The following is a 129,616-nucleotide window of genomic DNA, read 5'->3' as shown; positions in this document are numbered from 1 at the left end:
ACAAACTTCCCCTTGAAATCACCAAGGTCAAGATCACTGCCCGTCTTCATCAAGCTCATGTCCACCCTCAGAATTTCCACCTGCTGCTCTACCAAACCTCTCGGAGGCCTCATGGAGCCTGGGCACCAGGGCCTTCCATGCCCATCGTGCTGGCAGTGGGCACAGGAGCCACCCTGCGGTCCTGCACAGCCACTCTGGGACCCTCCACCCCATAGCAGCTTTGTCTCCACCCCGGAGCACATTTCCATCTTTCCCGTGACTCCCAGGACCCCGTCTTAACCCTGGGGGCCCCGTGAGAGGGGAACCCCGCAGGGGGGAGGGCGGGCAGGCCTTTCCTCACGCCCATTGCTCAGTCTGCTGGGGCTTGAAAACTGATCTCCCGTCAAGGAGGGCGCAGCTGAACCCGAAATGGAAAACAGACCCAGGGCAGCTAGCAAACCGGGCCGACGGCGGGGATCAAAGCCGCGGAGCTGTCCGCGCGCCCCAGCATGGCGTCTGGTTGTCAAATTTGCACTTGGCAGTGTCTCTCTGCTCACTCTCCTGGGGGGAGGGAAGATCCGGCCAACCCGGAGGACACCCCGCACGGGCTGGCACGACGCCCCAGGCCGAAGGGCCGCTGCTTCCTGCCTGAACCCCGCTGCCGGGGCCCTTCTTTAATGCCCACTGTGTGCCCAACACTCGGCATTCGGCACGCGTGTCTGACCGCGGCTCCGGCACGCAGGTGCTAGTCCGCACCCGCCCTCCCCCCGCAGGGAAGGAGGTCGCTGCCCCCCCCCCCCCCCCGTGTGTGCCGTGGCCGCAGCTGTGGGGCTGGGGCGCTGCCCTGCGGCTGTGCGTCCTGCGGCGGGAGGGGCCGGGTAGTCAGGCCGAGAGCCGGGCGTCCTGAGGGGAATGGAACCCAAAGGGCCAGTGAGGGGAGGAGGAAGGAAGAGGCAGGACAGCCGGTGCCCACGCCACGCAGGCCCCTGGCCACTCAGCTGCGGCTGCATAGCAAGCCCCTGAGGCTCGGGCGCCCGGTGCCTGTGGTCGCCGCAGACCGGGAGCTCTGCCCCCGGGCTAGTCCTAGTGGAGCCCACTGGGACCGTGTGCTCTGCGTGTCCCTGGTCTCCAGGCGCGCCTGGCGCGTCCCCACGGTGAGGGGCGAGGCCGGAGGAGCCGGAGGAGCGGCCCGTGGCCCTGCAGTCGGACTCAGAGCTGGCGGACTCACTTCCTGCATCCTGGGGTCAGGAGTCCCGGGGCTGACGGCCATGCACCGGGCAGTGCAGTTGAGTCCATGGCACAGTGGGGGGGGTCAGGGGAGGGGAGCAGAGGATCGAGCCGCGGTCTGCGGGCGCCAGCGGCAGAGGCTCTCTCGCCGTTTCAGGCTGAGAGCCGTTTCCGTCCATCGTGGGCCCAGGCTCCGTGTCCGGGGTCCGTGTGTGAATGTGCTCTTCCAGACGCGTCAGGGCCACTTCGCTGTCATGCGCCGACGTGTTTTTGTATGTATCGATACGGCTACTTCCTTGCGTGTGACATGTGTCCATGTTCCCTCAGGATGAAGGTGGCCCAGAGAGAGCTAGGAAGCGGCGTCTTTGCCTCCATTGGCAAAGCGTGTCCATGGACACACCTGCTGGCCGTCGGGGCAGACGCTGCGGGCCACGGCCAGGCTCGGGCCGCCACCGCCCCCCTGGCCCGGCGGCGTGGTGTGGGCCTCTGTCCCGCAGCCAGGGTCACGGCACGGCAGACGGGTTGCCACTGTTGGCTCCCGGTCCCCGCCCGGCTGGGCCCGCAGCCCGCTGGCCGCTGGCTGAGCGGCGGCAGCAAGACGGATGGCCGGGCCCCGGGCCTCACCTCGCGGAGCCCGGCCTCGTCCATTATCGGCCAGGGCCGCCTGTCATCACAGTCCGGGCGCAAATCAGAATCAAATGTGGCCCGGACGGCGAGGCGGGCTGCACATTGCAGAGCCGCGGGGAGGGGCCGACTTGAAAGGGAAGGAGAGGCGCGCGAAGGGCAAGAAGCTGCGAGGATCCTCCCAACTTTGCTTTCCATTTCCCCTCCCGGGCCGCGGGCTCACGCGGGACCGGCCGCATCCCACAAGAAAGGCGGCGGCCAGGCCTAAGCGAAGCCACGTGTCCTCGGAGCACGTCAGATGTCTTAAAACGTTTTTCAAACATCCGGGCCCCAGGCTCTCAAATGTGCCTGCTGGGGGGCTCCCCCAGCCGAGGGCAAGGGGCACGTTTCTCAGACGGAGGTGCCCGGCCCCATGCCCCTCAGGGGCCCCGCCTGCATCCCATTTGGACCAGGAGCCACAGGGATCGCATCACCTCCCAGTGGCCACGTCACTCACCCCGCTTCGTCCAGCCCTCCCCACCCCACCCCCGGGAGAAGGAGCCCAGCCTGCAGTGAGGTCTGGGGCCGGGTACTCCAGTCCAGTGCGCCCCCCAAGCCCGTCCCCGCAGCCCTGGGCCTCTGTTCCGTGGGGAGCCCTCCCAGGCCCCGCAGGCCTTGCAACGCCTCCTCGCTCCGCTGGGAGGGGCCCCCTCTCTCCCACACTTGTTTGTAAGTCTGGTCGCCAGGGAGACACGCAGGTCAGCGGCCCGAGTCCCTGTCCCGTCACACGCTTGCTGTGGCCTCTGGGAGCGTCCACTTGCCCTCCCCGCGTTCTCCCGCCCCGGAGGCGGCCTGTGGGGCGGCGTCCACGGCCTGCTGTGCCCTGTGCCTCCCAGCGGAGGCCGGAGGGGGAGCTCAGTGGAGGCCGGAGGGAGCCCAGCGGAGGCCGGAGGGAGCCACGCGGAGGCCGGAGGGGGAGCCCAGCGGAGGCCAGAGGGAGCCCAGCAGAGGCCGGAGGGGGAGCCCAGCGGAGGCTGGAGGGGGAGCCCAGCGGAGGCCGGAGGGAGCCCAGCGGAGGCCAGAGGGGGAGCCCAGCGGAGGCCGGAGGGAGAGCTCAGTGGAGGCCGGAGGGAGAGCTCAGCGGAGGCCGGAGGGGGAGCCCAGCGGAGGCCGGAGGGAGCCCAGTGGAGGCCGGAGGGAGAGCTCAGTGGAGGCCAGAGGGGGAGCCCAGCGGAGGCCAGAGGGAGAGCCCAGTGGAGGCCGGAGGGAGAGCTCAGTGGAGGCCAGAGGGGGAGCCCAGTGGAGGCCGGAGGGGGAGCTCAGCGGAGGCCGGAGGGGCCCAGCAGAGGCCGGAGGGAGAGCTCAGTGGAGGCCGGAGGGAGAGCTCAGCGGAGGCCGGAGGGAGAGCTCAGTGGAGGCCGGAGGGAGAGCTCAGCGGAGGCCGGAGGGAGAGCCCAGTGGAGGCCGGAGGGAGAGCCCAGTGGAGGCCGGAGGGAGAGCTCAGTGGAGGCCAGAGGGGGAGCCCAGCGGAGGCCAGAGGGAGAGCCCAGCGGAGGCCGGAGGGGGAGCCCAGCGGAGGCCGGAGGGGGAGCCCAGCGGAGGCCGGAGGGAGAGCCCAGCGGAGGCCAGAGGGAGCCTGTGACACTCCCTCCCCTCCCCCCTTCTCTTGTGCAGTAACCATGGGTCCCTCCCTTCCCAGAGGACAGAGATGCTGGCCGCTGAGCCGCTCCTGACCCTGGCTGAGCCTCCCTCCCGTCCCCTGCCCACCCTGGTGAGAGCCCCTCTAGGGACCCCGTGTCCAGGCGCCATCTGATCATGGAGGTTCCTCAACGACACGCGTCCCCAGACAAGGCCGAGTTCGGGGGCGAGCAGCCCCGTCAGACACCGACCAGCAAGCCTCGGTGAGGACCTGCTGGGCCCCAGAACCCCGCGATTCCCTAACCCCCACAACACAACGGCTCGGCCTTGTGTGCGCCCGGTGAACAGAGAGGCCACAGGAGCTGGCATCTCCCCGCTGCCTGGAGCAGACAAGGGGGCCAGGCTCGACCAGAGCTCCACCCCCGCCTGCTGCGTGACCTTGGCAGGTGGCTGAGCTCCTCTGCGCTTCAGCCCGCTTTCCCCGGCACAGCAGGAGGGGAGTCCGGCCAGGGTGTTGGCAGGTCAGATGAGGAGAGGGCTCGCAGGTGCTCAGGGGCCGCCTGGGAAAGTTGCCGGCACCATCGCTGCGGACGGTCAGCGATCACCTGAGACTCCGCTCCTCCCCGCCTCCCCGGGGCCACGAGAAGCTCACGGAGGGCCCAGCCCTTCCCAGTCGGCACCACCAAGGGCCCATCAGTGGCCCCGGCTCAGCATCCCCGCCCCACCGCGCCTCCCTCCCGCTTCACTCGTAGTAGCGGATGCAGAGCTACGCCTAAGAGCTAAAACAATACAACCTCTACAGGAACTGGGATCGGTGAATTCTTAACAGGACACAAAAGCACCAACTATAAAACAAACAAACAAGCCCTGACGGGTTTGGCTCAGTAGATAGAGCGTCGGCCTGGGGACTCAAGGGTCCCGGGTTCGATTCCGTTCAAGGGCATGTACCTTGGTTGCGGGCACATCCCCAGTAGGGGGTGTGCAGGAGGCAGCTGGTCGATGTTTCTCTCTCATCGATGTTTCTAACTCTCTATCCCTCTCCCTTCCTCTCTGTAAAAAATCAATAAAATATTAAAAAAAAATAAACAAACAAAATCAATATATTGACGCTATAGAAACTTTGCTTTGCAAAAGAGGCTTTTAAAGAAAGTGAAAAAAGACCAGCCACAGACTGGGATAGGAAAAATTTGCAAAACGTATACCCGGTAAAGAACTTATCCAGAATATGTGTATGTATATATATATATATATATCAGCTCTGGCGAATCAATAAGATGACAACTGAAAACTGGGCAAGAGGTTTGAATAGACAATCACTGAAGAAGGTACGTTGATGGCCCAGAAGTACCCGGGGAGAAGCCCAACATCGTAACGTCACGAGATGCTGTCACATCCCACGACAACGGCGAAGATGGAAGAGCCCGCTAACGCCAAGTGTGGGCGAGGACGGGAAGCCGCGGGAACTCCTATCCCGCTGTGGCCTCCCAGGTGTGTGGGGTCCCGAGTCTCCCTGGCGTGGCCTTCGTGGTCTCGACACCTCCTCGCCAGCACGCGTGACGCGATGTCCGGCACGCCCCCAGTTCCCGCCCAACCCCGGGGCCAGCCCTGGCCTCCAGGAGCCCCGGGTCCTCCCGGGAAAGGATGCTCCGAGGCCCCGTCAGGCACAGGAGCACAGACACGTGCGCGGCTGCCTCGCTGTGGCTGCCGGGCCTGCCCAGCGGACGGGGTCAGGGATTGTTTTTCTCTCCGATGAGCCGTCTCAGGAGGTCACGCTGACACTCACTGCAACACGACGCGAGAGAGTGTTGCTTTGTCTTTCCCGTCTCGTGTCTGGGCTCCTCCCCGACGCTCCCCCGCAGGGAATCATGTGATGGGGAAGGTCACCCAACAGTCTCGGAACAGCCCTGGCCGGTGTGGCTCAGTGGGCAGAGCGTCGGCCTGCAGACTGAAGGGTCCCGGGTTCCATTCCCGTCAAGGGCACATGCCGGGGTTGCAGGCTCAATCCCCAGTGGGGGGTGTGCAGGAGGCAGCCGATCCATGATTCTCACATTGATGTTTCTCTCTTCCTTTCTCTCTGAAATCAATAAAAATATATTACAAATAAGTAAAATAAAATAAACTTTGGTCCATTGGACTCTGATCTGTGGTTGAGAGGCAGACGCAGCAGGCTGCGTGCCCGCCTGGCAGCCCCGAGGTGCGGATAGAGGGGCCGGAGGCACGATGGGCCGTGGAGGATCCGGCTAAAGCTGGAAGCCTTGCTTTAATCAGGAGAGAGCAACTTCACGCCCTCACTGGTGTGGCTCAGTGGGCAGAGCGTTGGCCTGCGGACTGAAGGGTCCCGGGTTCCATTCCCGTCAAGGGCACATGCCAGGGTTGCAGGCTCAATCCCCAGTGGGGGGGCGTGCAGGAGGCAGCTGATCCATGATTCTCTCTCATCACGGATGTTTCTACCTGTCTTTCCCTCTCCCTTCCTCCCTGAAATCAATAAAAATATATATTTTAAAAAAGTCTCAGAGCAGCAGCTGACAGGCGACTCGCCGTGGCTTCAGAGCGTGGTGCGGGGTTCCTGTGCTGGAGCCATGCCAGGGACTGGATGTTGGCGCTCCGCCCCAATTGCATAGAGTGAAACCCTAAACTCCTTCTCATAACTTTGTGTTTTTATGTTTTTATTGATTTCAGAGAGGAAGGGAGAGGGAGGGAAACATCAATGATGAGAGAGAATCATGGATCGGCTGCCTCCTGCACGCCCCCTACTGGGGATCAAACCTGCAACCCGGGCATGTGCCCTGACCTGGAAATTGAACCTGATCTCCTGGGTCATAGGTCCATGCTCAACCCCTGAGCCTGCTGTTTCCTCTGTCCTTGGCTGCCTGCTGGTCTTGTTCACCGGACGACCTCCCGGGTCCTGTCCCCACGGCGCCTCATTCTGATTCACGCGATTCTCTCATCTCGTCGGCGGCCGACTTCACGTCTCGGCGGGCCTGGCTTGTGGGTGAGCAGGACAAGGACTCTGCGTCTTGCTCAGGAGGATGGGAGCCAGCGATGGTCCAGCACCTGGGACACGGCTCACCGTGCTGCAGGAGGGACGGCAGCGGGAGGGGGTCAGGAGCTGCGGCGACTGTCAGCAGGAAGGCCCAGGGTAGGGCCGGGCGGGGCGGGCGCTCTCAGGGAGAGACCATCCTTCCCACCGGGCCCCGCATGCCTCTGTGAGGTCTGTAAGCGGGCTCTAAGGCTTACAGGAGGGACCAGACCCCCCCGTCTGGGCGAGGGGGTAGAGAACAGCTGAGCATGTTCGATATATTCCGTTAAAGTTGCCGGAAGGTACGGTGTTAGTTCTGACTCAAAACTGTTACCCTGGTGTGGGGTTGTGCAGCATCTCAGATACTCTGACACCATAACGCTCCCTCTCCCAGCAGCCCCCCCCCGCCCTCTGGCACCCACACAGGTTCCGTTTATTCCGGCCCCACAGACGGGAAACGGAGGCTCCTGTCACTCACGGCCGGAGGCGGACACGGGCCTTTGGCCTGAGAGTGGACATTGAAACCAGTTGTTCCGCGCACACACGTGACAACTGGTAGAACGGGCCTGCGGCTTGGCAGCAGCCAGCGTGGCAGAGCCAGCCTGCCCGCACTGTGCTGTCCCGTCTTCGCTTTCTCTGCCAGGAGCCACATGTCTCCCGGCTCCTCCTCCGGCGCCCACCTCAACCGTTTCAGTGGAAGAACTGCCGGGAGTCAGGATACCGGACCTGCCGCTCCCTCTGTACCCGCTTCGTGCTCCGAACCTGCGGCCTTATCCACCGCTGTTTACACACCTGCTCGCCTCCCAGCACCTGTGAGCCCCTGTAGGGGGGACGGTGCAGCGCGTCTTCCCCGCCCCCCCCCCCACACACACACGGTGTGGCAGCAGAGGGAGTGGGGGGCGAGCGGGGCAGTGAATGGGTAAATGGGAGCTGGAGGCCGGGGCAGGGCTGAGGGTGGGACCGTTGGGGCCAGGGAGCCTGGCTGGCGGAGGAGCCTGCGGTCAGCACCACGGACAGTGCCCGGCCCTTCTCCCAGGACTTCCTCGCCCGCTCCCGCCACCTCGAGGTCGCCCGCTGGGCCTGAAAGAGCTCCAGCTCCGAGGGGAAGGCCCTCCAGTTCCGGTTCCGGTTCCGGCAGTCATGGTCTCTGGTCCTCTGGGGCCCAGGGACGTCTCAGACGTGGCTCGCCCTCTGCTCGGAGGGTGTGGGCTCAGCTGGCCAGCTGCCACCTGGGGCTGGAGGGTGGGGGAGCGGGTGGGAGGAGCGGTGATGGCTGAGAGGGCAGGGCAGTCTGGGGATGTGCATGTCACTCCCTGGAACCGAGCTGAGGAGAGCACAGCAGCCCTGGCCCCGCTGGGCCCTTGCCCCCGGGAGAGCACGTGGGGTGGGCTGGGGCGGGCAGGAGGCTTGGTCTCAGGCCTGACCTTCCAAAAGCCACGCCACATCCCAAGGCAGGGCTCCTGGTGGCCCCGGGAGGCTGTGCCCCTGAGCTGTGGGTGCGGCGTCTCCGGCTCCTCCTCTGGCGCCCACCTCCAGAGCCAACCGAGGTCCCAAGCCGGGAGTGGACTGAAGCCTTGACCCTTGACCCTGAGACGGTCACCAGGGGCAATACCTTCGGTCTTGGGGAGAGAAGAGAGGCCACAGGGGTTTGAGTAGCACAGGGCGGTCCTTCCCCGCCCCTCACCAGCTTTGAGACCCCACTCTCTGACTGGGCTCTTAAATCACAGGTGGGCACAGTCGCCCCCCGGCCCCCCTCGCTGTGACGGGGATGGAGCCTGAGCTCGGGGCTCCCCGCATGGAGCCCCACCACAGAAGGGCCTGGCAGAGGAAACAGTGGCCCCCTCCCCTCCACGTGGCTGCAGGTGCGTCTGAGTGTTGGCGGGTGATGGGGGGGGGGGCGGGGGTGTTTCCCTGAGGGTCATGCCACGCCCTCTCTTCCCAGAAAAGCTTCTAAATTTAGGCAAAGAGGCTTTGCTCCTGGTGCGCGGCGATGCGGGCAAGCAGAGAGCCTGCGCAGGTGGGAATGGCGGGTGGGGGCTGACGGGAGCCCTCAAGATCAATGACGACAGGTTGTCCCTGGAACCAGGTGGCCGCCGCGCTCTCTGAGAGTCTCAGGTGCAGGTCCTCACCTCCCCCCACTCCCGCCCCTCCCCACTCAGCACCCTGCTCTGGGGCAGTGGAGGAAGGACCAGGAGCCCGGGATTCAGAGGCCCCTCCTAGGCCGTCTGTGCTTCGGGGCGTGGACAGGCAATGTCCGATGTCCTTTCCAGCTCTGGTCTCCAGGATCCCAAGATTCCCCACTTCCCTGGGAGCGGGGTGGGGGTCCAGGAACCTGGGTGATGCACAGGACAGTGGTCATTCCCGGCATGCAGCCCCCTAGAGGCTGTTCTGGAAACAGCAGCCAGCACCATCCTTTCTCACCTCAGCTCACTTCTCAGCTTCCAGGTCCCCAAGACTTCCTCATCTCCTCGGAATAAAGGCCAAAGTCCTCCCGCCTGGCCCTGTCCCCTCCCGCTGCTCACGAGGACCCAGCACCTTGCCTCCGGGGGCTCCTGGAGCAGCCACGTGGGCTCACCCGGGGGCCTTTGCACGTCCGCCCTCTCCAGCGGGGCACTCGGCCCCAGTCACCTGCGCGGCTCACCTCGAGTCTGTGCTCACACGTCCCTTCTCAGGGAGGCCGGCCCTGCCCGTCCTGTTTCACCCCGCACCTCCGCCTCAGCGCCTCCGCTCCTCACGACTTCTACTTCCCACCCCTCCCTGAGTCTGGTTCGGCATTTTTATCTTTCTAGAAAGCTGGCCGTTTCGCCTGCTACTCCTTGTAGTACCTCTCCTGTTCGGATCATTCGCTTTGAACCACATTCCCTGCTGATTTAAGGGTTTAACCCGCAGTCTTCGACGAGCCCGCTGCGGCTGCTCCCGCACTGCTGTGCCGCGTCCCCTTGTCATCTTTTGCGTATTCTCTCGCCTTCACGCCGACACTGTTTGACTTCAGAGCCAATTACGTGTGCACGTTACACTCGCCACACGTCTGACGTTGGTTGATGTGCATTTAACTGCACCGTGGGCGGAGACCGTGGTCTCCCCGGGAGTCTTCTTTGAAATCAGTCGAGGATTGCTCAGTTTAGACCTCGTTTTTAATTTTTAAAGCCCGTGATCCCTTGACCACGGAATTTCCGGGTTGCTGGTGCAGTTTTCCCTGTTTATGAGCCTAGGCGTGTCCACGTGGTTGCGCTGTGCTGTCCCGTCGTTGCTTTCTCTGCCAGGAGCCACACAGCGGCCTGCGGCCTGCGGGACCGGTCCGCCACGCGCCCTCGTGTGGCTCCACGCGTCTGCGCTGCGCATTTGACGTTGGTATCAGGTGTGAACACGTTTAGAATCACGCCGCGTTGCAGTTTGTGTCTGAATTCAGCGACTCCCGTCCTGGGGCTGTGTTCCCTGGAGGCCCTTCCGCTGGTGTTCCAGGCGCCACACCCGCGTGTCGATGAGCGTTTCTGAGACTTTGCTCATATTTTCCTTTTCGTCCGTCTCTGTCCTTACAGGTGTGTCTTTCGTGAACAGCGCACAGATGTTTGAAAATCCCCTCTCGGCCCTGGCCAGGCGCTCAGCTGGTTACGGCGTCATCCCGATACGCCCAGGTGGCAGGTTCCTCCCCGGGTCCAGCACAATCAGGAAGCAACCGATGAATGCATCGTGAGTGGAACAGCAGATCGATGTCTCTCTCTCTCTCTCTCCTCTCTCTCCTCTCTCTCTCTCTCTCTCTCTCTCTCTCCTCTCTCTCTCTCCCTCTCCTCTCTCTCTCTCCCTCTCCTCTCTCTCTCTCTCCCCTTCCCTCTCTCTCTCTCCCTCTCCTCTCTCTCTCTTTCTCTCTCTCTCTCTCTCCCCTTCCCTCTCTCTCTCTCCCTCTCCTCTCTCTCTCTTTCTCTCTCTCTCTGTCTCTCTCTCTCTCTCTCTCTCTCTCTCTCTCCCCCCTTCCCTCTCTCTCTCTCTTTCAAATCAATAGATAAACATTTAAAAGTAAAAACCCAATCTCATCCTTATCTTCTAACTACCTAATTCTTTCCATTACCTCCTCCCTCCCGCTCCCTGGCCCCTGTGGAGCGCTCCAGGGTCTGAGAAACTCATGCGATTTCTCACCTCTCCTGCCGCCACCCCTGTGCTACCTCCTGGGGCTCCCTCCGTCTCTGCGCCGCTCGCTCGTTGTCGCTCAGCTGCACCCACGCTGCTGGCTGGCTTTCTCCGTTCGGTTACTCCAGCTCCCATTTCCAGTTTCCGTCTCCAGCCTGGAGTCAGCGTGGCCGTGTTGGTAACGTCTCCTCCCTGGTCAAACCCTCAGCAGAGCCTTGAGCTCTGAGAACGTAGAGTCCATTTATTCTTCATCTAGTGGTTCCTCCGTTCTGGTCTTTCTGCATCGGGTGCTGCAGGTGGTTGATTGTGTGATTTTTCCTCAGGATATAACTCTCCTTTGTAATTTTATGTTCCTTGTCCCTTCCCATGCAGAACGCTCCGGAGGCCCTGGCTTAAATGGGTCCCCTCTGCCTGACACCTGAGTCCCAGCATCCCAGGACCCCCTTCAGCCTGACACCCCTTCCTGCTTGGAGCGGGGGGCGCATAGCGGCGGGACTTTAAACCTCACGGCGTTTCTTGTTGTCCTGTTTCAGAAGTGCTGGCTCTGGAGGTGGCTCTGTCCCAGCCTTGACCTTGCCTGCGCCCTGCTTTTACTCCCCAGGTGCGTGGGGCCCTTCTGGCTTGTCTCTAGGACACCTGTGGGGGGGCTGTGTCCCTGTGACCCCCGTCCCGTGCCGGCCCACCGTCCTGGGTTCAGCGTTCTCCCCACTTCCCCCCTCGAGGGCTTCTCTTTCTTCTCCCCTCGTGGACAGGTGCGCCTTTAAGGTTTGCTGTCACGTGTGTCCCTAGCATGTTTATCTCATCGGCATGTCACGCTGTTCCGCACGGGGCTGCTTCCTCCACACCCTGGAGTGTTACCCTCCCCGAGGGCCCTCCACCTTCCGAGGAAGAAGACCCACGTCCTCGGTGGACAGGAAGCGCCTATTGAGCACCTACTGTATCCTGGGCGGTGCGGCTGGGGCTGCGCCTGACCCAAGGGCCCTGATCCTGTGGGGGGCAGGCAGAGTCCAGACAAACTCACAGAGGCAGCCCATGTCGCTGGGGCTGTGGCTTGCACTTGAATTTGAGGCCGTGGGAGCGGTGAGAAGTGCATCAGGTGGAGCCCCATGTCTGGAAGGCTCGCAAGCTGGGTGCTCGGGGCCCTGGGTGCATGGGACTCTCACTGCACAGGGCCCTGGTGCACGGAGACTGGGGTGCACTGGGCCCTGGGTGCATGAAGACCTAGGTGCACGAAGACCTAGGTGCAGGGAGACCTGGATGCACGAAACCTGGGTGCAGGGAGACCTGGGTGCAGAGAGACCTGGGTGCAGGGAGACCTGGGTGCACGGAGACCTGGGTGCAGGGAGACCTGGGTGCAGGGAGACCTGGGTGCATGGAGACCTGGGTGCAGGGAGACCTGGGTGCACGGAGACCTGGGTGCAGGGAGACCTGGGTGCAGGGAGACCTGGGTGCATGGAGACCTGGGTGCAGGGAGACCTGGGTGCACGGAGACCTGGGTGCAGGGAGACCTGGGTGCACGGAGACCTGGGTGCATGGAGACCTGGGTGCATGAAGACCTAGGTGCACGGAGACCTGGGTGCAGGGAGACCTGGGTGCAGGGAGACCTGGGTGCACGGAGACCTGGGTGCAGGGAGACCTGAGTGCAGGGAGACCTGGGTGCACAGAGACCTGGGTGCATGGAGACCTGGGTGCATGGAGACCTGGGTGCAGGGAGACCTGGGTGCACGGAGACCTGGGTGCAGAGAGACCTGGGTGCACGGAGACCTGGGTACACGGAGACCTGGGTGCAGGGAGACCTGGGTGCACGGAGACCTGGGTGCAGGGAGACCTGGGTGCATGGAGACCTGGGTGCACGGAGACCTGGGTGCAGGGAGACCTGGGTGCACGGAGACCTGGGTGCAGGGAGACCTGGGTGCACGGAGACCTGGGTGCAGGGAGACCTGAGTGCAGGGAGACCTGGGTGCACGGAGACCTGGGTGCTCGGGGCCCTGGGTGCACGGAGAAATGGGTGCAGGGAGACCTGGGTGCACGGAGACCTGGGTGCAGGAAGACCTGGGTGCAGGGAGACCTGGGTGCACGGAGACCTGGGTGCTCGGGGCCCTGGGTGCACGGAGAAATGGGTGCAGGGAGACCTGGGTGCACGGAGACCTGTGTGCACAGAGACCTGGGTGCAGGGAGACCTGGGTGTATGGAGACCTGGGTGCATGGAGACCTGGGTGTATGGAGACCTGGGTGTATGGAGACCTGGGTGCATGGAGACCTGGGTGCACGGAGACCTGGGTGCACGGAGACCTGGGTGCATGGAGACCTGGGTGCACGGAGACCTGGGTGCACGGAGACCTGGGTGCACTGGGCCCTCTACACGGAGACGTGTGGCCTGGGCTCCTTAGACAGAGGTGCTAAACAGCCACGGCGGTGACTGCTGTGTCCTGGGAAGTGTATCTTGCTCCGCGAGGTCTCCCTTGTATGGAAGCATCGACCTGCCCTGGAGGCTGATGGGAGGAGCCGAGGCAGCCCAGTCCGCAGTCTGTGGAGATCTGCACCGTCTTCAAGGCCCAGCCCGCGTCTCCTGCCGTCTGGGCACTTAGGGTGATTTACGGGCCCGAAGTCACAGCCAACAATTAAGACGCGCCATTGATTCCACTCAAAGCAAGTGGGCCGTTGAAGGGCCCTTGAGATGGGTCCTCCGGGGAGGCACCGGTGAGGACCACGTGGGTGTGCAGGCCAGTCTGCGGGTGCAAGCCCAGCCATGACCTTGAGCGTAGCCGCCCTCTCCCCCTTCCCACAAAGGTGAGTCCCCAGCTGGCGGGGCTGCTGGGAAGATCACATGAGGTAATGTGTGCCTGGAAGGTGGCGGTCACTCGATGCCTTGCGGCCGCCGTTACATTTGAACAGGTAACGGGGGCGGGGAGGGGCGGTGGCTTGTCAGGCGCTGTGGTTACGGGACTGTAGCCGCCATCGGTGATGATCCATCGCGTTGTAATATTATTAACACAAATGCACCCTGCAGCCGGCCGAGGCGGAAGTGAGCAGATCCTCTCTCCCTGGACCAGCCGGCTGCCCGGCCGCCCGCGGGGAGAGAAGGCCATGTCCCCGCGCCGGCCGCCGGGTGGGCTGCAGGCTCCGTGACACGGCTCTCGTCTCCATAAATCCTCCTGAGCACTCTGAGGCGCATCAGACCCTCAATTGCCATTTAAGTGTTTTCCAGTACTAACTGCTTCTGTTAAATCGTCGGCGTTGATGCGTCTAGACTCGGCTGTGCTGCTATTGATTCGGTCCGGGAGGATAAGGGGGGCGTGCGCTGGCTGTCCTCGCCGGACCGGCCCTCTCCGGGAAGGATTACTTCCCCGTGTTGGGGCCCGAAGTGGAGCCCATGTGGGGTCCCGGAGGGCTGCATGCTCCCGAACACCTCCCCACCTTTTGGGGGCGCAGCCAGAGCTCCGGCGGGAGGTGGGAGCCCTTGGAGGGGGGTTGAGACCACCTCAGCTGTTGGGAGCCCCCGGGCTTGCCAGGCCTTTAAGGCCTCTGCGCCTATGTCCACGCTGCTCCCCCTGACGTGAGTGCCCCTCCCGCCTCCACCTTGCAAACTCCTGCTCACCCCTCCAGACCCCAAGCAGATGCCCCGCCTCAGCAGGGCTCCCTCGCTTCCCGATGAGGCGTGCGTGATGTGGACACCCAGCCCGCAGGAGGGTCCGTGGAGGCCAGTCAGACCCTCCCTGTCAGCAGGCGGGTGAGACAGGCGTGTGGCTGCCTGGGGTCACCCAGGAACTCTGAGGGGCAGCTGGGCCCGCACGGACTCCCCTGCTCCTGGCCCAGCCCGCCTCCCACCGCGCTCTCTGCACACACCCGCCCCCCCCCCACCCCGGCTTCCGCCAGGAGGGGCCGTCCCCATCCCAGCTCCTGCTGCTGACCCACCCGGGAGCTTGTGGCCAGAGAGTGACTCTCCGATCAATACCAGGAACTACGCAAAGCCACCGCGGGCGGCTGGGTGAGTCCTGCTCCGGGGGGAGAGGGAAGCCCGGCGCCTCGCCAGCCAGCCCGGCCCCGCCCGCCCTCCCTTCCCCGCCTCTGCTCTCGGCCCGAGGTCCTGTGTCGCCCGTGTCTGTTCCATAAAATGTTAAACCACAAAGAAGCAAAGAGGGACATTCCACCCAGGCCCCTGACCCCCAGCACCCAGATGCTCACATCTGATCACTTACTGACCTTTATTGAAACAAAGGAGAGAAACTTGCTGCCCCCCGCCCCCCCCCCACCCCCGTCAGCTGCCCAGGCCTCGTCTCGGCGCAGGAGCGGCCAGTGGGACTGCATCGCACTGCAGCATGTGGCTACCATGTTGGCAACCGACTGTCGCTACGCTGTAGTATGTCGCCGTGTGAATAGGGCCCGTGTTATCACCGTTCCAGACGACGGCGGGCAGGCTGTTCGCGGACTTCTTCCGGGGTGAGCAAAGCTGCCACCGCCCCCCCCACCCCCCTGCAGGTGTCCCCGTGTGCCCCGGTGCGTGTCCCAGCTCTCGGGTGACCTGGCTTCTGTCTGTCTGTCTGTCTGTTGGACACTCAGACTTCCTCTTCTGTTTGTGTCTTTGGCCCGTTTTTATCGGGCTGTGGCCTTCTTCCTCTCTGTCATAACGGTGACTTGTGCCCTCGGGTGAATCCGCTGCGGGGCGGACGCGCTCCCGCGCCTTTGTCTGGGGCTCGGCTTCACCTACGCGGGGGGTCCCCCGTCCGCAGGCAGCATCGGCCTCAGCGTGACCCCCTCTCCCGCTGCCTCACGCGCGGGCGGCTCTGTGTCGGGCCCAGGGCTTTCCGCCCTGACGCGTGACGGCCCAGGACTCTGCCCGCCGCTTCGCTTCCACGCAGGCTGTGTGCTTTCCCCGGGAGCTCTGTGGAGGCCTGGGTCTCGCCGTCGCCGAAACCTGTGCCCGTTTCTAACAAACCTTGCTTCTCCACGATGGAGGGATTTGATCACCTGCCGGCCCGGATTTGCTGGCTCTTTGTGTGGGAATTCACGTCCGAGGGCGTGAGCCTGGCCTCACGCGTCTGCTCCCGTGGGAACTGTGGGTGGTGACTGTGCCCGCCCTCGGGGGGCGGGACCGTGTGAAAGCCGCGGAGGTTGTCCGTGTTTGGAGACGGGTCAGGACGCGCCTTCAAAGGGTCTGGGGCTACTACTCGATGTTTTCACGGCTGTAGATTTTCTATCTCCCCTTAAATAAAATTTGAAAACACGTTTTTCTGAAAAAAGAAATCGATCCCTTCTCACGTTTCAAATGCAAGCCTGCGCCGTGTTCGTGCTGGCGTCTGGTCTGGTTCCGGGGAGCTCGGCTGGGACGCCCCGGCCCTCTCCGCCACCACCTAGCGCGCCTGGCTTCTTCCCCTTCCTCGGTCGAGGCAGACGTTTGTTCGTTCAATATTCCGAAGAGCCACGTGGGGGTTGCTGCGATGAACGGCCCTCCTGGTTGTCAGCGGTTTGATTCTGGAAGGACAGGACCCTGCGGGGGTCACGCCCGGGGCTCTGCCCCGTCCCCCTCGGCCACGTGCGTGACCTCAGGCAGGCCCATCTCCCCCTCATCAAGGAAGACGGTGGCACCCACCGCTCCGTTCGTCGTGAGAAACCTCGCGCCTGTCAAGAGTTGCGGGCTACTCTTCCGAGACTTAGAAAGCAGCGCCGCAAACGCAGGCCCGGGGACTCTCCCGCAGCGTGGCGCGGCGGCCTGTCCGGGCGGAGGGCAGGCAGGATGGGAGGGGCTGCCGGCCACCTCCGCGTCGCCGCGGGGACAGGGCAGGCGGGTGGCCTCAGGTCACGTGACCGGCACCAGCCCGCTCCGTAGGCAGGAGACAGACCTGGAGGACACGCCATCGGGCAGGGGATTTCGGCTGCGGGCAGCTTCCCGCGACAGGCCTGTTCCCTGGGGAAGCCCAGCGTGCGGACAGACAGACGGGCCGTCGGAATCCCCGGGGTCGCAGGCTTCTGCATCCGGCCCGTGTGTTTAAAACCCAGCGCTGTGAGCCCCAGGCCCAAGTCTAACTGTCACCACGCGGCGGCGAATGTAGAACACCCAGAAGCGAAGACGCAAACACTAAAAGGGCAGAGACCTCCGTGGAGGAAGCTGTGAGCGTCACTAACGGCGCCAGAGGCCGAGTGAGGGGAGGAACGCTCCATGTCCGCGGAGAGAAAAACGTGACTTCAGAGGGGTCCGACGCTCCGCTCAATCCGATCTCTAGGGGCAGCCACTCCAGCCACATCCGTGCGCGCCTGTGCGCACCTGCGCGTGAAAAACTTAACGAGCTGGTCCTCGGTGTGTAAAAAAGCCAACCGCCAGCAGCCACGACGCTCGTCAATAGCGACACAGAGAGCGCCCTCCCCGATCCCACTACGTGATGGTGGCGGGGACGCGGGCCTGCTCCCGGCAATGCCGCCTCGGCCGTGAAGAGGAGCGGCTCGGACGTGCGGCCCCTGGGTGAGCCTTGAGCCTTGAGGACACGGTGCCACGTGAGAGAAGCAGACACGGGCCACCGATTCCGTGGCTCCGTTTCTGTGGCGCGGCCAGAACAGGCGAATCCGCGGAGACAGAGCAGGGTGGGCCGGCGGCTGTGGGAAGGGAGGGAGGGAAGGAGGGAGGGAGGGAGAGGCGCTGATACAGTGGCATTTCTCTCGGGCACGACAGAAGGTCCTCTAGGGGATTGTGGCGATGGATGGCGGGGTTACTTAATTACTAATAGCCACTGACGTGCACCCTTTAAACGGGTGAGTGTTAGCCCGGCGGGCGGGGCTCAGGGGTTGAGCATCGACCTATGAACCAGGAGGTCACGGTTCGATTCCCGGTCAGGGCACAGGCCCGGGGTGTGGGCTCGATCCCCAGTGTGGGGCGTGCAGGAGGCAGCTGATCCATGATTCTCTCTCATCGTTGATGTTTCTCTCTCTCCCTTCCTCTCTGAAGTCAATTAAAAAATATATTTAAAAAACAGTAAATTAAAAAATAAAGATAAAGGGGCGGATTTTATGATATGTGAGCGCCATCTGGCGGGCAGGCTCGCTCCCCGTGGCTCGGGCCCCTTCTCCTGTCCCTGCAGGGACACCGGCCCACGGCCCTCACAGCACCTCGCCAAGGCCCGAGGCCCTGAGTCCGTTCCCTGGGACGCTGCCCTGCGCCTGTCCCCCCGAGCCGCCTGCCCGCTGGCCATCTCCTAACCTGCACAAACCGTTTGCTGCCACATCCAGTGCTCACTGTGGACACCGGCTTCCAGAACCGCACTGGCACCTGCAGGGGCTCGGTAAGGCCATGTGGGGACGAGGGAAGGGGCAGGCAGAGGGAGGGAGGGGGTAGGCAGAGGGAGGGAGGGGGCAGGCAGAGGTGCTGGCTGCCCTGGGCCTTGTGGAGGTCCTGGGGCTCAGGCCCCTTCCTGCCTCCTGCCGGGACTTTGCAGAGTTCCTCCTCCCCCCCCTCCTCCTCCTCCTCCTCCTCATGGACCAGGAAGCAGGCCCAGGGCTCAGGGGCTGACCAGGGCCCCAGCTGTGAATGGGGCCCGGCAGAGGCTGAGCTCAGCGCCTGGGGGAGGCGTTCTCAGGGGAACGGTGCTAAACCCCCTTTGTCTCAGAGGATCAGCGGCTCCTGAACACCTGTGAAGTCGTGAGCTCCCCGTCACGGGGTGCATCAGAGACCGCACCTGGGCCCCCACCTGCCCCCACCTGCCCCTCCACCACCCTGGCCGGCCTTCCTCCCAGGAGCCCCGGTGGGGCTGGGGCCATGTGGCCGCAGGGCTGACGCTGATGTGCTCGGGCAGCCGAGAGCGGCTGCAGACAACCTGCCGGGCCTTTCCCGGTAACAGCCACGCCGACCTCCCCTGCCCCCCCCTCCTCCGCCGTCTGGGCGTGGCCAGCAGCCGCCCTGGTCAGCCCGTCTGGCTGCACGCTTTTGACCCCCCGCCCCCCAAATGAGCAGCCCTCTGACCCCGGCCTGAGACGCCGATCGGCCCCCGGGGACTGTTTATCTTACACATTAATTCTGGCAACGTGGGCTGACCCCTGGCGCTGGGTAAACCTCTCTGCTGTCACTCACTGGGGACAGGCTCACCGGACAAGCCAGACAGGCGGGTCCAGTCCTTCCGCCTCCGGCCTCCCTCAGGTTCGGGAGCCCAGGGGGTGCTGAGAGCCCGGGGGGTGCTGGGGGCCAGGCCATGCTGAGGGCCCGAGGGGTGCTGGGGCCAGGCCATGCTGGGGGCCCGGGGGGTGCTGGGGGCCCCGGGGGGTGCTGGGGGCCAGGCCATGCTGGGGACCCAGGGGGTGCTGGGGGCCCAGGGGGTGCTGGGGGCTCGGGGGTGCTTGGGCTGCCAAGTGGGCAGCTGTTGGGGTCAGGACAGCACATGTGAGTCCCGAGACACCCCCAGAGCATGTCCGAGGTGCTCCGCACTGGAGCCCAGCCCCGCGCACAGTGGGTCCTCAGTGAGCACTTGCCGGGTCAGTCTCTCACCGCTTCCGTCTCTGCTCTGAAGCCCGGCTGGAGGTGCCAGCGCCCCGAGCTGGCGGCTGGGCTCCCGGCCCCCGACCTCCCGGTTTTCCTGTTGGAACTGCCCTTGGCCGGGCCCTTCTGCTCTGGGATCTGCCTCGAGGCTCAGGCAGGCGCCTGGGGCGGGGATGGAGCGCAGGGATCCCACCAGTGAACCTCAGTGGCCGCCGGGCTCAGCGGCAAATGTCAAAGGAAACGCAGATGCTGACATGGCGCCAGGGGCGGCTTCCCTGGCTGCTGCAGCTCCAGGGTGAGGAAGTCGGAGACCCGGGGAGGGTGGGGAGGGTGGGGGGGGGCGGGGGGGGGAACCAAAGCCTCGCCCAATCGAACGCTTCCTGAGCGGCCGCTTTGCCGGGACGGACACATTTGTCCTGATTTGAACTGGAACCAGTGTCACCGCGGAACCTCCTGAGCACACAGGGAGTGGAGACCTGACATCTGTGCCCACGTGCCACCCGGCCTGGCCTCCGAGGTGCCCGTCGGCCCTCCTGGGGCTCCCGGGGCTCCAGCACCTTCCCGGGGCGCAGAGAGGCCTCTCACCACAGGGGAGACCGTGAGCCCAGGAACCCACCAGGCCCGAGGGGGCGGGGCGGGGGGGGCAGCCTGGGCACCCAGGAGGTGAGCCAGGCACCTTCACGCTGCCCTTTGACCTGGTGCCCCCCTGTGGAATCTGAGCTGAGTTTTTAAACCATTTTTTATTTGCTGAGCAACGCCTTGCCCCCCATGGAAATGGCCAGGGCACCCCCTTTTCGCGCCTCCAGTGTCCGCTTCTTGGAGGCTGCCGCCCGGGGCAGCCGGCGTCTGGGCCTGGTCCCCGAGGAGACGCCGCGCACGGCGCCAGCGAGGGCCTCACGGGCACGGCCCAGGGCGGCTCTGGGACGAGGCCTCTGTGGTGGTTGCTCAGCCGAGAGCGTTCCCGCCCTCCCCCTTTCCTCCGACCCCCTTGGCTGTGCCCGGCCAGCCGGCCCTCCGCCCAGGCCCAGCGCTCCTGTCCTCTAACAAGGCCGCGGCCCCCGGGGCCGCCCTTCCCGTCACATCAATGTGTCTCCACTGAGGGAGAGAATTGCAAAGCAAACAAATTATGCACATCCCACTGCAGCCGGGGCGCGCGCCGCTCAGGGCGTCTGGGGACCCTCCCTCCCCTTGTCTCCCAGGACAGCCTCCCCCAGGGGACTCACGTGAGCCCCCAGCTCCTGAGACCTATCTCTTCTGGAACGCCCACAGCAGCAAAGGCGTCAGGGGGTGGCCGGGACGCGCAGGTGGCGGCTGGAGCAGGGGACACAAACCCAGCGCCTCCAACAAGGGAAACTCCCCCTCTCAGTCCCGAGGCGGGAGTGCAACCAGGGGTGGCAGGCCCCACGGCTGTCTCGCCTGCCTCTCCCTCTGCTCCTCTGGTCTGGGTCTTAGAAGGACACGGGGACATCTCAGACCCATGGGCCACAGTCACAGGCCGGGGGCGGGACGGCCGCCTGCCTCTCAGGGGACAGCAGGGTCCCGTGCTGGTGAAACGTCAGCCAGCTAACTGGTTGGCCGGTCACCCAGCAAAGTCCCCACATGGAGCACGGAGCACGGAGCACGGAGCACGGAGCACGGAGCACGGACACGGAGGGTGGGCCGCGAGGAAGACCAGAGAGGGGAGTCGTTTCCCTGAAGCCTGGCTGTGGGAACGGAGGGCGGGAGGCGGGGGCAGCGGGCCCACGGGGTGCTGTGGACCCGGGTCAGCTCCGCCCTGCCCTGCGCAGTCAGTGGGGAGGGGTGACGGTGAGGCTGTGTGGAGCAGACAGCCCCGCTGGATTCCCAGGGACCCTCATCCGTCCCCTGCTCTCCAGGAAGCAAGCTCGCGGCCTACAGACGCCTCTTGAGCGCCCTCAGCTGCGTTACCACCCGCCGTCCAGATCTGCCCCAGCAAGAGGGGCCACTGTGAGCGCTGGCGCGTCAGCCCAGCTGGCCCTTCCGCCAGGGTTCTGTTCAGCACCAGCGCCATGGGGCGAGGGGCACAGTCCCCGGAGTCCCATCCAGCCACGGGGCGAGGGGGCCCAGTCCCCAGACTCCCAGCCAGCCACGGGGCGAGGGGCACAGTCCCAGCCAGCCACGGGGCGAGGGGCACAGTCCCCGGAGTCCCAGCCAGCCACGTGGCAAGGGGCACAGTCCCCGGAGTCCCAGCCAGCCACAGGGCAAGGGGGCGCAGTCCCCGGAGTCCCAGCCAGCCACGGGGCGAGGGGGCGCAGTCCCCAGAGTCCCAGCCAGCCATGGGCCGAGGGGGCGCAGTCCCAGCCAGCCACGGGCCGAGGGGCGCAGTCCCCGGAGTCCCAGCCAGCCACGGGCCGAGGGGCGCAGTCCCCGGAGTCCCAGCCAGCCACGGGGCGAGGGGCGCAGTCCTAGAGCCCATTCTGCTGGCTGCAAGCAGGGCGGCCGTGGAGACAGGCGGGCCCGGGCTGGCGCTGCCTCGGGACTCTTCGGCGAGCGAGGCCGTCCTTGTGCCCACCCTGCTGGCTGCCATCTGGTCGCGCTGCCGTCTCGGTAAAGCCCTGAGCTGTTTCAGCTGAGAGACAGACCGGCTGAAATGGCCCCGGTTCCCCTGATTGAATCGGGCGACATTGGATTTATGGGACTCAACTTTCCGATGACAAAAATGACCTGTGCGGCCAAATACACACCAAAGCTCGGGGCCCATCAGAGGCAATCTGGGCCGGCACCGCCTCCGCCACCATCGCACCCGATGGTGTCATCGCGGGGCTGCATGTCAAGTGCCCTTCGGGTTCCTGACGCTCCATTAGAAAATTGTGTGTAAATTCAATCTCCGCTAAAAGGCAGAGATCGTCCGCCGCCGGGGGCACGGCCCCGCCACGCGCCACGCTGCCCTGCATGTGCCATCAGCCCCACGGCGGGGCCACGGCTCGCTCCACTAATCAATTCTACTCGAGTAATTGATCGTATATTATTATTGATGAAAGCCCATCTTACGTGAGTTAGAAGGGAGCCGGTTCTCAAAAGATTAGATTTGTACATGAAAATGGACGGGGAATCGTGACTGTCTAACTCATTTGAGTGGTTTACGGCTTGATGCCTGGTGGGCCACGGGGAGGGGGAGCGGGCTTTTAGCAGAGAGGAGGGTGGGAGGCGCGAGGCGGGATGAGCCGGGTGGATGTGCCGAGCGGCTCCCCGCAGCTCCGGGCACGCCCTAGGCCCCCTCCCAAACCGTCAACCTCTCGGCCGGGGATGTCCCATCAGTGCTGTCCCCCGATGCCACTCACGTCATCTCTGGGTGCTCCTTCTCTGCCTTTTAAAAACGGAGGTAAAATTCACGTATGTGAAACTCACCACTTGAACCATTGGTTCCTGGGCGCAGCATTGCCCAGAGCTGTGCGCCCTCGCCACCCAGGGGGGGGTGTTCTAGGGCCTTTCCTCCTGGGAGCAGCCACCCCCACCCGCCCCACCCACAGCCCTCCCAACGCCCCCCTGCCCCGCCTGCCGCCCTCCCAACGCCCCCCTGCCCCGCCCGCCGCCCTCCCAACGCCGGCCCCCCGTCCTATGCACGTGGCCCGTTCACCTATCCACTGCTTCCTCCGTTCCTGTCTGTAATTTACGTGCTTTATGCGTTTAATTTACATTTTCCCGGAAAGCCATCTCTCTTGCTGGGTCCTCCGTTTTCCTTGAACGCCTCTGATGGTTTGGTTGTGCCTCTCCTCCACGTGCATCGGGGGCCCTTGACGCTCCCTTTCTTTGTCGTTTGTAGAGCTCTGCCTGTTTTGCTGGTCTTTCTGCAGAACCAGCTCCGGTCTGTAACCCTGCTGCTGTGGGCTTGTTGGCTCGCTGTCCTCTTTCTCCTCTAACACTTCCTTCCCTTTGAACAATGTCTTCTCAGGGTGGTGCGTTCATTCCTCCTCGGTCCTGTCGGCTCTTCAGCACCGCGTCCCCGGGTCCTGCCTCCCGGTGTCCCACTGGGGGGCTGTCCTGCCCACGGCTCTCAGGGGGGCATCTGATTCCAGCGTTTGCTTCTGTCCACGCCAAGGGGGTGGTACAGGGGCTAATCGTCTTCCAAACTCCACGCTCCTCTGCTTTTACTGTAAAGGAGACCTTCCTTTTAGCAGCACAGTCCCGCCCCCGATAAAACTACAACTCCCAGCATGCCTTGAGCTAGGCATGGCCACGTGACTGGGTTCTGGCTAATGGGATGTGAGCAAACGTGATGGGGGGCAATTTTGGGGGACCATGGGGATGTGGGCACCCCTGGGACCGTGGGGCAGCAGGACCGTGGAGCCTGGGTTCTGCTGCCCGCCCGCCGCCCAGCCCAGTCCTCTGAGGGGTTAGGAGGGGCTCCCACCGTATTAACCCACGGTTCTGTAGGTTCTCTAAGACAAAGCCTAATTCAAGGGTGTGTTTCTTATTTCCCAAGTGGTAACGGGGTTTTGGGGGGTGGGTTAAAATCTCATTTATTATTTCTAATTTTTCAAGAATATGGCTAGAGAAAATTTCAACCTTTTAAATTTTTCTTTTTCTTTTTCTTTTTTTTTTTTTAACTAAGCACACTATCAATTTTGAGAAATGCTGAAGGGGTCTTGGAAAGAATGCATAACTGCCCAGCTGGCGTGGCTCAGTGGTTGAGCATCGACCTATGAACCAGGAGGTCACGGTTGGATTCCTGTTCGGGGCACATACCCGGGTTGTGGGCTCCATCCCCAGTGTGGGGTGTGCAGGAGGCAGTGGATCAATTATTCTTTCATCATTGGTGTTTCTCTCTCTCTCCCTTCCTCTCTGAAATCAATAAAAATATATATATTTTAAAAAAAGAAAGCATAATCTCTGCGGTAAGAAACGTTTTGTACACAAGTTATTACATTGAGTTTGTGGATTATGTGATTCCATTTCTCTAACTGAATGATTGCTTTATCGTCTGCTGGTGAGTGGTTCTGAACAGGGCAGTGCTATCAGAATCCTGCTTTTATGCCATTCCTCTTGTCTGTTTAATAACTCGGCTTCATAGAGTCAGCCGCTAAGTTGATTAGCGTATAGCACAGAGTTATTGCTTCATCGATTCATAAATTGTTTTAATTCTCCAGCGTGTCTTTCTTTCCCATGTGAGTGCGGCCCTCCGTTCCGCCTTCTCTGGACGGAAGAGGAACCCTGGCCTTGCTTCCGGCACCCCCTCGGCACCCCCTTTTCAGTCACTCTTATCCCCGGCCTCCCACACGCGCTTCCCCAAGCACACACCGCACTGCCTGTTCCTAAACCCCAATCCGTGCTAAACCCCCACCTTTTTCCAGAGGCTCCGCCCAGGCCCGCGCCTGGGGTCCGCATTTTACTCCTCGAGGCCCTCACGCTCCCCTCACGCTCAGCGCCTCCCTGGCCGCGGGCTCCTTTGCCTTCCCCTCGCCTTGCTGCTGCCCGGGGTGCTGTTCACCCCCTTCTCCTCCTCACGCCTGGGAGCGATCCCCCACGAGGTCACCTTCCCTCTCCCCACCTGCAGCCAGGCTCCCTGCTCTGGGTTATGATATGAAATTGAAACAGCCCCTCCCAGCCACCTGCAACCCCGGGGCGGGCAGGCCCCTCCCGCCAGCCAGGCCAGCTTCTGCAGCCGCAGCCATGGCTCCCAGGACCCAGATAACTCCCCCGAGTCTCCCCGACCCGGCCCCGTGGCTCTGGCGTCTCCACCCTCCCCCGCCTCTCCCCGGGGCTCTGTCCTGAGTCGGTGGTCCTTTGCTCGGATGGGCTTCTGGGCCATGGACTCCCTGGTCCTTGCACATCGCGACCGTCGAGGGACCGACGGGGCTGCAGGTTCTTGCCCGTTCTCCTGCCTTGAGGCCTTGACCCTGAGGGGCCACCTGCTGCCCGCCCCCACCAGCCAGGCACCTGACCTTTCCCCCACCTCCCAGCATCTCACCTCCACACCCTCCCAGACACACAGCCCCCAGCGGCAGGGCCACAGCCTCGGCTCCTGCTCCTGCTCCTGCTCCGTGGACACCACCCTCTCCCTCCGCGTGACCGTGGGCGTGCCGCGAGCTCGGTTCTGTAAAGGGGAGGCCCGCTGCTCTCGGGACCACGCCCAGGCGCGTCGGAATGGCAGCCCCGATAGTGGCCACCAGGAGGCCTCACTCGGCCAGGGTCCAGTTCATCCCCAGCAGGTGCCTCACAGGCAGATTTGTCAGGAGATAAAATACTTTAATGAAGTGGCCACGGCTCTGGGAAGCCGCTGGGACAGAGGGCTCCGCGCGTGGCGGGGCCTCCGCGTGGCCCCGGCAGCACCTAGTACTTGAGCAGCCAGCGCGGCTTGTGCTGGCTCAGCGCCGTGAAGTAGGACCACCACCAGGGCTTGCCGCCGGCCCCGGGCGGCCTCCGCCGCGGCTCCTGGCCCGGCTCCTCGGGCGCCCCGTGCGGGCCCACGCCTCCTGGCGGGTCTCGGAGCCCGGGCCCGCTTCGCCGAGGCCCCTGCAGGAATTTCTTGGGTCCAGTCCCCAGAGGCTGGAGAATGAAGTCCACGCGGCCCGCCCTCTTCAGCCGGGCGGGGATGGTGACTCTCTTGATGACCTTGGCGTAGCCAGGGGCTTGAGCCGTGACGATGTGCGTCCCTGGGGGCAGCAGTCTCCAGTAGTCGCCATCCGGGGCTGTTGACCAAGAGGAGGAAATGGCACTCAGACCCGGGCTCAGAGTCCCCCTGAGCCGGGCGATGGGGATGGGAGTCAGTGGGTGGGTGGCCTGGAGGGCGGAGAGACCCCACGTTTACCCTGGCCTCTGTGACCACCTGGAATGTTCTTCCCACCTCCTCCCTCTATTAAGCTCCTATTCATCCCTCAAAACCCTGCTGAGGCACCACCGCTTCTCGGACGCCTTCACAGACCATCCCCACCCTCTGTCCCCGAACCACGCCGTTACCCCTCGCTCCCTCCTCTGGACCAGGTAACACATCACAGTTTTCAAATCCGCTGTGAACCCCCGGGACACGGAGCCCACCTGGACGGGCCATGTCAGTGGGACGTAAGCTCTGGGATAGGAGCACACAGGCCCGCGGCTGCGGGCACTCGCCCCCGTGGTGTGTGAGAAGGCGTCTTCCCGCAGCGATTTCTTGCGGAGCAGGGAGCACGCGTTGCCTGTTGCTGGCAGCCAGGACCTCAGAGTGTCCCCGGGGCCGAATGCCCCAGGAGATTCAGCTGGCGGAGAGCAGACCGGTCCCGCGCGCCCTCACCGCCCAGGCGGGCGGAGGATGGGTTAGGTGGTCCCGAGGCGCGGGACACTGAGAGCTCCCGGGAGCCTGGGGCCAGGACGCAGGCCCGGAAAGGTGCTCACCTGTGGTGATGTCGTGGCGAATCCCCTTGACCGAAATACGGGCGTTTTTGACCGGCTTGCCGAACTTGTCCATCACCACACCTTTGATGCCCCGGTGCACCTGCCGGGGCCAGAGAGGAGGGTGTGGGTGTGGCCATGCAGAGACCCAGAAGCTGCCCAGCCAGGCCCCCTCTGTCTCTCCATGGAGCCTGGGGTCTCGCGTGGGCTCGGCCCACCCCTCGCTCTGCCTGCTTGAGCGAGACACTCCCCTCTCTGGGCCTCGGTGTCCTCAGCTGTGAAATGAGGGTGACCGGTGGGCCCATCTGTGGGGCAGTCAACCCGGCCTGGGTCTGTGAATGGCCCACAGTCCCGCCGGACCAGCTGCGGGCCCCAAGCAGAGAACCCTCTGCCCACTGCTCACACCCCTGCGGGCCCTGCCTCCGTCATCGGAGCCGGGGCTGGTTCTGAGTTGAGTTTCTAAAGGCACGCGGGCCACCGGAAGGACACGGGCCAGGATTTGGGTCCTGGTGTCAGTCTGTGACCTTGGGCAAGCTAGTCTGTGACCTTGGGCAAGCTACCTCCCCGCCGGTAAAGCAGGGTCACGCGGCCTGCCGGGGAGCCGGGGGTGATAATACATAGCAATACGGACAGCGCCAGGGTGGGGCAGGGGCCCGCCCTCCCGCTGTGCACAGGCCCTGAGCACGCCCATGGCTCCCTGGGACAGCAGCGAGGCTGGGACACGGCTCTTTCCTAAAGCAAAGCTTCTCCCAGAGCTGCGGCTCCTGCTGGCATGTCTCCTCCTAAGACCATGGCGGGGAACAAGTAAAGGCACTTGCTTTGTTGGGCCGAAAACACTGGCTCCACAGGCCACGTCGCTTGAGGCCGGGACCACTGGGTGGAGCGGAAACTGCGCCGTGAGGCTGGTCTTCCAGGAGGCTGCCCCCCCAACCCCCGCCACCTGCAGAGCGGCCCCAGCACCTCTCAGCTCCCTCACCTGGCCAGTCCCTCTCCCCTTCCAGATACGGCTCAGACCTCTTCCTCCGGGAAGCCCTCCCTGATGTCTGGCCACATCAGGGGCCTCCTCTGGGGTCCCACGGTCCTGGCCTTCACTCTCCCAGCCCCAACCTCACTGTAACGCCACTGACTGCCCTCCTCCCTGCAGCCGGAGAGCAGCGGTCAGACACATAGTAGGGGCGCATTCAGTGTCAGCTTGCGCTGGCTGGGTTGTATTTGGTCCTTGTTCTCAGGAGAGGAACCAGGATGTGGAGCTCTCTGGCAGGGAAGGAGTGATGGTGAGCACCCCTCCCCTCCCAGCCCCCCCCCCCCCCGCCCCCACCCGGAGATGGAGACACCCCCAAGGCCTGGTCAGGATCACTGGGCAAAAGGCCTGAATGGGCCCCGACAGGCCGATCCTTATCTGCAGGCCGCCCGGCTTTCCTGAGGGTCGTCCTCGGGGGCGGCCACGCCCGGCCGTGCTGCCCAGCCTTCTGCAGACTCTCGCTGGCTATTAAATCTTCATCTCCCCAGCCTTCACATACAATATCCTCAGAGCCATCCCAGCGCCATTTAAGGCTCCTTAAAACTCATTTGCACCAGACGGCCGTAAAATGAAATGAGCCGGGGTCTGGCCTCGAGCCATTATTGAATGACGACGGCCCCGCACAGCCAGAGGTCGGGCGGCCGTAAAACAGGAGCTCAACGCTAATGACTAACGTCCAGCGATGATCTCTGCTTTCTCTTGCCGCTAGAGCTGCTGCCCCGCAGGCTCGCTGCCTGGAGGAAGGCTCCTGATCGTTCTAGAAAGGAGAAGATCGTGGGCAGAACTGGGGATCGGGGCCTGAGTTCACGCTCTGGGCGGTGGCTGGTGACAGTGGACGCCAGGCCCATCCCCCGCTCTCCTCCTCTGTCCGTCATAGGGCCGCTGAGGGCAGGGACAGCAGCACGCAGGGCCCAGCAACCCCACCTCCGTCTGTAAGTGGCACCTGTCTGCTGCCTAGGATGGTGCCAGCGCCGATGCCAGCGTGGGGGACCTCTGGAAAGCGCTGTTCACCACCCACCACCCACCCCGTGCCTCTTTGGAGTTTCTCTCTCAGAGCCTGCTGCTCACCTTGAGTAATTCGTGAAAGCGTTTGGGAAAATATGACAGAGGTACCCACAAACCCCTGCGTTCTCTCACGCGCATCCCCTCGTGCAGGCCCCGTGCCACCCTCGGCTGTGAGCCACACTGGGAGATGGAGGGCTGGGGCAGGGCTGGGGGAGGTGACCGGACGCCGGGCAGCTAGTCCCTGCTCGGTCACCCCGGACTTGGGTCTCCCAGTCCAGTGAGGGGTTATTTTATTACATTATTATTATTATTTTTAAATATTTTTATTGATTTCAGAAAACATCAACGATGAGAAAGAATCATTCATCGGCTGCCTCCTGCACGCCCTCTACTGAGGATCGAGCCCGCAACCGGGGCATGTGCCCTGACCGGGAATCGAACCGGGACCTCCTGGTTCATGGGTCGATGCTCAACCACTCTGAGCCACGCTGGCTGGGCAACTGAGGGATTATTTTAGCCACGTTCTCCCAGGCCCCCACTCACGGCCCACCCAACTATTCCTAGGTGACCGCAGCCCCATGATGACAGTTCCCCTCCCCCTTCCCCACCAGCCCGTGCCCTCCCGTCAGAGGGGTGGGCATGCCCTAGGTCCTGGACCACAGATTCCCTGCTTCCAGAGCCATCAGCCCCGCATTCCTATGGCCATCGGGACCCTCACCCCGTCCCCTGCCCGAGCTCTCCTTGTCTCATCACCTTTCCCCTGCTCCTGCAAGACATAGTCCGGGTACCGCCTCCTCCAGGGAGCCCCCCTTGCCTGTGGGGCTGGGCCAGGTGTTTGCCGGGGGCTGGCCAGGTCCCTGGCTCTCTCCTTGTCCAGCTGTGCCTCTTTGGGCCCGAGGGCCTTGCTATGCAGGGTGGGGGACCTTTTCCTGCCAGGGGCCATGTGGGTGTTTAGAATATCTCCGAGGGCCACACAAATTATCCACTTAAAAGTTAGCCCGCTGTATTTGGTCAAGCATATAACTAACTCACCCCTAGGGCCTCGGCAGGGCCAGAACTAAGGATTTCGAGGGCCTTATAGGACCCTTGGACCGGACATTCCCCACCCCTGCTATACAGGGACCCCACACCCCGCAAGGCATGGCCTCTGGGCGGAGGCCAGTGTGAACCGGGCGCTTAACTAGCAAACAGGTGAAACACAGCTGCACCCATGGGTGTGGAGCCCATCACACGGGTCCGGACCTCGCAGAGGAGGCCGCCCAGGCCCCAGCCCCCAGGCCCCCAGGCCTCTGCCCCAGCCCCCAGGCCCCAGCCCCCAGCCCCCAGGCCCTCAGGCCCCCAGGCCCCTGCACCCAGGCCCCAGGCCCCAGGTCCCAGGCTCCAGGTCCTAAGCCCCCTGGCCCCCAGGCTCCAGGCCCCAGGCCCCAGTATCCCAGGCCCCAGGCCCCAGGTCCCAGGCCCCAGGCCCCAAGCCCCCTGGCCCCCAGGCCCCAGTACCCCAGGCCCCAGGCTCCAGGCCCTAGGCCCCACGGCCCCAGGTCCTCAGGCCCCAGGTTCCAGGCCCCCAGGCCCCAGGCCCCAGGCCCCAGCCTCCAGGTCCCCCAGCCCCCAGGCCAGAGCCAGGCCCCAAGCCCCCTGGCCCCAGGACCCTGGCTCCAGGCCCCAGGCCCCAGGCCCCATGCCCCCAGGTCCCCAGGCCCCAGGCTCCAGGCCCCCAGGTCCCAGGCCAGAGCCAGGCCCCAGGCCCCAGGCCCCAGCCCCCAGGCCTCCAGGCCCCTGGCTCCAGGCCCCAGGCCCCAGGCCCTAGTACCCCAGGCCCCAGGTTCCAGGCCCCCCAGCCCCCAGGTCCTCAGGTTCTAGGCCCCCTGGCCCCCAGGCCCCAGGCCAGAGCCAGGCCCCCAGCCCCCAGCCCCCAGCCCCTGGCCCCCGGCCCCCAGCCCCCGGCCCCCAGCCCCCAGCCCCCGGCCCCCAGACCCCAGGCCAGAGCCCGGCCACTGGCTCACCATCTCCATGAAGCGCAGCAGCGGCTCCTTGTTGTGCTGCCAGAGCCGGTACAGCGCCTCCTCGGGGGGGAACTTCACGCAGCCCAGCTCCACCGTGATCTCGAAGCAGTTGCTGTGCAGGTAGTTGAAGTCGGACATGCCTGCGGCGGCGGCACAGGCCGTGAGCGGCCACGCGGGCGCCGCTTCCCGGGCTCCAGGGCCACCACCCCGCTCCGCAGAGGAGTGGCTGAGGCCAGCGTTCGGCCCACAGGGCAGGGGCCACGCGGCACGCGGAACCCAGCGTGCGGGCCAGGTGTGCCACCCGCGTGGGCGAGGGACTGACCTCCGGGAGAGAACCCCACTCGTGGCCAAGCCGCCGGCCGGCCGGGCCCAGGGATGGCAACGTCCATCCACCCGCCTGGTCCCGACCACGGCCCGGGGGAGGTCCTGCCACCTCCATCCCTAGGGGTCGCCGCCTCGCAGCTGGGCAGCCAGCGAATTGGCAGCGGGAGGCTCCCGGCAACCGTGCTGACCACCGCCCCCGCCGCTCCAGCCAGAGGTGCGACAGCCTCCGAGTCAGGCCCTGATGGGCACCCTGTGCCAGGAGCAGGGGACACCCCGCCTGAGAGAGTCAGGGCCTCCTGGGGCCCCAGTGCCCAGTGCGCTGCCAGGGGCTTAGCATCCTGGCCTGCAGCGCGGCCACGCCCCCCACGAGGCCCTCGGAGCCCCGCCCCACGCTTCCCCTGGGGGACCCTAATGACAAGATCCTGACTGAGACTCGGCCCTGGGGGTCAGGGAGCCCTCGAGCCTGGCGGGTGGGGAGCGAGGCCGCTCTGCCCAGGAAGGGATGGCCGGGCGGTGGGGAGCAGGGACAGTCTGCCGAACGGGGTGAGCGCCCCTGCCCACGCAGGAGGAGGACAGGCTTGCAATGCGCCCCAGCTCTGCCACCTCATCGGCCAAAAGGCACCAACAGCGAGTGTCCGGTGGCCGAGCAGAGGCGGCAGGCAGAGGGCAGAAGCTGTGGGCCCAGCCCCACGGGGGCCCCTCATGGCGCAGGGTTTGGGGGGGTGCACCCCGCATTGCTCTGCGCCCGGCCCTCAGCGCAGCTTAAGCAAACAGAAGCGCAGACATCCAGCTCAGGTTGAGTTTGGAGAAACGACGAACGAGTGTGAGGGATTCCTGCAGAACTGGCAGACAGCGCTGCGAACCTTCTTTATTCCCCAACTCGCACTCCCCGGAGACCCTACCCCTCGGCAACCCTGCTGACCGCGGAGGCAAATAGCACCGGACGCACCAGGGGGTCCTGTAACGGACCTGCTCGTTAACCAGGAAGGCAGCGGGGTCCCAGGTCCTGCTCTGCCACCGGCAACTAGGACTCCCCTCCCCTGAGCGGGGTCTCCCCAACAGGCGGTCCAGAGCGCAGCTCCCAGAAAAAGCTGCGGCCCAGGGCACCAGCCTCGCCCCACCCCGCCCAGGCCCCTCCCTTCGCCCCGCCCACCCTCTCGGGCCCCTCCCCTTCATCCCACCCACCCTCTCAGGCCCCTCCCCTCGGCCCCACCCATCTCAGGCTCCTCCCTTCACCCCGCCCACCACTCTCTTCACCCCGCCCACCCTCTCGGGGCCCTCCCCTTCATCCCACCCACCCTCTCAGGCCCCTCCCTTCACCCACCCACCCTCTCAGGCCCCTCCCTTCACCCACCCACCCTCTCAGGTTCCTCCCTTCACCCCGCCCACCCCTCTCAGGCCCCTCCCCTCTGCCCCACCCATCTCAGGCCCCTCCCTTCACCCCGCCCACCCTCTCAGGCCCCTCCCTTCACCCCGCCCACCCTCTCGGGCCCCTCCCTTCACCCCGCCCACCCTCTCAGGCCCCTCCCTTCACCCCGCCCACCCCTCTCAGGCCCCTCCCTTCACCCACCCACCGCTCTCTTCACCCCGCCCACCCTCTCGGGGCCCTCCCCTTCATCCCACCCACCCTCTCAGGCCCCTCCCTTCACCCCGCCCACCCTCTCGGGCCCCTCCCCTTCATCCCACCCACCCTCTCAGGCTCCTCTCTTCACCCGCCCCCCCTCTCAGGCCCCTCCCTTCACCCCGCCCACCCCTCTCAGGCTCCTCCCTTCACCCTGCCCACCGCTCTCTTCACCCCGCCCACCCTCTCAGGCCCCTCCCTTCACCCCGCCCACTCTCTCAGGCCCCTCCCTTCACCCCGCCCACCCTCTCAGGCCCCTCCCTTCACCCCGCCCACCCTCTCAGGCCCCTCCCCTCCGCCCCGCCCCCTCCCCTGCCCCCAGGGCCGCACCTCCCGTGAAGCTGTACCAGTCTGCCCCGTTGATGATGCTGCCCCTCTTCAGGAAGTTGCCCCCACACCTGTTCTCCGACTTGTCCATCATCATGGGGTGCACATCCGCATAGGCTCTAGCCAGCAACTTGAACATCTGGAAAGGAGACCAGAAAAAGAGGTTCCCCAAGGCCAAGACCAGAGGTGGGGCGCTCTGTAGGACACCCCAGAGCCCGGAAGATGGAGGGGCCTCCACAACGGACACCTGCAACCCAGGTAAGACAGGGAACAGTGTCCACGCAGGGGGCACAGCGTGTGCAAAGGCCCGGCCTGGGGGCTGGGCGCCGGAAAGGAAGGCGGCAGGCGCTCCGGCCGAGGCCAGGCATGGTGGGCCAGGGTGAGTGAAAGAGGACAAGGCCGGGGCCTTGGGGAAGGCAGCCTGCCGGGCCCCTGCCGCCTGGGCCCTGGATAAAGCCAGCTCATCCCGCTGGTGGGCGGGGTCCGAGGGTGTAGCGGGCAGCACGGGCCGGAGCCCAGCTCAGGAGCAGGCAGGGGCCGGCGGAGAGATGGGAGGAGCGGCCAGCCCTGGCCAGCCTGGGGGCCTTGAACGCTGCCCTGAGGCCCTGGCCCTCGTCCACGGGGTGCCATGGAAGTTTGGGGGTGACTTGGGACACCCTGACCAGCCTCTCATCAGCTCCCCTGCTCCCCAGCGCCTCTCCTAGGACCTGGTTTTCCCGGAGACCACCACGGGCTGCAGGGCCGAGGAGCGCGGATTGCTGGCTGATGGCTGGTGGGCGGACGCTCGGGTTCTGGCTCTGCTGGGACTCACGGAGGTGAAGGCCCCCCGGGGACCTCTTCATGTAGCTGCCTCTGAGGTTCAGAGACTCTGTGCCCAGAGCCCAGGGCTCCCGCTGCCCAGGGACCAGGCCTCCCCAGGCATTGGCCCTGAGCTCTGACAGCCCCGGGGAGCCGAGGCCAGGGCACCGGGAGCCCACCTCCACCCCGGGCACTTACTGGGCTCAGCACAGAGCCTGGCGCCCCTGGAGGCCTGGCACCCCTGGCACCTGAGCTAATGAGGGATCGGCAGTGGGCCAGCAGGTGTCAGGAGCGAAGGCAGCGCCTCCCCCAGCCCCTCTCCCTCGAAGCAGATTTTCAGCCACAGAACAGGAAGGGACCCACTCCCACCCCTTCCCAGACCAGCCTGTGAGCCCCAGTACCAGGCCGGCAGGGGACCCAGGCAGGGGGGCTGGCAATCTCACGGGCCCCACCCGCCCCCTGCTGGGAGGACCAGTGAGGGAAGAGAGGCAGAGGCGGGAGAGGAGGAGGCCACCTCAGGCCCAGGTGATGCTGGTGCCAGAATCCCTCCCCCATCCTTAAACCCGCAAGGCCCGCAGGCTGGTGTCATGAGCGTGGCAGCACTGCCCTCTGCTGGCGGCTCCCGGAACTGCCCGCCCCGTGGACAGGAAACACCAGGGGCCTGGTGGGGGGGCAGGTGGCCACAGTCCCCACCCAGAGGCTCCCGGCCTGGGCACTGATAAAGGTGCGGGCGGGGGGCTGCGTCAGCTGGGCCGGAAGGCTCCCTGGAGGAGGGTTTGGAGCTGGACTGGAAGGCTCCTCTGATTCAGGGACTCCGGGCTCAGAACGGGACCCGCACCAGGCCAGCCCCGAGGGCATCGCCCCAGCGCAGCTCCCCTGCGCCCGCCGCACGCCCACCCGCCACGGCGCCACCTCGCACCTTCTCGTCAGGCGTGGGAGAGAACATCTTCTCCTCGTGGGGGTGCTGGGAGAAGTCGAAGGGGTAGGACACCACCAGGTCGCCCCCGTGGAGGCTGGCAGAGAGCACGAAGGGGACGGTGCGCATCCACTTCATTATCGCCTTCGTCTCGGGGGCCACCTGCCCGGGGTGGCGGGGAGGAGCGGCCTCAGACGGGCCACCGCCGCGGACCACCTGGCCAACCGGCCTTTCGGGCTCGGGTCAGGCCCACGGCTCTCACGGCGGTCACCCCCCAGGCAGCCTCCCTGGCCCCGCCCCTGCGCCCCACCAGGCTCTGGTGCTCTCCATGCAGGGTCCCAGCGAGGAGCTTTCCCCGAGGGTCAGGCTTCACCACCAGGCCCTCCTGTCCGGGCAGGCACCACCCTGAGGTCCTGGTGACACTGAGACACCCCCCCCCCCCGGGTGTCACCTGGGCGGGCGGGGGCGGGGCGGCTCCTACCTTACCCCACCAGTAGTGCTGGGGGATGGCGAGGTGGTCGGTGCGCGTGCCGCGGGTCGAGACCAGGCGGTAGAACTCGGAGGTCAGGTCGGGGAAGTTGCGGTTCAGGTCCAGGTTCTGCGCGTTCTGCCTTCCGCTCGTCCACCCGTTGTAGCCAGCACCCTGAAACACAGGCCACCCTAAACACAGGCCCCCCCAAGCACAGGCTCCCCCCAAGCATAGGCCCCCCAAACACAGGCCACCCCAAGCACAGGCCACCCCAAACCACAGGCCACCCCAAACATAGGCCACCCCAAGCACAGGCCACCTCAAACCACAGGCCACCCCAAACACAGGCCCCCCCAAGCACAGGCCACCCCAAACACAGGCCCCCCCCAAGCACAGGCCCCCCCAAACACAGGCCACCCTAAACAGGCCACCCCAAACACAGCCCCTCCAAACACAGGCCACCCCAAACACAGGCCACCCCAAACACAGGCCACCCCAAACCACAGGCCACCTTAAACACAGGCCCCCCCAAAACACAGGCCCCCCTGGCTGGGGCCAGCACCCTGCTCTGCTCCTCTGGAGGCGCTGTGGCTTCTCTCTGGTTTACATGATGAACTTGGGAGCATGTCCACGCTTGACCTCTGCCCTCTCTCCGGCCCCTCCCACCCGGCCTCCTTGCTGACCTCCAACCTCAGGGCCTGGCACTGGCTGCTTCCCCTGCCTGGAGTGCCCCCCACCGCTGTGCACTGCTCCCCACCTCCTGCAGGTCCCACAGCCTCCAGCCAGCGCACTTGCCCTCTCGACCCCCTTTCTCATCTTCCGTTCTCTCCAGAGCGCATCACCTCTGTGACACGCCATTGAATTCTCCGCGTCTGTCCCTCTGCCCGAGCAGGACCCGCCGATGCTGCCGCCGGCTGAATTCCCGTCCCCCAGCCGGGGGCACACAGACCCCCCCACCCCACCGCCCCCGACTGCTGGCGATGGATGGGCCGCCGAATGAGTGCTCACCTCGGCGGCCGCCACCTCGTAGCCGTCGGGGTTCATGGAAGGCAGCAGGTGGATGCGGGTGGTGTTGAGCAGGCGCTGGATGCGGGCGCTGCCCAGCAGGTACTCAGAGCACAGGTACTGCGCCAGGTATATGAGCATCTCCCGTCCCGCCACCTCGTTGCCGTGGATGTTGCCGATGAGCTTCACCTCGGGTTCCACTGGGGGGACACATGACGCCTCAGCCTGCGGGCCCCGTGGCGGGGCGCCGGATGCTCTGGGACCCACTTATACTTGTTTTGGCCCCAGTGTCTCCATGGCTAATGAGGTCTCGTTGAGGTCATCACTCTTGTTGAGCTCATTTGCTATGTCTAGCCCTAAGGAGCAGCATGACGAACTGAGGACATTAGTTAACGACATATGGCATCGCTGTCTGTACGAATGTCACTGACAGCCATGCTTTAGTTTGTGGAATAAGTTAAGGTATGCACTGGTGCTTAGTGGGCAGGCAGATGGCCAGTGAGTAATTGGAAAGATGGAAAGAAGGAAGAAGGAAGGAAGGAAGGAAGGAAGGAAGGAAGGAAGGAAGGAAGGAAGGAAGGAAGGAAAGAAGGAGAATGAGTGGGTAGGGGGATGAGTGGATTAATAGATGGATGTTGGGTGGATGGATGGGTGTATAGGCAGAAAAATGGATGGATGAACAGATGGATAGATGAGCAGATGGATGAATGGATGGATGGGCAGGTGGATGGGTAGGTGGATGAATGAATGGATGGATGAACAGCTGGGTGAGTGAGTGGGTGGATGGATGAATGGGTGGACGGATGGATGGGTGGACGGATGGGTGGGTGTGTGGATGGATGGGTGGGTGGATGGATGGGTGTGTGGATGGATGGATGGATGGGTGTGTGGATGGATGGGTGAATGGATGAAGGGGTGGATGGGTGGATGGATGGATGAAGGGGTGGATGGATGGGTGGATGGATGGATGGATAAGTGGATGGATGGATGGATGGATGGATGGATGGATGGATGGATGGATGGATGGATGGGTGTGTAGATGGATGGGTGGATGGATGAAGGGGTGGATGGATGGGTGGATGGATGGATGAAGGGGTGGATGGATGGGTGGATGGGTGGATGGATGGATGAATGCTGGGAAAAGGTAGACCAGGAGCCTGGCAGCCTGACTAGCTGTGGGACCTTGGGAAAGTCACTCCTCTCTGACCCTCACATTACTCATCTGGAAAATGGTGTCTCCTCCCTGGCTGTGTGCGGCCCAGGCCTTGGGGCTGTGGAGCAAACCCTCATGTTCCTCCGGAATGCAGAGTGTAGAGGACCCGGGCTTTCCACAGGGTCATGTTCCTTGGCAGCCTGCACAGGGGCACCCTCACCCACACATTCCAACGCTGGAGGGGAGGGGGCAGGGTGGGCATTGGAGGCTCGGGCTGCATGACCTCTGACCCTGTTCCGGCTGCCCGAGCCTATAGGATGAACACTGGGCTGAGGGTGGCCCGCGCAGCAAAGGTGCCGGGGCTGCTCAACTGAGATGAGGTGTATTTTTCCATAACTTGTAAGGACCAAGGGCTGAATGGGGTCTGCCGCTAGCTTCCGGCTGACTCCCGTGCTCAGGGGACAGACGAGCTGAGGGCCGAGGGCCGAGGCCAGGACTGGGCCCCTCTCACAAGCCCCCAGGAGGCCTGGACCAGGCGCTGTGCTCAATGCTCGCAGTGCCCGGTGGGGTTTGCAGTCACCTTGCTAACAGGGAGCAGGCTGCCTCGCCTGGGTGGAGCCTTTGCTAGAAACTCCCCGATTCCCAGGCCAGACCCCAGCCCCCACCCCTGGGCCCACTGCCCTGTCCTGGGCCTGCCCCTGAAACTCAGTCCCATGGTCGTTTCCTCAGCGCCCGAGCTCCTGGCCTGAGTGGCCCTTTGTCAGTCACGATGGGGAGTGAACTCCTGAGCCCCCAGCTCGTGGTGGGCAGTGAACTCTGACTTTGCCCTAAAGGACAAAGCTCTACAGCAGGGGAGGGGGACGTCGGCCCACGGGCCGTATAAGGCCCTCGGGATCCTGTGGTCTGGCCCTGCCAAGGCATTGGGGTGAGTTAATTAAATGTTTGACCAAATAGAGCAGGCTCATTTTTAAGTTGATAATTGTGTAGGCCCTGCGAATGATGTCATAAATATCCAAACGGCCCTTGGCAGGAAAGGTCCCCCCCCTGCAAAGGGGTGATAAAACGTGGCATTTTCTATGTGATTCTCCGTTGTCTCAGAGCAGGGCCTTTAGCCCAGGCCGGTGTGGCACAGTGGACAGAGTGTCAGCCCTCGGACTAAAGGGTCCTGGTTCGATTCCGGTCAAGGGCACATACCTCGGCTGCAGGCTCGATCCCTGGCCCTGGTCAGGGCATATGTGAGAGGCAACCAATCAATGTGTCTCTCTCACATCGATGTTTCTCTCTCTCTGTCTCTCCCCCTCCCTTCCACTCTCTCTAAAAAAAAAAAAAAAAAAAAAATCAATGGAAAAATTCTCGGATGAGGGTTAAAAAAAACCACAGGACCTCGAGGCCTGATGCGAGTGAACACGGACACGGGCTCTAAAGCGGAAGAGGGGCTTGCTCGCAGGTGCTGTGTGTTGTGTTCGCCAAGCCGCCGCGCGGAGCCAGGGCTGGGCGCTGCACACACCTGCCTGGGGCGGGGCAAGGTCGCCAACAGCACAGCACAGAGCAGCCACGGTCCCTGGAGGCACCGGGGCCCAGGTGCCTGCAGCCGCCGGCGCCCCTGCCGCCGCTTCTCCCGCTCGTCCCTTTGAGTCCCCGCGACGTCACTCAGGGCTCCACGTGGTCTGTGGGATGTGGCTGCGCCCTCCCCCCCGCCCCCGCCCGGCACGAAGCAGAGCCCTAAAGCCTCCGCCCCGACCCTGTCCCCCAAACATCGGGGCTCTGGTTAGACTCCCGGGCCCCGACATGTACACCCCAAGGCGTGTGCACCCCGAGTCCTTCCCCACAGGCGGCCTCTCGCGGGGCCCGGCAGTGGCAGTGCTTACGCAGCTCGTGCTGGCCGGGGCGGCCCGAGAACTCGATGACCAGCAGCTCCCGGCCGTCGAAGCTGCGCCCGATGCTGTAGGTCTTGGCGACGTGGGAGCAGCGGGCCGCCGTCCGCTTCAGCACGCGCACCATCTGGGCGTAGGAGTGGTGGCTGAAGTCCACGAAGGTCAGCGGCAGCCCGGACGGCAGCGCCTCCCCCTCATCCAGGCCTCCTGGGGAGAGCGGGGTGCGGGTCAGCCTCGGCCTGGCTGCGGCCGCCCGACACAGCTGTCGGCCCAGCCCGACCCCAGGGCTGCGGGGGCCGGACGCTCCAGGCCCTCACACCCCAACCCCAGCGCACGCTGGCCAGTCTGCTGTGTGGTCAGTGGGAAGCCCTCTGGTCCTCAGCGGCCACAGCTAGACGGCGCCCGCAGGCGTGTAAAGCGCACGGCACCCGCTGCTGTGAACGCAGGGACAGTCACCACGTGGGAAATGTTCCAGAGCGCAGAGCATGGACGGCGACCCACGCCCTCACCCGGGACACCTGCTGCTTGTCCTGCAGCCTGTGGTGTGTGTCCGCTTCCCAGGAGCACCCGCTGTGACCCCCCCCGCTGTGACCCCCCGCTGTGACCCCACCCGCGGTGACCCCCGCCCGCTGTGACCCCCCCCGCTGTGACCCTGCCCGCTGTGACCACCCGCTGTGACCCCACCCGCTGTGACCCCACTGCTGTGACCCACCCACTGTGACCCACCTGCTGTGACCCCACTGCTATGACCCACCCACTGTGACCCCCACTGCTGTGACCCTCCGCTGTGACCCCACCTGCTGTGACCCCACCCACTGTAACCCCACCTGCTGTGACCCACTGTGACCCCACCGGCTGTGACCCACCCACTGTGACCCACCCACTGTGACCCCGCCCGCTGTGACCCCACCCGCGGTGACCCCCGCCCGCTGTGACCCCCCCCAGCTGTGACCCTCGCTGTGACCCTGCCCGCTGTGACCACCCGCTGTGACCCCACCCGCTGTGACCCCACTGCTGTGACCCACCCACTGTGACCCACCTGCTATGACCCACCCACTGTGACCCCCACTGCTGTGACCCTCCGCTGTGACCCCACCTGCTGTGACCCCACTGTTGTGACCCACCCACTGTGACCCACCTGCTATGACCCACCCACTGTGACCCACCTGCTATGATCCACCCACTGTGACCCCCACTGCTGTGACCCTCCGCTGTGACCCCACCCGCTGTGACCCCACTGCTGTGACCCACCCACTGTGACCCACCTGCTATGACCCACCCACTGTGACCCCCACTGCTGTGACCCTCCGCTGTGACCCCACCTGCTGTGACCCCACCCACTGTAACCCCACCTGCTGTGACCCACTGTGACCCCACCGGCTGTGACCCACCCACTGTGACCCACCCACTGTGACCCCGCCCGCTGTGACCCCGCCCCGCTGTGACCCCGCCCGCTGTGACCCCCCGCTGTGACCCCGCCCACTGTGACCCCCCACTGTGACCCCCGCTGTGACCCCACCCGCTGTGACCCCACTGCTATGACCCACCCACTGTGACCCCCACTGCTGTGACCCTCCGCTGTGACCCCACCTGCTGTGACCCCACCCGCTGTGACCCCACCTGCTGTGACCCACTGTGACCCCACCTGCTGTGACCCCACCCGCTGTGACCCCACCTGCTGTGACCCACTGTGACCCCACCCGCTGTGACCCCACCTGCTGTGACCCACTGTGACCCCACCTGCTGTGACCGCTGCCCATGTGGGTCCCCCGCCCACGCGGGTCCCTGCAGGCTGCCCCCGGGAGCACTAACGGTTAACACTTCTCCCTGAGCCTCACTCCCTGAGGTTCTGCTTCTGCTCACAGTGGTTTTGGAGGAGGAAGAAAGCGGCAGAACCGGCAATTTGGCGGCGGAGTTGCCCAGAATAATCTTGTTCAGGCCAAGTCCCCCGCTTTCCCGGGGCAGGGGCCGGCCCTCGGGGAGCCTGGCTCCCTTCCTCTGCGGCCCTGCCCCGCCCGCCGCCTCGGGGCGTTTCCCCGCCTCTGCACACCCAGCGCCGCCCTGGGACCTGCTCCTGCATGGCAGCCCCTGGCAAAGGGCCCCCACCGGGGGCGGCTCCGGGGTGAGCTGAGCCCCTCGGGCAGGGCGGGCAGAGCTGGGACCCAGGCTGCTGGGGGCAGCCCAGGTGCCGCCTGCCCTCGACATCCCAGCACGAGCCACCCAGCAGGTGCTCACAGGTCCGTCCACCCAGCCTCTGGGTCTCACCTGCCGCCACCTGCCCCACCTGTCACCTGCACGATGGGGTGGTGGCCAACATTCAGGGGGTTCGGGCGGCACTCAGCCCCAGGTCACAGGGCCTCACCGTGGCCTTCGTGGCGTGAGCAACGAGGCCAGAAGCAGACGTCCTGCACGTCCAGCGTCACGCACTGGCCGCACGGGGCTACTTATGCTTCAGCTTAAATTGGTTAAAATAAAATAAAGACTTAGCCCTAACCGGTGTGGCTCAGTGGATAGAGCAGCCGTGGGCAAACTACGGCCCGTGGGCCAGATCCGGCCCGTTCGGCTGTTCTATCTGGCCCGCGGAGCCGAAAGAGCGGAGGTTTCTCTTGCTCTCCCTTCCGCTCCTTTACTTTGAATTTATATTAGTTCACACAAACACTCCATCCATGCTTTTGTTCCGGCCCTCCGGTCCAGTTTAAGAACCCATTGTGGCCCTGGAGTCAAAAAGTTTGCCCACCCCTGGAATAGAGTGTCGTCCTGCGGACTGAAGGTCCTAGGTTCGATTCCAGTCAAGGGCATGTACCTTGGTTGCGGGCACATCCCCAGTAGGGGGTGTGCAGGAGGCAGCTGATCGATGTTTCTCTCTCATCGATGTTTCTAACTCTCTATCCCTCTCCCTTCCTCTCTGTAAAATATCAATAAAATATATTAAAAAATAATAATAATAAATAAAGACTGAGACCCTCCGCCCTTCAGCCACGCTCCACGCCCAGTGGCCACGTGTGACGGGGGCATCTGGCTGGGGCGGCACAGAGAGCACCTCCAGCTTTTGCCCCCTCCTCCTCAGCACCACAGCCGGGAAGCCCTCCAGGACTTCCTCTCCCATCTCCTGAGATGCGTGCTCACCAGCACCCAGGGCTGCCCCCTCCCGCTCTGCTGTGCCCACACGAGGAACCAAAGCCCATCTCCGCAGGCCCTTCCACGGCTGCCGTCAGCCCACGGGGCCCCGAGGACCCCACTTCCACGGGTCTGGCGGCCGGATAGTATCCTCGGTGCCATCTTTCAGGGTCCACCTCAGGCAGTGACGGGCATTGCCTCGCGGGCCCGCAGGGTCACGCCCTCCCCATGCCAGCCTGGAGCACAGCCCCGGAGCCCTGGGGGCAGGGGGCGGAGGGGGCGCTGCCGTCCAGCCCCCGGCCCCCCCCAGCCACGCTCTGACCACATCTGCACTCCGGCTCGGCCCCAGCTGAAGACCTCCGCCCCCTGCGCAGTCGTCCTGTTGGGCCACCTGGACACCTGACGACTCAGCCCCGGGGGGGGGGGGGACCCCCGCCCCGCCGGCCCCGCTCACCTCGCAGCTTCTCCAGGGGGTCGTAGCAGCCCTCCTCCTCGTCCCCGAAGTAGCGGCCGCAGTCGAGGAAGTAGGGCCAGGCCATGTCGATGGCGTCGAAGGCGGGCAGGCAGGCCTCCCGCAGGCCCTCGCAGACGCGCCGGCAGGGCCTGGGCGCCCGGCCGCCCTCGCAGCGCGGGGCCAGCACGGCGCAGCCCAGCAGCCGCAGGTCCGGGTTGCACTGGCCCTCGAGCAGGTGGTGCAGCACGCTGAGCAGGACGTGCTCCGGGCTGGCCTCCACCGCCTCCCGGGACCGGTGTGCCAGCGGCGTGGGGAAGGCCGTCCGGTTGTAGGCGGCGTCGCTGCAGGTCCTGAGCTGCAGATCCACGCACGTGGCTGGGGGAGCAGGGGTCACAGGTCACTCCCTCCCAGTAGGACCCACACCGGCATCTGTCAGCCCAAGCAGCCCCCCTCCCCAGGCCCAGGCCCAGGCCCACACGGAGGGGCCCAGCAGGCTGGCCTGAGAGAGGCCGGGGCGAGGGCTGCGGCAGAGGAAGCCGGCCGGGGGAGGGGGTGGGAGGAGGACCAGGCAAGGCTTCTGACGCCGACTGGGCTCTGCTGCTCACTGCCGAGCGAGCCGGGCCGGCCGCTCTGGGCCTCAGCCTCCACATCTGTGAAATGGGAGCAGGAGAGCCAGCCTTGCCGAGGGTTTGCCGCCTTAGGGCACGCCACCAACTGCTATATTGAGAAAGCAGTTTCCAGCTTTAAAGAAAAGGTCTAGTCCAGGGGTCCTCAAACTTTTTAAACAGGGGGCCAGGTCACTGTCCCTCAGACCGTTGGAGGGCCGGACTATAGTTTAAAAAAAAAACTATGAACAAATTCCTATGCGCACTACGGGCCCGGGACGAGTCGGCTGCTAAGCAGGACAGGCAGCAGCACCGGGCGGGCCAGATACATGTCCTCGGCGGGCCGCATGTGGCCCGCAGGCCGTAGTTTGAGGACGCCCGGTCTAGTCCCTCCACTTGGAAGACAGCAGATGCCGATGGGGCAGAGGAGATGTGGAGAGATGTCTGTTCTCCCTCCAGAGACAGGATACCCCGCGTGACCTTCAAGCCATCAGGAGACAGCACCCCTCCTCGGTGTTGTGGGAGGAAGCAGCCCAGAGGGGGCGGTTCCTCCCAGCCCAGGCTCAGCAGGTGCAGGCGGGGCTGCGACCGGGACATGGGATGAGGGGCTGATGCTGAGTGCACACCCGAAGGCTGGGCCCAGCGCGTGCAGCCCACCTGGGGCGGCGGTGAGGGGCCGGAGGAGCAGCGGCAGGGAAGGGCCGGCCTGCAGGAGCCGGGCCTGGCGGGGGCCCGGGCCCAGGGCGAGGTCCTTCCTCTTCCCTGGGGTCTCGTTTCTAGCCGCTTAGGAGCGCCTGGATGTGATTAACGGGCCACGTTACTCATTACACGCCAGAGCCAGGGGCTTGGCTCTTTAAAATGCTTGGATAGGGTCGGGGTTCGCCTCGCTCCCACACACAAACACGGGGGGGGCCCACGTACGTACCGCTGTCTGTGGCCGACGGCCGGTGGCAGCCGCCTGCAAAGGGAAAGCAGCTCCGTTAGCGGTGCTGCGGATCCTGCCGTCAGTCACCCCCTAACACTTGATGCTGGCCGGGCCCCGCCCCGCGCTGGCCCCACAGGCTGCATCTCGGTCCTCACAGCCGCCCCTGCCCCAGGTGGCCCCGCCCCGCCACCCGCCAGTGCCCAGGTGCGGACACCGAGTCACAGGGGTCAGGTGGCTCCAGGAAGGTGGACAGCAGGGCGTGAGGGGATCCCCAAGCCCAGCAGCGTCTGGCAAACCTGCCCCCCGAGGACAGGGTCTGCCCAGCGTCCGCCCGCCGCGCCCCGGGGCCAACACCCCCTTCCTGCCGCCTTCCTCGCTCCAGAGGCTGCGCATCACGTTCATAAAACCCCCGAACATCTAGCGAGGGGCCCGCGGAGCCCCACGGGGCCCACCCCCCCCACGGTAGTCGGGTTGGGGTTAGGGCTCCTGCCCCCCAGAACACTCGGCAGGTGCGGCGTTATTCCGCTTCCGGGCGGGGGCCTCTTCACAGAGAACACACAGTATTTAGGGGCTCACAGGCCCCCCTCGAGGCCCAGACACGTGGACTGACAGCGAGACCCTGGGAAGGCCTGTGCCACCAGCCGCAGCCAGCGCCGCCTGCGAGCCCGTCAGAGCAGGTCTGCGGGGCCAGGAGGGAAGGCCTGACCCCAGGGACCGACATCGGGGTGGACTTAAGCCCAGGCAGGAGTCCTGGGAGGGAGAGGGGCGGGGGGGGGGGGGGCAGAGCAGCAGGAAAGAGGAGGGTGCAGGGGCGGCTGGGGGATGGCTCGGACCAGGGGAGAAGGCCGCGACCTAACCCTGTGGCCTCGCCGAGCCTGGGGTAAGCACAGCGGTGTCAGAGCTCCCTTCACCTGGCCCTGGTGTGGCCACTGGAAATGTAAGTTACATGTGACCGGCCAGCCAGCATCTCGGAAGGCTCGGGTCCACACGAAACCGTTACGCCTCTCGACCACAAGGTGTCAGCGTTTCCTCCACGAGGGATGGGACTGGACGGCCCGGGCTGCCCTTCTGCAGACCTCGCTCAGTTACCCCTCCTGCCAGGGCCGCCTCCAGCACGTGAGAGAACGGAACAAGGCCAGGGAGGTCCAGCCAGCGGCCAGGCCACACAGCGCAGTGCGGGAGTCAGAGTCTGAGCCCAGACCTGCCGGGTCCCTGGGAGCATGGAGTCTCCTCAGACCCCCGGCTCCCCATGGCGACCTCGAGGCCTCCACCAGGCCAGGGAGAGAGCCGAGGGACAGAAGGGTCTGGGCCGGCCTGAGCCCCTCGGGCACGGGAGATGGGGACGGCTCCGTCGTGGATATAGGAGCCGGGGTTCAACCTCCCGGCCTCCCCAGGCCCGCCTGCAGCTGGGCACGGCAGCGGCTTCGGAGTCCACATGGCAGGGAGGGCGGGTCTGCCAGGAGGAAGGGGGGGGTTGCAGTCCCCCTGGGAAGGCAGGTCAGAGAACGCTTCCCAGGAAGAGGACCCCAACAAGCCTATGATTCTAGACATCGCCTAGGGGTTCAGGCACTGTGCACGGCCTAGCCACACCCGCATGCACACTTTGTGTAAACAGGCACACTCACACACACACACACACACACACACACACACACACCTGTGTGCCTCACACCCTGGCTGGCCTGGGTCTTTCTGCAGAAAGGAGGGGGAGGGAAGAGGTGAGGGCTCCGGCTGAGGGGAGAGAACGTTCAGGTTAAGAGGCATGGTTGCTCCTGGCACATTCGCTGGGCAGGTGCACGCCCACTCCAGGTGCACGCCCACTCCAGGTGCACGCCCACTCCAGGTGCACGCCCACTCGACAGGTGCATGCCCACTCCAGGTGCACAACCACTGGGCAGGTGCACACCCACTCCAGGTGCACGCCCACTCCAGGTGCACACCCACTCCAGGTGCACGCCCACTCCAGGTGCACACCCACTCCAGGTGCACGCCCACTCCAGGTGCACGCCCACTCCAGGTGCACACCCACTCCAGGTACACGCCCACTCCAGGTGCACAACCACTGGGCAGGTGCACACCTATTCCAGGTACACGCCCACTCCAGGTGCACGCACACTCCAGGTGCACACCCACTCCAGGTGCACACCCACTCCAGGTGCACTCCCACTCCAGGTGCACACCCACTCCAGGTGCACGCCCACTCCAGGTGCACGCCCACTCCAGGTGCACGCCCACTCCAGGTGCACACCCACTCCAGGTACACGCCCACTCCAGGTGCACAACCACTGGGCAGGTGCACACCCACTCCAGGTACACGCCCACTCCAGGTGCACGCACACTCCAGGTGCACACCCACTCCAGGTGCACAACCATTAGGCAGGTGCACGCCCACTCCAGGTGCACGCCCACTCCAGGTGTATGCCCACTCCAGGTGCACGCCCACTCCAGGTGCACGCCCACTCCGCAGGTGCAGCCAGTTCTCAGACATCCACCTGCCTCTGCCCCGGAGAGATTCTGCATCTGACACCCTCAAACCCTGACCCCAGGGGACCCCTGCTTGCTGGGGGCACGGATGTCTGCTGCTGACCAGGCACGGAGGACAGTGGACAGATGCAGGAGGGAACAGGCCCACTCCAGGAGGGGGGTGTGGCCAGGACCCCAAACTCCGGCACACCCCACACCCTCAGGCCATACGCAGGCAGACACCCCTCCTAGGGGGTCCCTGGATCCCCCCTCCCTGACCAGAGCCTCTCAGAAGCCCCCACCCCATCCCAGCACTCCCCTACCATGGGATCCCCCAGGCGCTGTGCGCCCACTTCCTGCGGTTGTCCGGCCACATCACAGCCCAGCAGGGAGGGAGGGTCAAGAGTTTGCTGCGCCCCGAGGCCGCCCCATTCCTGGAAGGACCGACTCTGACGGCCTCCCTCCTCCTCCCCCACAAAGTCCTGCTCAGGCTCCTTCGGCCCCACCTGCGGGGCGCCCCTCCGCTGTGGCTGACCAGAGAAGGACCCCCCGTGGGGGTAGTGTCCCGCGTCTGGGCCGGTGCCCCCAGCTGCATGCACTCCGCCCTGGGGTCCAGCCTGGAGTGCCACTCCTGGGCAGACCACCAGTCCAAGGCCATGGCCGCCCACTGGCAGTTACCCTGGGCGACCCGGTGGGGGGAGGGGGTTCCTGGGCGCCCTGTCCCCCCAGGGCGCGTGGTCCAGCCTTACCGGCAGGGTCCCAGGCGGGCTCGCACCCGGGCCAGGCGGCGGCGACCGCCAGCGCGGCTGGGAGCAGCAGCAGCATGGTGGGCGCGGGCGCGTGATGTGGCACTGCAGCTGGGACAGGACGGGCACAGCGCTCGCTCCCGCCCCCCACAGCGAGCAAGCGGAGTCGGGTTACAACCAGGCGCCAGGACCGCGGGGAGGGGGCGGAGGACGGACCAGCCAGGCCCTCCACGGATCGGATCGTCCCGCCCCCGGGGACAGGCGCCCCGCGGGGCTCAGTTTCGAGCCTCCTACCTGCCAGACTGGGAACTGACTCCCAGTCACCGCTGGTCCTGCCTGAATCCCATGCCTGGGCCAGCCCGGCCAGTCCCCCCTCTGGCTCCACCCCCTGAGGGAAGGAGGGAATGGCCGCCCGCTTCCCCACCTGCCAGGGTGTGGGGGCCCGAGGATGGGGGGATGTGAGGCCCCTGGAAGGCAGGTGGCTCCCCTGTGGCCTGGGCTGACGTGCACCGCGGAGCGTGGCCTTGATCCGCACCTGGGGAGAAGCGCCCCCTGGTTTGGGACCAGCAGGGCCAGTGGGGCCTGGCACCGGGGCTTCAGTGAACCGGGCAGGCGCCAGCTCTGGCACTGAGGGGACAATGGCTGGTCCAGGGGGTGGCACAAGGCTCACTGGGGTGCGTCTCCCCTTCTCCCTCCAGCCTCCCCCCAGATGAGGCGGGGGGGCGATGTGGAGGGCCAGAGAGCCCACACAGACAGGCCTGCCTCCACCTCCACGCGCCCCGTTCTTACCTCCCACCTGCCTCCCCTCCCCCTGCCCATGCCTGCATCACCCCAGCCATCTGGGCAGGAGGCCAGAGGGGCCTGGGAGGAGGGGGCCCAGGACCCGTGGCCACAAGGTAAGGGAAAGGGGGACCCCCACTCACTGTCTGCCCGGAGCCCCCATCCAGGGCCTTTGAAGCCCCTCCATGGAGCTGGCCATGGATGACTCTGCCATCCAGATGTGCACACACCTGCCTGCCGGCCCCTCTCACAGCCCCGCAGCCTCAGCAGCCAGTGTGCCAGGCGTGCACATGCCTGAGCCCCGAGGACAAGGCCGGCCAGACGGCGAGGCCGCGTCGCAGCACCCAGCAGTCCCAGGAGCCATTGCCCGTGGGCTTCCTTTACCAGCTGTGCTGGGCAGCTGCCACGCAGCCCGAGGCTGGGTGCGGTGACGGGACCTGCTGTGGAGAAGGCGGAGGAGGAGGGCTTCGATCCTCCTGGGTGCCTCCTGGGCGCCTCCTGGACTCCAGCTGCCATCTCAGCGCCTCCGGAGACCCGTGTCCGGGGCCCACGCCGCCCTCCGCCTGCCTGCACCGCAGCGCGTCCTCCGGAGCCCTGGGCGCTCCAGCCAGTCTCCGGCCCTGCCCTCCGGGCCCGCCTGAGGTTTCCGGCCCTCGCCGGAGGGAAATCCAGGCCTCCCTCCCGTGTGCCCAGGTGGAGACAGGTGTCCCCTAGCTGCCCCTCCTGCAGGGGTCCAGCTCTGAGCCTGCCGCCTCGGTGCCAGCTTTGCGCCCCAGTTACAGCCTCTTTCCGGGGGGGGGGGGGGGGGGGGCGGTTCTGAGTGGCACCTACAATACCGACACAGCTTTAAGCGACGCATTTTAGATGCAACGGGAGGGTCAGTGCCGGCTGTTGTTCACTCTAAAGGCCCAGCGAGAAGAGCCTGGTCGCCCGCGAGGACCCCCTGTACCCCCCCCCCGACCCCCAGCGAAGCCGGAAGGAGCAGCCTCCCACCCCGCTGCTTGGCCCAGAGGGCGAGTCACAGCGGCTCACCCTCCCCAAGGCCCCGAGGTGGGCGAGTCCTCCCCTCCCACCAACCCCCACCCCTCCAGCCACCCAGCGGGGAATGGGCCAAGAGGACAGGGCCAGCCCCAAGCAAACCTGCAAGGTCAGGGGGCAGGTGACCCGCAGAAGCCAGCGGACCTGAGCCACTCGGGGGGCCGGGTGGTGAGCCCACGGTGGCTGCCCGTGGACCAGCCACACGTTCACGGCAAAGCACGGCTGTCACTGTGCCCTGGGTCATTCATCCACGCCCGCCGCAGGGCACCGCCGCTGGGCACCGCAGAGACCCTGTCAGCGCACGCAGCCCCGCTGGGCACCGCCGCTGGGCACCGCCGCTGGGCACCGCCGCTGGGCACCGCGGAGACCCTGTCAGCGCACGCAGCCCCGCTGGGCACCGCGGAGACCGTGTCAGCGCACGCAGCCCCGCTGGGCACCGCGGAGACCGTGTCAGCGCACGCAGCCCCGCTGGGCACCGCCGAGACCGTGTCCGCGCACGCAGCCCCGCTGGGCACCGCGGAGACCCTGTCAGCGCACGCAGCCCCGCTGGGCACCGCGGAGACCCTGTCAGCGCACGCAGCCCCGCTGGGCACCGCAGAGACCCTGTCAGCGCACGCAGCCCCGCTGGGCACCGCCGAGACCCTGTCAGCGCACGCAGCCCCGCTGGGCACCGCAGAGACCCTGTCAGCGCACGCAGCCCCGCTGGGCACCGCCGAGACCGTGTCAGCGCACGCAGCCCCGCTGGGCACCGCGGAGACAATGTCAGCGCACGCAGCCCCGCTGGGCACCGCGGAGACCGTGTCGGCGCACGCAGCCCCGCTGGGAGCCCCTGCCCACGGGCGGCCTGGTCTGTCCATCGGGGAGCTCAGCGGGCCTCGCTCTCCAGGAACGGCGCAGCTGGCCTCGGGCTCCGGCAAAGCCAGCCTGTCCTCTTCGCAGGGAAACCAAGACCCTTTGAGTCGATGTTTCTGGCTCACGGAGTCCTTGGGACACAGCGCTGTTTTGTAAGACATGTAAGTTCCCATGAAGCTCTTCCAAATTGGAAGAGGACCGCGCGCCCCGCGGCCGGCCGGCACGGTGAGCGAGCCGCAGCGGCGGAGGGGTGTCCTAGAACGCCAGCAGGACACAACTCGCAGCACCTCCCTGGGGCAGCGGGGCCTGCATGGCCTTCTAGAAAATTCTGTGGAGGCTTCAGAGAGGGCAAAATGGAAGAGGAGCAGTCCCCACCTCACAAAAGTGTCTCTTTCCCCCGGGGCACTGCCCGCAGGCCAGGTGCACACGCGCCCAGGAACGGATTCAGGCTGGGAGCGTGGACTCGCACATGGCAAGGCTGTGCCAGCTCAGGGCCCAGCCCGGCAACGGGCACGCTTCCCCCTCCCCGCCCCCCCAGGAAGGAGTGTCACAGCCCGGCTCTGGGGTTCTGGACAAGGGACACCACACCCTGCTTGGGGAGCACTGGGGCTCCGGCCCCCCGGCCCCCGGGAGCCAGGGAGTGACGGGCCTCAGTCTCACACCAGGAGCCACACCCAGGGGAGGACGGGAAGGACCCTTCCATTGAACTGCCTGGCGGTTGTACTTTTTTGTTTAATTTTTTAAAACCCCGCCCTGGCCGGTATGGCTCAGTGGATAGAGCGTCGGCCTGCGGACTGAAGGGTCCCGGGTTCGATTCCGGTCAAGGGCATGTACCTTGGTTGCGGGCACATACCTGGTGGGGGTTGTGCAGGAGGCAGCTGATCGATGTTTCTCTCTCATCGATGTTTCTAACTCTCTCTCCCTCTCCCTTCCTCTCTGTAAAATATCAATAAAATATATATATTTTTAAAAATTCACATTTAAAGAAAAAACAAAACAAAAAAGCCACTTCCTACCACACATGCGTAGTTCCCAGGCCTAGCCATAACTTACTGTATTGGAATCACATCCTATAGCCACTTACCGATGCCCTGCGGGGGGCGGGGCCATTACAGAATCAGCCCAAAGCAGCTGAACAGCGCCCGCAGCTGGAGGCATGGACAGACAGAGATACTGACTGCCATGCGCCGTCTCACCCGGCCCTTGGGTGGGATCCACGGGGCCCCTCAGAGGCCCCCAGCCCCTGCTGGCCATGATCATGCCCGCCCTGCGCCTGCAGGGCACAGCCTGGCGGGCAGGACGGAGGAAGGACCATGTCCACTCATGCATCTGCTCCCCCTCCACACACTCCCGGTACCAGGCCTGTGACGTGCTGGGCCCTTCCGGGCCTTGAACGATGACGTAGGACAGGTGTGCACAGCCCCAGACACTGCCCCGGGTCCATCCGGCAACAGCGCAGTGGCCCCTCAGCCACCAGGGCCCCTTGAGGACACTGCTGTGACCCAGGGAGGGGCGAGGGGCTGAGCTGGGGAGGGAGGCCCCACCCTCCCAGCTGCTGCCCCCAACGCCCGGGCTCTGCCTGCAGTTGGAACGCTCTTGACCCTCTCGGGCCTGTGACCCAGAGGCCCACGTGGCCGTGGGGAGGGCGACAGGGTCCACGTGTCCTATGTCTGCGCAGGAAAGGCTGGATCCTCCCCGTGAACCAAGACAAGGCGGTGGGGGGGTGCAGGCGCCAGGGAGCCCAGCCACGTGCCCTGTGAACAGACGTGGACAGATGTGTCCTCAGCGGCCGCTCGGCCAGGCCAGCCAGGACCTGGTGAACTGCTGGAGGAGCAGGGGGTTGGTTCAGCAGCAGCACACACACACACACACACACACACACACACACACGCACGCACACACACACACACATGCACGCCCGTGCTCTAGGGCAGGGGTGGGCAAACTTTTTGACTCGAGGGCCACAATGGGTTCTTAAACTGGACCGAAGGGCCAGAACAAAAGCATGGATGGAGTGTTGGTGTGAACTAATATAAATTCAAAGTAAACATCATTACATAAAAGGGTACCGTCTTTTTTTTTTATTTCAATAGTTTTATTCATTTCAAACATTTTAACAAGAAGAATGTAAACACTAATTATTATAATTTGAAACTTCAAAAAATGGAGGAATCATAGCACAATAACATACCTTATATTGAAGATGGCAAAGGCAAAATAAAATTGCCTAACAAAGGAAAGGTACAAAAGCCTTTCAAATTAAACTTAAATATAATAAAATAATGTAAAACTAAAACAAATAGAAAAGAACAAAATGTGTAAACAGTAAATTAAACATTTTCTTTAGTGCAACTTCCAAATTATGCCCGGGATGTAGATGTAGATGGCAATGTAGACTGGGCTGAAAGGTTTTTGGTCTTTAAACATCAACTTCAGTGGGAACAGTGTTGTTGGTCTCCTTTTTAGCTAATGCTCTGATACTGTGCTCTCCAGGGGCGTGTCTCCCTACATCACCACGATAACGTGTCTACGCATTCCCAGGGTGATGTCGGGGGACGCGTCCGCGGGCATTACAAGGAGCCTCTGGAAGATGGAGAGGTTGTTCCTTCTACTGAATGGGTGGATATAAATCCGCCCACTGAGAAGATGGAGCTGCGGCCGTGTTTCCCGACGTTGCCATGTTAACACTGCTGCTGGTGAAGGAGCGGAGGGGAGAGCAAGAGAACCCTCCGCTCTTTCGGCTCTGCGGGCCGGATAGAACAGCCGAACGGGCCGGATCCGGCCCGCGGGCCGTAGTTTGCCCATGGCTGCTCTAGGGGGTTGGAAGGCCCTCACACCGCAGACAGGTGCGAACGGCCGCCGTGCTGTGTGCTGGCGGAGCGGCTCCCTGCAGGGTCTCTGAGCCTCAGGCCCGAATGTCAGGCTGAGCCAGGACAGGGAGAAGCCAGAAAGTCCTTGGCAGGTGGAATAAGAGAAACTGAGACAAAATAATTAACCCAGTCAAACAATTAGGGCAACTTCCAGCCAGCTGGCGAGGCGCAGGTTCTGTCTTCTCTCTCCAGGACACAGGGAGCGAACGGTTTACATTCCAGACCGTCCCCGGCAGGCTGGCCTGGGTCCCGGTCCCTCTTCAATGACGTTCTTCACAAAGGAAACCGACCACAAAGTAACCTGCCCCCTCCACACGCGCTGCGATGCGTGTGCACAGGGAGGACACACCCGAGAGCTAAGGGGCAGCCTGCAGGGACCCTCCCCGGGGACCGGCCCGAGGCTTCCAGACGCCAAGGAGATACAGTCTCCGGACAGAGGGCTCACGGCGCGCGCCTGGATCTGCTGCTTTCTCTGAACCCCAAGGCTCCCCACGAGACCTGAACCGGGGCGCTGTGGGCAGTGGCGTCTCGTCCAGGCTCACCCCGAGCCTGTCTCCACCGCCCCCCCCTTTTCCCTGACTTCCCTGGGAGCCGACAGCAGCGTGCCCAGGCTCACGGTCACCGTGCCTTTTCCTTCTCAGGGGATCTGCACAGCCCAGTGGGGCCACTGCTTCCCCGCAATGTTTCTAAAAACCAAAGCCACCGCCTCGTCCCTCTCCTGCTGCTCCTGTCCCGGGCCCTCCTTGTCTCGCTGTCCCTTTACATCCGTCCTCTCACACCACCTGGACTCGGGCTGTGAAGTCTTTCCTGCACCAAGTCCAGAGCCCACACACCACCGGCCGGTCCGAGGCCGGTCCGAGGCAGAGCCGCTCGGGCGGCAGCGCAGAAGGGAGTGTGGGGGGCGGGGGGAGTTGGGCAGACAGGGCCCGTGGGGGGGCGGGGGGAGGAACAGATTCCGAACCGAATTGGAACCAAATCGAACCTCACAGTCCTGCGGGCGGTCGGGCGGGGCTGCGATTTGGCTGCTGATTTGCCCCGACAGTGGGCCCCGCCCCAGAAGGCTGCACCCTGTTTGCTGGGACAGTTCGCGGACCTTCTCCTGGGAAACGGTCTGCACACCTGGGCCGTGTCCTCAGTCTGCGCAGCCTGGAGGTGGGTTCGCCCTGGAGAGGAAGGGCTGGAGCCTGCGGCGCGTGAAGAAGGGAAGGGCTGGGGCCGCCGAGTTCTCCCTGCTTCTCGGTGGCCACCCTTGGGTTCTATCTACTCAGGCAACGGTGTGGATGAAGCCCAGGGTGTGGGACACACGGACCAGGGGCCAGGAAATAGGGCTCACCTCCCCGAGGCAGTCTAGGGAAGGAGGGGGTGGGCCCAGAGGGTGAGACACAGTCATGCTGCCCTCACCCATCCCTGATGCCCTCCCTCCGTGCCTGCTCTTGCTGACCTGCGTCTCCTGCCATCAGAACCAAGAGCCCATCGAGGGGGCCCACCTGGAACCAGGGACCTCAGAGGCCAGGCCCAGCCGGGCGCGTATGGGGCAGAGAGAGGATGAAGGAGCCAGTGAAGATGCCGGTCTTGGTGGCGGCCCGTGGAGGCGCGGCCCCTGCTCACGGAGGCAGCGCTGCCACCCGCTGCAGGAGAGAGGAGAGGGCAGCAGCCGGGGGCCCGGAGGGCAGGGGGAGCCAAGCCCAGAGCCCCGAGCCGGAGCCGGCAGGGTGGGGATGTCCAGCTGGAGAGCCGAGGGACACAGAGGGACCGGGCCGGAGAGGGAGAGCCATTCAGGTGGCGACTTTCTTCTGCAAACGCGAAGTCAGGTGTCGGGGCAGCACGGAGGGCAGCCCCTCCGCTCTAAGCCCCTCGCCACCGCCAGCAGCGACGCCCGCCGGGGAGTCTGTGGGCAAAGGCACACCAAGTAGTGAGCCGACGGAACCGGGGAAACCTCCCCAAGACTTGAGACCACGCGGTCAGCAGGAGTGTTCAGACCCATGCCCACCTGCCCCAGGAGGGAGCGGCTGGCTGACCACACAGCTGGGCGGAGGCACAGACCTCACAGCTGGGCAAACCCTCCCTGGGTGCCGGGCACATGATCCACAGTGAAATGCCCTCCGGGGAGCCGACACACGGAGTGTACCAACGGGCCAATGTGGGACCCCAGGGGCAGCGTGCAGGGCAAGCCCCACCGCCTGCCTCCGCCTGGGCGGGACGGTGCCACCGAGCTCCCCTGCGGCCCTGCGAGCACCTGCGTATGACATCGCTCCTGTGCCACCCGCGGCAGCTTGAAGGAGGTGGAACTGAGCTCGGAGATCCGCAGGCAGAAGCCCGAGGCCGGGTGTGGCGGGGAAGGCGGTGAAACGGGAGCACTGTGGCTCTGGCGCGGGCACAGGGGCAGCACGGGAAGGCGTGTTGTAGCCAAGACCTGAGCTGGCGACCTTGGCAAACGCAAAGGCCAACGACAGTCTCCACGCAGTAACCAGGGAAGGAGCACTGCCCGTGGCCACAAGCGCCGGGCACAGCGCAACGGGAAACCCGCCGCCAGCCACCGGCCCGCTTGGCTCGCGGAGGACTCCAGGAGGGGTCCAGTGCGCCACCGCTGACACGCCCTAGGCCCTGACAGCGCGGCCTGCACAGCACACGGCGCAGGTGAAGGGGTGTCCAGCGCCCCAGGAGCAGGTGGCAGGCGACAGTTTCATCAGGAAGACTCCCGGGCCGCGCGCAGCAGAGCAGCACCGGCGCGTTGGACAGCGGCGACTCCGGCACCAGCACGACAGCCTTGCGGCGGCGCCTCTCCTAGCGGGCGGCTCTCCAGGTGCCCGCGGGCCGGTGGCAGCAGGTCCTCGCCCATGGCTCGGCTCCGGGAGCGGGCAGGGGAAGCGCCCGGGGAGTCTCCGAGACGCGGAGCCGGCGGGCAGAGTCGGGAGCGGGCGCGGAGCAGCTGCGAGCACAGGGTGCCAGGCGTCCAGGTCAAGCGCCCTGCGCTGCGGGGCTGGGAGCCGCCTGGGGCGTGGAGCGCAGAGGCCGCGCACTCTCCACCGCCCGCGGCGCTGTCCCGGGTGCTGAAGGCGCTCGCTGTCCCGCGCAGGCGCAGAGCTGCCCCGGGGCTGAATCTAGGTGGAAGGGCGCGGGGTGCAGGTGCACCGAGGTCTCTTTGCAGCAGCCTCGTTTTTTCCTCCCCCCTCGTGGAGTGGCGGAAGGCTGCTCCGCACCCCAATGTTCTGAACCAGGTCGGTTCCTGCAATGGTCACCCCACTGCGAGGGCGTCAGGCGCTGACTCATGAGCGGCTGAGGCTGAGACTCTAGCAGGCAGGTCTGCCCCTGGGAGGCATCGCCTCTCACCTTGCGCCTTGCCCTCCTCTGTACTGGTACCACACTGGAGTGATCCCTGAGGTTTGTGGGGGGTAGGGAGCCGTGCAGGGCGAGTAGAGGGAGCTAGAGAGAGAAAGATCTTTCAGGCTGGGTAGCTCCCCTTCCCCTCCCCCAGCTCAGGGCCCGGGACTGATCCATATTGGAAGGAAGACACAAACCAAACTCAGCGGTCATGGCACGATCTAGAGCTGATAAACAAGCTGGGCAAAGAGGTGGGATACAGGATCCACACCCAACACCGAGCCGTATTCTCATACATAGCCCCAGACAGTCCCAAGGTCATACACTAGCCCCAGACAGCCCCAAGGTCACACACTAGCCAGGGACAGTCCCAAGGTCATACACTAGCCCCAGACAGTCCCAAGGTCATACACTAGCCACAGACAGTCCCAAGGTCATACACTAGCCCCAGACAGTCCCAAGGTCATACATTAGCCACAGACAGTCCCAAGGTCATACACTAGCCACCCACAGACAGTCCCAAGGTCATACACTAGCCCCAGACAGTCCCAAGGTCATACACTAGCCACAGACAGTCCCAAGGTCATACACTAGCCAGGGACAATCGCAAGGTCATACACTAGCCAGGGACAATCCCAAGGTCATACACTAGCCAGGGACAATCCCAAGGTCATACATTAGCCACAGACAGTCCCAAGGTCATACACTAGCCACAGATAGTCCCAAGGTCATACACTAGCCAGGGACAATCCCAAGGTCAAACACTAGCCACAGACAGTCCCAAGGTCAAACACTAGCCACAGACAGTCCCAAGGTCATACACTAGCCAGGGACAATCCCAAGGTCATACACTAGCAACAGACAGTCCCAAGGTCATACACTAGCCAGGGCCAATCCCAAGGTCAAACACTAGCCACAGACAGTCCCAAGGTCATACAGTAGCCACAGATAGTCCCAAGGTCATACACTAGCCAGGGACAATCCCAAGGTCATACACTAGCCCCAGACAGTCCCAAGGTCATACACTAGCCACAGATAGTCCCAAGGTTATACACTAGCCAGGGACAATCCAAGGTAATACACTAGCCCCAGACAGTCCCAAGGTCATATACTAGCCACAGATAGTCCCAAGGTTATACACTAGCCAGGGACAATCCCAAGGTCAAACACTACCCACAGACAGTCCCAAGGTCATACACTAGCCCCAGACAGTCCCAAGGTCATGCACTGGCCCCAGACAGTCCCAAGGTCATACACTAGCCAGGGACAATCCCAAGGTCAAACACTACCCACAGACAGTCCCAAGGTCATACACTAGCCCCAGACAGTTCCAAGGTCATATACTAGCTACAGGCAATCCCAAGGTCATACACTAGCCCCAGACAATCCTAAGGTAGAGTTAAGAAAATTCCACAATAGCATCAGAACAAACAAAAAATCCTGAAGAATAAATTTAACCAAAGACACACAAGACATGTACGCCAAAAACTACAAAACAGTGTTGAAAGAAAGTAATCCCCAAATAAAGTGGAAGGCATCTTGGGTTCAGGGACTGTGAGACCTAACATTTCGTCAGGATGGCAAAACCGCCCGAGCCGACCCGCAGCGCCCACGCAGGCCCTGTCAGAATTCCCGTGGCCTGTTCGGCAGAGATGGATGCACTGACCCAGTGCAAAGGGAGCCCAAACAGCCAGCACCACCTTGAAAAAAAAGCATGAAGTTGGGGGACGGACACTTCCTGGTTTCAGAACCTACCACAAAGCTGAAGTCAGCAAGATGGGGGCGTTCTGCCATGAGGAGAAACGTGGATCGATAGAGAAGGACTGAGAACTCAGAAATACACCGACACTGTGATGGCCAATTGATTTCCTACAAGGACAAGGACTGTTCATGGGGACCAGTCTGTTGAACAAACAGGGGAGAAACTATGGGCTATCCACATGCAGAAAACAAGTGATGTGGATCCCTACCTCACACCATATACAAAACCAAGCCACCGTGAACTCAAAGACCTACCTCATGTACGGGCCAAAGCTATAAACTCCTAGAAGGAAACACAGGTGTAAGGATTTGTGCACTCAGACTTGGCAACAGTTCCTCACATGTGAAATCAAAAGCATAAGCAATAAAAGAAAAAATAAATAGGACTTCATCCAAATTAAATACTTTTGTTGCAATGAACATGCTCAGGAAAGTGAAGAGAGAACACTCAGAATGAGATGAAATATTTGCAAATCATAAACCTGATGAGGGCATAGTGTCTAGAATCCATATATATAAAAAGCCAGCGACGGGAACACCGTAACGACCAGAATGACTGGTCGCTATGATGCTCACTGCAGCCAGGAGCCAACCAATGGGAGGGTGCGGCCAGCGGCCAACCTCCTGCAGCCCTTCCCCGTGGCCGGCCACACCCCCAATCGACCCCCCCACCCCAATCAGGGGCGGGCCAGCTGGCCAACCTCCTGCCGTGTCCTCCTCCCTACAGGCCGGACCCCACCCGTGCACGAATTCGTGCATTGGGCCTCCAGTATAATAATAAAAGGATAAATAATCCAACTAAAAATGAACAAAGGATCTGAAGAGACATTTTCCAAAGACGATGTTCAGATGGCGAACAGGTCCATGAAAAGATGCTCAACATCACTAACCACCAGGGAACTGCAAAACAAAACCACAGGAGACACCACTCCTCACCCGCTGGGACGGCTGCAGCCAAATACAGAAAACAGCCCGCGCTGGTGAGCAGGTGGAGAAGAGGGCACCGTGGGCACTGCTGGTGGGAACACGAAACAGGGCAGCCACTATGGGAACAGTACGGAGATTCCTAAAAGAATAGAGTTCCCATATGACCCAGAGACCTCACTCCTAGGTGTATAATCCTGCATAATAGAGGGAATATGCAAATTGACCATCACACCCCTCACACAAGATGGCTGCCCCCATATGGTCACAAGATGGCCGTGCCCATGTCATCACAAGATGACTGCCACAAGATGGCCGGCAGGGGAGGGCAGTTGAGGGCAATCAGGCCAGCAGGGGAGGGCAGTTAGGGGTGACCAGGCCAGCAGGGAAGTGCAGTTGTGGGCAACCAGGCCAGCAGGGGAGAGCAGTTGGGGGCAATCGGGCCTGCTGGGGAGCAGTTAGACGTCGATCAGGCTGGCAGGGGAGTGGTTGGGGGGTGATCAGGCTGGTAGGCAGAAGCGGTTAGGGCAGCCTTGGGCAAACTACGGCCCGCGGGCCGGATCCGGCTGTTCTATCCGGTTCTCTTGCTCTCCCCTCTGCTCCTTTACTTTGAATTTATATTAGTTCACACAAACACTCCATCCATGCATTTGTTCCGGTCCTCCGGTCCAGTTTAAGAACCCATTGTGGCCCTTGGAGTCAAAAAGTTTGCCCACCCCTGGGTTAGGGGCAATCAGGCAGGCAGGCAGGCAAGCAGTTGGGAGCCAGCAGTCCCGCATTGTGAGAGGGTTGTCCGACTGCCAGTTTAGGCCCAATCCCTGAACTGGCAGTCGGACATCCCCCAAGGGGTCCCAGATTAGAGAGGGTGCAGGCTGGGCTGAGGGACACCCTCCCTTCCCCCCGTGCACAAATTTCGTGCACCGGGCCTCCAGTTTAGTATAAGAGACTTGAAAACACACGTCACACAAACACTTGTACACAAATGTTCCTAGCAGCATTGGTAATAACAGCCCCAAAGGGGACGCAGCCCAGACATCCATCAGCTAGTGAGTTGGTTTCTAGGTGTGGTCTGTGCTACACAGAACGTTCCTCAGCCACGGAAACGAGGGCCACGCTGACTCCCGCCCCTCCGTGGGCGGGCCTTGAGAACATGAGGCTGAGCGAAATCAGACAGAGAGTGCAGGCTACGTGATTTCAGCGATGGGAGCCGTCCCTAACAGGCAAACGCACGGGGGCCGAGGCAGGCTGGAGGCTGCCGGGGCGGGGCTGGCAGGTGCGGGCTTCCCTTCGGGGTGACGAAAGGGCTCTGGGATGGCACACGTGATGCCGCACAACATTGCGAACATGCTGAGCCGCTGGCTGCAGCTTTTCACCGGGACCTCTGATGGAATGTGAATTACAGCTCAACAAACAACGTGATCTCGAAAGTAATGAAGACATGGACGCCATCTCCTAGACCCGCGGGGAATTAAGAACAGGCTCCATGTTTGAATCTTTGGACTCCGGAGGCCGGGAGCAGAGGGCAGTGCAGAACAGAATATACCTAAAGAGGCAATGGCTGCACGTGCCCCAAATTTGGCAAAAGACATAACGTGAAACAATCCAAATGTCCTTCACTGGGTGAACGGATGAACGAACAGGGCCATTTCCGTGTGACCACGTGACAGGGTGCCACCCGGCGATGCATGGGGCTGGCCTGGCACGGCCTCGTGCTCCAGCGCCCACCCTCCTTTCTGCGGCTTCCTTCCTAGCAGTCCTTCCACCGCCTCCGTCAGAGAGCGCCAATGCTGTCCTTCGTTTGGTCTTCTGGAAAAGCAAAACCCTGGCACGCAGAGCAGGGCGGGTCGCCAGGGGTCAGGGGTCAAGGCTGGAGAGGGGCCCCGGAGCGAGAGGGGCGCCCTGGTGGCTGGGCTGCTCCGGACGGCCCGCGCGCGGGGTGCTTACACACATCTACACGCGTGTTGGGGCTCACAACACTGGACGCCCAAAGGCGAGTGGCCAGTGTGACCATTGAAACAATAAAACCACCAACAGTAAGAGCCAAACGTTTTCTAAAGCTGGGCTCTGTCTGAGGAAAGGCGTCGGGGACCCGGATTTGGAAAAGGTGGGAGCCGGCGTGGCTCAGTGGTTGAGCGACCCCCTATGAACCAGGAGGTAGGGTTCCATTCCCAGTCAGGGCAGATCCTGGGTTGTGGGCTCGATCCCCAGTGTGCGGCGAGCAGGAGGCAGCTGATGGATGCTTCTCTCTCCCTCCCGCTTCCTCTCTGCAAATAAACATATTTTTTAGAGCGACCTTTCATCTCGAGGGGACGCTGAATCGAGGGGATGTGGCTTATCGTCCAGGCAGCGACCCCTGCAGGGCACCTCCTGGGTTTCAGGGCGCCTCCTGGGTGTCGGGGGTTCAGGACTGCAGCCCTCCCCCCCGCCCCGCAGGGGCAGCCACGGGGAGGGAGGGGCAGAGCCAGGACGCCCCGTGTGTTCTGCCGTGAGCCTGGCTGCAGCCCCCTCCCCATGCGCACCCCCCCCTCCCCCTCCCCTGTTGACCTCTGCCCTGGAGCCAGTGCCTCTCCTGGGGAACCGGCCTCCCAGCCTCCCAGGCAGGAACTCAAACCTCTGAAGCTGGGGATATTTGAGATTCCACAGGTGCCCCGCTGACCTCTTCCAGAAACATTTGCTGAGCAGCACATTCCTGAGCCGCCTCGAATGCATCTTCCTCTGGCCGACGGGCTCTGCACGCTCCAGGGGCCCAGAAGCGCCTGGCTCACAGGGAGGCCCTCCGTTCTCTGCCTCTGTCCCTCCGGGGGCCTCCATGGAGATAGAGTCTGAAGCTCATGTCACCTCAGGGACACCTCCCCCAGGAAGCCCTCCTGACTACCCTCACCCCCCCGGGGGCAGGGTTACTTCCCTCAGCACTTGTCAAACTGTCTGTGGTGAAGAACCATCCACTTCAGGCCGAAACGTGGTCCTACTGTGTGGGACCGTGTGCGTCCCGTGTCACATGAGCTGGTGTGTCCAGGTGCCTGAGAAATGCTATGAAAGTCTCCAGACTCTTTTTTTTTTTTAATATATTTTATTGATTTTTTACAGAGAGGAAGGAAGAGGGAGAGAGAGTCAGAAACATCGATGAGAGAGAAACATTGATCAGCTGCCTCCTGCACACCTCCTACTGGGGATGTGCCCGCAACCAACGTACATGCCCTTGACCGGAATCGAACCCGGGACCTTTCAGACCGCAGGCCGACGCTCTATCCACTGAGCCACACCGGTTTTGGCTGAAAGTCTCCAGACTCTTGCTCTCGGTTTCTGCGCTTGCCGTGGGCTCGTGAGAAGCATTTCAGGGACCCCCAGGCACCCTCAGCTCTGGAGCGTCCAGGACCCCAGGAGGAGCCCTTGAGTGAGGGGCCAGGTCCCAGGCAGCCCGTCTCCTGGCGCCCAGAAGGCCCCAAACGTGGGCGCGAATGTGAGCGGGACGGAGGAGCAGAGGTAAGCGGGGTGAGCTCGAAGTCCACAGCTCGCTGGCTCAGGCCCTTCGTGCTCCGGCGCCCGTCCTTCCTTCCGGGGCCCACGCACCGCGACGCTCCGGCGCTTGCTTTCGGCACGTGCGGCCCGTGGAGGGTACATGTCTTCCCTTGTGGTTGGTCCAGGAATCCCTCTCTAGCCCGAGACCACGAGAACAGGCTCCTGGACATCCCCACGTTTGGGGGCTCACGGTTCAGGTCTCAGGCCCAGAGGCCAGCGTGGGCCTGGGGTAAGCGGGCCGCACGGAAAGCAGCCGGTCCAGGCCACGTGTCAGAGCTCCTGCCCTTCCCACACGGAATCGCAAAGGAAGCCAAGACCCGCGACCTGACTTGGGACTCCCCCGGCCAGCTCCTAGTCACCCCTCAACACCAGCTGGACGCTCCCTGCTCCCGGCCGGCTCCTCTGGTGCCGGGCCTGGGCTGGCGGCTCCCCCATCACAGAGAGAGCACATGGAAACGCGATCCGACAGATTGGGGTCAGGCATCCAAGGTTAAACCCGCTTCTTTCAGCTGCGTGACCTTGGGCAATTTCCTGAACGTGCCTAATTGTTTCCTAGTCTATCAAGCAAGTGTCACACAGGTGACCTTTACACGCTTCCTGCGCTTCGGAAGGACTGAGAGTGGATCCTTACAACCATCTCTTTCCTATCTGCTCCCCCCACACACACACTGACCGAGCGATCCCTGGGGGCAGAAGCCAAATCTGCCCATGGGGTGTCCGTGCCTGCTGAGCGGAGCGGAGCCTCCCAGCGGGACCTCGGGGAAGGGGAGGACTGTGCCGGGAGAGCCAGCAGCCTGGACGTGGCCAGAACGGGCTCCAGGCCGCGTGGCCACCGTCCCTCCCCGAGCACCCGTCTGCAGGGGCAGCCAGCCCAGCAGCCTCCTGCTGAGCGCAGCGGCCGGCCAGCAGAGGACTTCTCCAGATGGCCGGGCACCTCGCTGCATTCCGGCCGCCCGTGCTATCCAGCCGCGTGGCGGCCCTGAGCTGGCCAGAGGCCGGGCTGCTGGGCGGGGGTGGCTGGGGACCGCGGGTCGCCCACGGGGGACACAGGGAGCAGGCTCAGATGGAGGCCCAGGTCCCCGACTTCCTCTCCTGCACTAAAGGCCTCACCGGGAGAGATGACATGTTCAAAGCCCACCAGACCCGCAACAAGACTCCTTTGCCCTGGCCGGTGGCTCAGTGGTTAGAGCATCGACTTGCGGGCGGAAGGGTCTGGGTTCAATTCCCGGTCAAGGGCATGTACCGGGGTTGCAGGCCTGACCCCGGCCCGGGTCGGGGTGTGTGCAGGAGGCAAACAGTCAATGTGTCTCTCTCACATCAATGTTGCTCTCTCTCCGCTCCTTCTTTCCCTCCCTTCCACTTTCTGTAAAAAAACAAGAAAAACCAGTGGAAAAATAGAAAGACTCCCGTGCCCTTTCAGGGTCCAGCCTGTGATGGGACAGGGTGGGAGGGGACAGAGAGCTGGCCCCTGCCTTCCACCCGGCACTGCCCCACCACCTCCCGGTGGGCACCCCCACTCCTCATGCTAATGGCCAGGTAGCTCATCCGAAGGAACCGGACTTTGGGGGTACTGTCCGTCCAGCCATTCATGTGTCCACTCACTCACTCACTCACTCACCCATCTCTCTGTGCCTCAGTTTCCTCGTCTGCTAAAGGAGGACCCTGACAGCACCACCCCACCGCGACCTGGTGTGGGCCACCTGAGGGAGTGGGGGCGTTTTCACGCATCCCCTTTGCCCGCCCGCGACTGGAGCCAGCAGACCAAGGAGTCAGGCAGAGGGCAGCGGAAACGAAGAATCGGCTTCATTTACTTAAAAGGCTGGACTCGGAAGAACACAGCTCCGACGTGCGGCAATAGCGGTCCCCAATGCTGGCCACCAGGGTGAGGCCGCCGCCGGCCAAGCCAGCCGCCCCACAGGGCTGCTCCGAGGTCTGGCCGCGGGGAGGAGCCCGCACTGCGCGTGGGCGTGGACGAGGGCAGAGAGCAACCTGCGCCCACAGCTCGCTGCCCGCGGGGAAGAAGGCCCGCCTGCCAGGGGCCCGTGGGCCTGAGGCCAGAGCCCGGGAGGTGGGGAGGGGATTAGGAAAACCCCCGGTGAGGACACTAGTGGGGAACGTGCATGCTCCTCCCCCTCCCCCTCCATGCAGCCAGGGCTGGGGACATCTTACTAGGGGCTCAGTTCCAGCCGCTTTCTGCCGACGCCACCAGGTTCCCTGCGAGCCGGCCTGTGGGTGTGAATAAAGACAGCCTTCTTCTACTCCCCTTTCCCGCCTCCTGCCCTGCTGAGCCTCCAGCGTGACGCTGAATGGACCCGGTGGGGAGCATGTCCTGGCCTGGCCCTGTTTTTGAGGCATTATCCTTCCTCCGCTAAGTGTGACGTGAACAGGGGGCTTCCTAGGTGCCTTCATCAGCGGCAGGAAGTCCTTTGGTCCTGGTGTGCTGAGAGCTTTTATAAAAAATGGACGTGGATTGTGTCCAAGTATTTTTGTGGGTTTTGGTTTTTTTTTGTCTCTGAGATGATCATGTGGTTTACGTCTTTAGCTTCTTACAGTGGCAAATTACACTGATTGTTCCTTGGATGTTAAACCAACCTTGCATTCCGAGGTAACTCTGGCTTCTCCATAGATATGATCATATTTACGTATTATTGGTTCCAATTTGCTAAAATTTTACTTAAGGTTTGTACTTCTGTTCATACGAGAGATTGGTCTGTAGTTTTTTCTTGTAATGTTGTTGGGTTTGGGATAGGGGAACGCGGGCCTTCCAGAAGGAGCTGAGAATTATTTCTTCCTCTTCTATTTTCCAGAGGAGTTTGGGTGCAACTGGCAGAATTTTTGGAACATTTTCCAGTCCCACCACCTGGACCTAATTTTCGTTATGGGGAGGTTTTCACCTGGTAATTCAATTTCTCTAGCAGAGGCAAGGCTGTTCCCATTACTTTTCCCCTCTCCAGTGAGCCTGGGTATCCGGGACTGTGTCCGTTACAGCCAAGTTATGGGATCCGCTGGCATGAGGTTGCCCACACTGCTTCCTCCTTTCCTTCTCACGTCTGTGGAATCCGCAGTGACGCCTCCTCCCCCCTCCCGATACTGGTAATATTGGCAGGCTCTGTGCCGACAGGATCGCTCACCAAACAGGAAACCCTTTGACCAGACATGCCGAGTCAGCTTCTCCAGCAGGGACTCCCGTCCTCCTTCCTGCCCGTCCCCTCCACCGGGGCCTGTGTCTGGCGGGGCCCCAAGGATGGCAGAGCCACGTGGGATTGGGGACGGCTGCAAACCGCAGGAAGCAGAACCAGGAGGCTGGGCCGGACCCATGGTCACTCTCTCAGGTGGATGCCAGCAGGTGGGCAGGCAGGAGGGGTGAGGCCAGCGGGGACCCGGACCTCCCTTTCGGCTTCACCATCCTCAGTGCGTGGGGTCTGTCTTCAGCGTCACAGCGTGGCTGCCGGAGCGCCAGCAAGCTCATCTGCCTCCCAGCCAAGAAGGGAAGAGCAGGGGCCCACAGGGGTGAGCACCTGCTGTCTGTCCCCCTCAAGGGAGCGTTGCTGGAGTCCCACTCGGGTATTTCCACGACACCTCACTGCCCGGCCTGCAGCAGCGGCCTCGCCTGCTCTCGTGTGCCCTGCAGCTCACGCCTCTGCCGCCGGCCTGTCTCCTCCCTGCAGGAGGGCGCCTGGGCTCCTTCCCCGCTGGAGCTCCGAGGATGCCCCACGGGTAGAGAAACTGAGGCCCCGAGGAAAGGGGTCCCCCAGGGGCGCTGCACTGCTGGCGACTCCGCAGGGTGACCACACCCGCCACAGTCCTCCGCGGGCGTCGCTGCACCGGCCGGCTGGCTCTCTGAGGACCTGGCTCTGAGGACAAGGTTCGGCCAGGTCACCTGGAGCAGCCAGGCTCTCCCCCGCACCCACAGGTGGGCTGGCCCTGACACGGGCAGGTGCGGTGCCTGCGTGGGGCCCAGCGACAGCCCCTGTCTTCTCCCAGGGCTCATCCCTCACGCTGTCCCCCGCCTTCGCCTTCCTTCTCCCGGTGAGGGCGCCGGGACCCCTGAGAGTGCAACAGACAGAAAACGGGGTTTAGGGGCAAAAGGCAGGACAGCAGGGCAGAGCCCACTGCGCCCAGGGCCAGGCAGAAAGCATTCGAGCCTGGAGCAGCCGTCCCCTGCCACGGCCTCCCCAGGGACAGGTGGGCGGCCGAGGCCCCAGAAGCCCTGTCCAGGCCGTGGGACGAGGTGGGTGTGAGCAGGTGCGCCTGCACCCAGGGCTCTCCTGTGCCCTACGAGGCGAGGGTCTCCCCTCCTTTGCAGGTGGGAGCTCAAGTTAAATGGCCCGAGGGCACCCGCTGCCAGGAGCTGGGGGGACTGTCCCACGGAGCCCTGCTCCCCAGCCCTCCCGGGTCGGGACCCCGCGGGCTGTCCGCCCCGCCCAGCTGCAGCCGGGGTGGAAGCGGCCTTGGCAGGGGCCGGCTGGGAGTTTTCAAGGCAGAGATTCCTGAATCCAACTCGGTTCTTGGAAATCCCTCTTCCCTCTCAGCCAAGCAGAAAGCAGCCCCAGGCACGCCCTGCCTCACCGGCCAGAAGCTGTGCCTCGTGGAAGCTGGAGAGGCCGCCTCCAGCCCGGGGCTGCTGCTGGCGTGGCCTGGAGCTGGGGTCACCGCGGGGGAGGGTGGGAGGAAGCCTGCCGCCACGTCGGAGGGGCTGTCTCCGCAGGCACATCTGTGGGGCTCGCTGCCGAGGGAGCCGAGGAGACTGCCCCCATCGCTGTCCCCGGGGGCACACAGATACGCAGGGCCCCCAGCCCAGGGCCCCCCAGCAGCCCTGCCACGCTCCCTGGCCCCCTCCCCGCAAAGCCAGGAGGTGCTGCCCCGCGCGGCGCCCACCCGTGGGGCAGACCCTGACCCATGACTCAGGAGTGCGTGGCGGCCTGTGTGTGACCCCCACGCGCCCTCCCTGAGTCTTCCTTGAGGTTCAGGACCCTCATAGGCTGTTGACATCAGGGGACTGGGAGCCCCCCTCCCTCCCCCCGAGCTGAAGGACCCTAGGACCTGCCTGTGTGCCCTCGAGGCCCAGAGAGGGCAGCCTCCCAGCTCCCACAGAGGCTCCTAACCCAGGACACCCACTCCCCTCCAAGTGCCCGGTTCTCCGCTGCTCCCTCTTCCTGCTCCCTGGCATTGGGGGGGGGGGGCAGAGCCGCCCCAGGGCCTGGGGGCCGCCCACGGCCACCGCTGGCTGTAAAGGAATTTAAAGTAGACGCGCACGCACACCGTGGGCAGCTGTTCTTAGGCCCGCCCTCCCCAGGTGACGGACTGGCGATGGCCTTGCACCCGCCCCTCACTCAGCGTCCAAGATCAGCCTGGGGTGCGAGGCCTCTGGAGAAACGGCTGCTGGCAGAGCAGGCGACTGTCACAGGTCACACGGTGGCAGGTGTCACTAGGGACCCCGCCCAGGACCACGCAGCCCCCAGCACAGGGACGTCCCTGGTCAGTAACTCGGAGGGAGGAGGGAGGGGCATGGAGATGGGTAGTGGGGGGATGGGTGCCACGGTCCACAGCTGCCCTCACTCACTCACACGTTTATTCTACCGATGTTCATCGGCCGTGCGTGCGCCGCGCCACGCCACCCAGGCCCCGGGCTCCGCGGCCAGCGGGAAGGTCCGATGGTGGGGAAGCTGGGCCTCCCGTGTCCGGGTTCAGACTGTCAGTGACAGGCACGGCTCAGAGCTCCCGGCCTTTCTCGTGGTTCATCCTCACCAGAGGGTGGTTCTTCCACCGCCTTGAGAGGGGAGGGGTGAGAGAGAAACATCGGTGAGAGAGACACCGATTGGTTGTCTCCCGCAGGCACCCCAAACCAGGGCTGGGGGTTGAACCTGCAACCTGATATGTGCCCTTGACCGGGAATCAACCTGTGACCCCGGGGTGCGTGGCCGACGCTCTAACCACTGAGCGGCCCAACCAGGGCTCCTCCTGCTCTCTCACTTCCTGGTTTGTCCTCCTAAGGGTGGTTTTGAGGGACTGACATCCCTAATTCTGTCCCCAATTCACAGTGTGTCCTGGCGGAGAAATCCGAGTCACGTCACGTCCTGTTTTCTTCTAACAGCTCTGTGCCCCCTGGGGCCAGACAGGCCAGGGGACCTGCGCTAGCTGCAGGCTGGGCAGGCTGCTGGCGAGAGCTGCTTGCCACCTAGACCCTAAGCGGCGGGAGGTGCGTGTGCACCGGGTGAGCGAGCGCAGCAGCGGGCGGGTGCCGCAGGGAGGCTGCTGGCCGCTCTGCCCTGGCGACGTGCTCGGGTCCCCTGTGAGGTGGGAACAGGTTGCCCATCACAGGACGTTCCTGTGTCCTGACCAGAGGTCCCCTGGTGCCACCACCCTCTGCCCCGCGGTGGGCCCGCTGGCTCACAGGAGCCTGCAGAGGGGAGCTGTGCCGGTCAGAGCTTCCCAGGGGGTGCTCCCACCCCAGCCAGCCCAGCCAGCACCAAGGGCCCTGGCCTCAGGGGCCACCAGGGTCCCCCGTGCCCTGTCCGAGCACCTTCTACATCCATGGCCAGAACCCCCGTCCCGGGCCCCGCCAAGGCCTGCCCCGCGGCTCCTGTTGCTTGGCTGGGCGGCCCGTGGTCACAGCCTCGGCCCTCGCTGTGCTGCCAACAGTCACCTGGGGCGCCCAAGGAGCACAGGCTCGCTGCCAGGTGCCCCTCCCCTGCCCGCCCCCTCCCCCCAGCTCCTTCCTGGGGGCGGGGCAGGACTGGGGAGAGACCCAAGTGCTAAGGGCTGTGTTAGGGTGCACGCTCATTGCTTCTCCTCTTGCTCAGGAGAGTTCTGATTACAAATCCGATTTACCTGAGCGCATTTCTAGTTTCCATGGAAACCCCGCTGCCTCTGATCTGCTCAGGGTGGTTGGCTGGGCCCAATAGGTCCACTAGCAGCCAGGCCTTCAGCGCAGCGGGGGGCGCAGTGGGGGTTTGGGACAGTGCTGGGCTGGAGGGAAACGGGCCCCAAAGAGATGGTGGGCCCAGGACTCAGAACTCCCTGTTCCCCCTACTCAGGTCAGCAAACACAGGCTGGTGGTGGGGGGGAGGCCCCGGCCCCGTGTGACAGCAGTGTTGGGACCCACTGGCAAATGGGACTGCGTTGTAGGCACGTCAGAGCCGCTGTCCACGCCACCGCAAGCCCAGGGTCAGGGTCAGCGCACACATGGCCACGGCCACGGCCACGGCCACGGGGATGGGCTTCCCTCCATCCAGCCCACGGGGCCTCTGGGCTCTGCCTGCACAGGTCATCAGGTGGGCCCTTGGGGTCGCTGGAGGCCTCACCTCTGTGTCCAGTCACCGGGAGGGGCCCAGGCTTCTCTGGCTCCGCCCCCCGCCCCCGTCACCTGCAGCCAGGCAGCCCCAGCCCCTGCTGACATCCTCACCGGGCCCAGAGCTGCCTCAGCCCCGTGCAGACTCAGCAGATCCCTGAGCTAGAGCCTGGGGTTCGAGTCCATGCCCCCAGCTTCCCAGGGGCATTGGGGTGCAGGCATTTCTGGGGCTTAGGGCTCTGCCTCCTAGTGGACCCATCCCTGGGGACAGCGTGGGGGTGGAGGGGGTGAAGGAGCCTGTGGACACTGGGGCTCAGCCCGGCCCTGGACCCTGACTCCAGGCTGTGGGCGGAGTGGGGAGTGGCCTCACCCCCACGGATAAACGTTTTGGATGCAAGTAACAGAAGCCAACTCCAGCTACAGCCAAGAACGGAAAGGAGAGCAGTGGGGGCACAAAGAGCCGTCCCGAGCCCACAGGGGGCGGTGGAACTCAGGAGGCAGCCAGGCCAGCCCCCCTCGGCGCCTGCTCGCTGGACGTGCTGATGGGTGACCAGTCCGTGACCATCCTCAGAGCAGACCTGTGCTCAGAGGCCAGCCTGCAGGGACGCTGCGGCCTGGCCTGGGTCCCGCTCCCAGCAGTGAGCGGGTCAGCCTGCTGTGCTGGGCGAGGGGCAGGGGGCGGCCAGCACTGGGCCCACAGCAGACGGTACCCCTGGGCAAGCAGCTCCACAGGCAGGAGGGCGGGCACGGGGGAGGGGAGAGGGGGAGGGACACAGTGCTGGGGGAGGGGCCTGTGAAGAGCTCCTGGCCCCCCAGGCTCCGGCCAGGCCTGGAAGTGGGTGTGGTCACGGGCCTAGTCCTGCCAGCCCCAGGCTGACCCGGTGCCAGTGGGCTCCGAGGGCAGCCCCTCTGCCCAGCCTGAGGCAAAGGCTCGCTGACCAGCTCCCCCGCCCACCCCAGCGGCAGCAAGGCCCCGGAGCCTGACGCCGGGCTGACCACGCAGTGTTTTCCTTTGGAGCAGAGAGCGCCGAGCTGGTTTATTCCTGCCAAGAACAGCGCCCAGGGCTCCAACCCGCCCCGGGCCCTGGGGAAGTGCAACCCCGCTGGGCCCCCTGCCCTGGGCAGAGAACCCGGGCTGGGGGAGGGACCAGGACCACAGAGGCCAGGACCAGAGGTCAAGTCAGGTTAAGCCGTGCTGGCGTGGAGCGGTGCCCTGGCTGACGCCGCTGGCTCTGCACGGTGCTGGCTCCCCTCCTGGGGGTGGGGCGGGCGTGGGGCTCTGCTCTGCGTTAGTGTCAGCAGGACAGAGGCTCGAGACCTGAGGATCCGGTCAGCGTCTCCTCCTGGGGTGCCTAGACTTAGGAGACCCCGGGTCCGCCCACTCCCTGTCCTTCCTGCAGCCTGGTCCCCAGTGTCCAGCAGGCGGCCCACCTGGAGCTGTGACACCCCCTGGGCCTGTCTCCCAGGCCCGGGCATCGCTGCCACACCGCTCTGGGGTCCAGCTCAGGTGCTGCCCTTCACTGTGTGGCCTAGGGCAAGTGCCTTACCCTCTCTGTGTCAGATTCCTCAGCAGGAGGGAGGGAGGGAGGGAAGGAGGGAGGGAGGGAGAGGGGGAGGACACCCTCCTCTGGGCTGAGGAGGAGAGGCGACAGCCCAGCACTGAGGGCGGTGAGCTTCCTGCTCCCGACTCCACCCGAGACCTCGGCCCGCCCACCACCCACTGCCGCTCCAGGGCCACCGAGCCTTGGGGTCTCACTCCCTTGTCTCACAGGTGAGGAGCAGAACCGGAAGCAGGGAGGGCGTTTTCCGGAAGAGGAAATGGCTAGGAAAAGCCTTGGAGGTGCATAGGGCCCAGGAGCAGCCCTTTCTCAAGCTCAGCCTCCGCCCCCACCTGAGAGCCAGGGGACACTCAGCCTCCACACACACCTGCAGGGCCAGGGGACACTCAGCCTCCGCCCCCACCTGCGGGGCCAGGGGACACTCAGCCTCCACCCCCACCTGCAGGGCCAGGGGACACTCAGCCTCCACCCGACCTGAGAGCCAGGGGACACTCAGCCTCCACCCCCACCTGCAGGGCCAGGGGACACTCAGCCTCCACCCCCACCTGCAGGGCCAGGGGACACTCAGCCTCTATACACACCTGCAGGGCCAGGGGACACTCAGCCTCCACACCCACCTGCAGGGACAGGGGACACTCAGCCTCCACCCCCACCTGCGGGGCCAGGGGACACTCAGCCTCCACCCCCACCTGCGGGGCCAGGGGACACTCAGCCTCCACCCCCACCTGCGGGGCCAGGGGACACTCAGCCTCCACCCCCACCTGCGGGGCCAGGGGACACTCAGCCTCCACACCCACCTGCGGGGCCAGGGGACACTCAGCCTCCACACCCACCTGCAGGGACAGGGGACACTCAGCCTCTATACACACCTGCAGGGCCAGGGCTCAGCCTCCACCCCGACCTGAGAGCCAGGGGACACTCAGCCTCCACCCCCACCTGCAGGGCCAGGGGACACTCAGCCTCCACCCCCACCTGCAGGGCGAGGGGACACTCAGCCTCCACCCCGACCTGAGAGCCTGGGGACACTCAGCCTCCACACACACCTGCGGGGCCAGGGGACACTCAGCCTCCACACCCACCTGCAGGGACAGGGGACACTCAGCCTCCACACACACCTGCGGGGCCAGGGGACACTCAGCCTCCACACCCACCTGCAGGGACAGGGGACACTCAGCCTCTATACACACCTGCAGGGCCAGGGCTCAGCCTCCACCCCGACCTGAGAGCCAGGGGACACTCAGCCTCCACCCCCACCTGCAGGGCCAGGGGACACTCAGCCTCCACCCCCACCTGCAGGGCCAGGGGACACTCAGCCTCCACCCCCACCTGCAGGGCCAGGGGACACTCAGCCTCCACCCCCACCTGCAGGGCCAGGGGACACTCAGCCTCCACCCCCACCTGCAGGGCCAGGGGACACTCAGCCTCCACCCCCACCTGCAGGGCCAGGGGACACTCAGCCTCCACCCCCACCTGCAGGGCCAGGGGACACTCAGCCTCCACCCCCACCTGCAGGGCCAGGGGACACTCAGCCTCCACCCCCACCTGCAGGGCCAGGGGACACTCAGCCTCCACCCCGACCTGAGAGCCAGGGGACACTCAGCCTCCACCCCCACCTGCAGGGCCAGGGGACACTCAGCCTCCACACACACTGCAGGGCCAGGGGACACTCAGCCTCCACCCCCACCTGCAGGGCCAGGGGACACTCAGCCTCCACCCCCACCTGCAGGGCCAGGGGACACTCAGCCTCCACCCCCACCTGCAGGGCCAGGGGACACTCAGCCTCCACCCCCACCTGCAGGGCCAGGGGACACTCAGCCTCCACCCCCACCTGCAGGGCCAGGGGACACTCAGCCTCCACCCCCACCTGCAGGGCCAGGGGACACTCAGCCTCCACACACACCTGCAGGGCCAGGGGACACTCAGCCTCCACCCCCACCTGCAGGGCCAGGGGACACTCAGCCTCCACCCCCACCTGCAGGGCCAGGGGACACTCAGCCTCCACCCCCACCTGCAGGGCCAGGGAAGCTCAGCCTCCACCCCCACCTGCAGGGCCAGGGGACACTCAGCCTCCACCCCCACCTGCAGGGCCAGGGGACACTCAGCCTCCACCCCCACCTGCAGGGCCAGGGGACACTCAGCCTCCACCCCCACCTGCAGGGCCAGGGGACACTCAGCCTCCACCCCCACCTGCAGGGCCAGGGGACACTCAGCCTCCACCCCCACCTGCAGGGCCAGGGGACACTCAGCCTCCACCCCCACCTGCAGGGCCAGGGGACACTCAGCCTCCACACACACCTGCGGGGCCAGGGGACACTCAGCCTCCACACGCACCTGCAGGGCCAGGGACACTCAGCCTCCACCCACCTGCAGGGCCAGGGGACACTCAGCCTCCACCCCCACCTGCAGGGCCAGGGGACACTCAGCCTCCACCCCCACCTGCAGGGCCAGGGGACACTCAGCCTCCACACACACCTGCAGGGCCAGGGGACACTCAGCCTCCACCCCCACCTGCAGGGCCAGGGGACACTCAGCCTCCACACACACCTGCGGGGCCAGGGGACACTCAGCCTCCACCCCCACCTGCAGGGCCAGGGGACACTCAGCCTCCACCCCCACCTGCGGGGCCAGGGGACACTCAGCCTCCACACACACCTGCGGGGCCAGGGGACACTCAGCCTCCACACACACCTGCGGGGCCAGGGGACACTCAGCCTCCACACCCACCTGCGGGGCCAGGGGACACTCAGCCTCCACACGCACCTGCAGGGCCAGGGACACTCAGCCTCCACCCACCTGCAGGGCCAGGGGACACTCAGCCTCCACACACACCTGCAGGGCCAGGGAAGCTCAGCCTCCACACGCACCTGCAGGGCCAGGGACACTCAGCCTCCACACACCTGCAGGGCCAGGGGACACTCAGCCTCCACACCCACAGCAGGGCCAGGGACACTCAGCCTCCACCCCCACCTGCAGGGCCTGGGGACACTCAGCCTCCACACACACCTGCAGGGCCAGGGAAGCTCAGCCTCCACACCCACCTGCAGGGCCAGGGAAGCTCAGCCTCCACCCCCACCTGCAGGGCCAGGGGACACTCAGCCTCCACACACACCTGCAGGGCCAGGGGACACTCAGCCTCCACCCCCACCTGCAGGGCCAGGGGACACTCAGCCTCCACCCCCACCTGCAGGGCCAGGGGACACTCAGCCTCCACCCCCACCTGCAGGGCCAGGGGACACTCAGCCTCCACCCCCACCTGCAGGGCCAGGGGACACTCAGCCTCCACCCCCACCTGCAGGGCCAGGGGACACTCAGCCTCCACACACACCTGCAGGGCCAGGGGACACTCAGCCTCCACCCCCACCTGCAGGGCCAGGGGACACTCAGCCTCCACCCCCACCTGCAGGGCCAGGGGACACTCAGCCTCCACCCCCACCTGCAGGGCCAGGGAAGCTCAGCCTCCACCCCCACCTGCAGGGCCAGGGGACACTCAGCCTCCACCCCCACCTGCAGGGCCAGGGGACACTCAGCCTCCACCCCCACCTGCAGGGCCAGGGGACACTCAGCCTCCACCCCCACCTGCAGGGCCAGGGGACACTCAGCCTCCACCCCCACCTGCAGGGCCAGGGGACACTCAGCCTCCACCCCCACCTGCAGGGCCAGGGGACACTCAGCCTCCACCCCCACCTGCAGGGCCAGGGGACACTCAGCCTCCACACACACCTGCGGGGCCAGGGGACACTCAGCCTCCACACGCACCTGCAGGGCCAGGGACACTCAGCCTCCACCCACCTGCAGGGCCAGGGGACACTCAGCCTCCACCCCCACCTGCAGGGCCAGGGGACACTCAGCCTCCACCCCCACCTGCAGGGCCAGGGGACACTCAGCCTCCACCCCCACCTGCAGGGCCAGGGGACACTCAGCCTCCACCCCCACCTGCAGGGCCAGGGGACACTCAGCCTCCACACACACCTGCGGGGCCAGGGGACACTCAGCCTCCACCCCCACCTGCAGGGCCAGGGGACACTCAGCCTCCACCCCCACCTGCGGGGCCAGGGGACACTCAGCCTCCACACACACCTGCGGGGCCAGGGGACACTCAGCCTCCACACACACCTGCGGGGCCAGGGGACACTCAGCCTCCACACCCACCTGCGGGGCCAGGGGACACTCAGCCTCCACACGCACCTGCAGGGCCAGGGACACTCAGCCTCCACCCACCTGCAGGGCCAGGGGACACTCAGCCTCCACACGCACCTGCAGGGCCAGGGACACTCAGCCTCCACACACCTGCAGGGCCAGGGGACACTCAGCCTCCACACCCACAGCAGGGCCAGGGACACTCAGCCTCCACCCCCACCTGCAGGGCCTGGGGACACTCAGCCTCCACACACACCTGCAGGGCCAGGGAAGCTCAGCCTCCACACCCACCTGCAGGGCCAGGGAAGCTCAGCCTCCACCCCCACCTGCAGGGCCAGGGGACACTCAGCCTCTATACACACCTGCAGGGCCAGGGGACACTCAGCCTCCACACACACCTGCAGGGCCAGGGGACACTCAGCCTCCACACCCACCTGCAGGGCCAGGGAAGCTCAGCCTGCTGGCTCCTGTGTCATTGATGGTGATTGGTAGGTCTTGCGTGGGCCCTGAAATTCTGAATTCCTAACAAACTCCCAGAGGCGGCCAATACTCCGAGCGGCAATGACCTAGAGCCCTCTGTCCAACGTGTTAGCCCAGGGGTGGAGCGCCTTTTTTCAGCCAAGGGCCGTGTGGATATATATATCATTTGTGACCATATAAATTAAATATCAACTTAAAAATTAGCCTGCTCTATGTGCTCAACATTTAGTTAACTCACCAATGCCTTGGCAGGGCTGGACCCCTGGTGCTGGCCACCAGCCACAGGTGGCTATTGACGTTTAAATTAGTGACAGGAGGTTCAACATTCAGTGCCCGGTGGCAGCAGCCACACTTCAGCGCCAGAGCCAGCAGCCAGCACACTGGACCGTGCCAAGGGCGTGTGCATGCAGGCTTCTAGCGCGCCCCCCCCCGCCACCCCGCCTCGCCTCGGGGTCCTGCCTCGCCAGGATGTCCCTCAGTGTTCCGGTGTTTGGAGCAGAGCCTGCAGCCACAGGGGGACAGTTTGGAATTCAAGTCCTGCCAGGTTAGGGGGCTGGGCAGCACCGTGGCTCCCCAGGAAACCCACCTTAGAAGGACCTGGCCCAGGACTGCAGGGACGTGGAGTAAGCATTGGAACCAGGGCAGGACAAACAGATCTGCCGTATCAGTGCCTACTGCAAGCCCCCATCCAATCACAGCGGCTCACCAATAAATAAATGAGCACTAAGTGAAATGAGCTCCCTGCACAGAAAGAGAATTTAAAATCTCTGCACGTCGCCCACAATTCCCAGCACACATGACACTAGTATATACTAACAAAACCTAGTCACAGGAAGAAACAAGAACCTGAGATGCATCATCAAGAGACTGGGCGATCGAGACTGGGTGAGACGGGCTGGACACGCCCTGGAGCCTCCCGCGGTCCCTCCCCGGCCCCAATCGTGCACCAGTGGGGTCCCTCGGCCTGGCCCGCGCCCTCTTGCAATCTGGGACCCTCAGGGGATGTCGGAGAGCCGGTTTGGGCCCGATCCCTGCAGGCCAGGCCTAGGGACCCCACCGTGCACCGGGCCTCTAGTGTACACATAACTGGGAGCAGAGAGAATGGAGCAGGAAAAAGCATTTATGGAATATTGGCCGATTTTTCCAAATTGGATCAAAAACACAGTAACCCAGGGACTTAAAAGGTTTAGCAAACCCCAAGCAAGTAAAAAAAAATCGCAGCTTATGCCCTTATACAAAACTGCTGAATACTAGCCCTAGCCGGTGTGGCTCAGTGGATAGAGTGTCAGTCTGCGGACTGAAGGGTCCCAAGTTCAATTCTGGTAAGGAGCACATGCCTGGGGTTGTGAGCTCGATCCCCAGCGGGAGACAGCTGATTGGTGATTCTCAATGATGTTTCTCTCTCTTCCTCTCTGAAATCAATAAGAATATATTACAAAAATAAATTACTTTTAAAAAACAACAGAAAAACTGCTGAATACTAAAGGTGGAAAAAAGGTTTTAAAATCAGCCAGAGGAAGAGCATGCAGTGCATACAGGGGACAATAAAAATCAGGACTGACTTCTCATCACGAGCAACGGAGGCCCCAGGCCCCGGCGGGGAGCGCAGCTGGTTAGAGCACAGTCCGGATACACCAAGGTGAGGGCTTGGTCTCTGGTCGGAACATGGAAGCAGCAACCCATGAATGCGAAGTGGAACACCGTATCAGTGTCTCCAAGTCAATTAGGAAAAAGGAGAAACAACAGAGGCCAGAGACAACGGAATGGCGACCTTAGAGCTAAAAGACAAAGGTCCCTGGCTCAGGCCCCGCCCACCCTCTTCGGGGAGCGCACAGTCCCACCCTCCCCAGGAGGCGAGCGCTGGGGACGGGCCACAGCCAGGCAGCGGGTGAGCATCCACCCGCTGAGCACACCCACGAGCAGCATGACACCGGCTGGCCGTGACCTTTGGGGGGGCGGGGGCGCTGGGGCCTCTCGGGGGAGGAGGGAGTTTATCCGTTACTCCGAACGCACCGAGGACGCCCGCACTACGTGCCACAGAAACACCAAGGGCCACGACTGTGTGTGTGCGACTTGTGTGTAAACTGCAAAAATAATTTAATAGAAACACGTGGACTTTTCCCTGGAGTCAAAACGAGTGTCCGAACGAGCGTCTGTACTTGGTAAGACGCCGCGGGGCAGGGCAGGAGAGGGAGGCTCCCTGGCCGCTGGTCCCCACGGGTCTCCGGGGCAGCGGGCACTTCCGGGTGACCCTGCCTCCACACATGGGCACCCCGGGCCGGGCGGTGCCCTAAGAGCCGGCTCAAGCACTTCCTCTGTCTCCTGACCCCCTCGACGCTGGAGACCCTGCCTGTCAGCTCCCTCATTTAACGCGCGCCTGGCTTGGGTGGGGGTGGGGCTCGAGGCCTTTGGCTCCTCCAGCTTCTGTCCCTGGAGTGTGACGCCCCCGGAACGCTGATGGCAGGCGGAAGGCAAGTGGCTTGAGCACTGCCAGCCCTGGAACTGCAGGGCCCCCTGGACCCACAGCACGAGGAGGGGGCAGGTCCTCTGGGGGCCAAGGAGCGGGCAGGGCCCCCTGGACCCACAGCACGAGGAGGGGCCAGGTCCTCTGGGGCAGAGGAGCGGGCAGGGCCCCTGAGCCCGAGGCTCACAGAAGCCGCTTCTTCCTCTTGGAGGCCGGGGGCGGCCGCAGCTCCCCAGGCCCGTGGGCAAAGGGGCAGCAGTCCGCAGGCAGAGCGCAGCCATCGGGGTGGTGTGAGAAGAACCAGCAGAGGCGGGTTTTAAATGCCGTGGAGAGCAGTCTGCGCTTGGCTTCCGGTTGCTTCTCCTCCTGCCGTTTCTCTTCCCTCCAGTCTCGGAAGTGCACTCGCCCGTTCAGAACTGCAGTCGGAGCGGAGAAAGACACAGCCGGGAAGTCAACAAGCGCAGCGACTAAGCCCCGCGTGCCGAGCACCCCCAGCTCCGCGCTCCCGCCACGGCGTCCTGTGTGCTGACCAGCGCACTGGCCACGGCGTCTCAGGGAAGGAGTGGGCACCACCGTCACACCTGCCACAGCCTCCTGTCACAGCCCGGCACCGAGGCGCCGCCTCCACCCGCACACGTGACGGGGAGAGCACAGCTCAGCAGCCCGCACACGGACGGCTCAGGCATAGCTCTCGCATGACGCACGGCTGCCTGCTCCCACTCCACCCGCCTCCCACTCAGCAGCGCTTCCAAAAATAAAAGCACCCCCTGCATACGCCACACAGGACAGCACTCAGACGCATGCGTGCTTGTAACGGAAAAAAGATGCTGTTCCTGAAACCAAGCAAAAAACGGGTGGGACACAGAAGGGCTGCAGGGGCCTCCCGGGCTGAGCTTGCGAAACGCCGAGTGATCCCAGGCGCCGCGAGCTCAGGCGCTGTGATTCCAGGCAGGATGGTCAGCTCAGGGGCCCTCCTCCGGCTCCTCCCAGCCCGAGGGCAGCATGTACCCCAGTGAGACCACGACCTCAGGCCCAGCACGTGCACCCAGCCGGCCTGGCATGGGCCAGCACCCTTGGGCCAACTCCAGCCCGGCCTCCCTCACTCTGGAAAGGCCCCTCCTTCCCACAGACCCTGACCCAGGCGCCTGTCCTGCTGCGGGACCCGCCCGAGGTGGGCAGCCTCCGCCCGGTCCTGGGGACAGGACGAGGCCACCACCCCGGCCTGCAGCCTCCAGCACAGCACACGGGGACAGCCCTGCCCGAGACGGTACCTCGTGGGCCAGACCCCGGGAGGAGGGGTCGGGTGGGTGTGCCCCCTCTGGGACACTCAGCCGCCTCCTGTGGCACCACAGCCGTGGGCCCTGGCAGCCACACCTGCAGGGAGCTCATGGCCTCGCTGGGGTGGGGGTGTGACGAGTGCAGGAGGACGTGTGACAGGAGAACCTGGGGCCCAGAGGCAGGACCGGGTGGGGCAGGTGGCTTTGGGGAGGAGACAGCCCCACCGAGACCCGCGGCAGGCCACAGCCACGCGGGAGGAGCTGCGTTAGCCTGGCGGGAGCGGGAGGGGCGCGTTCACCCGCCCGGAACCAGCGCCGAGGCGCGGCGGCTCACCTGCGAACACCTGGTGGTTGTTGCGCAGCAGCGTCTGCAGGCCGCCGCACTCCCGCTTCAGCCGCCGCAGGGTCTCCCTGTCCAGCTCGCCCGCGACCTCCGCCAGGGAAAGGCTCGCTGTTGAAAAGGGGGCCCCAACGACAGGAAAGGGCCATCACACCCCGGCCCGTGGGCACAGAACCGGCTTCCGCGAACTCAAATCCTTCACGCAGGTCAGCAGGGACCACAGACGTTTAGACTTAACGCGCTTTACCCCACCGAACTAGTGGCAGGGCCACCCCGCACTGCCCGCCTGGCCCACCCTGTGCTGCCCGCAGCCCTGCCCTGCAGCTGAGCCCAGGAGCCGAGCCTCCCGACAGAAGGTCAGCGGCTGCGCTAACCCACACCTGCAAAGCCTCCCTCTCACCTGCCTGCAACCTGCCCTGGAGAACGCGGGAATCTAAGGGGAATGGAACCCTGGCCAGAAAGCCCCCCACCTCCCGGCTCTGCCCCCACGAGCTCCCCGCGCCGACCCTCACACGCAGCCCGGCCCCGGCCCCGCAGCTCCACGCGGCCGCCCTAGTCCCCTTCCACCGGGTCCTGCCGCAGCTCCCACGTGCCGCTCGGCCAGCCCGCACCAGGCAGGTCCTTCAGTCCCACAGAGCGCAGGCACGGAGGGCCCAGGCCTGGGGCGGGCTGGGAGGCGGTCACTAACCCAGCGACCAAGAGAGCCCAAGGCCGCCTGTGGGCAGGGCTGGAGGCTGAGGCCAAGGTCACGCCTCCCCCTCACGGGAACACGTTCCCCAGCCGACAGGGAGCTGAAGCCTCAGACAGCCCTGGGGAGCACGGCGCCCGGCTCCCAGACATCTCCAGTGGCGCGGGGGGGGGGGGGGGGGGGGGGGCGGGCGGGCTGAGGAATGATAACTAGGGCCCCCTCCCCCGGGGCCTGGGAAAGGCCCGTCCTGCTCATAGGAAGCACTCCCAGGTTCCCGAAGGACCCCGAAGGAAGCGCCATCCTGGGAGCGAAGGTCAAACTCCCGTCTTCAGATGCACTGGGGCTCTGGGCCCTGGCCCACCCAGCTGGCCTTCCTCTACCCTGGCTCCCTCAGTGGGGTACACCTAGGAGGTGGGGTGCCAACCCACAGAACACCCCGTGGCACCCTGAGCTGCTGCAGCTACACCGCCACCTGGGCCAGGCCGCACTGGCGAGGGCTGCCGGGGGTCCTGATCAGACTCCAGGAGGGGCGGTGACTCCTGGAGAGGGGACATGCTCGACAGGGGCGCTGCACCACCAAGACAGGAGACGGGAGGGGGTGAAATGATGGAGACACTCGACTGCGACAATCTCGTGGCGGAGGAAGAGCTGGAGGTTGGAGGACCCACGGATCCCTCCTCCCGGGCCTGTCCCACCTGCGGGGGGCCGTCCTGACAGGCTGAGGGGGAGAGGGGTCCTCGATTTTCTCGTGACCCTAACCCTCAGGCAGGGCTCTGGCTGGTGACAGCTCCACAGCGCCCCCTGGTGGCTGGCCAAGATGCCTGCCGGGCAGAGGAGCAGCAGGGAAACCTTCCTAGCAGCCGGGGACCTGGGACCTGGGACCCCGGGAACAACTGTAGGAAGAGAATTGGGGCTCACACTTGAACCCCCGCACCCTTGGACGCCACTGGTTGGAGCAGGGCACCCTCCTGCGAGAACAGTCAGGCTCACGCCCTCCCTCCTCACGCCTGACTTGTGTCTCCGGGACCTTCAGAGAATTACCAAACCCACCACACTCGGGTCAGAGTCCCGCCCCGCCAGCATCCAGTAACCCGTGTTCTGCTGGGACAGGCCTCCAGACCGGAGGTCTGGGAAGGCTCGTGAAGACCAGTGTCATGACTGACCCGCCCGCCTCTCCGTCCGCCAGCGGGACCTAGTATCTGTCCGCCAGCAGGCCTGCCATCGCCGTCTCTCACACAAACGTCACCACCTATTCACCGGCCGCACACAGGGGTGGAGCCGCTGCCTGAGCCCACCAGTGGTTACCTCCTGGGTTCCAGGTCTGCGGACTCCCGCTGGGAGGACTTCCTGGACTTAACTGCTCTCCGCCCAATAACAGGTTTGCTACTTGCAAAACCACCTGGTCGACGAACTCCCTCGGGAGGGCGGTGCAGTTCCTCACGCGCTCAGCTCTGTCTCGGGGGTGAAACCCGGGCAGCCAGCGTCCCTCGGCCCCAGCCTCCAGGGCTCCGGGACCCTCGGGAGGACCGCGGGGGCAGTGGTCCACGCTGCCAGCCTCAGCCCGGAGTGGGGCGGGGACGGGCCCCGGGACAGGGCGGCCTGCAGGGCAGCCCCGGCGGCTACTGATGTACTGGGTCCTCTGCTGGTCGGCGGGGGCTTCTGCGGCGGGCGGGTAGGTCCTGGATCTCCCCAGGAGGCACACCTGTGTGAGAAGGGGAGTCACCTGCTCCGCCCACGGGTCCTGCTGGGAGCACAGCACAGAACAGCCCTCTCCATGGGACAGCAAGCGTCCTTTACACACCAGCGGGGCCGACGACCTGACCGTGAGCAGCAGCGGAAGCCCAGGACGTGCATGCTCAGAGCTGCACAGGACGGACACACTGCGTACTGACCGACAACCGCGCCACTGCGCCCGAGGGCACCCACCCGAGACACTGCGCCCACGTCAGCCCCCCTCCGCCCCATCCCTAAAGGTCACCCTAAGAGCTCTGGGGAGCGACAGGAGGAGCGGTCTACCGGTCTCGCCCGAACAAGGGAAGGTGTGATGCCCAGAGAGCTTGGTCCAGCGGTGGGTGCTCCACCGGGCTCCTCCCTCCCTCCTTCGCACCCGCCCGCCAAGGCCACGTGCCCTTCAGAGCCCCTGGCGCCAGGCCGTCCAGGGACGCTGCCCAACACAGCGTCTGTGCTTCCTCCTGGGGCCCCAACTACAAAGCCAGGCAACAGGCGAGGCAAGAGAGCGAACGTGAGGCATCAGAGCCCCCCCGCAGTGCCCAGCTCCGCCACCTGCAGCGCGTGTGACACGGGCAGGCGACTTCCCTGTGCGGGACCGGGCGCCTGGTGCAGGGTCAGCCGCTGTGTGCGTATCCACTCCTGCGCTGATCCCGAACCACCGTCACAAGGAACCACGGCTCAGAGATTAGGGACGAGTGGAATAGTGGGAGGTGCCTACACATGCAGGGGAGCAACTAACAAAAAATCAAACTGTGGCACCCTCGTGCCCACCCTCACGACCAAACCTGTTCCCAGCACCTCTAACCTCAGAGGACACCGACCTGCCCAACGAGGGGGCTAGTGAGAAGGACGAGTCCTGCGGGAAACCAGGGTGACTGGGCAGTGAGCACCGGAGCCGCGGGCCCTCCCACCACCCGGTGGGCACCGCCTCCAAGACCAGGCCCTGAGCGCCTGGCGGAGTCGCAGGAGGGCGCCGGCCAATCCCACGGCAGGTGAACCTGAAGCCGGGAGGCTCTGACTAAGAAAACCTCACACAGCTCTGGGCTCCCAAGACGGCCTTTAACCTCCGCCAATTGCTCGCGAATCCAGGACTCGGAATGCGTGTGCTGAGCCTCAGACAACACTGCCCAGGCCAAGAGGTCTCCGCACAGGCCCAGCCGACACCTGCCTGGGGGACCCTCGGTGGCCGAGAGAAGTGCCAGGTCACCCGGGGAGGGAGTGTGGGAGAAGCCCCGAGCCCCAGCGATGACCGCGTGTGCGATCGGCACAGGCGCCTTCGGGATCACCCTCCTTCCCAACACCAGTGTCCCTCATGGCTCCGGCCTGGCCTCAGCCCTCCCCTCAGCGCCACCACCCCGCCCAGGCACATAGGGGCTGGACGCACGCGCTTGGTGGAAGGGATCCGCAGGCAGTCCTCCTCCACGTGGAACCCGCAGGCCGACCCCACCTCCCGGATGAAGTCCAGGTACTCGCGGTACTGCGTCTTCCCACTCTGCCGCCGGCGGTACCTTCCGACGAAGTCGAAGAAGCAGCAGGGGAGGACAAAGAAACGGCAGCGGTAGGAGGACCTTCAAAACACAAGCACAGACACCAGAGTCCTCGGCAGGTTCATCAGAGAAAACCCAGACCACAGCCACGTGGCCTTCCCCCACAGAGGCCTCAGCAGGCAGCCACGTGGCCCTCCCCCACAGAAGCCTCAGCTGAAGGCCACGTGGCCCTTCCCTACAGAAGCCTCAGCAGGCGGCCACGTGGCCCTCCCCCACAGAGGCCTCAGCAGGCGGCCACGTGGCCCTCCCTCACAGAGGCCTCAGCAGGCGGCCACGTGGCCCTCCCCCACAGAGGCCTCAGCAGGCGGCCACGTGGCCATTCACTACAGAAGCCTCAGCAGAAGGCCACGGGGCCCTTCCCCACAGAAGCCTCAGTAGAAGGCCATGTGGCCATTCATTAAACCCTCAGCAAAAGGCCACGTGGCCCTCCCCCACAGAGGCCTCAGCAGGCAGCCACGTGGCCCTCCCCCACAGAAGCCTCAGCTGAAGGCCACGTGGCCATTCATTAAACCCTCAGCAGGTGGCCACATGGCCATCGTGGATCAGAAGACAGACGTCTGCTGCTGGCGCGTTGTTTTACGTAAAAAGCGAAGCACAGCCCTCCCCAGGGTGATTCCTGGAACAGCGCAGCCCCGCGGGTCTCCTAGTGAGACACGCAGCAGCGAGGACTACCACACAGATTTCCCACTCCAGCTGCTCTGCCAGCCGCACCCGCACCGAGTGCAGGGCTCCGAGGTCTCAGGGCAGCAGGGATGGGAGGCGGGCACAGCGCGGGCAAGACTGGCTCATTGCCCTCTGCTCCCTGAGAGCTGGCACGGTTCACAAGCCGCTGGCGAAAGGGCACGTGGCAAGAGCTTTCAGGGCAGCAGGAACTGGCGCCTAAAGGTCTCCTCTGACACAGAGGCGAACGCCATCGACGGACCATGACGCTGCTGGAGAGGCAAACGTGACTGCTGCCAAGTTAGTACACCGACAGGTTTTCCTGGAAGATAAACCCTCCTCTGCTCAAAAAAAAGCAAAAAGCAAAAAAATCTTCCAAAAACGACACATCTTTCACCACTGGATGTACAGGTAATCATCACAGAAGGAACGTTTTGATCGTCACCGTCCAACAGAAACAGAGCGTGAGCCACGTATGTAACGGAGTTCTCTCCAGTACCCATGTTTTAAGTGGTAAACTAGACGGAACTTTAAACGTAACCCGATATTCTCAATATCTCACTTCAACGAGCTGAACCAGCGGCACTTCCATGCTCCAGGGCCACGTGCACCGGGCGACTGCTGCGCAGCGAGGTTCAGGCACCAGCAGCCCGCCAGGCGCCCGCCGACTGCGCTCCCCCACTCACCTGGCCGCGATGACAGGGACCCACGGGGTCAGCTCATCGGAGTGGTTCCCGATTAGCCAATCGGCGTCAGGGAAGAGGGTCTCGTCGCTCGGGGTGATGGCAGCTTCCTGAAAGGAAGACCCGGAAGCCAGACCGGCAGGTTAGTGAAGGCCGAGCTGAGGCAGGGGCGGGCGGCCCTGCAGAAGCCCCGCCCCGCCCCGCAGTCTCAGCGCTCGGAGCTCGGGTAGAAGGTGAGACCAGGGCCAGGAGTGAGAACTGCAGGGACCTGCTGCGGCCGGCCCAAGGGCACGCAACACTGGCAGCTCCCGGGCCCTCGCTGGAGAAACCAGCTTTCCTCGGGCGAGCCTCCCTGTGATCCCTGAAAACGCGCAGCTTCACACAAACATACCAGGCGCCACGGGGGCCGCGTGAGCTGCGCACGTGCCAATGCCGAGCCCCCGAGTCGGCCGGTACCTTCTTACCCCGACGGGCACGATACCACCCTGGCTGCTTAAGAGGCCGCTTTTACCGCTGGAGGGCTCTCAACACCAGCCTTTGTGCTGAACAACAGCCGTCCTGGCTTGGACCAAGGCCAGTTGCTGCCTGCCCCTCCCCCAGGCAGGAGTCTGCCCTGGGCCTGGGGACACAGCAATTTTAAACTCAACCGTGTTACTCGGACCTCTTCAGAGCCGAAGTTAAAACGTTTTAATTTGTTATAAGTGGGACTACACACACAAACAGCCCTGTACGCGAGCAGAGCATCAACACGCAACCGTGTCTGCCCCAGCCTCAGCTTTGGAAAGAAAGGCGGGCGGAGGAAACACGGATGCCACATGTGCCGAGCCCTCGTTCAGAGCAGGGAGCCAGCGCCGGGAGAGGTCCTGGCTCGCCACTGTCCCCCGACTTTTGTTATAACTGAGCATGTTCTGGGCAACATGTCGCTAGGCAACGTCACCACGTGCGAAGACCGTGCACCTCGGAGTGCCGCTCAGCTGTATGGGGCGCTGCCGCGGGACTGTCTCGCCGCCCTCGGGAGACGTGCTCTCTCGGGGCACCAGCACAAGCGGCTCTTGGAGGAGGACGGAGTGACCCGGGAACTTCAGCCCACGGTCATGGGCTGGATCCGGCTACCAGACGGCTGAGCGCAACAGCTGCCCCTCTCAGCAGCGCGTCTGCCGGCTCCACGGGGCCCAGCCCAGCCCAGGTTCACTTCACCGCCCTCGCCGGCTGCCCTCTGCCCCAGGCAGCTCCCAGCACCACGAAGATGCGGACCCCATGGCAGGCCCCACGCAGGGACACGCCTCCAGCTCCAGAGGCCAGCATCCTCTCCAGCTGCACCAGAGGCTTTGAGAAATCTAAACGTTCACCGTTTCCTGGTGAACCAGGTCGGTGTGAACAGGTAGGTGACATGACTGGGCTACACACAGAAACACACCAGCAGACAGCGGTGACGAGGGGACGGCCACGGGGAGGCAGGGAACGGACAAGCCAGTACCTCTAAGCGAGTCTGCGGCCCGTACACGTCCCAGATCTTCCTTCTTCGGACATCAACCCCTCTGCCTGGATGCTGAGAGTTTCAGAAAACGACGGTTAAGTTCTGTCACCAAAACAGATTAGCAAGGATGGGTTACAGCCCACAGTACGGCAGTCAGCGGCAAGCACAGGGACCCGCGCCAAACCCGGACGCGACAGCTGTTTCTCAGAATGTACAGGTGCGCCCCTGCCAGGCATCGGCGGTCCCTGCACTCCGCTGGCAGCCACTGTGGGTTTCAGCAAGGGGACAGGGGTGGAGGGAAGGAGCCGCTCTGTGGGTTTCAGCAAGGGGACAGGGGTGGTGTGAGGGAGCCGCTCTGTGGCTTTCAGCAAGGGGACAGGGGTGGGGGAGGGAGCAGCTCTGTGGGTTTCAGCAAGGGGACAGGGGTGGAGGGAGGGAGCAGTTCTGTGTGGGTTTCAGCAAGGGGACAGGGGTGGGGGGAGGGAGCAGCTCTGTGTGGGTTTCAGCAAGGGGACAGGGGTGGGGGGAGGGAGCAGCTCTGTGTGGGTTTCAGCAAGGGGACGGGTGGGGTGAGGGAGCCGCTCTGTGGCTTTCAGCAAGGGGACAGGGGTGGGGGGAGGGAGCAGTTCTGTGTGGGTTTCAGCAAGGGGACAGGGGTGGGGTGAGGGAGCCGCTCTGTGGCTTTCAGCAAGGGGACAGGGGTCGGGGGAAGGAGCAGCTCTGTGGGTTCAGCAAGGGGACAGGGGTCGGGGGAAGGAGCAGCTCTGTGGGTTTCAGCAAGGGGACAGGGGTGGGGGAAGGAGCAGCTCTGGCTGGAAAGGGAGGCACCTCGGCCGTCGGGTTCAGACCACAGTTGGCTCCTCGTCCAGCTCGCATCCCCCCACCCCCCGCCCCAAGCCCATCCTCCTGGTGGCTTGGCACTGGGCACACGGGAACCACACTTGAGCCCTCACAGGCACCCGCATTTCACACCCCGCCCCCCGTCTCCACCCACCACCTCCTGGTCACCACCAAATGGGCCAACGCACAGCGGCCTGTTTACAGTGTCACAGTCACTCTTAGCAGCTCAGGGAGTGCGTGGTGACAGGCCCCATCCAAGCCCCCAGTGAGGACAAACACGTCTGACCCGCAGGCAGAGGCTACGGCCGGGAAGAAAAGTCAGCCTGGGGTCACCATGGCTTCAAACCCCAGCTGTCCCCGCGCGTGTGAGGCTGCTGAGCCCAGCCGGCTGCGCCAGGTGACCGTCCTAGCGCACGGGACTCGCCGGGCAGCTGAGACGGTGGCGGGAGTGGGGCGGGTGCTGGGCCCGGTGCTAAGTGCCACTGCCTGCGCCTCACTGACCAGACAGCGGCTGCCAGCGAGCCCCGCAGGCTCACAGCGCCAGTGACGGGCCGTCCTGAGCTGGGCTTCAGCTTCTCGAGGCGGAACCCCCGCCCGTTCCTCGAAACAGTGGGTCTCCCGAAGGAAGTGTCTGACAGCAACACCATGCCGAGGCCTGACGTTTCCTGGCCCGCACGTCCCAGAACACCTCCTCCAGCGACACTGCCCTTCCTGGGCACAGCCGCCCGCTTGGCAAGGCGCCGTGGCCGCCAGCCCGTGCCCACAGCCAGGTCGCTTGCCTCGGTGGCACCAGCAGGAAGCGCTCAGCGAGCCTGTGCCAGGCATGAGGATGCTCTAGGAAAGGTGCTGCCAGGCCCAGCCTGCCTTACCCCCGCCCCGCTCACCATGTGCGCCAGGAGGCCGCCTTACCCCCGCCCCGCTCACCATGTGCACCAGGAGGCCGCCTTACCCCCGCCCCGCTCAGGATGTGCGCCAGGAGGCCACCTTACCCCCGCCCTGCCTTACCCCGGCCCCGCTCAGGATGTGCGCCAGGGCCTGCCTGACTCTCGCCCTGCCTTACCCCGGCCCCGCTCAGGATGTGCGCCAGGGCCTGCCTGACTCCCACCCTGCCTTACCCCGGCCCCGCTCAGGATGTGCGCCAGAGGCTGCCTTACCCCTGCCTCGCTCAGGATGTGCGCCAGGAGGCCGTTTCCGCAGCCCAGGTCCACAAAGGACTGCTTAGCTGTCACGCCCTGCGCGGCTCGCTCTTCTTCCCATAGAACCTAATAGAAGAAAAAGTGTGTGTAATTCACTCTGACCTGGGAAAATCCAGACAACAGCCCCACGTGGGACTAACTGGTGCTCTGAGTGAGTGGGAGGCCTCTGAAGCCCTCGGCCTCCGCACAGGTGGGCAGGCACGGGTGGCGCTGCGTGCGGCAGGCCGAGGGCCCCTGCCAGCAAGTCCACGTTAAGGGGCCGTCCCTGGGCAGCAGCTTGAGAGGAGTTCCTTCCTGCTCTCTGTGCTCCTTCCCGTTTTGTGCACAAGCATCCTCAAACAAAACCACGCTATTTCTAAAGAGACTGAGAATTACAGCGGAGATGAAACGAAGATGCCTGGTTTAAACATTTCGCAGGTAAGAAATCCAGAGCAGCGAGGCCGGGCACGTCCACACGCAGGTGGGGAGAAGCCGGTAAGGCACGCCCACAGCCAGGACCCGAGCCTGGGCGGAAGGCGCGTCCTCAGACGGCGCCCAGCGCTCCACGCGCCACCGGCACCTGTTACCGTGGAAGTGCTGCTCAGCTCGAGGCCTAGGCAGGCTGCCCAGCGCACCCGCTGCGACCCTCGGGCAGATAGAAGTGAACATTCCGTGTACAACCAGCCTTGCCGAGGCGAGCCCCCTAAACAGAGGTCTGGCAGCCCCTGCCAGCAGCCCCTCCCCCACGCCGCGTCCGCCTACCGGGTGTGTCCTTACCAGGAGGTAGGCAGCAATAGCCACGTCTTCATACACAAACTTCTCAGGATCAGTCACTTCAGGCCACACCTGAAAAATGTCCCCGAGGACACGTGTCATTCTCCCGCCTCCACCACATCTCAACACCGAGGACAGCCGTAAGGCGTCAGTCACACTGGACTCACGACGCAGTAACGTTTAAAAAATACTAGTCAGCTTGTTCCCAAGGCAGTTCACAGGCTCTGGCAATGAGACCGTGTGCAGACGCCCAGAGCTGTGTCTGTGTGTGCAGACGCCCAGAGCGAGGCCACCCAGGCAGGTCTCGCAGTAAAGACGAGGACGCAGATCGGGCACCTCAGGACACTCAGCTGGCAGCCTGGCCCTTCGCCAAAGGAGCCGGCGCAGGCCCAGTGCTCGGTCTGCAGTGACTGGCTGTCCCTCCCAGCTGTTCTGTCCCCGCCTCCCTGCCTGTAGAGCAGGAATAAAGCTCCAACTAACCCAACAGGATGACCCCTGGATGTGCAAGCATGGGGTCTCATTATTAACATGAACAATTGTGGGGCGCGGCTACAGTGTTTGGACAGGTTCAAGCCTCGGACTGATGAGACGGCACAGTCCTCTCGTGGCCACGTGCAAGTCCCAGCTTGGAGGGCAGAGCCTCCCAGCACCATTATAGCCAGCAGCTGTGGTTGTCAGCTTGAACCTATGGTCCGAACACGTGGCCCCACGTGCCTGAGTGATAGAGGCTGCAAGTAAACAAAGCTTGATCAGGTGCATGTAGTTGAGGAGGATCGAAACCCACGAGAATGTAAACATCTTGACCAGCCCTCACTTTGCCTCGTGGCATCGGCTATAAAATAAAGACACGGCTTGTAGTCCGTGGCGCTGCCGGCTCCCCAGCAGGGAAGCAGCGTCCCACCGAGTGCCAGCTTCCCTTCTCTTGTCTCTTCTAAGCCTTCATCGCCCCCACTCGGTTCACCCTTGGCCGTGCTGGCGCGGCCCAAACAATGTGCATAACGGCCCTGGCCAGTGTGGCTCAGTGGTGGAACATCAGCCCATGCTCTGAGAGGTCACTGGTTCGATTCCCGGTCAGGGCACCTGCCTAGATTGCTGGCTCCATCCCCAGGAGGGGTGTGCAGGAGGCAGCCAACTGATGATTCTCTTTCATCATTAATGTTTCTACCTCTCTCTCCCTCTCCCTTCCTCTGTCCCTAAAACAAAACAACAATGCACAGCACAAGCATCTGGCAGAAGATGGAAAGCCAACGGCTGATGTCCAACGTCCGATTTCTGTTCCAATCAGAGTGGGTCAGACGGTCGGGATGAACCATCTAAAACTGGAGGGGCATGAAAGCCCCCCGAGAGGGTACCGAGCAGTTAGCACGACCACCCAGGACTCCGTGGCAGGAAGGGTGCTGCCCGCCTGGGGCTGGGTGCTGACAACACAGGACACATGGAAATGACAGATGGAAGCTGCTTCGAGGAGGAGGGAGGGAGATGTGATCGGGGAAGAGTAAGCGGCAGCCTCAATATGCTCATGCGCTGTACTTCCTCAGCCCCATGCGAACACACCTGTGCTTGTCGGTACCTGCTTCCTTCTTAGCTAGAAAGGACACGTTACAAAGGTTATCTCCTTTTTGTAGGTACCTACTTTTGCACTTTAACTTTCATATGTTTTCTTAAAATATCTTTCAGTCCAAACCAGAGAATTATGGTGATTTAGTAATTAAATGTCCAATTATTTTAAGTACTTCCCTTGTTTTCTTGGGAGAAAACTTAGTCATGTGCCAAAAAGCAAGTAAATACAGTGCTTCTTCCCACGACCCAGCTGCGGGTGTTTTTGTGCTCCGCAGCCCTAAGCACGTCAAGGCACAGCTGCGCGAGGTCAGGGGGCCCTCTGACAGTGTCTGCACCTGGGGGACGGGAAGGCACCCAGGAACGGTTAGGTGCGGTTCCACCTGCGCAGCGTGACCACACGACCGCATTTAAACGAGGGGGGGTTCTCCCCAGCATTACCTGGACCATGTGCTTATACTTGTCCTTGAGCTCCTGGTAAGTGCGGCTGTACTTGAGGATGGGGAGGAGGGACAGGGTGCTTTTGAAGCCGCTGCTCCCGCTCGCCACAGACCACCGGGCCAGCCTGGCCGGCAGCTCTCGCCCAAGCCAGGCGGGTTTGGGATAAACGGTCCCATCCGATTGCCATCTTTCTGGACAGAAAATCAAAACAGATATGAACCTTTAAAAATAAGAGAAACAGGAATAAGCAGAGCTGGTTTCAGTCCTTTTCAAGTTACCTGTTTAACAAAGAGAGGAGACAGCTGAATTACAAAATATTTCACCCAAACACAAAACCACCTGGGACCCGCTACCAAATGTTTATCTGACAGAAAACCACGTTGAAGAAGCAGGAAGAGTTTCCCCTCTCTTGCCAACACTGGTAAACGCAGCACCCCCCCCCCCCCCCGAGCCCGCTGGAGGCTAGGCCACGAACCACCACGCTCCCCGCCTGCGACTGCCCCACCAGCCACAGGCCCCCAGCCCACGGATGCGCCTGGCACTGCTCGCTTCACACCTCCCACACGGCAACTCACACGTGAGTGCGCTGGCTCAGCAGGGATTTGCTGGCCAGAGAGCCGCGAGCGCAGCGCTAAGGGCACGCACGCAGGCCCCGCGCAGCTCCCAGGCCTGTCTGCCCACAGTGTGTCCCGGCACCAGAACGCGGCCCGGTCACGGCTCCCGCCTGTGCTGTGGCGCTCTGCCCGGCTCCTGGCAGGCATTAACTAGCTTACTAAATACCCACTATATCTAAAACCACGTAGGCCTCGGCAAGAAATGAAAAACCGATACTTCCTCCCCATTACCAAGTTGTAAGAAATAAAATAACAAAGGGGTGAGTTTACTTGAATTCATTGCTAAAACTAAGTGCTACATGGGACGTAGGGACTCAAGACTCCCTCCCACCAGGCCGTGACCACACGCGCAGGCCAGGCACCAGCTGGAACAGAAGCGTGGCAAACGCCAGCAGAAGGCACATGCGCACCAGCCCTAACCCTAACCCCGAGAGAGCCCCTGCAGCCAGCTCCTCCAGGGCCCGGCATCGCGCAGCCGCCTGGACACACCCTGAAAGAGGAGCCAGTTGCTTAGCTCTTACCACTCTCCATCACTGCGGCTGAGCTGAATCCGATACACGTTGCTCATCTGAACCTTCCAGTTGCCGTGGTCATCTTCTTCCAAAGGCAGAAATGTTACAGTTCCACTGAGGACATCTGGGGAAGAAACATGGAAGATCAGGCTGCTCAGCGCAGCGCTTTAACAGACGCTGCATTACCAACAGTAACGAGCCAGGTGTTGGCTTTGTCTCCCAGGCTCCGTCCTGCTGCACCGAGGCCCTCACACACCCCCCAGGTCCACAGGGGCACCAGCTCCATGGCAATCAACGGTGGGTGGTCCTTGGCACCCTTCACCCCAGCAATCCCCATTTTGGGGCCCAATGGAGGAGGAAAACGTTCAGTGCACAACAGCCCAGTAGTGATACAGCACAGCCGTGAGGCAGCGCTGGGCCAGGCCCCGCCTCACCGGACAGCTCTGCTCTGCTCCCTGCTGCCTCACTCCATGCTGGCCTATTCCGGTTCTGCTCAGGCAGGGAGACGAGTCTTCCATGGAAGGGGAAAGTGGCTTTCAGTAGCGCAGGGAGCTGGTTTATATGGACAGGAGTTCCCGCCCCTGGTCCCTGATTGGTCTTTCCTCATACAAATGACGGCTCCAAATCTTCACAGTATGATTGGTCCAAAAGGCACTGTCGTGATTGGTCAGAATACAGTCACTCCTATAAACGGCTGCTAGGATCTGTTTTTGTTGGTTTTTGTGTTTTAATTTGAGCCCCGGTAGCTACAAGGAGCCCTTCTTAGAAGGGGTCAGCTTTCTCAGGGCCCACACTCACTGAGAGAGAGTTTAGCCCGGCCTCTCCTCAGTGAGGCCAACCTGGGGATGCAGAGGTGAAATGTGAAAGGTGATCAAACAGTTGTAAAAGCTGGAAGACCCCCTATCCTGGCCCGGCCCCGCAGGGCTGGGGAGGGCCTCCTGGAGGAGGGGTCACCTGGAAGTCTTAGGGGCGCAGAGGCACAGTATTGGGGGGTGGGGGAGGGAGGTACGCACCTACCAGCCACTCCGCATTGCTGCGTGTAGACAGACAGAACCACCGCCCGAAGGTGTCTACACCCTCATGCCCAGAACCTGTGACTACACGTGTCACATGGCAAAGAAGGGACTTGGCAGATGTGGTTCAGGCTACAGACGTAGGAGAGGGAGACACAGGCGGGCTCCATCTGGTCAGGTGAGCCCTGAAAGCGGAGGCCGGGTTCTCCAGCCGGAGGCGGAAGCGGCGCGGCAGAGGGACGCCAGAGGTCCCAGCGTGAGCAGGGCCCCCGAGGCCGCTGGGCCAGAGCCAGAGGCGGCTCGGCAAGCGCCTCCAGGAGCCGCCTTTCCCGCGTCGCTCTAGCTGCTACACTCCTACCTGTGGGTCCGCGTCCACTGCGCCTTGCCCTTCTCCCCCAGGCCTTCCAGACACCACCAGCCAACACCCCATCCTCTGTGCTGAGGAAACACATTTCTACGCGCCCCTCAAAGAGCAATAACAACCCTACAACCTCCCCAGCGCAGGGCAAGGAACTGGAACGGCAGGTACCTTAGGTGCCTGTCCACCGGCCTGAGATCCAGCCAGTGCTTGTCAACCTCACTGCGTCCAACGACTCTCTTCTTCACCCAACTCAGCAGGCTCCTCAGAGCCCCTTCTCCACTGGCCCCCACGCTGGCCCGTGAACATCTGAACACACGCTAGCATGGCTTCCAACAGCTCGCGCTGCATCCCTAGGCGGACCCCAGGCCCCTTTAAAGTGCCTGCCCGAGGAAACTCAAGACTGACCAAAAAATCGACTCTCCCAGCCTACACCTGAAGAAGGGGCCAGCCTCGCGCGCGCGTGGGAGTGGGGCTTTAGGAACCTAACTTCCACCTGCACCAGTTCACACACCCAGATGGGTTTCACATGCATCAACCCCGCCCCCTCTTCTCCCTTAAACCCGCCCAGGCACAAATCCAAGAGTTGGAGCAACCTGGACTGTCTCCCTTCTGTAAATGCATTCCTAATTAAAGTCTGTCCTGGCCACTCGAGAGTCAGCTTGTGTATCTGGACGCCTCGCGCCGTCAGAAACACCCTTACCCTGCGCGACCATCTCTCTCCGCGGAGCAGCGAGCGGGCAGTGCCGGCTGCTCTTGGGGATGACGGTTCTGAGCACCACGTCGAGCTCGCGCTGAGCCTCTGCCTGCAGTCCTGCCCCTGGGCCTGTGAGGAAGGCCAGCATCTCCCGGTGGTCGCCGACGAGGCTCTGGGAGAAATCGTCCCAGAGAGAATCCAGGTCCGGGACGGGGACGTCGCCCTCCTCGGGCTGCCCGCGGGCCCCTGCGAGCAGAGGCGCTGCCGCGGCTGCTTCCCTCTCGCTCTCTCCTTCCTGGTGCCAGCCCTGGGACTCCTCGGGGCCTACGCCCGGCCTGGGGCTCGAGCCGCCCTCGGGGGAACGCTGACCGGGTCCCGGTCCCTCCTCGGACCCGCATTCCGCCGCGGCCGACTCCTCCCGCCCGGGGTCTGCGCTGGGCCGGGGGCCGCGGGCCTCGGTCCAGGGCCGGGCAGCGCGCCGCCGGGCCTCCAGGCGGACGCCGCACAGCCGCTTGTTGGCCACCTGCGGCCTCTCCAGCCACACGGCCACCGCCGCCCAGAAGCCGCCCGGGAGCAGCGCGCTGGGGTCGCACACCGCGGCCCGGCCCACCTCCGCCATGGTCAGCCTGCGCCCCGAGCCTGGCAGCGGCGCGCGGCGATGACGCAGGGCGACGCGGCGTGTTGACGTCATCGGGGCGGGGCGCCGGGACGCGTAGTGGGCGGGGCGAGGACAGACCCGCGCGCTCCCCTGCTTTGATTCCCCGGCAGGAATCCACTGCGGATTCCAACCTGTGCCTTACTCCGTGGGGATCCGCTCTAGGCGTGTTGGTGCCCCAGAGAAGCGTGGTCGGAGCTGAGTTTGGAGCGTCCTGGAGGCGGTGTATTTAGGAAATCATAAGGATCAGCCCCGCATCCGGCATCGGATTGACTCCCGTGTGGATGACAGGTCAAAGTCAAGAAACCCATATTTGTGAATGTTCAAGGTTCCGCCTCTTACGGAAGCTCGTCCCTCTCCGTTTTCCTTCTGGGGCTTTCTTGTGTGGGAGAGCTCCGGGGGTGCGTTCCTGCGCCCCAGCACAGCCCTGGGTGTGTCTCCGGTCAGCTGTCCTCTCCGTGTCCCCAGGAGGAACAGGGAAGGGTGGGCGCTGCCAGTTTAAGTCAGCATCACCCGCACAGTCAGCAGAATCTAGTGACAACAAGAACATCAAAGATTCGTCACTCTTTTGAACATTAGTCCCTCGGTTGGGATTTTGCCATTCCCGAGAGGGTCTTTGTTGGAAGCAAAGAAAAGTGAAAACTAACTCAAATCATGTGATTTATCAGAGGGAAGAGAAATGTCCGGAATTCAGTATAAGATACATGAGCAATAGAACCTGGCAGACACTCCTGCTCGCCTCGGCGGGCCCTGTCAGTCTTTGATCAGGGAGTTGACTTTCACGCGCTCTGAGTTTTCTAGGGCTGCCATAAATTGCCATAACGACAGAAAGTTATTCTCTTCCGGCTCTAAGGCTCCTGGCCTCTCTGCTTCTGGTGGTCGCCATCATCATGAGCTTTCCTTGGCGTGTGGCCACATAACTCCGATCTCTGCCTCCATAGTCGCGTGGCCTTTCCTTGTGTTTCTCTGTCTCTTCTTCTGCAAAGACCCCTAACTCCAAACAACGTTCTAGGAACAGTGAAGCGGGCCCCGTGGGAAGAGCACCCGGGAGAGTCCCGGGAAGGTTCCGCTCCGGGCGCGCACATTCCAGGCGACCGCGGTGGGCTGAGTGCTCCGACGCTTTCAGCGTTTCCCGGGCGACGGGGGTGGGCGGTGCAGCGCGGTGACGTCAGGGCCGGACGGTGGCCGCGAGGCGGTGAGGTCCTGACAGCCCAGCCGCACGCAGCTGCGCGCGCTCGGCACTCCCTCTGACGCCTACTGCCCCAAGGACGTGTATTGAGCACGGGCTGTGTGCGCTGATCGGTGCGCGGACCCGGCGAACTGGAGTGATCGGTGAGATCCAAAGGTCGAGTCCCCGTCTACCTGGGGGCGAGGGAGCGTGGGGACGGTATATGCAAAGGTCCGGGGCACCCGGGCAGGGGAGAGGGGTGCTGCTGTGCACGCCCGGCCATCGCGAAATTGCGGGGCGCATAGGAGGCCAGGGCCGGCGGCCAGGAGGGTGAACCTGCGGGACATTTTGAAGAATTCGGACTAGTCCCCTAGGTCACGGGACAGCTGTCACCTAGAGGGGGAATGATCAGATCTGCATTTTGGAGTCACCTCTTCCTCTGCAGAGAGGAAGGTTGGCGGGATGAGGATATGGAGGCCAGTTCCATGCTGGGAACGGTGCCAATGGCAACAGCCCAGACACTACCTAGTACAGTGAGTCCTCACTTAACCACGCTGGCTGACCGGACAGGTTCTGCCTTAAGCTAGCGGAAGTCCAAGGAAACAGTTGCACCTCGGGCTAATGTCAACCAGAGTTATATTTGTTTCTGCGCATCCAGTCAACCTCCTAAGGAGACAGCCTGAAGGAAGTGAGTTACCGGAGGACCTGGAGTACTAGACTCCAGACCAGCATCCCGGTGCCCACTCCCCGCCTGAGACACAGAGAGGCCGGGACTTGCTGACTGAACAAGCGACTTCACCCAGCTGGTGAGCTCTGAGGCCAGGCGGTGCGGGTCGGAATCCTTCGGTGCAGCAGTAATGCCGGTGACCTCGGGGGCACAGGCCATCGGGACTTACTGATTGCTTAAGGTCCTGGGACTTGGGGTAGGATGTGCCTGAGAACACCTGCATGACCTTGGACAGCTGATTTCACTCTCTTTTTTCATCCTTACCCAAGGGTATTTTTTACAATTATTTCTAGAAAGAGTGGACAGGGGAGGGGGGACAGAGAGAGAAACATCGAAACAGAAACATCATGTGAGACACATGGATTGCTTGCCTCCCACACACGTCCCCTCCAGGGCTGGGGAACCTGCGACTGAGGTACGGGCCCTCAACCAGGAACCGAACCTGGGACCCTTCTTCATGGCGCAGGCCAGTGCTCTGATTACCGAGCAAAATTGGCCAGGGCTGTTTTCACCCTTAACAGGCTCCAGTTCCGTCAAAAATGAAAGCACTGTTAGTCCCTGGTGTTGCCACACCGTTGAGACATCCACCGGTGTCAGGGATTGCCCAACAATCGGGGGTTATTGTGCTCGATTTAGTAGGAGCGGAGAGACGTGAAAGGTTCAGAAGGCGTTAAAGTGGGGAGTGTGGGGCTTCGGGGCACGGGGAGGAGGGGGTTCCGGATGGCAGCTGGGCTGTGGAACGGCCTGCGGCACAGGCTGGTCAGGGCTGAGGAGCGCTCGGCGTGGGACATGCAGAGTTCAAGGGCCTCCAGGAGAGCGTGGGCGGCCAGGAAGCTGCCAGTGAGGGGGTGGATTGGGGAGCCCTCTGGCAGGGGAACCCCGGCCTGGTGACCTTGCACTGCCCAGCCTCAGGGCTGCCCTTTGCTCCCTCCGCCCCCTTGCCACCTTTGTCCAAGGAGATCTGCCCCCCCCTCTGTCTGGGGAAAATGGACGTCAGCGCTAAGCGTGGCCGGTCTCCTTGGCGGCCTTGGGAGTTCTGCTCTCACTGGTGACGCGTTGCGCGCACACAGTTGCTCCCGGTGCGTGAACAGAGAGACCAGCTCGCTGACTCAGGCTGTGATTCCTGTGCAGGCTGTCGTCGAGCAATGGCACCCAGTGTGGAAGGAAGCGAGGAGGCCCTGCTCCCCGATCTCCCCAGAGGGCCCCTGCATGCCTACCGCGCCCGCGCCTCCTTCAGCTGGAAGGAGCTGGCGCTGTTCTTGGAAGGCGAGGACATTCTGCGCCTGAAGGTGAGGCTACGGCCGTGGGTGTTGGCCAGGCTGACCACGGGGGGTGCAGCGATGGCCGGGCTGACCACGGGGGTGCGGCGATGACCGGGCTGGCCACGGGGGTGTGGCGATGGCAAGGCTGGCCACAGGGGGTGCGGCGATGACCGGGCTGACCACGGGGGTGCGGCGATGACCGGGCTGACCACGGGGGGTGGGGCGATGGCCGGGCTGACCACGGGGGGTGCGGCGATGACCGGGCTGACCACGGGGGGTGGGGCGATGGCCGGGCTGACCACGGGGGTGCGGCGATGGCCGGGCTGACCACGGGGGGGTGCGGCGATGGCCGGGCTGGCCACGGGGGTGCGGCGATGACCGGGCTGGCCACGGGGGTGGGGCGATGGCCGGGCTGGCCACGGGGGTGAGGCGATGGCCGGGCTGACCACAGGGGGTGCGGCGATGGCCGGGCTGACCACAGGGGGTGAGGCGATGGCCGGGCTGACCACGGGGGTGCGGCGATGGCCGGGCTGGCCACGGGGGGGTGCGGCGATGGCCGGGCTGGCCACGGGGGGGTGCGGCGATGGCCGGGCTGGCCACGGGGGTGCGGCGATGACCGGGCTGGCCACAGGGGGTGGGGCGATGGCCGGGCTGGCCACAGGGGGTGAGGCGATGGCCGGGCTGACCACAGGGGGTGCGGCGATGGCCGGGCTGACCACAGGGGGTGAGGCGATGGCCGGGCTGACCACAGGGGGTGCGGCGATGGCCGGGCTGACCACCGGGGGTGCGGCGATGGCCGGGCTGACCACGGGGGGTGGGGCGATGGCCGGGCTGGCCACGGGGGGTGCGGCGATGGCCGGGCTGACCACGGGGGGTGAGGCGATGGCCGGGCTGACCACGGGGGGTGCGGCGATGGCCGGGCTGACCACGGGGGGTGGGGCGATGGCCGGGCTGGCCACGGGGGTGCGGCGATGGCCGGGCTGACCACGGGGGGTGAGGCGATGGCCGGGCTGGCCACGGGGGGTGCGGCGATGGCCTGGCTGGCCACGGGGGGTGCGGCGATGACTGGGCTGGCCACGGGGGGTGCGGCGATGGCCTGGCTGGCCACGGGGGGTGCGGCGATGACCGGGCTGGCCACGGGGGGTGCGGCAATGGCCAGGCTGACCACGGGGGGTGCGGCGATGGCCGGGCTGACCACGGGGGGTGCGGCGATGGCCGGGCTGACCATGGTGCGTCGGGCGGCATCCCCGGTCATTGGTAAAGATGGGGCTTTGTGCCCTCACAGCCACGAGGCTTCCCTGGGCTTCATGTCCCTCCGTGAGGTGTGCTGTCTCGGGCTGCAGCCCAGCCAGGCCTGACTCCTCGTTGGGGGGCCTCCGGGCGTGGCCGAGGCGGCAGGATGGACGCAGACTGTGGAGCTCCTCCCCTCCCCGGGAAGGGCTGTCCTCTCCGTCCGGTGTTTCTGGGCCGGACTGTGTGTCCCGCGGCCTCCAGAAAAGCCGCCGAAGGGAGAACGCCGTGGGATGGCCTCCCGGGCCCCCAAATCGCCGGTGTCCTGTGCCCTCCCTTCCAGAGATCCATCTTCTCGGCCCTGGAGAGCGACCCCCTGTTCGCCCGGCCGGGCCGCGGCCTCCCGGTGGAGAAGCTGCGGGAGCTGACCTTCCTGCGCTGCCGGCGCGTCTTGCAGTTCGACTTCGTGCGCATGGACGCCCTGCTGCGGAGCCCGCTGCAGCTGCTGGCGCTGATCACCTGCCTGGGCATGTACGACTGGTCCCTGGCCACCAAGGCCTTCCTGCACATGTTTGTGAGTAGGCGCGCGAGGGGAGAGGCCGGGGCCGCTTCCACGCCTCCCGTGGGGCCGCGCGGTGGCCCGCGAGGTTGCCCGGGGCCAGGGCCACGCGGGACACTCGTCGCAGGAACTGGGCTGCCGCGTGTGGGGTGCAGACGCTCGCCTGGGTGTTGTCAGTGTTTACTTGCGTTTAGAGTTTTCTGAGATGTGGGCAGCCGGGGGATCTCGCTTAGAGATTTCTAAAACGCACGCAGGAACCAGCGGCGGTGGGAACGCGCGGGCAGATGTCCGCTGCTTCGGGGGAAGTCCGATGTTCCCCCTTTAGGCGAACTTGCACAGAGTCCTTCGGCACCCGGGGCCGCGGAGGCCAACGCCCCAGGGCAGTGGTCGGCAAACGGCGTCTCGCGAGCCACAGGCGGCTCTTTGGCCCCTTGAGTGTGGCTCTTCCACAAAATACCACAGCCTGGGCGAGTCTATTTGGAAGGAGCGGCGTTAGAAGAAGTTTACGTTTAAAAAACTTGGCTCTCCAAAGAAATTTCAATCGCTGTCCTGTTGATATTTGGCTCTGTGGACGAACGAGTTTGCCGACCGCTGCCCCAGGGGAAGAGCAACTGTGGGACTTTTGGCTTCACACACACACACACACACACACACACACACACACCCCAAACAAACAGAAACCAGCCACCTCCAAACAACCCGAAACACGAAAACAAAATGAACAAACACTGCTTGGCGAGTCACGGGGTCTGCCCGCCGTTGTCGGAGGGAAAGTGGACCCACTTTGCCCTCACGCCCCCTCCTCCCCGCCCCTCCTGTCCTGCCCCTTGTCCGTCAAGTCCCTCAGGTGTCCTGCAGGCATGTGAGGCCAGGTGACTTTGAACCTACATAAACGGCTTGGGTCGGGGCCCAGGTATCCTGCCCCGGGAGCCTGGCGTGATGGTAGTCCTGGCGCTCGGACCGCGCGGTGGTGCCGGGCGGGTGGGGGGATGGCCAGGACGGCGGTACTCACTACCTTCCACCTGTTGGTGGGTCGATGTTATATTTTTAGGTGTTTGGATTGGCGATTTACAACTCTGGTTCTGAAAGGCATTTCAAATATATTCCGAAGATCTTCAACATGGAGGTAAGTTTGGGGGAGGGGAGGGGTTGTGAGCCACGACCTCTCACCTGTTCTCTGAGGTTTGTGGAAGGGCTGCTGGCAGGACTGGGGCCAGGGGGCGGGGCCTCTCCCCTGAAGGAATGGTGACCTTGTTCTCACCAAGCAGTTAATGCTACTCCAGACAGACGTGGGTCTGCCAAGTCCCAGCGCCGAATGAATTTAGCTTTTTCTTCTTAATCCTCATCACAGGGTAGTTTTTCATTGATTTTTAGAGAGAGTGGAAGGGATAGGGAGAGACAGAGAGAGAGAAACATCAATTGGTTGCCTCCTGCATGTGCCCCATCAAGCCTGCAACCCAGCCACCCATCCTTGGCCAGAATCGAACCCCGGACCCTTCAGTCCCAGGGCCAGTGCTCCATCCACTGAGCCGAACTGGCTGGAGTGAGTTTTTGTTTTTGTTTTTAAAAAATATATTTTATTGATTTTTTTACAGAGAGGAAGGGAGAGGGATAGAGAGCTAGAAACATCGATGAGAGAGAAACATCAATCAGCTGCCTCCTGCACACTCCTCACAGGGGATGTGCCCGCAACCAAGGTACATGCCCCTGACCGGAATCGAACCTGGGACCCTTCAGTCTGCAGGCCAACGCTCTATCCACTGAGCCACACCGGTTAGGGCTGGAGTGAGCTTTTTCATATCAAAGCAAAGCCCCGTTTTCTCGTGCTGCCCGGGCGCGGCTCCGGCCACCGGGGCGAGCGAGTGGGGCCGCTGTTGGCACGTCTGGGCGGCGCATGGCGGCCAGCACAGCGGAGGGACGTGGTGAGGTCACTGGTCGGTCGGATGGGAGAGGAGATGGGGGCTTTAATCGTGGTCACAGGGTTCTTAGTCCTTACGGAGAGGGGGGTAGGCCCCCCCAGGGACCTGCAAAGGAGCCGGTCCGCCTGACGTGGTGTCCGCCCGCACGCTAGATCTTCGGATGTTTTGCGCTGACCGAACTCAGTCACGGCAGCAACACCAAGGCCATGCGGACGACCGCTCACTACGACCCGGCCGCCGAGGTAGGTGCTCCGCCCCCTCCGCCTCTGGGCTGCGGGCACATGAAACGTGGTGCGGTCAGGAGCGACACGCAGTTAGTCCCCGAGACCCGCCCTCACACACGGGAGCGTGCCGGGTGCACACGCGGCCCTCGCGCGGACCCGGGAGCTCGGGTGGACTCACCGATGGGCGGTCAGTGAGGGACACGGCGGGAGAGAGCGGGGTTGGCGGGATCACACCTAGGAGGGCGGTCAGGGCCTCACCGACGAGGGGACACCACCCGGCGGCCAGCTGCGAGGTTTTGCGTGGGCTAAGTTGTTTGACGTGTTGGACATCGTTCTCTTTCCTTTTTTGCTTTAACGCTCACCTGAGGATGTATTCATTGATTTTTATTTTTTATTTATTTTTTAAATATAATTTATTGATTTTTTTACAGAGAGGAAGGGAGAGGGAGAGAGAGCTAGAAACATCTATGAGAGAGAAACATCGATCAGCTGCCTCCTGCACACCCCCGACTGGGGACATGCCCACAACCAAGGTACATGCCCTTGACCGGAATCGAACCCGGGACCCTTCAGTCCGCAGGCCGACGCTCTACCACTGAGCCACACCGGTTTCGGCTTTATTGGTTTTTAGAGAGAAAGGCAGGGAGAGAAACACTGCTGTGGGAGAGAAATATCCATCAGTTTCCTCCCATATGCGCCCCGACTGGGGATCAAAGCCCCAACCCAAGTATGTGCCCCGCCCGGGAATCGAACCCACAGCCTTCTGCTGTGCAGGACGGCGCGCCAGTCCTCCGAGCCGCAGGCCGGGGCTTCGGCCTCGTTTTCCGTAGGAAGGCCCTTTAGGTCGGCAGGCCCAGGGCCCGCTCCGTGCGAACGCAGGGCCAGCTGCCTTCGGGGCCCTAGAACCTCCCGTCGGTTCTTCCTCTCGCCGCAAAGCGTTTGAACAGGGACTCCCCGGAGGAACAGGAACCCTGCCTCCAGGCGGGCTGCGATCGCAACGTTTTCCCTCCGCAGGAATTCATCCTTCACTCCCCCGATTTCGAAGCCGCCAAGTTCTGGGTCGGCAACATGGGCAAGACTGCGACTCACGCGGTGGTGTTCGCTCAGCTGTACATGCCGGGGGGCCAGTGCCACGGCCTGCACCCCTTCCTCGTGCAGGTGGGCTGCGCAGGGGACGGTGTCGGAGACATGGTCATTGCCAACGGGGCGGGGTGCTGCCGGCATTTGTGTGTAGACAAGGATGCCGCTAAGATCCTACAGCACGGGCGGGGGGGGGGGGGGGGCGGCGGGGGGTCGCCGAGAAAGGACCGTGCACCCCGAGGACCGGCTGCTGCGGAGCCCGGGGTCACGGGTGGAGGACCTCTCCGTCCCAGCGGCCACGTGGGCATCGTCTCAGACACACGGCACAGGTCCTGACTGCCCGCCAGGTCTGGGGTCCCCTGGAGTTCTGGGTCACAAACAGGAAGTTACTGCCCGAGGAGTGGTGCTTGGGACTGGGGCCGGGCAGGGGTTCCCCCACCCGGGGCTGCTGCAGGTCCAGAGCTGGGGCTTCCGGAAGATCCTTCAGACCTTCCCGCCGGGGCTGCTGATGCCCAGGAAAGCCCCGTGTCCCCGCCCAGTCTGGCGTTTTCGCTCTTGAAGCCCTTCCTGATGGGGTTAGGGTTAGGGTTAGGGTTAGGGGAGCTGAAATTCATGTCACATGTAATTAGCCGTTTTAAAGTGAACGGTTCAGGGCCACTTAGCGCCCCGGGGCCCCCGCAGCCCCGCCCGTCTAGCCTAACCGCGTCCTCTAGGTCACCCCTCCCGGTTGGCACCACTCGGCCCCAGGTTCCCAGGATGAAGCTCTGTATCCCGAGCACAGGGCTCCGGGCGAGGGCTGTCTACTGCTCCGTCTCCTGTCCTGGGTCAGCCTGTTTATTGGCAGCTCCTCGGGGAGCAGAGTCCCTCCCACCTGGTCCAGCTCCGGTTCCTGCCCGAGGTCCCAGGCTGCAGCCCGTCGCCCAGGTCTCTGCCTGTCTCCTCTCGCGTCCTGTCCTCTCTGGCTCGCCTGGGACGCTTGTCCTGGGATTTGGGGCCTGCCTGGGTAATCCGGGGTGATCTCACCTCAGGAACCTCCTCTCTGTCGCATCTGCCAAGACCCCGTCTCGCCCGTTCCGGAGGACGCGGTTCGCCCCTGCAGCTGCCTTGAGGGAGCCCGGGCCGGGCCTCTGGGGCTTGAACACGTTCGTTCTGGGTTTTGTGTGCTCAGCATGTTGTGTTCTGTGGTGTGTGCAGATTCGGGACCCGAAGACCCTCCTCCCCATGCCCGGCGTGATGGTGGGTGACATAGGGGAGAAGCTCGGGCAGAACGGGCTGGACAATGGGTAAGTGCACCTCAGCCTGGTGGTCTCGGCGCTCTCCTCTGTGGGTGGTGTAAGCTCTCTCCTCTGTGGGGGGTCTAAGCGCTCTCCTCTGTGGGTGGTCTAAGCTCTCTCCTCTGTGGGTGGTCTAAGCTCTCTCCTCTGTGGGTGGTCTAAGCTCTCTCCTCTGTGGGTGGTCTAAGCTCTCTCCTCTGTGGGTGGTCTAAGGTCTCTCCTCTGTGGGTGGTCTAGGCGCTCTCCTCTGTGGGTGGTCTAAGCTCTCTCCTCTGTGGGTGGTCTAAGGTCTCTCCTCTGTGGGTGGTCTAAGCTCTCTCTGCGGGTGGTCTAGGCGCTCTCCTCTGTGGGTGGTCTAGGCGCTCTCCTCTGTGGGTGGTCTAAGCTCTCTCTGTGGGTGGTCTAAGCGCTCTCCTCTGTGGGTGGTCTAAGCTCTCTCTGTGGGTGGTCTAAGCGCTCTCCTCTGTGGGTGGTCTAGGCGCTCTCCTCTGTGGGTGGTCTAAGCTCTCTCCTCTGTGGGTGGTCTAAGCTCTCTCCTCTGTGGGTGGTCTAAGCTCTCTCCTCTGTGGGTGGTCTAAGCTCTCTCCTCTGTGGGTGGTCTAAGGTCTCTCCTCTGTGGGTGGTCTAGGCGCTCTCCTCTGTGGGTGGTCTAAGCTCTCTCCTCTGTGTGTGGTCTAAGGTCTCTCCTCTGTGGGTGGTCTAAGCTCTCTCTGCGGGTGGTCTAGGCGCTCTCCTCTGTGGGTGGTCTAGGCGCTCTCCTCTGTGGGTGGTCTAAGCTCTCTCTGTGGGTGGTCTAAGCGCTCTCCTCTGTGGGTGGTCTAAGCTCTCTCTGTGGGTGGTCTAAGCGCTCTCCTCTGTGGGTGGTCTAGGCGCTCTCCTCTGCGGGTGGTCTAAGCGCTCTCCTCTGTGGGTGGTCTAGGCGCTCTCCTCTGTGGGTGGTCTAGGCGCTCTCCTCTGTGGGTGGTCTAGGCGCTCTCCTCTGTGGGTGGTCTAGGCGCTCTCCTCTGTGGGTGGTCTAAGCTCTCTCCTCTGTGGGTGGTCTAAGCTCTCTCTGCGGGTGGTCTAGGCACTGTCCCCCACAGTCTGGCCACAGGGGTTAGATTCATGCCAGGCCCAAGGCCGCGTGGCTGCTTGTGCTTGTGATCTCATGGGACCCTCAGCCCTATCCCGTGCCCTCCACACTCCCGTGGGGCCATGTAACTCAGCGGGGACACATGCCTCACCTGCACACTCAGAGCCACGTCATGAGGGCCACCCTGTGTCCATTCCAACACCGGGAGGTATAAGGGAACCGAGTGCTGAACAGTGAGCTTGCCCTCAGGCCCGGGCCAGACAGCGGCAGCCGGGCGGGGGGACCCTAAGCTGGGCAGTGCCGAGCTGTGGTGGGCCTGCCTCCCCCAGACACAGTCCCGTCAGCGACCTGGAGCTCAGCATCCACATGTATCCACACTGATCCAGGTGGTGGGGGCGGCGTAGCGTGGACTCCGGGGCTGGGAGGGGGAGGCCCAGCAGGGGGCATCCTTGGGAGGGGTCATCTTGGTCCCCGGCCCCAGCCTTTGAAGGGTCAGTGACCTGTCCGGGGTCCCGGGCTCATCCCTCCTCCTTCCTGGCCGTGGAGCGTACGCCCAGCAGAGGGCGCACAGGTTTCAGGGACAGGAAACGGCTGGGTGTCCGGGCTGCCTGCCTTAGTCCTCTAATTCTGCCATCAGCCATCAGCCATCAGCGTTAGAATGGAGTGAGTGTGTTTTTGGTCTGAGGTCCCTTATCTTGGAAATATAGGTTAGGTGTGGTCATTTCACAGGAAAATCCGAGGATGTGGGGTGACAAGAAATTAGGGGCAAACATAACTTGAGCCCTGGACACCAGGGAACACGCAGCCCCATTTGTGGACCAATGTATGGGTACATTTAGTGAGTAACTAAAAGCCAAATAAAGGCCCTCACCGTGAGAGTTTGGCCTCCGACCCTGCATGGGCGAAGACCTTCTCACCTGGTGGCGTGGAGGTGCGGGGCCCTGGGCTGCGGGGATCCATCTCGAAAGCAGCCGAGGACGTCCCGTGTGGGGCCGGTGTGCTTGGTCCCGGGAGCAGGTGCGTGCAGTGCCTGGGAGCCTGGCCTGCCACCCGCAAGCTCCCGGAACACGCCCCTCCCCGCGCCACTCCGTGTCACACGCACACCCCTGTGCCCTCTGGGGACACTGGGACTCGGCCTGCAGGCTGGCCCCGGGCTGGCCCCAGCCGGCTGTCCCTGGCGCAGCCCTGTGGAGTGAGGTGCTCGCAGAGGGAGGAAGCGCGCTCTCGGTAAACCGCGGACAGCGAACCTTGTGGGCGTGCCGACATTCTCAGGCTTGTCCCGTCTCGGGTGTGAGAAAGGCACCGTGTCCTCCAAGGACGACGGGCACGGGCGCCGACAGAGTCGCTCGCAAAGGCCTTCCTCGGCTTCTGGTGACGGGCGTCACTCGGTGGGTGCTGAGTCTGCCCTTGTAAACCGGGTATCAGATCAGAGGCCCCGATAGGCCTTCCGGGGCCTGGGGCCTCCCCTCGGCCAGTCAGAACACCCCGCAAGGCCCTGGTGCCGAGGCTCATTGGCAGGTCCCCGATGCGCCGCGCAGGCCTGCCCAGGGGGCCTGCTCTGCCGCTGACCTTCCGTCCCCCTCGGGAGGCGCCCGCAGAGGCTGGCCCCGGGCCCGGTCACCTGCAGGGGCCTGGCCACCCACTGAGTGCCCCGCCTGCAGGCATCCTTGTCGCTTCCTGGGAAGGAGGGGAGCCGGGCTGGTTTGAGGGTCACAAGCAGACGCCACCCACGACAGGCCTTGAGGAGGCCAGGCCCTTGGCGCAGTAGCGGGGTCCCTCCAAGGGCTCACACCATTTTGGGGGTTCAGGTTGTAGGATCGAAGGTCTCGGGCAAGGCCCCTGCTGTGCGCCCGGGACAGGCTGGGGTGGGCCTGCAGGAGCGAGGGCAGTTGCTGCGGGCAGGCAGGCGGGCGGGTGGCACCCAGCAGGGCAGACCCACGGGCCAGGGCCCTGGTCGGGTGGAGGTGAGGATGGGGACCAGATGGGGCACAGCGGGGCGGGGGAGCAGCCGTGTGGGAGGTGCTGCTGGTAACCCTGGTCCCTGTCCCGCAGCTTCGCCATGTTCCACAAGGTCCGGATCCCTCGCCAGGACCTCCTCAACCGGACCGGAGACGTCACCCCCGAGGGCACCTATGTCACCCGCTTCAAGGTACAGCGTCGGCACGGGAGCCAGGATGGGTGGCAGACCTCGTAGGTTTGTGTTCCGGTGCCACCAGCAAGGAAGGTGGTGCTTGGGTCAGCCACCCCCCGGGGTCCGGGAGCGACACCAGCTGCTGGCTGACAGTGCCCCCCCGCCAGCCCTCGGGGTGATTAGGGAGCCCTGCCTAATATGGAGGTGCAGAGGTGAAGGTTGCTTGGTCCACAAATGGGGGTGCGTGTTCCCTGGTGTCCAGGGCTCAGTGCCCCCTGTTCTGTAGGGCACGGTGCTAGCGCTCGGAGCTGAAAGCGAAGATGAGATGTGGGTGCCCACAAGGCGACTGTCCGTTTTAAAAGACCACGGACAAGCATCACGCCCTTTAACATGGTGTCGCTTGGGGAGAGAGGGGTTTGGGGACCTGGGGTCAAAGGCAGGCATTCTTTAAACGAAACGTGGGCTCCAGCCAAGGACTGTCCGTCTGGGGTCGCCCTACCTGCACATCTGGTCTCAGCTGACACGAGGTCCCGCCCCTGGTGGGCGCCTGCAGACTCCCTCGCCGGGACCCCCTTCCTCGTGGAGCTGAGCGCCCCGGGGCCTCCCCACCCGTCGCATGGGGGTTCATCAAGGCCCCTGCTCCCCTGCGCCCGGCCCCCTGCCTGGAGGTCTGGCGGGCACCTGGGCGGGGCGCATGGTGGCCACCTGCCCGCGCTGAGAGGAGGAAGGAGCGCTGTCTGTGTGCCTGTCCCTGACGCGGCGAGGGTGGCCGTGGCTCTGACCCGCCTCGCGCTCCCCCCACAGGACAGCAGGCAGCGCTTCGGCGCGTCGCTGGGCAGCCTGTCCACGGGCCGCGTCTGCATCGTGGCCATGTCCGTGGCGAACCTGAAGCTGGCCCTGTGCATCGCCCTGCGGTTCTCGGCCACGCGGCGCCAGTTTGGACCGGCGGACGGGGAGGAGGTCCCGGTGCTTGAGTACCAGCTGCAGGTCGGCCTCCCTGCCGGGGTCACCGCGTTCCCTTTCGCGCCCGCAGGCAACTCTGCTTCCCGGCAGCTGCCTTTTGGCTGCTGGGAGCTGAGCAAGCCTGTCGGGCGGGTCCCAGAGCCGAGGGGGTCACAGGGAGGGAGGCGGGTCCCAGAGCCGAGGGGGTCACAGGGAGGGAGGCGGGTCCCAGAGCCGAGGGTGGTCACAGGGAGGGAGGAGGGTCCCAGAGCCGTCCGGTCACCAGGGAGGGAGGCCGGCGGCAGGCGGGGAGGCGAGGCTGGTGGTAAAAGGGCTTTAATGAAAGGAGTCTGTGTGACACCCGCATAAGGAAGCAGGAGAGCGCCCTGGGAGGCTCCGGGGAGACGGGTGTGCATGCGCCCCTGGGCAGGCCTGCAGGCTTCGGCAGGTGGCCTGCATGCCCAGCGCTGGCCCATCCATCTACCCATCCATCCATCCATCCATCCATCCATCCTCAGAAATGGCCCCCAGTGTGCACGCCGTCCGCTGGGCAGCACTCGGAGTAGCGGAAGGGACCCTCCTCCCGCAGGTCTGCAAAGCGGGCGGCCGACGGTCGCCTGGGGAGGGGACATGCCTGTTTTCACGGTGCACAGCCTTAAATTCCTCGGGGTCAGTCTTTTTTTTGTGTGGAGGCAAGGGAAGGAGGGAGAGAGAGAAATATTGATGTGAGAGGAACACCTTGATCGGTTGCCTCCTGCACCTGCCCTCCTTGGGGCTGGGGCTCGAACCTGCAGCCCTGGTAGCTGCCCGGGACCTGGAATAGGACCCAGGACCCTCCGTGGCGCAGGCCGGCGCTCCAGTCACGGAGCCGCACTCGCCAGGGCTCTTGCTGGTCTTCACAGCACGGCCCCCAGCTCACGGGGGGCTGAGGACCAGCAGGTGACTCCTGTCGGAGGTCGTAGCGAGGTCTGTTCGGGCCTTGGGCTGAGCCACACGTAGGCAGAGCGTGTTGAGTGACTCTCCCAGCTGGTCTCCAGCACTTCCTGCGCTGTGGCTGCGAGCCTGCCTAAGCGGGCCGGGAGCGTGTGCCCGCCGCCTGCCGGGGCCCCATCCCCACCACCCGAACCCCGTGGCCTCCCCCCCCTCCTGCCGTGGCCCCGTCCCCACCACCCGAACCCCGCGGCCTCCCCCGCCTCCTGCCGTGGCCCCGTCCCCACCACCTGAACCCCGCAGCCTCGCCCTCCTCCTGCCGTGGCCCCTTCCCCACCACCTGAACCCCGCAGCCTCGCCCTCCTCCTGCCGTGGTCCCATCCCCACCAGCTGAACCCCGTGGCCTCCCCCCCCTCCTGCCGTGGCCCCGTCCCCACCACCACTGACCCTGTGGCCTCATGAGGTTGCCGCGCATCGGCCTGCCTGGGCATCGGCGGCTCAGCGGTTGGGAACCCACTTGCCCAGGGCCGTGCCCACCGCTGTGTGCCCTCAGCCAGGCCCCGGGCCTCTCTGTGCTCGTGTTCTCACCTGTAAACTGGCAATAGCCCCCCTTGTGGGTGGGTGTAAGGGTTAGACACGTTGGTGCGAAGAAGCAGGTGGCACAGTGTCGGGCACGTGACATTGGGCACCAACCACGGGGGGGGAGGGGTGGTGGCGGTTCCCAGGCCCTGCCACCCACGCGACCCTGCATGTGCCTGTGACCGAGCCGCTCCCTGCCTCTGAGGGCCCCTGGCTCTCCGCAAGCCTTGGTTTCCCCGTCTCCCTCCTAGGCTCACGAAGCACCAGGCATCACGGGTCAGCCTTGTGCTCTGGGCACGACAGGCCGGCGTGGCAGGGTCCCAGGCGGCTGACACGGTGCCGGCGTCACTGTGGGGGCAGCGGGGAGGGTGGGCGTGTGGGGCTGCACGCGGCTCGGCGGCGCCTGTGCGGGGTGGTTGGGTGGGAGAAGAACCGTCGAGTGTCTCCGGCAACACGGGAGACGCGGAGGACCTCGTGCGTTCCGGGTGGCCGTGGGGCTGACTTCCACAGCTCCTGACCCGGGGCATCCTACGAGCGCTGCCGGGGCACGGGGTGGGAGGTGGCTCACGCCCGCCCGTCTGCTCGCTCCAGCAGTGGCGCCTGCTCCCATACCTGGCGGCTGCCTACGCCTTGGACCACTTCTCCAAGTCGCTCTTCCTGGACCTGGTGGCGCTCCAGCGAGGCCTCCGGAGGGACAAGAGCACCAGGCAGGTGAGAGGACTCGCTTTTCTCCGGACCTGTTTTTAAAAAAATACGTTTCTATTGGTTTCAGAGAGGAAGGGAGAGGGAGAGATAGAAACATCAGTGATGAGAATCATGGATCGGCTGCCGCCTGCATGCCCCACATTGGGGATCGAGCCCACGACCCGGGCACGTGCCCTGACCGGAATCGAACATTGACCTGGTTCCTAGGTGGACGCTCACCCACTGAGCCACACCAGCCGGGATGAATCCCCCTTTTTTCAAGCTGAAAGTGGGGTTCTGTCTCCTGTGGGAGGGGTGTGTTGGATGAAACTGGAGGGACGTGTGCCTTGGACGCTCCGGCTGAACCGAGCTCCCTCCGGTGTCAGAGCCTCTGCTCACTGTTCCCTTTGGATTCGTCCTCAAGGCAGAGCTTGGACGGGAGATCCACGCCTTGGCGTCGGCCGGCAAGCCCCTGGCCTCGTGGACAGCCCAGCGCGGGATCCAGGAGTGCCGCGAGGCGTGCGGGGGACACGGCTACCTGGCCAGTAGGTTTTAGAGAAGCGAGTGACCGTTTCCTGTCCTTACCCCTCCCACTCGGCTCCAGACCAGGGGTCAGCACGCTGCGGCCTCCCGGGCCAAACCGGCTACCACCGGCTTTTATGGCCCCCCCTTCCCGCCTGTCCCACGGCCGTGCTCACACTGCAGCTGTGGCTCAGTGGTCCCGACGAGCCTGAAACGGTCACTGTCTGGCCCTTCCCGCAAGTCTGCCGCCCCCTGCCCTGGACGGTCCCCGTGTTCCGATGCCCGGTATTCCTGGAAACATGGAACTCGGGGTGATGGGGGTGTGGAGGACCCGAGGGAGCCCCTAAACACCAGAAAGGGGAGGAGATCATCTCTTCATTTGAATCATAACTTTCTGGTTAATGACTTGGCAGTACATCGACATCAGCTGTTGTTTTGATGAAAAACGCTTAGACAGGAAAACGTAAGGTTTGAGTGGCCCTGGCTGTTGGTGTGGCAGCTGGCGTGTGGGTAAAAGAGTGGGACCCCATCCTGGCTCTGCCACTCCAGCCTTGTCACCGTGAGCAGGCCACCTCTTTGGAGCCTCAGTGTTCTCCTCTGTGAAATGGGGGTGCGACTACTACCCCACCATGGAGGTTCTTGCACCGATTAAGAATTAACACACGCAAAGCGTTTGGCCAGTGCCGGGGCGTCTAGGACGTGCTCGGTAGCTTTTATGGGCTGTTGTGACTGGAATGATGGTGATTACAGTCACTAGTACTTGCAGCTGGCCTGCCCAACTCCCCGTGTCCCCACCTCGCGTAACTGCTGGATGAGATCCCGGTCCCTCTGAGAAGGCCACGTGCACATCCGAGCAACAGACTGGGCAGAGCCCCGGCAGTTCAAACCTCCGACAGCGTCTCAGGCTCTGGCCGAGCTGGGGCGTCCTGGGACGGCTGTGGAGAAGTGCACCGTCCTGCGGGCCCGTCCCGGTTGCTTCTCGAGCAGGGCGTCCGGCGTGGCCCTCGGCGCCCCACGCTCCGCCTCTCCCCGACACGGGTCACTTAAGTGCTCGTCTCCCACGAAATGCTCTTGGTAGTTTTTGTTTGTTGTTGTAGCTCTTGGAGACGCTGTGACTAGTTCAGAATGAGGACATTGAAACCTGCAGCATCGCAGACAACAGAAACGCCCGAAATGCGGGGCTGGCCCCGGGGCCCAGCGCAGCAGGGAGGGCGGCTGGCCCCGTGCAATTGCGGGTCCCTTCTCTAAGGGCCTCCCAGCCCCTCCCCTGCGGCGGTCTGGCCCCGGCGGGGGCCCTGAGTCGGGAACAATCAATCGGGTGTGACAGGGGCCACAGCCCAGCAGCATGTGACCCTGAGGAGCTGAGTCCACTTTCCCTGCCGGCCCCTCCCCCAGCCTGGGTCCCGAACATTCTCCCCAGAGGGCACACCTTACAAAATACGTAAAAGAACCGGGTCACTAACTGGCAAGAGAGACGACAAAAGAAAACGGAGTTTCCTTTGGCTGGTGGGCTCCCTGTGTGAGACGAGGGGTTCACTCAGGAACCCACGCTGCTGGCGGCTTCGGCCAGGTGCCCGCGAGGACGGGCGCTGAGGAGGCGTGCTTTTTAACCTTGTAATTTAATTCTTCCCTCACCTTTCATCCCTCCGTGCCCTCCGCCCCCACCACCACCCCCTCCGCCCGCAATCCCATACCCAGGAGTTCTCTCCTTTTTTCGCTCTTCCCTCCACCCGCCCCCTGCCCGCTGCTGCGTGTTCCCTGGGCCCAGCTGTGCCGTTTCTCAGGGGCTCCCGCCGACACCCCCCTGGGCCGGCGCTGCGTGTCCTTCCGGCCGAGCCCCTGCCCCCAGCGGGCAGGCCGGCCGGCCAGGAGCGGGGTGGGGCGTGGAGCAAGCGCTGCGTCCCTGGCCACCTGGCCGGGCCTCGCGTTCCCAGGGCGACGGCATCTCTCCCACGTGCACCTGCAGTGACGGGACCTGTGGGCTCATTGCAGTGAACCGCCTGGGTGACCTCAGGAACGACAACGACCCCAACTGCACGTACGAAGGCGACAACAACGTGCTGCTGCAGCAGACCAGCAACTACCTGCTCGGGCTGCTGACGCGGGGGGGCCCAGGTGAGCATTACCTGCTGGGGCTGCTGACGCGGGGGGGGGGGGCCCAGGTGAGCATTACCTGCTGGGGCTGCTGGCACGGGGGGGGCCCAGGTGAGCATTACCTGCTAGGGCTGCTGGCACGGGGGGGCCCAGGTGAGCATTACCTGCTAGGGCTGCTGACGCGGGGGGGCCCAGGTGAGCATTACCTGCTAGGGCTGCTGGCACGGGGGGGCCCAGGTGAGCATTACCTGCTCGGGCTGCTGACGCGGGGGGGCCCAGGTGAGCATTACCTGCTGGGGCTGCTGGCACGGGGGGGCCCAGGTGAGCATTACCTGCTCGGGCTGCTGGCACGGGGGGGCCCAGGTGAGCATTACCTGCTGGGGCTGCTGGCACGGGGGGCCCAGGTGAGCATTACCTGCTGGGGCTGCTGGCACGGGGGGGTGGGGGGGCCCAGGTGAGCATTACCTGCTGGGGCTGCTGGCACGGGGGGGTGGGGGGGCCCAGGTGAGCATTACCTGCTGGGGCTGCTGGCACGGGGCGGGGGGGCCCAGGTGAGCATTACCTGCTGGGGCTGCTGGCGCGAAGGGGGGGGGCCAGTTGAGCACCTGCTGGGGCTGCTGGCACGTGGCGGCGGGGGGGGGGGAGGGGCCCAGGTGAGCATTACCTGCTCGGGCTGCTGGCGCGGGGGTGGGGGGCAGTTGAGGCTCCGCTGAGCTCCGGTGGCCCTGACCTCACACGGGCGTGGGTTCTCCGCCCCCAGAGTTAGTTAGCTCTTCTCCCCAGATGGCTGTGTTTGAGGAAGTGAGGGGTCATTCCACAGTGACTGACCCACTCCCCGGTCATTGCTGAGGCGGGTGGGGAGGACCTTCCCGGGGCGCGTGCTGTGCATGGGCCCCCGGCTTCCCCAGTGACCGAGTGCTCCTAGGTGGCGCCCACTTGGAGAGCCCGCTGAAGAGCGTGGACTTCCTGGAGGCCTACCCCGCCCTGCTCGGCCGGCGGTTCACGGGGGCCAGCCTGCAGGACTGCCTGGACTCCGCGGGTAAGCACACCTCCCCCCTCCCGTCTGCGCCAGGCTGCCGGCGGGTGGCAGTGCCAGGAGAGCCTGGGTGTTGGCGTGCCCTCCCTTGTCTGCCAGTGTCTCCCTGTGCCCACACTGAGCCGGCGCGGGCTCCACGGAGGGCGGAGGCAGCCAGCCCGGTCCACAGCCCTCATCCTGGAAGCGGGGGCCGCCCGGCCTCCTGGGCCTCCCTCTGGGGAGGGCTCCTGTGTCCCCTGCAGACGTGGGTGGAGCTCCTCCCTGTGCAGCTTGTGGGGTGCAGGGTGGCTGGCACAGGGTTGGCCACACACGGGCACCCCGAGGCCTGGCCGGAGGAGCAGGTCAGCGAGGCGGTGGCCCCACGGGCTGGGCCGGCTCCGCTCCTGGCCCCTCCGCCCCCCACCCCATCCCCAGCCGTGGGACCTCGGGCAGGTCCCGCCCCTCCCTTCCTGCCTCGGTGCCCCCTGCGCCCTGGGAACCGGGTTGCGGCCGCATCGGGCTCTCCCGAGGGTGAGGAGCTGATGTGTGGAGCTCAGCGCGGCGCTCGGCACCACGTGGTCACTCCCGACCTGCGGCGTCTCAGACGCACAGCCTCCCGTCAAGGTGCCCTGATCCCACTGCCCGCTGCTCGCAGAGCCTCTGGTGTGGGGCACCCCAGTGTGAGTGTCCCCTGGGGCGCCGCTGGGTCCCGGGGTGAAGGAGCGGACACCCCTACACAAAGGGCAGAGTGCGCGGTGCTGTAGCTCTGCAGCTGTGGGCTCCTCCGGAGAGGAGACGGCGGAGAGCAGGGCGGTGCCGGCCCATCCACCCCGTCCACGTCGTCCTCCCCGTCCGCCCCGTCCATGTCCGCCCCGTCCACGTCGTCGCCATCGCCAGTGTCATCCAGAAGCTTCAGCAAGTGACCCTCCTCACAGCCCCGGCCTCGCGGCAGCTGCTCTGACACTCGCTAACGGACCTCGTCTGCCTGGAGTGCAGGGGACGCCGGGGAAGGTGCCTCTGAGGGGTGCAGGCCCCCCCCAACATCGCCCCAAAAAGCCCTGGAGAGACCTCACCGTCCAGGAGCACCAGCCCCACCAACGGCTCCTCCTGAAGCCACCACCGATGTAAACGAAATGTAAACAAGGCCGCCGGCCTCCGTGTGCCCGCTGGCCTCCCTGTGCCCGCCGGCCTCCGTGTGCCCGCCGGCCTCCCTGTGCCCGCCGGCCTCCGTGCGCCCGCCGGCCTCCGTGTGCCCAGTGGCCTCCGTGTGCCCAGTGGCCTCCGTGTGCCCGCCGGCCTCCGTGTGCCCGCCGGCCTCCGTGCGCCCGCCGGCCTCCGTGTGCCCAGTGGCCTCCGTGTGCCCAGTGGCCTCCGTGTGCCCGCCGGCCTCCGTGTGCCCGCCGGCCTCCCTGTGCCCGCCGGCCTCCCTGTGCCCGCCGGCCTCCGTGTGCCCGCTGGCCTCCCTGTGCCCGCCGGCCTCCGTGTGCCCGCTGGCCTCCGTGTGCCCGCCGGCCTCCCTGTGCCCGCCAGCCTCCCTGTGCCCGCCGGCCTCTGTGTGCCCGCCGGCCTCCCTGTGCCCGCCGGCCTCTGTGTGCCCGCTGGCCTCCGTGTGCCCGCCGGCCTCTGTGTGCCCGCTGGCCTCCGTGTGCCCGCCGGCCTCCCTGTGCCCGCCGGCCTCGGTGTGCCCGCCGGCCTCCGTGTGCCCGCCGGCCTCCCTGTGCCCGCCGGCCTCCGTGTGCCCGCCGGCCTCCATGTGCCCGCCGGCCTCTGTGTGCCCACTGGCCTCCGTGTGCCTGCCGCCTCCATGTGCCCACTGGCCTCCATGTGCCCGCCGCCTCCGTGTGTCCGCCGCGCCCGCACACACCATCCCTCACGCGCCGTCCCGCTGACACCGGACGCAGTGGAGCGTCTGGACCGGCCTCCGCACCGGCGCCAGGGCGGCGTCATCTGTTTTTCCGCCGAGGGCCCTAGTTTTTGCAACATCCAACAACGTGAAAACATTTTCTGGAGGAAAAAAACTCAACTAAAGTTTACGTGGCAAGAGTGGCTTGGCACCGCCCCTGGCCTTCTCCCCGGAGCACAGAGAAGGGAGCGCGCCCGCGGCCAGCCCCGTCCCCAGGGCACTCGGTCCTCCAGCCCACAGCCCGGCTGCCTCCGCCTTCGCTGGCCCTCAGCAAAAGCTGCACGAAGATTTACGACCCTGGAGCTCGGAGGGTGCCTTGCGCGGAGCAGGCAGGGCAGGAGGCTTTCCTTCGGGGAATTAGACGGTTATTGGGGAGGGCGGGGCAGGCTCCGTCTGGGCCCTGATTACGCACACGCGTGTGCAGGGGGATGGGCTTCCCAAAGGGCCCTGCCCCGAGGCCTGCGCCCCGCTTAGCGATGCCAGGCCACTTCTATACTTGCTCTTGCAAAAACGTTAAGTAGTTGCAGCTCCAAGTGTTTGCTGCTCTGACAACTGTGTGTACGGGCCCCGCGGTGTGACGGGCCGGTGTCCCTCGTAATGGGCAGGGAGGGAATGTGGGGGTCCGTGCTGCACCTGGTGGGGCCTGGCCCACGGTGTTCTTGGGGGGGCTGCTGGCCACCTTTGGGGGGCCCACTGTCCTGAGACTTCCTCGGGGACGAGAGGTGCAGGTGAGCTCTGCAGTGACTTCGCAGCTTCGCAGCTGGGTCTCGTGTGTGGGCCACACAGGAGCACAGGGGGGTGAAGGGCGTGTGGGCACCGGTGGGGAACAGGTGGCTCCTGGACCTGGGGGACGAGGAGCGGGGCCTGCATCCGGCGGGCCTTGCTGTCCACGGCGCACGTAGGTCAGAGCCCGCCTGCCTCGGAAGGGCAGCAGGAAGCTGGCGCCAGACAGAGCCACGCAGGGAGAAGGGCCGGCTGGGGCAGGGGAGGTGGCCCGAAGGTGGCTGAGCGGCCGGGCGAGGGGGCGCTCCGGGTGACGCTGGGAGTTCAGGGGTCACAGGATGAGTCAAATTCCCAGCGGTGTGCTCAGCAGCCCTGGACTGAGGCCGGGAAGGAGCGGCAGGCCCTGGAGTGAGTGGAGGGGATGGTGACTGGGGGGCTTAAGAGGGAGTGTGCGTGGGAGGGTGGGGCCACACTGGGGGGGACGCACCAGCACGGTGAGGAGAGTGTGGGGTGCAGAGGGGACGGGGTGGGGGGGAGCCCCGGAAGGGCATCCCTGACCAGCACGGAAGGCCCTGAGCCTGCGCGGCCTCCCGAGGAGCTGCTGTGATGACGGCTCCCCAAGAACTCCAGGGCCCTCCTGCCCGTGTGCTCGCGGGGTCTCCTTCCACGTGGACACCTCAAAGCAGCGTGACGTACTTTCCTCTGCAAAGCTGGCAGCTAAGAGCGAAGTGGCCAACACAGGCCCGTTCCCACAGCGCCTGGATCAAGCTGGCCCCGTTCACATCACAGAGCAAACTGCACACGGGGGCCTCGGGCCTGCCGCACGGGGACTGGCTGGTGGGTGCCCCCCCCCGGGGCCATGGTGCGGTCCGCGGGCTTGTTGCAGTAAGGAGATGGAGGAGGAGTCAGTGACGGTCCATCGCCTCGGCTGGGGAGGCTCAGACAGCGGCAGAGCGCGGACCCCGTGCAGGCGTCTGTCACATGGCTCTGTGGTGTCCGCGTGGGTTTTCAGCATCGCTGAGGTTTTCGGGGTCGTCCTGCAGGGCAGCCGAAGGCTCTGGCGTGTGCCCTGGGCCACCCGTGTCACCCGTGGTGTCAGCGTCCTGGGCGGCCGTGACAAAGCCCCACAAATGGTGCTGAAGGCAGGATCCCAGGCCCGGGCCTGGACAGGGCCCCTCTGAGCTGGGGCAGGTCCTGTCTCTGGTCTTCGGTGGCTCCTGAGGTCCGGGGCTCATGGCCGCGTTGTCCGGTCTGCCTCCATCGCCACCTGGCGGCCACCGCCCTGTGTCTGCCTCTGCCGTCCCCCGTGGAAGGACACTCCGTGGGCGCGGGGCCCACCCCATTCAGGACGCGACCCTCCACTATTTGCAAAGACTTGGGCATGTGGGGCGCCTCCTGCCGGGTCCTCCTTGGAGGGGGGTGACGTTTCGTGGGCGGGTGCTCTGAGGGTCCTGGGTTCTGGAACGTTCCTGGTCGGTAGGAAGGGCCAGGTGGCATGTCAGCCGCAGCCCACCCTGTACCCAGGCAAGTGCCCGGGGATGCCGAGGGCACTGAGCACCGGCCGGCATGTGGCCGTCACAGGGAGGGTCACGCGGAGGGTGCTGCCAGGAGCGGGTGGCAGGGGGATGGCTTCTCAGCAGGAAACACCCTCACCTGGGCCTGTCCGGCCACCACCCAGGCCCCGCCCCGGGCCTCGGTTTCCCTGTCGGTAAACTGGACCCGCCTCACCCACCACCAGTCCACGCAAGGTGCTCGCCTGCTGGGAGCTCTGTGGTCACTTCCCCTCCTCCCGTCCCCAGTGCCCCTGGCGGCCTACGAGTGGCTGGTCTGTTACCTGCTCCGGGAGAGTCACCAAAAGCTCACTCAGGAGAAGAGATCCGGAAGCAGTGACTTCGACGCGAGAAATAACTCCCAGGTGTGTGTGTCTTCGAAACAGCTTTCTTTCTTATTCGCCCCAATGCCCTTGCTGCCGGCCCCCCAAGAAGGGGCCAGCCCTCCAGCCGGTGGGTCTGCTGGGGGATGGGCCCCCCTGCTGGGCTGTTTCAAGTGCCCGGTGGTGCCCGTCCGTTGGCCTGAGCTGGGGTTACTGGAGGGGGCCCTTGGGTTGCACAGACCTCAGGCTCCTGGAGGGGCCGGGGCACAGGCGGGTCCCGCCCTCCGGAGCGGCAGGTGGGGGATCAGGTGAGGCTGCACCAGTGCTCAGTCATTATTGCCCTCCCCCGGCCTCGGTGGGCACGGGCACGGGCCAGGGCCACACACTGGGCAGGCTGGCTTGGGTCCTTGCGTCCTGGGGAGCCGGCTGCAGGAGCTGTGCTGAGGCCGCCGGGACACGGGGCCCGCAGCTGTGACCTGTGCGGCCTCGTTGTGGGCACGGCCTCTCCACCAGCTCCAGGGTGGCCGCTGTGACGTGGCTGGCAGGCCCGAGAGGTCCCAGCCGGGGTCACCCAGGGGCCCGGGAGGTCCCAGCCGGGGCTCACCTGCACGGTGGCGGCCTTTGCTTGCAGGCTTACTGCTGCCGCTCCCTGGCGCTGGCCTTCCTGGAGCTCACCGTGGTGCGCAGGTTCCACCAGCACACGCACCAGCCCGGCGTGCCGCCCCCACTGCAGGCCGTGCTCCGGCGGCTCAGCGCCCTCTACGGCCTGTGGTCCCTGAGCCAGCACACGGCCTTGCTGTACCGAGGTGAGGCCCCGCGCGGAGCTGGGCGCCCACACCGTGTCTCCGCGACGGCTGTCCGGGTTGGCGTGACAGACGCCACGTGCTGAGAGCCCCGAGCCACAGCGGGAAGCACGAGGGCTGAGCAGCATCGGGCTGGCGCCATGGCACACGTAGGGCGGCCGTGGCGGGGCCCGGGGCTTCCTGGAGGAGGGGGTGCAGGGAGACGGGGGGAACGGGGCGGCCTGCGTTTCTCAGCTGTTTCCCACTATCGTCCTGTGGAGCTTTCCCCCTAATCGCCCCACATTCCTGCTGCACACGCCGCGGCTCTGCTGGTGCCGGTGTGTGTCCGGGCCTTAGGAGGAGAAGCTTTTGCCCCCCCCCCCCACCCCCCACCAAGAGCCCATGCTGCCCCTGGGCTGCTGTTGCCCCGGGAGGCGGTGAGGGGGCGAGGCGGGTGGGGTGGGCTGGAGGGCGTGTGGCGCAGGGTGGCCAGGCGCAGGGCGGAGACCTCTCTCTGAGAAACGCCAGCTCTAGGGCCACACAGGTTTCACAGCAGAAAGCGAGCAGGCAGGCGCTGCAGCCAGTGCACAGGCCGCCTCCTCGCCTGTCAGCGCGGCCGCCCGCCCGCCCGCCCGCCCGCCCGCTGGGGCCGGAGGCGAGGCTGAGGAGTGGGGCAGCACCCCCCCAGATGGCTCCTGGCCCCAGGCCACCGCTCTGCACGCGGCCCCTGCCAGCCCTCAGCCCCGCGCTCTTGTCCCAGCACCATCCACGCTTCCCTCTCCCCGAATCTCCTCTCGGCCTCCGGGGGAGCCCCTCCGCCCTGGGCACCCGCAGACCACCCGCCGCCTCAGGCCCGGCTCCGCCTGCCTCTCGAGGCCCTTGCTCCCTCCCGCAGCCCCGCTCTGGCCTGGCCGTGTCCTGCCAAGGGGTGCCCCTGGGCTGGCTGGGGCGGGCGGTGACACGCCTTCACAGAGGGGCTGATCTGAAAAGCTGCAGGACGGAGCCACCTGGGGGTGGGGGGCTGTGGACTGGGCTCCCAGCCCCGTAACCAGCGCTGTGCTCACAGGCGGCTACTTTTCTGGGGAGCAAGCCGGGAAGATGCTGGAGGACGCCATCCTGGAGCTGTGTTCCCAGGTGAGTGGGAGGCCCCTCCGTCCCCCTGCACCCGTGTCACCGGTAACGGGTGCCCCTCCGTCCCCCTGCACCCATGTCACCGGTAACGGGTGCCCCTCCGTCCCCCTGCACCCGTGTCACCTGTAACGGGTGCTCCCGCGTGCCCCCCTGCACCCGTGTCACCTGTAACGGGTCCCCCTCCTTCCCCCTGCACCCATGTCATCTGTAACGGGTCCCCCTCCGTCCCCCTGCACCCGTGTCACCTGTAAAGGGTGCCCCGCCGTCCCCCTGCACCCGTGTCACCTGTAACGGGTCCCCCTCCTTCCCCCTGCACCCGTGTCATCTGTAACGGGTCCCCCTCCTTCCCCCTGCACCCGTGTCACCTGTAAGGGGTGCCCCGCCGTCCCCCTGCACCCGTGTCACCTATAACGGGTGCCCTGCCGTCCCCCTGCACCCGTGTCACCTGTAACGGGTACCCCTCCGTCCCCCTGCACCCGTGTCACCTGTAACGGGTGCCCCTCCGTCCCCCTGCACCCGTGTCACCTGTAACGGGTGCTCCTCCGTCCCCCTGCACCCGTGTCACCTGTAACGGGTGCCCCTCTGTCCCCCTGCACCCGTGTCACCTGTAACGGGTGCTCCCGCGCGCCCCCCTGCACCCGTGTCACCTGTAACGGGTGCCCCTCTGTCCCCCTGCACCCGTGTCACCTGTAACAGGTGCTCCCGCACGCCCCCCTGCACCCGTGTCACCTGTAACGGGTGCTCCCGCACGCCCCCCTGCACCCGTATCACCTGTAACGGGTGCTCCCGCGCGCCCCCCTGCACCCGTGTCACCTGTAACGGGTGCCCCTCCTTCCCCCTGCACCCATGTCACCTGTAACGGGTGCCCCTCTGTCCCCCTGCACCCGTGTCACCTGTAACAGGTGCTCCCGCACGCCCCCCTGCACCCGTGTCACCTGTAACGGGTGCTCCCACACGCCCCCCTGCACCCACGCTCTCAGCTCCCACCTCGCTCCCACGCTCCCACCTCGTGCACGCAGCCGTCAGCCGAGCAGGGAAGTTACCGGAAGCTATGCTCCTGCCGAATCCCAGGGAGCGGATTTGGTGGGACTGCCTCAGAATCGGGGCGCGTTCACCCTTTTTACCGGAGTCGTGACTTCTTCCGGGCACGTCAAGGCACCGCCTGCAGCCCAAGCTCATTTCGCCGCATGAACTCAGGTGGCCGATCCCCTCCCGTCCTATGGCGCTCTGTCCGCCGAGTTCCCACAGGGACAGCGTGTTCGGGAGCTGCGCGGTCCCACCCCGTCACCACTGACTGGGGTGTGGGCCGTGGCAGTGCGGCCAGTGGCTGAGTTTAATCTTCTTTTGTTGAAATTCATTTAAAGTGAGGGCGCCCCACGCGCTGTGGCCGCCCCACAGGGCCACGCAGCTGCCCTGCGCTGAGTCCTGGCTCCACGTGGGGTCGTCAGACGCCCCGTGGCGGCTGGGCCATGCCCGTTTCCCCGGCAGCGCGGTGAGGGTTGACCGGCCCCCGCGGACATCTGGCGGGCCCGAGCCTGACGGGGTGGGTTCCGTAGCACCAGCGGCAGCCCCGCGCCCTCCCACAGGGAGACAGTGACACGAGGCCTTGTCCTCTGCGGTTTATGTTTGAGCTGCCGTTTGTGACGTCATAGCCGATGTCCCCTGGCACTCCCACGCGCCGCTCCCTCCGTGGCTCAGGCCTGTGGGTCGCCGGTATAGTAACGCAGCCCCTGCCTCCTCCCACCCGCCCCCGGGGGTCCAGGTTCATCTGTGACCCGCACGTGGAGGTGTGCGGGCCGTGGGACAGAGAGCGTGTGCTGGAGGCCAGCATCCGCCCTTGGGGACTGCCCTGGGCTGTGTGCTGCGGGCCTTGTTGCTCCGTGCTGACCGCTTGCTTTCGTCTAGAGCAGCGGTCCTCAACCTTCCTGATGCCGCGACCCTTTAATACAGCTCCTCATGTGGTGGTGAGCCCCAACCATAAAATCATTTTCGTGGCTGCTTCATAACTATAATTGTGCTACTGTTAATGAATCGTAATGTACATATCTGTGTTTTCCGATGGTCTTAGGCGACCCACAGGTTGAGAACCGCTGCTGTAGAGCCTGAGACCATCGGAAAACACATATTTACATTACGATTCATAACAGTAGCGAAATTACAGTTACGAAGTAGCAATGAAAATAATTTTATGGTTGGGGTCACCACCACATGAGGAGCTGTATTAAAGGGTCGCAGCGTTAGAAAGGTTGAGAACCACTGCTCTAGAGTCTAGACCAGCCGTGGGCAAACTACGGCCCACGGGCCGGATCCGGCCCGTTCGGCTGTTCTATCCGGCCCACGGAGCCGAAAGAGCGGAGGGTTCTCTTGCTCTCCCCTCCGCTCCTTTACTTTGAATTTATATTAGTTCACACAAACACTCCATCCATGCTTTTGTTCCGGCCCTCTGGTCCAGTTTAAGAACCCATTGTGGCCCTCGAGTCAAAAAGTTTGCCCACGCCTGGTCTAGACAGTCAGGGGTGCCCGTCAGCTTCTGTTCGGCACAGCTGTGGCGTTTCACAGGGGTTATAAGGAAAAAATGTGTTTTTGCATTTCAAGAAAATTCTTGGGCGTCTTCTGTAAATTCCATCCTCAAGACTAACGCGTAGGCCAGAACGGGGGTCCCAGCCCGCTGTGGGCCTGCGAGTGCGCCCACAGGTGCACGGAAATGCCTCTCCCGGCGCCCCTGGCGCCTTTCCCGGCACTGGGCCCGCCGCTGCCCCGGTGGGTCAGGGGCCAGAGGCGCACCAGGAAATGTGCTACAGCCATCACCTTTACGACCAGGCCCTACCCGTTGACAAGACATACAAGGCTGGAGTCGTGCGTGGAGGGTGCCTGGTGGAACATTCAGAGGCTGGCCCGTCCGCCGGCCGGTGAGGAGGGCCCCCGGGATTCGGCCTCGCGCTAGGGTTACCGTTGCTAGTGGTCGAGCAACAAACTCCCGGGCTCTGTTCCTCCGCGTCGCCATGGAGACGGGGGGCCGTGCCAAGCGTGTGGCCTGTGTTTTCCGACAGCTGAAGGACGACGCGGTCGCCCTGGTGGACGTGATTGCGCCTCCTGACTTTGTCCTGGACTCCCCGATTGGCAGAGCCGACGGCGAGGTAAGGCCTCCTGTGCCGTGGGGCGCCGTGTGTCCAGGGCCGCTCTGAGGGCCGGTCGGTTACCGCAGGGCCTCGGTGACCACCTGCCCAGGGGTCTCCTGGCGCCTGCGGGAGGTTGTCACACTCGCAGCAGTGCGGGGAGGAGTCGGGGTGTCTCACCCCCAGAGCCTTCCTCAGAAATGGGGCTGACGCGCCCTCGTGGGCTGTGATGCGGGCCGGGCCCTGCAGCACCTCCCTCCCTCACACTGTCCCATGGCCCTTCTCCAGGCCGGCTCCTCCCCCATCTCAGGGCTGGCTCCCCCATCAGCCAGCCCCTCACCTCTGCAGCCTGCTTCCCTGGTGGCCTCTGTGTGGCTCCCTAATCTCTGGCCCCATCCCAATGATTTCTTAAAAAGCAGGTGTCCTCAGGCCACTCCTCTGACTGATCCCTCCCCCAGTGCCCCTGTCCCTGAAGTCGCCCCCAGCTCCCCTCTGCGCCCCCGCCCCCCGCCCCTGCTGCCGCAGCCTGGCCGTGCTGGTCCTCCAAGGTCACCGCGCGCCGTGCCCCTCTGCCCTCCGGCCTCCAGCTGGCGGGCCTCTCTGCTCGTCTGTCCTGCTGGCTCTCCCACCCCAGGACCTTTGCACCTGCTGTCCCCGCTGCCTGGAGCACGGCCCTTCGTTCAGGTCCAAGCAAATCGCTGCCTCTCAGCGAGCTCTTCTCTGGCCTCTGGGGAAGTGCCCCAGGCTCCGCCCACTCTGTCCTACGGTGTGACCCTCAAAGTGCCCGTTTCTGACCCCCACGTGTCCCCACGTGACTCTCCTCTGCTCAGCGCCCCCCAGGCTGCACTCGCCACAGCGTTGTCCCTGGGTGGCTGGGGACGTGCCTGAGGCCCCACGGCTGTCGGCTGGAGCAGGACTTGCCCCCACCCGGGCCCAAGCCCGTCCTCCCTGCTGAGACCTGCTGCAGCTCAGGCTCCCAGGGGTCGTGAGGGGTCAGGAGCCGCCACCTGTCCTCAGAGGACCCTGAGCGGGCGCTCTCACGGTCACTGCACGCACCGTAACAGCCTTGTCCGGGGGCCGGCACCCTGACCCCCGCGTGGCCCAGCCCACCTGGGGGCGGCGGGCAGAGAAGTCCCTATGGAATCGCTGCACTGGGGAGAGACCCACACCCAGCCAGGCAGGCGGTCACCCAGCCAGAGTGGCAGAGCCAGGGTCTGGGCGAGGAATGCTGTCTGGGGAGGAGACAGGAGTCCCCCCACCCCCCGCCGGCCCCCTGGTGTGGCCAGGGCTGCAGAGGCAGCGCTGCTGGGCCCAGGGGAGAGGGGCCGGCCTGGGGGGATGGGGACTTAGCAGGCAGCCAGGTGGGTGGGCATTTGAGGAAGAGGCAGCGGTGGCCTGGCAGGGAGTGCCCGGGAATGGCGCCTTCTGGGGACCCCCGAGCGCACAGGAGTGTCCGCCTGGAGAGAGCGGCCAGGGCGGCTGAGCCCCGGAGCCGCGGCCGCTGTGCAGGGGCACTGTCCAGGGCAGGGTGACGGAAGGAGTCCCCACGCTGGGCCCCCTTGACCCACAGCCAGCAGGCAGGGCAGTTTCTTCCGCGCTCATTCTCCCGGCTTCAGGGACTGATGCCTTAACCAGGCGCTGCCGGTAAGAAGCCCATTTCAAGCCAGCAAGCCCGGCCGGGGGGGAGGATCTGAGACCCTCACTGCATTTAGCAGGTGCAGGGAGGGGGCTCTTCGGTAACACGGTCCACGCCAGTCACACACAAAGTAGGCCCTTCCCTGCCCGCTCAGGTGAGTGGGGGCTCGTCTGCCCGGCTCTGGACCTGGGCCCTCGCTGGGCTGGAGCCGGGGAAGACTCGGCCATCAGCCGTCAGCCCCCGGTGTGGCTCCCGCGGCCCGCTCTGCGCTGCCGGCTGCTCTCTCCCACGAGGCCACTCTGCTGGGAGCTGTTTGTTTGGGAAGTCCTGGAGGAGACGGCTGGGCAGGCGGAGGGACAGTGAGTGCCAGGCCTGCCCGCCCAGGGGGCCGGGACCACATGGCGAGGCCAGCCCCACGGCCGTCATTCTGCCGCTCGGCTGCACCTCCACGCGCCAGCGGCCGCCCGTGGTGCCAGGGACGGACTTGAGGGCACCCCCCCTCCCGCCCCACCCCACCGACCGGACACAGGGTCTGTCCTCAGCGAGAATCTCCAAAGCAAAGGGCCAGTGGGTGTTTCCTGCTAGCGTGCTGTGTCTTTTAGCGTTGCGTTTCCCCATTGCTTTCCCCTCGGGGAGAAGGTTTATGTCCGTTAAATGTAAGTACCCTGAGATGTTGATGGAGAGCGACAGGAGAGCGTTCCGGGGTCTGAGGAAGCGCCGCCCCGGGGGGGCTGCCCCGCACACCTGGCGCTGGAGGAGGCTTTTACTGTGGGTGTGTTCCCCTCGCAGCTCTACAGAAACCTCTGGGGCGCCGTCCTCCAGCAGCACCGCGTGCTGGAGAGGCCGTCGTGGTGGCCCGAGTTTTCCGCCAACAAGCCCGCCCCGGGGAGTCTGAGCTCGAAGCTGTAGCCGCCGCCGCGCACGCCCGGCGCAGCCTGGTGAAGCCACGGGAGACGCCGCCCTCCATGAAGCCCAGCGCCCAAGCCTCTGCACCCACCTGGCTGGCGTCCTTGCACCGAGGGGGCCTGGCCCCTCCCCGCTGGGCCCTCGGAGTCTCACGGGGAGGGGCGGCCCCGGGGTCAGGGGTCATTTGCCGTGTGAACACAAACAGCCCATGTGATCGCATCTCCCGGATGGGCCGTGGACTTTTGACAACGGGAACTGGGCGCGCTCCGTCTCCCTACGGGGACGCAAAGCCGCCGCTCCCCCTGGGCTTTCCGGGCGCCAGGGCCCGCGCCTTCCGGGGCCCACGCACCGCCTCGCCGGCTGGGCGCTGCGCTCCGGGGCTCCGCTGCTGCCTTCCCCACGGGATCAGGTGCTAAGGACTGGTTTGTGCTCGGACCACCGGAACGGCATCGTTTCTGAGTCTGCAGGGGAGAAAATCAGGTTTGTTGCTTCCGGGTGTGGAACTGGCAGTGCCCACCCAGGACATGATCCCAAAGAAAACGGTTCCTGGTCATTCATGGTGTGTCTGGTGGTTCCGGCCCGGCCTCCAGGCTGTGCGCGGGCTACTCAGTCGTTCCTACAGTCGCACGATCCCGGGCCGCGTGGCCCCGTGGAGCTTTGCTCAGCAAACCCTTTCACACGTGTGCGTGCGTGTGTATGTGTGCGTGTGCGTGTGCATGTATGTGCGCCCGTGCCCTCGGCGCAGCCCCGGTCTGTGCGTGCCCGTCCCGATCAGTGAGGCTGACGGAGGAGGCGGGGGAGCACGCCCCGCCGCGCACGCGTGGGGTCAAGGCCGCGGTGGGCTGGCGGCCGTGCTCGCTCTGGCCGGTCTGCGTTTCCTTCGGCCGGTGGGTCGTGCTCCTTGGCCTCTGATGAGCCCGGGAGGCCAGGGGTGTCGTCAGCAGCGGCCCCAGTGCCCTCCCGACCTGTCACCGGGGAGCCGGCAGGCACATGTGGCCCTGCCCACGGGGTGCTGAACAGAATAGCCCGGAGATCCCCGGAACCTGGGCGGGGACCTGTTCTTTTTATTCACTTTAACCTTCTGTCTCTAAGACCAGATTTCCAGCTCTGGAAATTACCGGGTTGGTAACTTGACTTTCCAAGCCTCAGTTTTCGTGCCTAGAAAAGGGGGGTGCACACACAGACCTGTTGGTTTGAGGGAGAAAGAGTAGGGAGGGAGAGAGCGGGGGAGAGGGAGGGAGAGAGATGGATTTGTTGTCCCACTTCTGCACTCTTTGGTTGATTCCTGTGTGTGCCCAGACCTGAGATCGAACCCGTAGCCTTGGCGTGGGGATGACGCTCTAACCCAGTGGTCGGCAGACTGCGGCTCGCGAGCCACATGCGGCTCTTTGGCCCCTTGAGTTTTTAGCAAAGGCCAGCTTAGGAGTACCCAAATTAAGTTAATAACAGTGTACCTACCTATATAGTTTAAGTTTAACAAATGTGGCTCTCAGAAGAAATTGCAACCGTTGTACTGTTGATATTTGGCTCTGTTGACTAACGAGTTTGCCGGCCACTGCTCTAACCATTGGACTCCCCGGCCAGGCTGAGTGGCTACTTTAATGAGCACTTCCTGACGCTGGAACCTCCCCTCCTTCTCGCCGGACCCTCAGACCGCCGTGCGAGGGGAGCTGTATTGTCAGGCCTGCTTTATCCACGAGAAATCGGACCCTGGGAGGCTAGCTGGCTGCCGTGGGCCAGACAAGACGGCCAGGAAGCGGCAGAGCTGGGCCGGGCTCAGGCCGACCTGAAGCCGCGCACGGACCCCGACGCTCTGGGCCCAGCGCGTCCTCGGGCCAGCACGCAGCATGGTTGCTAGCGCCCGTGTTAGTGTCTCCTGGGAGCCATCTGCCTGGATGGAACGTGCCTCTGGCCGGTCGGTTTCCTTGGTTTCAAACAAACCTTCGTGTTTTGGGGGCTGTTTTGTGCATTAGCATCCTCTGTCCTGCCTCCAGAAAGATGGGAGCAGGGGACACTGTTCCAGAGCCACAGAGCTGGACGGGGCGCTTCTGAGCGCAAATCCAGCCAGGGGCTCTGGGCTGCGCTGGCGGGCTGTCTCCCCACATTCCTGTGTTCCAGCCTGAGCCCAGCACCTCAGGGTGCGACTGTCCTTGGAGACGGGGTCTTAGAGGGGAGGTAGCTGAAATGCGGCCACGGGTGGGCCTGATCCCCGCTGACTGGTGTCCTTTAGAGAGATTAGGACACAGACACGCACAGGCCCACCCTGTGGGGACACAGGGAGGAGACGGCCGTGCACACGCCAAGGAGAGGCCTCAGGAGGACCCGCCCTGCCCACACCTGGTCCTGGACCTCCAGCCTCTGGGATGGGGCGGCGGGGCTGGTGGGGGGGGGGCTGGGGGATGACGTTCATGGTTAAGCCCCGTCTGGGGTGTGGCAGCCCAGCCAGCTCACCCACAAGGAGTCACTCCCGTGTGACCTCGGAGCTCAGCCAGGGGCCTGTGATCCCACCCCTTTCAGATAAAGAGACGGAGGCAGGAAGTGGCTCGGGCTGTCCCCCATCCCTCGGCCGTGGGCACACTGTATCCGCGTGGGCAGATTTCAATTCCTGGTTCCACCACCGCGGGGCTAGGGAGAGGGTCTAAGGCAGCCGTGGGCAAACTACGGCCCGCGGGCCGGATCCGGCTGTTCTATCCGGTTCTCTTGCTCTCCCCTCTGCTCCTTTACTTTGAATTTATATTAGTTCACACAAACACTCCATCCATGCTTTTGTTCCGGCCCTCCAGTCCAGTTTAAGAACCCATTGTGGCCCTCGAGTCAAAAAGTTTGCCCACCCCTGGTCTAAGGGAAGATGAGGCCCAGGGAGGCCGCGGGCTGTGCAGCACCAGCCGATGTGGGACGCTC

General features: G+C 64.4%; 3 protein-coding genes across 14 annotated transcripts; 1 reads left to right on the top strand and 2 right to left on the bottom strand.

The window, feature by feature from the left end:
* Positions 1–25,337: 25,337 nt before the first annotated feature.
* On the bottom strand, positions 25,338–47,277 carry CPZ (carboxypeptidase Z; the record flags this gene model as incomplete). Its single annotated transcript, XM_080658706.1, has 11 exons — positions 25,338–25,696; positions 26,376–26,475; positions 30,402–30,541; positions 32,677–32,812; positions 34,391–34,549; positions 34,869–35,030; positions 35,865–36,061; positions 38,883–39,095; positions 42,460–42,834; positions 43,990–44,022; positions 47,202–47,277. 11 exons carry the CDS (start codon positions 47,275–47,277, stop codon positions 25,338–25,340), a joined length of 1,950 nt encoding a protein of 649 aa, XP_080514832.1.
* Positions 47,278–63,509: 16,232 nt separating this feature from the next.
* On the bottom strand, positions 63,510–95,248 carry TRMT44 (tRNA methyltransferase 44 homolog). Of its 7 annotated transcripts, none has more exons than XM_080685489.1 (14): positions 94,585–95,248; positions 92,520–92,634; positions 91,385–91,604; positions 89,390–89,458; positions 88,592–88,699; positions 86,598–86,669; positions 85,124–85,230; positions 83,615–83,798; positions 81,805–82,201; positions 79,806–79,922; positions 77,293–78,610; positions 67,831–68,033; positions 64,075–64,489; positions 63,510–63,626 (listed from the first exon to the last, which is right to left on the bottom strand). In XM_080685489.1, exons 1-11 carry the CDS (start codon positions 95,195–95,197, stop codon positions 78,378–78,380), a joined length of 2,235 nt encoding a protein of 744 aa, XP_080541615.1. In that variant the 5' UTR covers positions 95,198–95,248; the 3' UTR covers positions 63,510–63,626; positions 64,075–64,489; positions 67,831–68,033; positions 77,293–78,377. The 7 variants fall into 7 exon arrangements, with proteins under 7 accessions (XP_080541615.1, XP_080541617.1, XP_080541616.1 ...); XM_080685491.1 differs by having other exon boundaries at positions 63,530–63,626; positions 64,433–64,489; XM_080685490.1 differs by lacking the exon at positions 63,510–63,626 and having other exon boundaries at positions 63,633–64,311; positions 64,433–64,489.
* Positions 95,249–96,422: 1,174 nt separating this feature from the next.
* ACOX3 (acyl-CoA oxidase 3, pristanoyl) lies at positions 96,423–128,233 on the top strand. Of its 6 annotated transcripts, XR_013959050.1 has the most exons (20): positions 96,428–96,565; positions 97,060–97,207; positions 98,260–98,417; positions 99,964–100,194; positions 101,231–101,305; positions 102,251–102,340; positions 103,337–103,480; positions 104,597–104,685; positions 107,801–107,897; positions 108,684–108,866; positions 110,922–111,041; positions 111,439–111,559; positions 113,529–113,651; positions 114,556–114,669; positions 119,071–119,186; positions 119,776–119,950; positions 120,993–121,060; positions 124,108–124,194; positions 126,599–126,832; positions 126,875–127,271. XR_013959050.1 is itself a non-coding variant. In XM_080642020.1 (19 exons), exons 3-19 carry the CDS (start codon positions 98,274–98,276, stop codon positions 126,716–126,718), a joined length of 2,097 nt encoding a protein of 698 aa, XP_080498146.1. In that variant the 5' UTR covers positions 96,428–96,565; positions 97,060–97,207; positions 98,260–98,273; the 3' UTR covers positions 126,719–128,233. The 6 variants fall into 6 exon arrangements, 4 of the variants coding, with proteins under 4 accessions (XP_080498147.1, XP_080498148.1, XP_080498146.1 ...); XR_013959049.1 differs by lacking the exon at positions 97,060–97,207 and having other exon boundaries at positions 96,423–96,565; XM_080642020.1 differs by having other exon boundaries at positions 126,599–128,233.
* The last annotated feature ends 1,383 nt before the right edge of the window (positions 128,234–129,616 follow it).

This window comes from Plecotus auritus (genome assembly GCF_963455305.1).
Source record: "Plecotus auritus genome assembly, chromosome: 1".
Classification (NCBI taxonomy): Eukaryota; Metazoa; Chordata; class Mammalia; order Chiroptera; family Vespertilionidae; genus Plecotus; species Plecotus auritus.
Note: the sequence above shows the minus strand (reverse complement) of the source record. Positions and strands in the feature narration are given on the sequence as shown.

Coding starts and splice junctions, on each gene's coding strand:
- TRMT44 (XM_080685489.1), bottom strand. CDS start 95,197: ATGGCGGAGGTGGGCCGGGCCGCGGTGTGCGACCCCAGCGCGCTGCTC. Junction 85,231..86,597: donor GGCCGCAGACTCGCTTAGAG/GTACTGGCTTGT, acceptor TCTTCCTTTCAG/GAAGCTGCCATCACCCCGAG. Junction 78,611..79,805: donor CAACCACCAGGTGTTCGCAG/GTGAGCCGCCGC, acceptor CTCCGACTGCAG/TTCTGAACGGGCGAGTGCAC.
- ACOX3 (XM_080642021.1), top strand. CDS start 98,274: ATGGCACCCAGTGTGGAAGGAAGCGAGGAGGCCCTGCTCCCCGATCTC. Junction 101,306..102,250: donor CGAAGATCTTCAACATGGAG/GTAAGTTTGGGG, acceptor CCCGCACGCTAG/ATCTTCGGATGTTTTGCGCT. Junction 121,061..124,107: donor TCCTGGAGCTGTGTTCCCAG/GTGAGTGGGAGG, acceptor GTTTTCCGACAG/CTGAAGGACGACGCGGTCGC.